The following is a 132,926-nucleotide window of genomic DNA, read 5'->3' as shown; positions in this document are numbered from 1 at the left end:
GCATCACTTAGGAAAATGGCCAGATGAGGGCCAGGTCAGCACCACACAGGGCTCTGGAAGAGACTGGGACGGTGAGAGGGACCATCTCCAAAGTGTCAGCCCCGAGCACACCTGAGTCCCCATGCAGAAAGTCTGGGGGGGGGAAAAAAAAAAAAAAAAGGCAAATAGGTACCATTTCCCTTTTAAACAACCTGGAGCCTGGGATGAAAGAACCTAATCTTAAGTAAACAAAGTGAAACTATTACTAGGCAACAAACAGTCTGGGGCACCAGCAGCATAGTTATTTCTAAAGATGTAAGGTCTTTACACAGCTGGGAGCGTGAGGCCGATGGGGATGCTGCTGGGGCTTACATTTTCCCTGCGAACTGGTTTAACCAGTACTCCTGTCACCAAGCCTCTTGAGCAATGGGGGAGTGTGAAGCGTGTGGCAAATCAGCTCTAGGCTGAGCTCAATCTCTGAGCTGGGTCCAGAGCAGGTCTAAGACACCCAGTTCTTGAGCAGACACTTTCAGTTGTGTGATGGTGAGCACCGAGTGTTTCTACAGAGTAAAATGTGGTTTACAAAAGGGTATTTTACAACCAGTAGTGATCTGGGCAGACTACTAGGTAGACTGAATTTGGCATCCTGACAGATGGATTTTATTTTGTTTTGTGTTTTAGAAACTCCTTAGGCATGGAAGGGCTTTTGAAACATTTCTCCATTATCCAGATGCTTCAGGAAAACAATTTTTCTCTGTTTAGATGATGTCTTCTGGTGAGCATATTTTCCCATTTCATTCCTGGTTAGGGGGAACAGGTGAAGCCTTTCTCCTTGTTTGTAAAAACTGGGAGTTGGGGTGATAGGAAAGATGACCTGATTTTATAAAATATTGTAAAGGGAGCTAAATCTCGCTGAGACTTCCAGAAAGAAGTCTGACCCTGACCAGAAGAGAGCCAAAGTCATCACCTAATGGGTGTCCTTGACAGCCTGTGTGAAATTAGAGAGTCAATTTAGGACTAATCTTGGAGCAACATTATCAAAATGGATGCTGGGGAGGTCAGAACGGAGTTAGAGACTGAGACATCCCTTTCTCAGAGGGAGTTTCCTAGGGAGGATTTGTTGGAAGGGGAAAGCCAGAAGAAATTACATTTCTCTGTCTCCTTGAAGGCTTTCTGCTGCCCAGGCTCTGGCTGGCTGCCCGCGGTACGAACACAGAACGGCTGTGGGGTTTTTTAATTTACAAACAAAGATTTACTCTAGTTAAAAAGCTCATGGTACTATTAAGGGAACGCTCTGGAATATGTCCCACTGTCTAGCTGGTCTTTGAGTCGCGGGGACTGGGTTTTTGGACTAGCTGTTCTTTCAAAGTATTTCACACTCTGGGGGTGGAGGGGTTTGCTCCCCATCCACAGCTCCTCATACAGCACATGAACCCTGTGTACACGCAGGGCACGCTGCAGCCTGCACTGGCTGAACTCTTTCCAGGACTCTTCTTGTCAATACCTCTTAATGCTCACTTAAATGTATTTTTCCAGCTGTCAGTCCTGCTTAACTAAAAAAAAAAAAAAAAAAATAGATTGCTGCCCTTGGAGATAAGGCTCCAAGAAACATTTGCACACTCCTTTAGAGTGAGAATAAGAGACAAGCATTAGGGTTGTTTTGCTGCTGGAGTTGGGGATGGGGGAGAGTGACTCGAGCGGGAGCCCCGTGCCCAGCAGCGTACACTGTGTGCAGAAGAGCTGTGGGCTACCCCACGGGGCTCTGCCCGTGCAACCCAAACATGTCCCATGGGTGAAAAACTCCTTTCTCCTTCCGTTCACAAAATTGGCTAAACTTGGCGCTTTTCGCCTCCGTACTCTCTCTGCCCATGGGGTTGCTGTGGCGAGGGCAGAGCTGCTATTTTTGGTTCATAGTGCTGTAATTGTCTAGAGCCTGCAAGGGGCTGCCCCCAAGCCAACACGCTGCTTTGAAGCTGGACTCTGGGTTTTTTTCCCAGTGTGTTGAGGCCAGAGCCCCAGCCAGCTCCGTGGTGTCTTTCTAGGCTTCCCTTTATGGACTAGAAAGTCTCTCTACTATTGAAAAGACATTACAAAAATAGGCTGCCTGGGTCATAGATGTCTTTTGTGTCTGTGCCAGATGCTTAAAAACAAGAGTTGTTGCGTTCGGATGCCCAAACTTGCTACTCCATTGAGGCTTGAGTCTTCTAGGGTGTAGTCAGGCTTTGGGGGAAATTAGGTGCCTTTAAGATGTCAGACTGGGTCTTCAACTGATGAGGCACCAAAAAGCACACAGCAGATTTAATTTTTTCTCTCACTCTTGCCCAGCTGTGTTTGGATGGCAAAACCATTCCTGTGGGACCAGGGCTGGCTCCAGGAGAGGGCGACAGAAGGGTTTATTCCCAGGGCTCTTTGGGCCATGGGCTGAGCAAACCAGTGCCTTTATTTCTCTTTAAAGAACAAGCTGAAGTCTGTGCTTGGCCAGATCACTGGTACCTGAAGGAGGTCTCTCCCTGGAGTCTCATTTGGCTCACTGTAACATTTCCTCCTTTTGCTTACACCGCTTCTTCCTCTCCCTGCCTCATCCCACACACACGCACCTTGTTTCCAGTGTATTTTTTCCTGCCACTTCATTACCCCATCACAACCACAGCGAGATATTTCTTGAGCCAGAAGTTGGATGGTGGATCCATTCGGGTCAGGAATTCCTCCCCTCCGGACGGAGGATATGTCGTATTTGTTGTCTGACCTCCACTGTGCTCCTCGCAGTGCCAAGCAGAGGCGGCTGGAGGGGTGCCAGCGGCCACAGGGTCTCCCTGTGTCAGAGGAAAAGGAAGCTGCTGGGAGCGAGCACAAGATCCTTGTGTCTGCTGGGAACGACAGCCAGGCTCAGCTCACAAGGGGATGCTCGTGAGGCACCAGCAGATTCTGAGACTCAGCTCTCATCAGCTTTCACACTGGTGGGTGTGCAGGGAGACGGGGCTACGGACAAAGCAAGGTGGAACAAATACATTGCCTTTGGCCCCTGCACCAAATCCCAGAGGCGTAAGAAACTCAGACTTCTGTTTCTCCAAGGGATGCAATTGCCTTTTATCCCCCCTCCACTCTCCCAACCTCCTGTCTTAAAAAAACACATTTTAACCAAGGATGGCAAACATTACACTACTACCAGGTAGCACCTTCTCTTTTCTGCTGCAGCCACAGGGTGGTTAGACAAGACGGTCCTAGGTGAGGACAACAGGCTCCTAGGTGAGAAATGGCTCGTACAGCGTTCAGCTGCCTTCCCATGTGGAGTAAAGCCTCTGTCTGCGACTAACCAGCACTAAGGAGCAAAACCAGGGCTCAGCAGGATTAAATTCTCTTGTTTCTTTTAAAACAGGCTTTCTGTGTGATTTCAGTCAACGTGCCCTTATCTCTTGCATGAGATAACATTCACCTCCCAGCTAGTTTGTTGGAAAAGTTAAATCAGTCATGAAGCCATTTAGATTCGGTGACGAGAGCCTTGGAGAAGGAGGTAAGTGATGTGTGGGAAGTGGATGCTTATCTAGAGCCAAGCAGACCCCGGAGGCTCACGGATCAGGCTGATGCTGCTGCTCTGCTCTCGTGGAGGACTGGCTGCTCCTCCTTCGGATGGCTGTTGTCTTGGTGATGCTGCCGTGGGCCCTGCGAGAGCTGACACAGTGACACAGCGATCTGGTCCCCTTGCGGCTTCCTGCAGTTTGTGTTTTTAAACACATATTTGCATTTTGTTTATGTGAAGTAAATACGGGGGGAAGGAAGCACAATTTCTCACTGCTGGCTGTTGGTACAACCCCTGCTTCACTTGCCTGGACGGCAGCACTGCCTGATGGAGCTGGACGAGGACCATATGTCAGTGATGTGACATCAGATGAGGAAGCAGTCATGGAGCTGGCCCAAGTGCACATTACTTCTGTCCCTGCAAACACAAAAAAATCCTAAAATACATGGAGGAGCTCCCAGAGGGATCGTATCCCAGCGCGGAGCGTGAGTGATGTATGGGGGTACGCGCGGGGTGTGGGCAGGCACGGCCAGGGGCTCTTTTGACCTTCTGATGGATGTGATGGTTCAATCTTGCTCTGGGACTCCAGTTTGGGTGTGAGGCGTTGCCCAGCATCAGGTCCTGCATGCTGGAGGCAATGTTTGGGCAAGATCCTTGGGATTTCTGAAGGAGTGGGGCTCCGCTGGCACTGCTGGGGAGGGTCGGCAGCAGCAGCATCTTCTGTCCAAGGTCGTTCTGAACACTCCTGATGAGGGATTGTTCTTATCAGGACTGCTTTGGCCATGCTGGATTAGGAAAAATCACACACTTGTTTTTTCCAGGGAAGCTGTGGCTACTGGTTTTACTAGCAGCACTCACTAGCATGCGGGGAGGGGAGGAAGGAGTGGGACAGGCTGCTTCGCCTCACCAGCAAACATGGCTGCACCAGAGCATCATCATGATGATGCTCAATCACTAGGATTAACATCATCCTAGATTTGATTTTTCCAGTCAACAGTGAGGGAGAGGCACCACCCAGATCTGGTTTGGCCCTCAGGAGGTTTGAACTGCTTCTGATATGCTCACCCTTACCAGGGGGTAGCTGGGAGTCTGCAGGCAGGCAAGCAAGCAGGGAGAGTCTCAGCATTTTTGGTTCCTTCCCATGACAGCCCATCAGGGATTGCCAGTCAGAGAGGGACCCGTGGGGGGGTGGGTGGTGTGTGTGTGTGTGTGATTGACAGCTGGCTGAACAGGAGCCAGCAGTGTGCCCAGGTGGCCAACAAGGCCAATGGCATCCTGGCTTGTATCAGCCATAGCGTGGCCAGCAGGGACAGGGAAGGGATCTTACCCCTGTGCTCGGCACTGGTGAGGCTGCCCCTCGATGAGTGGGTTCAGTTTTGGGCCCCTCACTCCAAAAAGGCCATTGAATGACTCGAGCGTGTCCAGAGAAGGGCAATGGAGCTGGTGCAGGGTCTGGAGCACAGGTCTGATGGGGAGTGGCTGAGGGAACTGGGTGGGTTTAGGCTGAGGGGAGACCTCATGGCCCTCTACAACTCCCTGAAAGGAGGGTGCAGAGAGGGGGGATGAGTCTCTTGAGTCAAGGAACCAGCGCCAGGACAAGAGGGAATGGCCTCAAGCTGCGCCAGGGCAGGGTCAGACTGGCTCTTAGGAAGTATTTCTGTCCAGAAGGGGCTGTTGGGCGTTGGAATGGGCTGCCCAGGGCAGGGGGGGAGTCCCCACCCCTGGAGGGGTTGAAGAGTCGGGTTGACCCAGCGCTGAGGGATCTGGTGGAGTTGGGAACGGTCAGTGTTGGGTTGATGGTTGGACTGGATAATCTTCAAGGTCTTTTCCAACCCAGATGGTTCTGTGATTCTGTGAATTGGCACTTTACAAAAGTCCTCAGGGACACAGCCACATTGGCCAGGAGGAGGGGACCCCAGGAGGGCCAGCTGGGGGGCACAGGCAGGGAACACTGCTGCCCGGCTGGCTGCTGCAGGCAGGGGAGGAAAGGCTGGCTTTTGGGTGGCTTTTGCTCACCCAAAGGGCCCACGTGGGGTGCGAGGAGCACAGTTGGGAATGATTTTGGGGTCTTGGTGGGACAGCACAAGAGGGCTGGCAAAGGTCCAGCCGTGCGGGGAGTGTGGAAACGGCAGGGGAGATGCCCAGGCTTGACTCACAACGCGTGCTCAGGCCAGCTCCCTTCTGTCTCTTGCTTTCAGCTGAGGACCCATGTCTGGAGAGCAGGACTTGCACTGCATGAAGGTTGGGCTGGCAGGGAGGGGGAGAGGCAGGCGTCTGCTCCCTCTCTTGCTGCAGAAAGCAGGTGCTTAGAGAGGAGGAGGGAGGGAAGGGTGGACATGGGAGGTTTGCCAGGCACCAAAGCAGCTGGGAGCTCCTGGAGAGGAGACACGTGGCACGTGTGGGCAGATTAACAAGCTGAGCTGCTCAGAGGTCACTCAGCCCTGCACACGTGTGCCCAGGGCTGGCTGCCAGCACCTCTGAAATGATTTTTGCCTGGCCAGTGCCTGAAGGAAAGTGCTGTTCAGTGCGGGCAAATTCATGATGATCTGAATTTTTGTTCCCACCAACCAAGCCTTGGTTGCAGGTTATCTTGGCTGGGACCAAGACTTGGATGCCTGACTGCCTTCAGAGTCCTTCCCACCAGCTGAATGGCAGCAGAGCACTGGAAACTGTGGCTTATGGGGCTTGAAACTAAATGCTAAACTGGTTGGGCCCCGAAACTTGTCTCCAGAGCTGAATCTGAGATCTGCCATAGTCTGGGGAGGTCTAACATGTCCTGCTCTTAGCGTAGACCAAAGTACCCAAGTACTTTTTTGTCCAGGTGTGCTCAAGCTGGACATGTTGCTTCAAGTCCATTTACATGGTGTTTTGCTAGGGCTACCCAAACATTAATTAAAGAAGGTACTTCCAGGCCTGTTTATAACAAAAGCAAAGCGTGTGACACTGTTGTCCTGCAGGTATCACAGGAGCTAAGCACAGCGGGGAGGATCACATCCTGATTCCCCATCTGCCCCCTCCCACTCCACTGTGCAACGCAAACCAGCTGTAGCTCTGTGCCTGCAACCACGTGCCTGACGTGGCTGTCCTCAAATGCAAAGTCCTTCCACCCTAGCCGTGTGTGGGGGAGAACTTGTCTTCATCACAGTGCATGACACATGGGGAGAAAACCCAGTGATGCTGAGACTGCTACTGGTCCCAGGCTGAACTTGCACTGGGCCAGCTCCTATGCTGCACTAAACCTGCCTGGCTCCAGCAAAGCAGCTGCACATTGATTTGATGCAAATCTGCTGGTATCTGCGTGAGAAATGAGCACTACAAAGCCAGGAGAGGAGCTCAGAACAGGAAGAACAAACCCTGGAAAAACCAAGGAATAATCACAGGTAATTAAGACCTTTCACTGAAGTCACTCAGATCAAACGCAAGAGCCTTCATGTTTCTATTCTGTGTTGGTGTTCCCAGTCACTGAGTGTTTCCTGAGACTCTCTGATGGGTCACTTCAACCTTTTCTGCTACTTCAGTAGGGCATCCTACTTTACAATCCCAGGAACACCATTGCCTGTAGTTACTGGTATTTGAGGTAATGGCCTCAAGTTGCTCCAGGGAAGGTTTAGACTAGATATTAGGAAGCATTTTTTTACAGAAGGGGTTGTTGGGCATTGGAATGGGCTGCCCAGGGGAGGGGGGGAGTCCCCATCCCTGGAGGGGTTGAAGAGTCGGGTTGACCCAGCGCTGAGGGATCTGGTGTAGTTGGGAACTGTCAGTGTTAGGTCAATGGTTGGACTGGATGATCTTCAAGGTCTTTTCCAACCTAGACGATTCTGTCATTCTGTGATACTACAGGTAGGCAGGAGAAGCTGTGTAAGGGCTTGAGCCTGCAATTAACTTTCAGAGCTATCCCAGGCACACCCAAACCAGTTGAACATGCCCAACAACCACGACAAGCAATTGCACGGAAATGAATCTCCAATTCATGTTAATAGCTCCAAACCTGAAGTTGCTCGAGGCTAGTTAGAGAAGCTTTGGGAGTTTGAAGAGTAAAATTATCTTAATAGTTTAACTGTACAAACACACTGACTCATTATATTGAGGGTGGAATAACTGTTTCCTGAGCAGCGTGTCCGCCTGTAAGCCAGAGGCTGTCTTCTCCACACGTTTGCCTTGAGACGGGGAAATCTGCATGAGAAGGAAATGAAGGTTATGGCTCTGTGGTTTGACAGCACTTTGCTATAGTGATATTTTTCTGGTACGATTTGCAGAGCTATCCGCCCACCTGTCTGTACCCCTGTACATATTTATTTAAATACGTTGTACTTATTTATTTATTAATATATATTATAATTTATATATTTATATATAAATACTATGTATTTATTTATAAGCCACCTTTCTCTCCCTCAGCTCAGCATTGCTTGGCTCAATCTGGAGTCAGACCTGTTGCCCATGTGCTCTCATGCAAAGGCAGCACAGCTAAGGGCCTGATCAACCTCGAGTGAAATTCAACATACGGTGTTCGGGGGAGGAAAATTGTCTGCTGTAGAAGACATGAGGGAGTGGCATGTGGCCAAAGAGGCCAGAGAAAGCCTCTGCCTCAGTTGTGGTAGCAGGGCGACAGGAGTCCGGTGTCAGAAAAGGGATGCTGCTGCTGCTGTGTCTGACCAGCTTTGGAGACCAAAGACTGGAAGGGCTGAAGATGTTCAGGGATAAAAGGAAGGAGGCCCCCAAAGACAACCAAACCACGCGTGGCCTCTGCAGGGAGGGAGGGACAGAGGGTGATAAAACAGTGAGAGCTTTCTGTTCTCTCCTTACAGCTCTGAGATGCTGTTTACCTGGAGAGCTTCTACTACCCAGGAGCCACCATTCTGTGACCTCCCGCAAGCACCCCTGAGTCGTCACCCACCCCCTCTGCACTGCTGGGCTTTGCACCTCGGACAGGTGAATACTGGCCTCTCTGGGACACCCCATCCCAACTCGAACGATGCCAGCAGTCTGCAGTGCATCGCAGCCTTCCTCCAGCCTCCCAGCATCATCCTTCCTGCCTCCACAGGAGCAGGGAGTCAGATCTGTGTTGGAACCCAAGACATTTTATAGGGCAAGCAAACATGAGAGGAGCTGTGCAAAGGTGGGGATGGCTGCAGGAGCACCCGTTTCAACACCAGAACCTCCTCCTCCTCCCTCCTCTTTTATACTGGCCTATTTTCACTTGCTTCCCACACCAAGAAAAACCTTTGTGACTTAAATCACTTTTTTTTTTTTTTTATCATACTATATGCAAAACCCATCCACGCATTTAACAAGTTTCAGAGGTGAGACCTTATATGTCTTGTGACTAGGGCAGGGGGGCAGGGTTTTTAAGCAGTGACACTAAGAAAAAATGTAAAACAAAGGAAAACTGGAGTTCTAACCCACACCTGCCTGCAGACAAAGCAGAGGATGACTCTTAAGTGAGGGAATTTGCCACTTTGAAAGCCTGGGAAATCAGTTAGAAGACATCCTGGGAGTATAGGAAATGACTAATGGGTCGCTCTTACCAGACCAGGACAGGGAGACGGGTGAAAGAAAATTTTAAGCTGTGAAAAATCTTTTTTTCTTTAATTTATTTTGCCTTATGACATGAAATGAACATGCCCCAGGAATTCCCGAAGGTCAAAATACATCAAGATTCAGAAAAAGACTAAATGGATATGGACAGCAAGAATATCCAGATTCATTAGAATTAATGGCAGTAAAAACATCAGCAGGTCTATTAAACTCCCTGCTCCAGGGTGCAGGGAACGCTTGAGTCATTAGATCCAGCTGCAGTGGGGAGGAGGAGGGTGGGAGGCAGCCCCAGCTCCAGCACTTCTCCAGCCTCCATCGGAGGTTCCTGTGGCAGAAGGGTGATGTGGGGAGGGCAGACGGCCGCTGTGTCTCGCTGTGGTGTTCCCTGTGTTTGGACACGGAGCCAGGGCAGAGCCCTGCAGCCGTGGTCACCTTGGCAGTGCTGCCGGGCGCTTGCCCTTCCTGGGCAGCAGCACCCTCCCGGGTGCAGGGAGCAGCACCCTTCCCTGCAGCGGGGTGTCTCTTCCCAAGCGGCACAAGAAGTTGCCTCTGCACAGAGGCCAGAGATGACACATCACCCTCATGCCAAGGGGTAAAATTCAGATGCTTTCTTTCAGTGGTATCACCTGAAAAAACTCTTCTGCTATGCTTCCACTTGTGCTAACGCCCTACTGCTCTTGGCCATCTTTCTACTGAAACATCAACCAGCATTACCTCGCCTGCCCCCTCCCTCAGACCAGTTTGAACATAGCCCCTCTGATCTTGCTGAGCGTTGCCCTTCCTCTGTGCAAGGTTTGTTCCCTGTCAGGGCTGGCCGGAGGAGTGGCAGGTGCTGGAATCCCTTTGCAGAAGGGCATGTCCTCTGCCAGCTGCCCACACTTGCTCCATGGCAGCTTGTGGCCATCACTGTATGTGCTCACACATGGCTTCAGTCCCCTCTTTGTGTCCTTCCCCACAGCTGTTTCTCCAGCATGTGGCTCTCCAGCATGTGGCCGTTTCCCACGTCTGGTCTAAGCTCCCTGGCTTTGCTGCTTTCTACCACAGGAAAACTTACTGGCCAAATCAAAGGGGCTTTGAAGTCATGTGCAACTGGACATTTGTCAAGGAACATGAGATCTGTAGCAACACGTGGGAGTCACCATTCGTGTTCAGACCTACGAGCCATCCAGTCCACTGACGTCTTTTGAAATAACAATTGCTGACTGCTCCTGGGAGGAGCAAAACCTGACAGAGACCACTAAAGTATTGGTGTCCTCAGGAAAGCCATCCATCCCCAGCTGGTTACACCTCTAGCTCACACCTTGAGAGATCTATGAGTTTGCACCAACTCTTTAGTGCTGGTTTGTCTTTATCCTGCTGTTAGTGTAACTCCAGATTTCTGGCTGATCCACTTCCTTCTGCCTCCAGCTGAGCTCCTGGGCACCACGGTATAATGTGGCAAGGGGTTCAAAGCACAAAGGGTTCAGTTTCATGCCCTTTCTTACTGTCCGCAGATCATTCACAGGGAGTAGCTGGTTGGAAAATGACTTGTCTGCTGTGGATTTCACAGGTAACATCCTCAGTGCTGTCCCCTCAGCTCACATTTCAAACCCATCCTAGTCCAGAGGATGTCCGACCACTACCCGTTGCCGAGGCATGGTGTGCATGTCAGATCCCCGGGCGTTCACCGGTACATCTGAAGTGTTACATCTGCAGCTAGACCCAAACGAGCCCTAAATGAGGCAAGTCAGAAGCAGCCAAGTGAGAGTAACAAAGTTGGGGAAAAGAGGCTAACAGTAGCTGTAGGCTGCTTCTGCTCACCGTGTTATCTCCATCGGAGCTAGCTCTGCTCTCCCTGCACTGTACAATATCCCTCAGCTCGATCCCTGCAGTGCCACGCACTTACCCCAGGCCTGTTTCTATGCCACATCCTGCTGCAGGACTGTGCATCCAAGCACATTTCCACAGGAAAGGCCTGTGGCAGAGGACGGGAGAACACAGAGCACTGGGAAACACAGATTTTAGGGAAATCAATTCCCCCCCTATATCAATACTGCAGAGCCCCAAAATAAGATGCCCGATAAATTAGTAGGGCATCCCTTTGAAAGTTAAAGTGTTTTAGGGGTTCTAGGCTTTCTGACCCTTCTGGCTGCTGCTGCTGTAATTGGCAATCCTGGTCTTATTTGTGTTGTCAAAGGGCCAACCTCCTGGCTGTTCTCTGAGAGGACCTGGTGACTAACTCCCTCTGTGTTCCTCAGAGGGGTAAGAGAAGGAGACACCTCCAGAAGCCATTCCACATTTCTTCTCTGGTCAAGGCACGCTTCTTTATGTCTACTGGGCTAGGACCCTGTCTCACCTCCAGCTTCAGGGCGTTCTTCTCCACCTCGGCATCCTGCAGGAAGCAAAATGGTCCCCAAAGGCTGGTCTGCTGCAGTTCTTCACCACCCAACTTTGCCACTCCTGGAGCACACACTGGAGCCCAAGGATGTGGGATGGGACACACCTCGGCAGTCAGATGCAGATGGTGGACTCAGCTCATCTATGGCTAGGCAGCCCCCAGGCCTGCAGGCCAGTCCAAAGCAGCTCACATCGCCTTCTGTGGTAGAGGAGGGTGAACTTCAGTGTGCCCAGGAGCGCGGCAGGAGCTGCTCATGCTGCTGAGCTCCTTGGTCCTGCTGGAGGAGGAGATGAGGAAGGTGCCTGGCACATCCAGCTCAGTTCATAACACCTCCACCTCAGGAAAATGAGGACAAGAGGAAAAGAGAGAGATGGCTCTTTTATAGTCTGGTGGTGTTGAACTTCCCTCCTGCTCCTGCGATGGTAGGATGAGAAGGTGTCAATAGAGCCAGAGGACTCATGAGGGCTTCTGTGGTATGGCCAGTGCTCTGCACGCTCCCCTCTCCTGGCAGGTCAGCTCTCTGGCATAGCACAGGTATCTAGCTCTGGCTCAGACCATGGGGAAAAAAAGAGCTGGAAAGATCCTGGCTTCACCCAGGCGCCGCCTGTAAGCTCCAGCCGGGCAGTGAGTGAGATGCACAGCAGAGCCCAACAGCTGTGCTGCAACAGGGAGAGCAAGCTCACCAAAGCAGCTGCTTTCCTCACCCCGGTCATGCAGGACAGGCTCTCTTTCAGCCTTTTTTCCCCCTCTCGCTGTGCTTTTCTTTCTGGTGTTGGCTCTTCTCTTACTTAGAGAGGAGCAGCTGCAACCCTCTAATAGCCAGTCCGTACTTAGCAGCTGTCGGTGGTATTTTGGTGCTGGCTCCCCTCTCCTGTGGCTGAGCCGGCTCCCCGCCGCCCCAGCGCTGTGCAGCAGAGCTGCCTGCCTGGGTTTCATCCTCTCCCAGCGAGCCCTGGCCAGCTGCGGGAAGGTCACCAGGAATCTGAGGAATTCATTTTACTGGAAACCACGTCCAGTAACAGAGACACAGCCTGGAGGTGGAGAAGAAACTGGGGCTCTTCAGTCATGGGGGAAGGAGAGGGAATGGGAAAGATTTGCAATTTTTTCTTTTTTGGTAAAAATTTAAGAGATGGATAAAGGAGAAGCAAGTAGAAGTCAAACTTTTGATCAAAGGAGAGGGGAGGGGTTTTTTTGAGATGGTTTCCCTAGGAATTGCTCTGCCAGTGTTTCCACTTCCCTCAGCAACGGACTTCATAAGCTCTGCAGCTCTCCTCAATGCACCTGGAAACAGGAGCAAAGGTCCCTGTCGCACACTGTGTCACCTATTATCTGCTGTGTTTTGCTTGTGCCCTAAAGAGCTGAATCATCCCAGCAGCCCTATTTATGAGAGGTCAAAGTCTGAATTTGCCATCCAGAACTTGCCCAGGCTACTTCTAGTACCCCCTAGGAGACTGGGGGGGGGGGGGGCAATGGAGGATGGGAACTGAGTGCACAGGTGCTGTTTTTGGGCTGCAACACCTGTAAAATCATGGCAGTGGGGCTGGCTGCTGGTCTGATGCATCAGTCTGATGCATCCCCCCTTCCCTGTGTCTCTCTGACTATCTAGTCTTGCCAGGAAAACAGGGATGAGTGGACGTGTGGCTTTGGTGCACACGTGGCCCTGTTACCACGTGGGAAGAGTTCCTGTGTAAGTGGAAGAGCAGTATTTTATTTTATATAGAATATACTCTATTCTATTCTACTTTGCTTCTCCCTCTTTTTCAGCCAGAGAGTCCCTCTCTTTGTATATTTTCTTGCCACAGGTTCTTGGGTCTTGTTTTCTACTGGACTGTCAGTCAGTCCATCGCTTGACCCTGCGGGGTTTCTGAAAATGAGTATGGCTCTTGACTTTGCCCTAGCATCAGTGTACTTGCCTTGATATCCACATTCCTCTGCTTAGCAGTGTCATGCAGAAGAGATGGTGTTTTCTTACCCCAAATGCTGTTCTCTGCCTTTATCCTGACCCAGCCTTTGCTGTGGCATCTTTTCTCTGTGGGAATAAAGAAAAGCTGAGTAAGTGCCATCCAGCTTGGAGATGATGACATTTGGAGATGATGATGATGATAGTCTTGGAGTGGGATTTTTATTTGGTAGTTTGTGAAAGCCTTTAGAAAGCCCAGAGTTTAAAAACTCCTGAGGATTCTGTCTCTAGAAAGCAGAACATTCAGATAAGGTATCCTGAAAATTAACGCAGCGGATGAAGACGTTGCTGTCACACGGTCTTATACCGACATCTGCTTTAGTTTGTGCATAGCCCTGTCCTAAAGGGAAAGGTTAGTCCAGCTGGGAAAGACCCCAGCTCAGTGGGAAGTGTTTCTTCCCCCGACACCTGGGGCATGGGTAGGAGAACAGTGGAGCCTGTGGCCTCGGTCAACCTCTCTTCCTGCAGGGACAGTGTTGTCACCAGCAAGACCTTGCTAGTGGGACCTGCTGAAGGGTCCAGTGTTAACATTGCCATCATGGAGGTGCTGGCACTGACCACCTGGTGTGAATACCATATCATTTAGACTTTCTGGGACAGTCTTGTGACCTGCTTACAATAAAAATACATCTTGGAGCAGTCTAGCAAGCTGTGCTCAGATGGCACTCGGACCTGATGCTTCTGGACGAGAGAAGTGGGGCTTGTCATGGCTTGTGACCTTGCACAGCTGAGAAGGGGAGGAAGAAGCAGATGGGAGAGATATTTTATTGTATTTTATTATTTTATTTTATTTTATTTTATTTTATTTTATTTTATTTTATTTTATTTTATTTTATTTTATTTTATTTTATTTTATTTTATGCCATCCAAGCAGAGTGAGGTTGCTGAGGCTGGGTAGCAGGAGGCTGGCAAGAACTGCAGATAGTGAGGAAGAGTTGCCAAGCCTGGCATCACCGAGGGCATAGGATAACTGCGCTGGAGAGGACAGAGGAAGCTGTGCTTATGTGTCTGGCCTGGTGAAGAAGCAGCTGGCTTGTAGTGAGGCTACAGTGACTGTATGGGCAGGATGTGCTTGTGGGATCCTGTAATGTGTGCCTTGTTTCTTCACCTGCAAAAAACCAGGAGAAGTGACCTGCCTGTTTCTCACCTCTTGTCTTCTTGCACACAGAGCCAACTTCATTGTAACAAGAGGAACCTGCTCCCTTACCTGGCTGCTGATCCTGGATCAGGTAACGGAGACCTTGGACATGCAGCTTGCCACAGAGTGACTGTGACAGAAATGGTAGCAGCTGGAAACATAAAAGCTGAGGGCATTGCTCAGCTCCTGTGTTTGGTCCAGGGTGGAAGATCTTGTGGAGAGGAAAGGATAGCAGAAAGCAGCTCCCTGGTGGCTGTTGCCTGATACTTACTTTTTCCAGTCCTGTTGCATTTCTGGAGCTGACACATCTGGCAAGTTAAGATGGTCAGGGCCGCCAGGAGCAAGAGGGTGGCTAATGCCAAGATCCTTTACTTCCAGGTATGGGAAAAGGGCATCTGTAAGCTGTGTGAGCATGGCAGAGCTCTTCTGTATCATGTCTTGTTCCTCTGAGAGAGAGAGAAGGGCAGGCTCAGCACTGCCAGTATTGCCTCTCCACATCGTATGAGCTAAGCAGGGAAAGATCCGTATACATCGATGAACTGCAGCTCAGACCCATAAGGACAGAATTAATCTTGTTGCCCTCACAGGGACTTGTCAGTAATGTCATTTACCTGTGCTGGTACTCACAGGATCAGTATCTTGCTATCACAGATCTGTTCTCATCATTATCACACAGACAAGCATCTGCTGGATCGCCCTGCTTTTGCCCAGAGCACTTCACAAAACAGCTTATGGCCTTCTCAGATGAAAGGCAACTAGAAATATGATGCAGCAATTTTTTTTCTTTCAGCCTGCTTCCTTGCCCTCCATATATCACTGCTTCACAACTGCTGGCTGTCTCCTGGTTACTCACCCTTCTGCTTGTTGCCTTCTGACAAGGCCTGGCTGCAGATGCTTGGGGACAGTGTAAGACTGGGGTAAATATCCCCAGAAGTCTTCCTCCAGCCTCCTGCAGTACGCAGCTAAGGGCCTTACTTGCTTCTGGTAAGCCTTAGTGGATTTTTTTTTTTTCCATTTATTCATCCAATTGACTTTTTAATCTGTGTCAGATGCTGGCTTCCACAGTATCCTCTACCAAGAAGTTCTCCCATCCAACACAAGATCTCCTTTAGTTAGCTGACTTCTCACATGATGGTTTAATTTGTCGTTGCCTAGATCCTGAACTGGAAAGAGAACACCAGGGAGTTGTTCTCTGTTCATCCTCTCTGGACACTCCTGATGTCAGATCTCTCTCCTGTCCCTCAGTCGCCCTTTCCCAAACTGGGTAGCCCTAGCTCAGCCAGTCATTCCTCCTACAGAAATTGCTCCAGATCTCTTCCCAACTTAGTTCCCTTTCCCTGAGCCTTATCCTGATCCTCCCTGCAGCCATGAGATTGTACTACCAAGGGCCAAGTCTGTCTGGTTCACTGGTTCTGGCTTGTTGGGTTTGATCCAAAGAAAACCCTTTGCAGGGTTATGGGATCAGCACCTGACTGGCTGAGTTGTTGTGATGACATTGATGTCTGGGAAGTCACTAGCTTGACTTGCTTACTGTGCTGATGAGAAATGTGCTGGCCAGCAGTCATGAAACTGTTGGGCTTAGCAGGCAGCTTCATCAGATAAGGAGATTTTTGGTGCCTTCCTTTCAGTTGTGCCCGCAGTAAATAGCCACTCATCTGCAGACCTGTTCAGGCAACAAGATGCTACACAAACTTGTAGTTTGTAGAGCAGCTCTGGGGGGTCTAAGGCAGGCAAAGGAGACACCAGGAAAAGGAGGAGAAACAGGGAGAAGCAGGATTGGAGTGCCCATGTGTTAGTGTGGTTGGGCAGGTGTGAGAGCCTGATGGGTAATGGGAGGCAAGGAAAGGTCTCTGGAAATTTGGAGAAGGATCTGCAGAGTTTGTCATCTGCCTCTGGAAGGAACCTGACAGTCCTAGGAGGAAGCAGCAGCTTAGTTTGGGCTTCAGTCTGTGTTGATTTTCTCCAAGATGAGTGGTGGTCTTTTGGACTACGGCTTGGCATAGCCTTTCATCCTTGCTCAGCCTGAGTAATCAAAATGAGGGCTGGAGGAAGGGATTTGCCCATTGGTCTCAGGATAAGGATCCCCTTAAGAACTTTACCACCCTTTTCAGGAGAGGACTGAATCCATCTGGAAAGGAGAAGGGATGGGGAGCTCGTGTATGAGCAGCCCTTCCCATCCATGCCTCTACACCTATTCACAAAAAAGATCTGGTAGGGAATAGCACCTACTATCTTTGATTTTTGGTTGCTTAAGGTGAGATTAAACCACTAATCTTGCAGGAGGAGCAAACACTTTATCCACTTCTAGAAAACAAGAGCAGCCAAGAAACAGTGCCCAGCTTCAGGTAAGAGCTGTTCCAATCCATACTGGTGTGTGAAGTCCTCCCAGCCCTGCAAGCCCATAAAAAGCACAGGAGAAATGAGGGGCTAAGAGTACATGCTTCTCATCTGCTTTTGCATGCAGTTGTTTTAACTCTTCTTTTTCTATTCAAAGCAATAGTATCTCTTTTTTTTTGACAAGTATGTCCTGTGGATGTTGGAGCTGGAGCTGTTGCAGCTGTATGTCAGTAGTGTCTTTGCACGCACTACTGGAGCTAGATCCATAGTCTCAGCTGTGCCAATTCCATCCCATATGCTTCCAGGACTGCCAGGCTTAAAAATCCAGGAGCCTAAAGATGCTTTAAACACTTAGAGGCAAGGAGCCATCTGAAAAGCAGAAGTGGTTCTCTTTTTCAGAATACGGTGCTAAATTACATGGAGATTACAGGGCCAAGAACTGTGGGGGGAAGTGAGAAAGGAGGTAGAACATCATCCTCTAAGGCTCTCCTTCCTCCCTCATCTGGTTTTCACTCCTTATCCCACCTGGGCTTCAAAGATTTTTCTCCAAGAAGCCTTGGATCAGTCCCATTCTGTCTCCCCACCCTTGGGAGCTCTGCTTGCTCTCCATCAAGCCATCCAAATCCAACTGGATTTCTTCCCCAGAGCATTCATTAGCTGACTCTAACCCACCTCGTCAGGATTATAGCTATCTTTGATCCTGCTGTAGTCAGGAGACGTGGCTGCATGCCATGTACCATGTCTAATTTAGATTTGCTTTGCACGCTGTGGCACAGAAGGGGGAATGGATCCCCTGGGAGCCCGCTGTGAAGAAAGCAGCAGCTCCCCACTGCAGTCACGGATGAACAAAACAGTCTTTTTTTTCCCCTCTTTGTGGGAGGTGCCACAGAGAAAACTCTTTGGTGCTTTATATTCTAATTATGTCCAAGTGCAGCCTCACTACCTGATTTGCGGTTACTGCACATTAGAGATGAGCTGATGCATCTAACCCAGCTACAAGGGGCCCAATTAGCTAAGCTGCACCTAGAAGTCACGGCAGGCAGGCAACTGTTTCCTAGACAATTACAAAATGGCCTGGGGAGTACTTCTGTACCCAGAAGCAGAGGTGCTTTAATCATCTGCAAAGCATAATTAGGGTCTGAACCTCTAAGTGAAGTGTGAAATGAGGCAAAAGAATCACAGAATCATCTTGGTTGGAAAAGACCTAGAAGATCATCCAGTCCAACCATTAACCCAGCACTGACAGATCCCAACTCCACCAGATCCCTCAGCGCTGGGTCAACCCGACTCTTGAACACCTCCAGGGATGGGGACTCCACCACCTCCCTGGGCAGCCCATTCCAACGCCTGACTACCCGTTCTGTAAAGAAATCCTTCCTAATATCCAGTCTAAACCTTCCCTGGCGCAACTTGAGGCCATTCCCTCCTGTCTTATCACTCATTACTTGGTTAAAGAGACTCATCCCCCCTCTCTGCACCCTCCTTTCAGGGAGTTGTAGAGGGCCATGAGGTCTCCCCTCAGCCTCCTCTTCTCCACACTAAACCCCCCCAGTTCCCTCAGCCGCTCCCCATCAGACCTGTGCTCCAGACCCTGCACCAGCTCCGTTGCCCTTCTCTGGACACGCTCGAGTCATTCAATGGCCTTTTTGGAGTGAGGGGCCCAAAACTGAACCCACTCATCGAGGGGTGGCCTCACCAGTGCCGAGTACAGGGGCAAGATCCCTTCCCTGTCCCTGCTGGCCACGCTAGTGCTGATACAAGCCAGGATGCCATTGGCCTTCTTGGCCACCTGGACACACTGCTGGCTCCTGTTCAGCCGGCTGTCAATCAACCCCCCCAGGTCCCTCTCTGACTGGCAGCTCTCCAGCCACTCCTCCCCAAGCCTGTAGCCCTGCTGGGGGTTGTTGTGGCCCAAGGGCAGCACCCAGCATTTGGCCTTATTGAAACTCCTCCAGTTGGCCTCAGCCCATCGCTCCAGCCTGGCCAGGTCTCTCTGCAGAGCCTCCCTACCCTCAAGCAGATCAACACTCCCACCCAACTTGATGTCGTCTGCAAACAAAAAGCGTAAGCATGTTGTAAAGAAGTAAGTTAGGCTGGGAAGTGCTGGCTTTGCAGGATAGTTTGGGTCTGTGCGCTGTCCTGATGACGCGCTGTGGTTCTTGGGATGTGCTGATTACCCAGGTAGGAAGCAGCACAGGAGGATTTGCATGAGTTTCTTGTAGGGTGCTGTGCTGGTGCTTTATTTCCCTCTGTGGATATTACGGGCTGCTGTATGTCAGCCTGACGGCAGGGCAGCCTGTTTTAGGACTTTTTTTGAGTGTCTGCTCTGAAACATCTTCAAAGCCTTGGGGAATGGCCAACAATTCACCTCTACCACTGCATACCTGCCTTTAACTGCAAACAAGACAGGCTGTGACACAATATTGGCCAGTTAAAGTTTCCATCCCGCCAGCTACGCAGTCCTGAAGCCCATGTGCCACCAATTTGCCCTCTAGCTTGGAAAGGCTTCTCATCCGTGCAGGCATCTGACCCGGCATGTTCCTTCCGCCTGCCAGGGGCTGCGTTTCCTCCCTTGGTGGATGCAGCTGGCTTTAGCTGAGAGGCAAGACTAACCTCACATATTTATAAAGCTGTCAATCTGTAAGTCCTTGCCAACCTGGGAACGCATCTGACTGGCTAGTGTTTATGGTTTGGGTGCCAGGCGAGTGGGAGAAGGGAGGAAGGAGGGGGCTGTGATGCTGTGCCCCAGGAGGAGAAACACAAATGTCCGTGGTTTTGCAGCTGTGAGCAGGGAAGTGGGTAAAGTCAAAACTCTTCTTGCCTTATGGGGAGAGGGACTTTCCCCCTTGTTTTTTTCAGGGTTTTTTTTTGTCAGTGTGTGTTTTCCTCATTGGTAAAAGAGGTGAAACAAAAAGGGGGTGATGGGGAGAAAGGGGTGACCGATGAACTAAGCACACAGAAAGGAACAAATATGTTGGCAATGATAATGAAAAATCATAATTTTCTGTGCAAAAGGGCAGTTCAGGCAAGAAGTAACTCCCTTTCAGACTATTTTAGTAGAGGATTGGGAGTGACTCAGACAGCAAGCACTGTTTTCGAAGGGGGGGAGCTGTGGTGAACTCTTCAAACGCAGTTGGCTTGATTTCCCCTTTCAGATTCAACTGGAGCACTGAAATTCCTGTTATTTGGAGTTGGTGCCTGGGGCCTTGCTGTACTGGAACTCCCTCCCAAAAAGCCCAGGCAGCGAGAGAGCAGTCAGGGATGCCAGGGCAGCCGTGACACGATGCTCTACAAAAGCAAGTAGCAGGTTTAGTTGGGGTCTAACCTGTTTGCGAGGCCAGTAATGTTTGCTTATCTGCTTCTGGCAAGGTTAACTGGAACGCTGTGACCTCCCTGCTCAAGATCATGCGCTGTGATGAGTGAAAAATTAAGTTTATTGCAGAATCCTAAACTACTAGCAGAAACCTGAAGTTTTAACACACTCGAAACCACTGTTGCCCTTACCGAGATCTAAAATACAAACTTGCTCTCTCTCTCTGGATTTAAGTTCTCTCCTATTTGATCTCAAGGGACATGTTTTTTAAGCTTCTAGTACTTGCTTAAAACTGAAAGTCATGTCTGGATTTCTTAACCTTCTATTTTGGCTGCATAATTTTATCTTTAAGCTTCATTATACTAGGTGAAACTCAACCCTTGCTAGTAGAAAGTCAGTATTTGCCAACCACTGGTACAGCAGGTCCAACCATTTGCCCTGAGAACCAGGATGTGACTGTGACATCCCAGGAGCTGCTGAGTGTTGCAGCTGTGAACTTGGTATGAGCAGGGCTTTGACTGACAGCCTGATATCTAGTCCACATGAAAGGCTTGTGACTCAATTACTGCCTACTCCTTTTAGCTTAAAAGGGTGAAGACCCACATGTCTAAAATCCAGGAGCAAATTTCTCTTTCTCAAGTTGACAGTTGTGACAAGGTTTGTCAGGGAAGTGAGTTGAACTAATAGATGGATAAAAACAGGTAAGTTTTAGGGAATACAAATCCTTGCTTGAGTCTTATGAGCACAAGTGTCTGTTGCCACAGTGGTTTGCTCCTGGATCCCAGGGTTTGTATCTGGTTTTTAGAGCCGACACAAGACTTCACGTTGACTTAAAGCACAGCACATGGGCTGAGCCCACAGGTTTCTCCCTGTCCTGGGCAGACCTGAAAAGCTCTGCCTGACTGGCCTGGCCCGAGATGCTCATTGAGATGGCAAAATATGGCTCCTGTGGTTTTTTCTTGCTGAAGCTGGTAACTGGACAAGAGGCATGTGCTGCAGAGACCTTTCCAAACCCTGTCTGAGTTTTTGCAGGGAATGCAAAACCACTCCTGGAACCAAGGCAGCCACGGGGTTTATCTCCAGGTAGGAGCACACCGTCAGAGGCCTGCAGTGGGGCCATGGTGTTATAACCCACCTTGTTATCCCAGAAGAAGGGTTCTGTCACCGTGTGTGCAAGCCAACACACACAGGGTCAAGATATTTCTTTTATTTCGTGTGTGCGCAGCGATGAGCACTAGGAGGTAATTCCACAAAGCTAACACATCACACAGAAGAACTTCCACCTATTTATACACTTCAGACTACATGAATACACATTTACTGTAGTGACCACTGGTTAGCTGCTTATCACTTTGTCCCTCATTGCTGTTATATTTAAATTAGCCTCGCTTGCTATGTAAATTAGCATGCATGCTCCTTACAGGCATGGGGGGCAAGTCCTTCTGGTCTCGCATTGAGCCGGTGGTCACCATCTCCCCCTGCCCCCTTTACCTTTCCCCCAGTTACCACCAATTTTCACCGACTTCATGCTTCTCTGGCAATTACTCAGCTTTCAGCGCCTTCTGGGCAGGATGTTCCCTTTTTATCCATCTTTTAGTTTCTCTTCAAGGGTATAGTGGTCGGTAAGGTCTGCATCATTTATACAATAGACCCAATGTTTAGTGGTCCTCCTTGGAAGATTTAAATGCACTGTATCTAATTCTAACTTGAATAGTGTCACTACAACCTAGGCACTTATTCAAACATACAGTTTTACCCAGGTAACAGTCCTGAGTAAAACAGTGAGCAGCCCAGGAGCCCCTCCACTTCCCTCTCAGACATCCTCTGCTATCCACCACACCAGCTGCTCTCAGAAATCCACTTCTAATATTTGCTCAAGTTTTTTCATGCTGTCTTTACACCCAGCCAGATGCCTGCTTTTTGTGGCTCCCCTACATGTGCTCTTGCCCCTCTCCAGCCCTATCTTCTCACCCAGCTTGAAATGAGCCCAAGAACATCAAGTCCAGCAGAGACCATGAATGTGAAAAGCCTACTGAAGAGCCCCTCAGGATGGGTAGGTTTCTAAACACAAGAACTGCTTCTGCCCTCAACGGAGACCAAATTGATCTTGAAGCAGAAAGGAGTGGTTTTTTAGCATTTTGGGCAGCCTCAAGACAGACATGTGTTGAGGAAAAAACAAATCCTATCCTTCACACCTGCCTGAAGACACAAGTAAACTTCTTGGGCACCACCTGAGATTTGTTAAGGCTACTGCAGAAACTATGCTTAGGTCAAAGCTTTCCTTGAGTCAAAGAAAAGCCAGTTACAGCCTCTGTGGGATAAACATGGAGCATCACAAGCCAAAGCCTGGAGGACACCTTTAATTTGGGTGCCCAGGCAGGATTTGCAAGTGAACAAAACATCAATCGACTGCTTGGTGAGATGCTGGGGAAAGGGATTTCTTCAGCACTCCTCCTGCCCAGGCACCCCAGGGCAATGCCAGGTTTGTCTCCTACATTCTTAAAGCTACATTTGTTCTCCTGTGTTTTAGGTGTGCAAGAGCTGCATTTTTCCTTGGAACAAGGTGTAATAAAACTCTGACTGGGCAAGAAAGCCCAGTCAGTGTCCCCTGAAACCAGGGGAATATCTTCAAGGCTTGTTGTCCACCTAAGGCCTTGAGTAAGATCTTCTCCTGACATGCTTCAGCTAGGAACTTACCAAAAGCAAACATGTAAAACAAGGTATTAGTAGTACTGTAGTTCAGAAGTGATGGCTTGGTCTTAAAGGAGAAATATACAGATATATATTATTTTTCTAAGTAGAAAAATGAAGCATTTAATTATTTGCAAACAGACTTTAATAAAGTTTCTGTAGAATCACTCTTGCCAGAGCAAACATATCAAACTGTTTAATCACTTCCCATACTAACAGAAATGCACACAGCATCTTGTTTGCAGGAAAAACACTTTTCAAGGGACACCAATTTTGAAATTAGGCAGCTGAACAGCTGCTCATTTCTTTCTTCTCTAGTGCCTTGGTCACCACTGCTTTTCCAAGTACTCTTCTAGGGGAGAGCTCCATTTTAGATTAAAAAACATTTGTTTTTTTCCCCCGAGAGCCTTCCCCAGAGACCTGGCAAAAGCACCACCTAGTAATAATACAGCAGGTAGTTCTCCTCCTGCCTTTGGAAAGCTCTCTTTAAAGCCTGACTAATGCGTTAGAAGGGATTATAGGATTAAAGAGCTCCTAAAGGGTAGAGACCCACTTCTAGATGCCCAGTAATTATTTATTTCAAGGATAGTAATGCTGCAGTGAAAATGTAGAGTGCTTTCAAAGCCTCAGAGTTAGTACATCCAGAGATGCACAGAAGGTTGATCAGCTCCCCGGACACCCACTCAGGGAATCCACAAACATTTTTGGTACAAGCAAATTCTCTATTAAATTAATCAACTTTATGTATGAAAAAGTTCAGATTAAGAAGAGGATGTTGCTTTGACGTTGCTCTGCAGGCAGTCACCACTCATGAAATGATCTTCACTTCAGGTTTGGACTCTTCCAGGGCTCTCATTTCCTCATGCACTTCAGAACTCCAGTAAATGTCGTACAAACTACACCCAAACAAAAAGGCAAGCTGGTTTAGTGAGCATCCTCCCGTTAAGGAAAGAGAAAGACACACAAGCGGACGGTATGGAAAGATCATGTAACAGGAAGGGCCCAGTCCAGGTTCAACAGTCTGGCCCAACAGCCAGAAACACACCTTACAACACGGGACCCTATTACTCCCTCCCCAGCATCACCTTCTCCTTGTTCTTGGGCCCTATGGACCAAAGCGGTTCAAGACACTGTGGTCACATCATTTGGAAGAGACAAGGAGTGTTTTGCAACATGCAGATGGCATTTGAACCCCCCTGGGTCACCAGTTGCCCTCAGGTGCAGTTCCCAGAGAGCCAGTGCTTGTGCCCCCCCCCCTCCAGCTCACTGGAGCTCACCACCTGCCAGGGGGGAATGAAAGCAGGATCGCAAACATCTCTCACATTAAATGCTGCACGTAGCAGCTGGGATTCCTCACAGCTTCACAGAGCTTCCTGACGCCTTCATCATTCAGAGGGTTGTAGCTCAGGTCCAGCTCGGTGAGGGACTGCTTCGTAGTCATGATGGTGGCGAAGGTGGCACAGGAGGCTGCTGTGAGGTCGCAGTTGCCCAGACTGCAGGGAGAGGAGGGAGAGGCCAGTGCAGTGAGCAATGGCTCCAGAGACCAACCCACCAGCCCACCCTTGGGCAGCAGGCACAGACATCCCCAGCACGGACCAGAGACCCCTGTTAGGCTGGCATCTCTGAGACAACAGCAGGGGCTGGTCCGGGGTCTGTCCTCGGAGGCAGTTGTCCTCGTGGTGACTGCTGAACACCTAAAAGTCCTCCCTAAAGCTTAATGGTGTGTGGCTACAAGGGGAAAAGGAACCCTAAGAAGACGTTCCCTATTTCAACATCATGCATAACTTTGGTTTAAACTGATCATAAATGATTTGTTGCACAATAAAATAGATTAGGCAGAAGCTCTGCAAGTGATGCTTGGTCTCCTACTGCTTATAATAGGATGACTATGGGGCAGATCTTCAAAGCGTCTATGAGTTTGGAAATACAAATCCCTTTAGCTCTGTAAGTCTAAGTTTATTACTTGAGACTTGCAAGCACCTCTCTAAAAAGGATAACTGAGGCCTCTCAGCTGAGCGCCAAGTAGCTTTAACTGGTCAGCAATGAGATCTTTCTGGGCAGACTTCAAAGTCTTGCTGCTGTCTCCCATGACCCATCTGCTCAACTCACTGGGAGTCTCAGACATCAGAGCACAGCTCACAGCTCCAGCTTCTCTCAAAAGGCATGAAGGAGACAAGCGCAGTGCCCTGAGCATCACGCAGGCCACAGGAGGAGACAAGCGCAGTGCCCTGAGCATCACGCAGGCCACAGCCACACCACTCTAGAGCTTGGTGCTCGCCTGGGAAGGGAACAGGCAGATGGAGGAGGTGAGTCCCACCACTGGGCTGGAGGTGATGCTCCAGCTGGGCTTCTACTGGTGAGGCTGGACAGGCACTGGTATTGGCACCCACAGAGACTGTGGAAAACAGGAGGCAACTGGGGAATTCAGGCAGGCTTTGCACTGCAACTGGCAGGCACAAGAATTAACACACCAGACCTGGACCAGCAGCTCCTCCATCTCAGTGTTCCACCTGAGAGAGGCCCATGGGCAAGTTCAGGGAAGGGCATGGGAAGCTCTACAGTGAGTGGCTCGCAGAACAAAGCAAGATGCCCCTAGCCTCCCCACACTTTGCTTTAGATCCTGAAGGTACAGTGCCCCATGAACTTTCAGTTCTGCACTTGGGAGAGCACCTGTGGACGGCCAGGAACGCACCATCACATGGGGGACAGCCTGTACCTGCAAGAGACCATGAGTGACAGGATACATGGAAACACTTGTGGCTTCCATTTACTTGCAAGTGAACTAGTTAAACATCAGTTTGTGGTGTGAATTGTTTCATGTGAGCAAACAAATACCATGCTACCATCTATTGCTACCTTCCTTTCTCTGCACGCTGCTCTTGGAAGGGTAACCCAGCAAGGGAAAAGAACTTCTGAGGGTGCACCTTACCATAGGAACTGGAGGTTGCAGTTGGGGTGCAGCAGCCCTTCACAGATGAGTTCAGCACCTGCATCTCCCAACTTGTTCTCGCCCATGTACAGTATTTTCAAGTGCTTGTTCATGCTGAGAGCAGAGCTGATGGCCTTGCAGCAAGCAGTCGTGAGCCCGCACTCCCTAACCCTGCAAAGCAAAAGTGACACAAGATCTAGATGGGGGATCTAGAGAGTATCAGGCACCGTTCATGTCTTCACATTTGCTTCACAGGAGCCCAGACAGTGGGAACGGAGGAACCAAAGCCTTCCCACAGTCACTGTACTCCTCTCAACCCCCCATCTGCTAGATTCCTTCTAAGCAGCACCTCTCCAACACTTTATATTTGGGATGTCTGTCTTGGAGCGTGCACCCAGGAAAGGCACCTGTCCATAAAGCACAGGAACGATCAGAGCCAAAACGTGCTGCTCTCAGTCACTCCCAGCTCCACCGTGCGCTCCTGAGGCACCTCATCAGCTCCCAGGCCACCAGGGCAGGGGAGAACCCAGCTGGGGGCAGGAGCTGAACTCGCAATGTAGGAAAGCTCAAGTGCTGCTTGTTCAAGTGCTATGTGAAAGAACAATTTTTCCTCTCCTAGCCATGTGTTATCAGACCATCCCACCCTAAAAGGTCATGTTGTCAGGAGAGAGGACGTTGAGAACGGTTTATGTCATTAAAGCCTTCTTTGGGCTTATCAATGAGAGAGCTTGGATCCAGTGGAGAACCCGAGATATCTGATCACAGCACTCATTTTGCTATTACATGAGGCCTTTCAAACTTCAAAAGTCTCTTAGCTGCCATTTGTTGCACGATAAAATATATTAGGCAGAAGCTCTGCAAGTGATGCTTGGTCTCCTATTGCTTAGGATAGGATGACTATGGGGCAGATCTTCAAAGTTTCTATGAGTTTAGAAATACAAATCCCTTTAGCTCTGTAAGTCTAAATCCTTTAGGTAACAACTGGCACAAGTTGTTCATGGAATCACCACAACTGAGGCTCTATCTGGTGGGCATTACTTCACCTACATCCTTCTTCAGTGAGGTCTCCAAAGAAGGCAGGGGGTATGTAAAGCTTGACAGCAGCTCACCATAGCTCCTGGAGTTTACATCTGGGATCCTTGAGGGCCTCACAAAGCATTTCCATCCCTGAGTCTCTCAGGTTATTGTCTTGCAGACTGATCTCTTTGAGGGTCTCTTTTGTACTGATGAGTCTGGAGAGATCTTTACAGCTAGCACTTGTGAGATCACAGTCCCATAACCTTCAGGGAAGAACAAAATATTATTTTCCCCCAAGAATAACTTAGATTAAAAAACAGAGTCCTATTTTAGTATTCTGAATTTATGGTTACATCATCTCATTTTCTTCTATCCTTTACAAAATCCCTTCATAAATCATAAAACACAGCTTTCTCCTTACTTTCCATCCATTGAACCAAAAGCTTTGTTTGTAACACAAAAAAGAAATACAAACATGCAACTCTAGTAGACAGATAACTCAACAGGAAGCCAAGACAAATTTCCATTTCCCATCTCCCCAGAATTTGATCCAAGCGATTTCAGTGCGGTCCTGCTCATCCACGGTGTCCTCCACCCAGTTTTGAGAAGTAACTAATTGCAGTAGAGACACTCGTCATTCACTAGAGGGTGTAACTGAGAAACTTGCTGCTTAGGAACAAACCAGCAGCACCAGTAGACAGCTCAGAGGCTGCAAGAGGGAATTAAGTAACCTCTGCCTACCCTTACCATAGCTTCTGGATTTTGCAGTTAGGATGCATCAGTCCTTGGCACAACAAAGCCATACCGGAGTCCCCGATCTTGTTATCCCCCACGGAAAGATCTACCAGTGATGACTTGTTACTGAGAAGCGCGCTGATCTCTCGACAGCTATCGCTGGTTATGCCACAGTTCTCCAGGCTGCAGAAAAAACGCACAGTTGGAGTTGCTGCTCCAGACCTGCTGCGTTAGATACACCCCAACACCACCACTTCAGACTGAGAAGGGTCTATGGGCTGGCTCCTTGCTGCAAACCAATGCAGCTCAGCTGTGCACTGCTAGACCCTGCAAGGCTCTGAGATGATACAGGTATCCTAGGTGGGCTCTGGCTGAAGCAACACACAGAATCATCTAGGTTGGAAAGGACCTTGAAGATCATCTAGTCCAACCCTAACCCTAACTGACAGATCCCAACTACACCAGATCCCTCAGGGCTGGGTCAACCCGACTCTTGAACACTCCACCACCTCCCTGGGCAGCCCATTCCAATGCCTAACAACTCGTTCTGTAAAGAAATGCTTCCTAATATCTAGTCTAAACCTTCCCTGGTGCAACTTGAGGCCATTCCCTCTTGTCCTATCACTTATTACTTGGTTAAAGAGACTCATCCCCCCTCTCTGCACCCTCCTTTCAGGGAGTTGTAGAGGGCCATGAGGTCTCCCCTCAGCCTCCACACCGCTCCTGCGCTCCACGAGGCCGCAAGGCTCTTCTACTCTGACCCACCCATTCACACCCATTAATGCAAGGATCATTTTTGCCAAACTCCCCCTTTACATCAACTGTTCCTTTTAAGAGGAGCTTTTGGCTGTATCACACACTGAGCCCCTGGCAGCCAACCCCTGCTGAAGCACAGCAGGGGCAAGATGAAAATGAATCATGCTTCTCCCTAAAACTCCAGCAGGGACTTTACCCAAGATATGAGGCCAAATCCAGCATCTCTGTTTTGAAGCCAAAAAGGGATTTGAATAAATATACTCAGCTGGATGGTAATTCAGGGGTAAGAACTGGAGCCACTGAGGGCGAGTGCTCCCCTGCTCTGAGATAGTGGCGATCAGTCACACCTTATAATGGCAGGTTTAACCTGGGGCACATGCTCACACTGCACCAACAGGCAAAAGAGTGAGCTCAGAATCACATGCTAAAGGAAAGGTCAAAAAAACCCAAAACTGAAAACCCCAGGCGTTTGCTTGCAGTTTCCAGTTACAGAAATCTGAGCCAGCAAAAATTCTGGCCTAAATTTCAAGTATTCCTGACAATAATTTTTCCTGTCTTATGGATGGCATGACTAGCAGCAGGACTAGCTGCAGTTAGAGATGACCAGCTCTTCCTTACTGTAGTAACTCTAGGTTGCAGCTCGCCTCCACCAGTCCCCGGCACAGCTGCTTCACAGCTGTATCTCCCAGCGTGTTGTTACTCAGCTGGAGTTCCTTCAGGGTGGGCTTGCTTTGCAGAGCAGGACTGAGAGCTTCCACAGTATCAGCTGTGAGTTCGCAATACTCCAGCCTGAGAGAAGAAAAGAAGTCCAGGGGAAAAACAACAGTCTTCATCACATCCCCCGACCCACAAGACATCAGATGGGCAAAGTGTGTTAGCCGGAGCAGAAAACATGCCAATGTGAGTTGAGACCAAGCAACACATGAAAACAGAGATAACTAATTTTTTAACAGCTTCTCCCTGCTCATTTCAGGAAGCATTAATTCTCAAAGTGGACCCCAGGGGACTAGCAAGACTAATTACCCACCCCATTTTTACACTAGTCCTCCATTAAACTAATGCACAGGCTGCCTTGGAACACACAACTGAGTTTTGCATTACAACACATCACACAGCCTCACCACTGAGCCTCCCTGCGAGGAGCTGGGGGCTGCCAATAGACCCAGGTCCTGCTCAGCCATAAAACAAGGACCAAGTGCAGCAGAATCGGACCTTCCCTGTGTGTCTGATAGGTCCTGTACCACAGAATCACAGAATCATCTGGGTTGGAAAAGACCTTGAAGCTCCTCCAGACCAACCATGAACCTCACCCTGACCGTTCCCAACTACACCAGATCCCTCAGCGCTGGGTCAACCCGACTCTTCAACCCCTCCAGGGATGGGGACTCCCCCCCTGCCCTGGGCAGCCCATTCCAACGCCCAACAACCCCTTCTGCAAAGAAATCCTTCCTAAGAGCCAGTCTGACCCTGCCCTGGCGCAGCTTGAGGCCATTCCCTCTTGTCCTGGCGCTGGTTCCTTGGCTCAAGAGACTCATCCCCCCTCTCTGCACCCTCCTTTCAGGGAGTTGTAGAGGGCCATGAGGTCTCCCCTCAGCCTCCTCTTCTCCAGACTAAACCCCCCCAGTTCCCTCAGCCACTCCTCGTATTAACTGTATTAACAGCCATCACTACCAGGAGGGCTAAACAAAGCCTATGGGAAGACATCCAGCTCTTACAAACCCACAACACCTACCAGCACGGATGAGCATGACACAATTTCAGATAAAACAGGAAGAAATCCACATCTGGCAACAAAACTCCTGCTTGTCTCACAGGAAAGATGAGCATGACCCATCTGATGACCAAAAAAGCCCAGTGACTACTTACTGCAGTTTCTGCAGCTTACAGTTGGGGTTCATCATGCCTTGACACAGCACCTTCAGTCCAGCAGTACCCAGTTTGTTACCACCTATGTGCAGATCTGTCAGGGATGGCTGTGCACTGAGGACAGAGCAGAGAGTCTCGCAGCTGGCACTCGTCAGATTGCAGTTTTGCAGCCTGAAGGAGAGAGGCAAGTGGGGTGAGGGAAATGCGCCCCCCCCTCCGAATTTTGGAGGCTCTTCTCAGAGAGGTGCATCTGCTGAGGTTGGAACTTGGAAAGGACACCGCGGCACTGACAGTGCATAACCCTCTAGGACGTGGTACGTCCAGGTTAGTACTGCTATTTTACAGGTGTGCCAAAATAATTTATCAGCTAGTATTATACCTGTAGCACAAACAGTAGCTCCCAGGCTTCCTTCAGCGTAATTGTTTGTATGGCCCCTCTAGCAGAAGGATCCACCCTACATTAAGCAGCACTACAACTGCTTTATAGAAGTGTTTTAATCATCATGAGGCTTATCCCAGAGAGAAAGCAATGGCATCTTACGATTTCTTGTCCCCTCTGGATATGTGATCCAGAGCAGCCAAAAGTAAAAATCTTGTCCAACTTGGCTTAAATACGTGGATATCATTTAGAAGTTTAATGGTATACTACAAGAAGGATCTGTGAGGCTGATCCTTCAGCACTCAGTCTGGGAGAAGTAGCATATGAACCAGGCTGGTATTGGTATGGTGTGTTTAGAGTTACTGGACAAGACTTTCTGGCAACACAGAGGTATTGTGCATGGTGGTACTAAATTTGACTTGGGTTTGGTTGTTCTTTTATTCCCTAAGTCACCTTACTAGAATGCCAAAATGGACAATTATGTTTCTATACAACTGAAACAGCCTAATCCAAGCTGGAGAAGTTTGAGGCTTAGGACAAACTCTCTGAAAAATTACTTGCATTAGGCTTCCACTATTGAGTATCACAGTTATTCCTCGAAGGCCCAGCAGAGAGTTGCAGTTTGATTAGCTTCACAGTCAACTTTCCCTCTATTTGTGAATCCTCACTGCAGGGCACACAGGGACTCTGAGGCGGGCATATCTGATCTAAAAGGCAAGTGATTTTTACAAGGCAGTGTCATGAAGATCCTAGACCCACCTCAGGAGCTGGAGGACTCTGGTACCCCGCAGAAGAGATGCTGGACAGAGAAGGCAGCATGTCTTTGAGGGTCACTGAAAGAGCAGGGGCAGCAGCCACTGGCTTTGACTAAAGCTCCTGCACCATGGTTGCTGAGGGACGCCCACTAATGCTATAATGAGGTGTCAGTGCCTCTGCCAAACATGCTGTGTTGAACCAAGCTGGCCCTGCCCAACTGAGAAGCCAAGGCTGGAGGCAGAGCCAGTCTGGTAGGGTGCAGAAAGACTGACAGCTCTTGAAATGCCAAGGCTCAGGAGAACACCCTTTTGCTTGGTTCCTAAAGAAGGGAGTGGGCAAACCAGACCAGACACTAAACGCTGTGCTTCCAACTGGCAGAAGAGCCCTCTGAAAAATTCATTTGTGAAAACGTCAGGTTTGTGCTAATGAGTGGGGCCTTCTGTGGTGGTCCTTTTGTTTAAACCGCCTAAACAGATAATCCAGCTGACTAAGCCAGGGGAAGATCTGCTACCTCTTCTAAAGAAAGTCGCTAGAAAGCCTTTGCTTGGCTGGGAAAACTCTGCCTGTCCTCCCCTCAGTGCTGGAAGACAAAGGAAGACAGACTGAAGATCTGGAGTCTTTCAATAAATACACCACTTAGATAAAAACTTCTGGGGTTTTCCAACCATCTGACCTAGGTAATTACTGAGATACATCGGCATGGCTCTTACTACCATCACATACTAGTTTGTCTCATGACTTCACCTGCAGCAGACTGCAAACATGTTAGAGCAAGACAATCGGCGAGGCTTTACCATAACGTCTGTAGGCTACAGCTTGGCATCAGCAACCCTTTACACAGGCATTCGATGCCTGCATCTCCCAGTTCGTTGTTGTTCAGCTTCAGCTCCGTGAGGGACGGATTCGTACTGATGACGGAGCAGAGATCCTCACAGTTACTCCTGGAGAGATTGCAGTCATCGAGCCTGAAAGAGGAAAAGAGAAGGAGTACTTTAGTTCTCAGGGTTGCTCTGTTCTCCCTTGTTGGAGTATTCCCTGTGAAAGCAAAGCGGGCGATTTACTCCTCTGCGGTCCCTGGGACACCTCCATAAGCATGTGCATGGCCTGTTGGGCGACACATGGTCCAAACCAAGACGTGCTTTCTCTGCAGCAGCAGAGGGGCTGGATGGCAGTTCCCCAAGCCACGGACCTCCTCCGTGCTGCGCAGCACAGGGCACATGACTCACATCATCCCCTGCTTGGCAGGGCTTCAGCTGGAGGATGCACCTTCATTTAAAGAAGATAAACTGCCTGGTGTCTGAAGCCACGTCAACCAGAGGCCATTTACAGGCTGTCAGACTGGTTCTGCACCGAGACCAGCCAAGCTGGGTCTTCAGCCAGCCTCACAGACATCCATCAGCAGTTTGGTCTTGTGTAGGTGGCAGAATAGCAAGTAGTATCACCAGCTACTTACAAAACCATGGTATTAATCCAGACCCTGGCTTTTCAGGAGAATGGGTCCATGATAATTGGTAGGAATGGGAAGCAGTTGAATGATGCAAAGGGTTTGACCAAGGATACAACAGATAAAGGTATAATTTGTAAAATGCTAGGGACACGTTTAAAAGTGGCATACCAGGAAAGGAAAGAAACAAATAGTAAGATGAAAGATATGCAAGATGAAATAGAGGGACGTAAAGCTACTGAAATATTACTATCTTTAAGAATAGAACAACTGCAAAAACAACCTCAGGAAGCTCATTTAAAAGCACAGAAGTTAGGAGAACGTGTTGAAATGATGCTAATGTAAGTTCCAAACCCTCCCAACATAGTTCAAATCAGAAAACTAGTAATAACCCCCGAAGATTGGGATGATTCAAATAAAAAGAGCTCAGATGAAGATAACCCCCTGCACCTGCCTGAGCCTCTCCAATACACCACTAGACCAATAATAAAACCAGAAGAAACTACCAGACCACAGGGTGGAGCAGGAGATCACACTAGAAAAACAATCCCATTCGATCCAATTCAAATGGCCAATTTACACCAATGTTAAGGTTGTAAGCCCTGAGAAACTGAAACAGAGTATTTGTGGCGTGTGTGCTTATCTGGATGGGACAGAATGTTATTAAATGGGGATGAATCAAACGGATATTAGGGACTAGGTGTCTTTTTAAACGCTCGCCCTGACCCCCTGGAAGATTCGCATTCAGCAATGAGTGGAGTGGCATATTGGGCTGGAGGAACAGATGAGCTAGAGAGAGGAGAACCGTCTATCCTACCCATAAAATCCCTACATGAACCTTCAGTTGCACTGACAAAGGCTGCCTGTATACAGGCCACGCATGAACGTGCTCCACATGATGTTCCAATCTCAACCGTCACAGACTTGGCCGTTAATTAGAGGAGCCCCAGCAGTGCTTACACCTTACCTCACTGCAAAGCAAAAGGAACACCCTCAAGATGTGAAACTGTACCAATATACCTAGATGACATTCTAATTGGAGGAACTTCCCCTGAGAGGGTGGGGGAAGCGACAGCAGCAGTACAACAAGCTCTACACAAAGCAGAAATTGAGATCCCATGCCAGAAATGTCAAGGACCAGGTAAAGAAGTAAAATTTTCAGGGACCTGATGGATTGCAGGTAGTACAGCAATTCCACCGGACACCCTAAGGAAAACAGAATCTAGAAAAGAATTACAACAGCTCATGGGTACTTTAGGGTACTGGAAGAAGCATGCACCTGGATTTTCTATCATTGCTCATCCACTGTATTCACTTTTATGACAGGTAAGACTGTGGAAATGGGACCTGGAATATGAAGAGGCAGTCAAAACCTTAATACATATCAATGTAAGTCAAAACCTTAAAGACATATCAATCCCTGGGGCCAAGTCACCCTGCGATCCTATTACAACAGAATGGGGTATGGCAATCTACTTCAAACTGGCCCTGACAGACCAAAGAGACCTTTGTTATTCAACTACATTTAAAGAAACAGAACAAAGATACTCCAAATGGGAAAAGGGACTTTTGTCTTTAGCCCGAGCAGTTAAACAAGTTGAGAAAATACACAGAGACAACCTGTTCAGACTAAAGAGCCATTTCATTTGCTAGAAACGGTCCTAAAAGGAACCACTCCCTCAGAGAGAATTGCACAAAAAGCCACCACCAGGCAATGATGTGCCTACCTGGTGGGAGTAGCAGATGAAATGCAACCGACTGAAGGTCCAACAAAAATTTCCAAATTACAAATGCCTATAAACACCGACCCACCAGCACTAAACCAGCCATTTAAACCTTCACCAATTCTAGATGCACCTCCCCTCACTGAGAGAACACCAGCTGAGGGCATTCGGTTTACTGACACGACAGGAAAAAGAATAAATGGTAAATGGCAATATAAGTCTGCTGCATTAGAAATTAGCACTAGCAAACAAGTAATAGAAGAAGGTGAAGGTAGTGCACAAGTAGGAGAATTAAGGGCAGTTGGTTCAGCAGCACAAAATGGAGCAAAAGTTATCTCTGTCAATCCTATGCCATATGAGCAGGTGCCACACAATGGCTCTGTCAATGGGAAGCTCTAAATTGGGAAGTAAATAGATCCCCAGTCTGGAGAACCAAGGATTGGCAACCACTACTGAGCATAGCCAGAAAAACACCCTTCAAGATGGGATGGTCGAAACCTCACACCAAAGACAATACGCCAGCCACAAACTGGAACCAACGAATAGATGAATTAGCCAGAATTAGGGAAATGAAATAAGGAGATACATCAGATACTGAATGGTACCGACTAGGGGAACGGTTACATTAAAAATTAGGACACACAGGCTGAGAAGCACTTTATTTTGCAGCCCAAAGCTGAGGTTGGCCTCTAAACACATGAAATCATCCTTACAGAATGCCCCTAATGTAAACTGAAATTGCAAACATCACCCTGCTAAAGCACCACCTCTAACATCAGTGAAAGGAAAAGTTTATGGTCTACGTGGCAATTGATTATATCGGGCCACTCAAACCCTCTGCGGGATATCAATACATCCTCACAGGAGCTGGAAGAGTCTCTGGCTTGCTTATGGCAACTAAGTGCCAAAAGGCCAATGGATATCACCTTGGTTCTCAAGTATACCTACCCCTGATGTCATCCAAAGTGATAACGACCTGCACGCACTTCTCATGTAAAGAGGTGCAAGTGTGGGCAAAGCAGGAAGAAAGTCAACGGGTATTTCATGCCCCCGTTATCCTCAAGCAAATGGGCTGGTGGAAAGGGCTAATGGCCTGTTGCAAAAGAGCCTTAAGCCACGTGAGGCCCTGTGGGACACTCGGTATGGGCCCACTGGAAGCCCTATAATGGAGCATTCTTTAAAAACCGAGCTTAGCACTCCACCTTCTGGGAAAAGGGAACATCCACCAACATTACAGCCAGGAGAAACGGTAACGCTCGATCTACCATCCATGGGTACTGTACCAATGAGTCTAACTAAACCTGGTGGCACACTTGCCTGGGAGGCTACCAACAGCAGTGGTGCAAAACACAAAATTAGCACATGGTGGACTTTTCCTTTTTTCTAATGGGGTAACCTGTCTGGAAAACCCCACCAAGCCCAGTCTATTTCACCTTTTTGTCTTTCAGCTTACTTCAAAATTAAAATAAGAAACATCATCCTACTGCTGTTGAAGATTTTGATAATAGTTGCTTCCTCACCTGTCTCAACTTGATCATCAAATCAAGGAATCAGCCACAATTGTGTTAATACAGATAAGCCACCCATTTTGTTATTAACAGATAATAGCATAAATGCGACCTGTCAAACACAACTACCTGTTACTGAAGGCTGTGCATGTAGTACGATTATTTACAAGAACTCTTACACACCATACAGAAAATGCTGTAACATGAATCACTGTTCAATACACGACATAGTGAAGGGACATTCTGAAGTTAAAATATCTATATGGAACACGCCAGAGAGATGAAACAGAGTATTAGGAACAGTATCTCTCAAAATCACTAAACCTATCAAAACTACATCAGTGACTACTCTGAACACTCCCCCAGTTTTACTAAGGAGTCTTACTGAGAAAACCCCAGAATGGCCACGGTCTCAAGCTCATATTCGTTATACCAGAACCACGGGAACACTCTCTGGTAAGGGAAATCTGAATCTTTCCACTGTGGCCATGAACAAAAATAAAGCATACCTAGAAAATGAGTGGAACTGGTATGAAGATGAAGCTTACGCAAAGTTTCCCTACTTTGGCCAACAGTAGGGGAAGAAATTAAAATATGGCCCCGAATGACCAACGGGTCCACCTACGAAAAGGTGTATGAGATTTCTGTGTACAGCCTTACATCAAACCCAACAGCAGACTGGGATACACCACTTTGTACCACCAAAAGATGGTCCTACTGACTCTGGTTATACTCTATTTGTTATTGAACATCGCTCCATATATCGAAGTTTGGAAGATGACAAAACAAGTTATGCTATTACAAGAACCTCTCTGCATATATAATGTTTTCTAATCCCATTTGGAGAAATAACATATATGCTTCTTTAATAGTTATAGAGGTTAACCTAACATAAATCTTCACTCAAATTACAAATAAATGCGGCATTTACAGGCACAGAGGCAAGAGGTGACCACACCACCACTCTGTGGAAAAGATAGATTGACTTTGGTCATAGGGTGGAACGTGGTGACGAGCACCCTGGGCCACGGGGCCATGTCAGGACCAGCCAACATTCTGTTCTTGTGGTTATAGGTGCAGGGAGTTGGGACAATCTGGTACTTTCTTGTCCTGGTTACAAGTCGGGATGATCAGGTGCTTCCTAACTGTACCTGAAACTCCTGCTGCCTGGATTGTAGCCTGCTCTTGAAGGCACCAGCATTACATAACAAGAATTGTGGCCAAAATGGAAAAATTGACCAAAGTCAATCATCTCACAATACTATAAATAGCAACCTTAAGTGAGATTCTCTGAGCTCTCCAGGAGGGCAGCAGGCTGTGACCCAGTACCTCCCCCTGAGCTGGAACGCCTCTCAGGGTAGATTTCACAAGGATTTTGAAGAGTAGACTTTTGCAAGGACTTCCAAGATTGTCTGCTGATAGATGCTGACGAAGAAGAAGGGTTCAAAGAGCATCTGCTGACAAACACTGATGAAGGAGAGTAGCGAGTCATTCACTACAATTAGATTTTGCAAGGTTTCAAAGATCATTTGGTACCAATAATTTACTACCATTTACAAAGAGAGAAAAATCTGGAACTAGGTTAAACTCTGTATCTCTGTGAGTGTGTGTAATTTGATTTAGGAAACTTGGTCATAAATCTCGTGTGAACCTTGCCATTTTTGAATCTTTAACTAAGTCTCTGTGTTGATTATAGCAAATTTTATTAAATCACTTATAATTGGCTGATGATTAAGGATTGTTAAAAATCATACAACCTAATCTTGTTATTTACTGCAACAGTGCTAACAAATCTTAAATTGCTGCTACCTCAAAGTTGTGTAGGATCCATAATCATTCATTTCATGCCAGTGAGTCACACGGGTCTGCACCGTATCTCTCCGGCACACCTCTCAGTACACAAACTGTGAGTTTGCAGTGTGGCAGTACCTTCTGCCACTGGGCATCAGCATTCTTCTAGTTGTTGCTAAATTGATGGGGGTTGCGGGAAACTGAATTGGAAGGAGAGCTAAGGAAAGGATTGGGAGCCCAGGACAGGCAGGGAGGTATAGAGGGAGGTAGAAAAGACATGGGGCAAAAGGAAGGTGTCATGAAGAACCCTACAGCCCCAGGCACAACCACAAGTTGCCTGGTTCACATCTTCTTAAATAACACTATGAAAACTGAGGCTGCAGCAGACTTGTTCCCTCCCTCTGGCAGAAAGACTTGGCTCTCAATGGGGATTAACAATCCCTCCTGCAGCTCTCATCCGCTGCCTTGAGCAGCCTGGCCTCTGCCCAAGAGACAACCATCCCACTGCCTTCTGCCCCCCAAGGCAAAACTTGGGAAGTTAAAGTCAGGCCCATGAAGCTTGCCAGCAAAAAGCTCCTTTGCAAAACAAAAGCAAGTCACCTTCAACCTGCCTGAAGTCCTCCAAGCCATTGCTGGCTTGAGGTGGCCCATCCTCTCCAGCCCAGGCAAGACGAGTGCAGGAGCAGCTCTTCTGAACCCTGTCCTACAGCTTACACTGCAGGAGGTGGTTCCCTCACACTGGCTGGCTCAACACACAAGGCAGGTACTTCTGAAGGCCAAGTGAATAATTAAAAGCTAATGGCATGTGGCTTGTGCGCGACTATTAAGTAACATTTACTTGACAGCATCTCATCTGCAGCCCAGAGAGCGTGCAACCTAATGAGCACAGAGATGTCTTCCCTTTCTTGAGGGAGAACAACAGAATTACCAAAACGGTGGTCAGAGGTTTAGATAACATTACCTAGCTGAGTTCCATGGCCCACCACAGAGCAAGGGCAGCATTACCTCATACCAAAGGATGCTTATCTGTAGTTGAAAAAACTTTGCAAGAGGGTGGGGGTTTTTCCCCCCCCTTTAAATCAACTTTCTGGATAAAAATTGTTAGGATCATTCTTGTTACTTTGCACTTTCTAAGTCACAGGTCAACAGTTCTGCAGCTGAAAAACACAGGAGAGAAACACAATTCTTACTTAGGAAAGATGATACACAATTAGTTACTACCTGATGGTTTTGCAGGATTTCATTGTGGACAGAAGTTCAGCCCATCTAGATGGGCTTATCTCCTCACACTGGATGTCAAGATCCATTTTGACAGTTGAGAAAAGATCTGAAAATTTAAAAAAAAAAAAAAAAGAAACTTTTAATTTCATTCACTGAGAAGCAACAATCCTCTTCAACCCCACCAGCTCTCAGCCATGAGTTACACTGTCCAAAGGGAACACCAGCCTGCTGCAAGCACCAGGGACTCGGCAAGGCCCTCCTCCAAGAGGCAAAAAGCACATGGATCCTGGGGAGATACGGCAACAGCTTGTTATCTGAAGGCTGCTTGTGTGAGCAGAAGATGTTCCCCTTCCCCCTCCAAGGGAGCTTAACCAGAACGAGCTTTTTAGAGACGCTGGTGCCACTCTATTGCACTACGGAGCCACACGGCTGCTGAGTGTTACCAGTGTGGCACACCTGGGTGGTTGGGGGACCTCGAGCTATACTTAAAATCAGAATATTTTTGAGAGAATGAGGGTGAATGAGGAAATGAGCATGAAAACTGCCTGGGCTCTGATTAAAGATCCGGCTGGCCACACGTCTGTATGCAAAAGGTGGAACCTAGGCGGATGGGAGCAGCGTTCCTCCACGATTTGATAAGCAAGCTTTCAAATGTCACTCTGCTCGGGCAAGTCCAAGTACAGAGAAGCTTTTAAGCAGGATTTTTTTTTTGCTCTGCAGCTGAACTGCATCTCTGAACCGATGTAAACACGGCACCCTGCAGAGCCGCTCCGGATAAACATGCACAAAAGTATGCCAAGGCTAAACTCTAGGCTGAGTCTACCAAGGCTTGGTATTAAAGACAGCGCTCCAGTAGGTGACAAAACGCAGTCTTGGTGTCTTGGCTTTGCTCACATGACTCAGACTACAGCGTACTTGCAAAAAAAATTAATAATCTCCTGAGCTATCACATTGGAATGTGAACAGGGAAAAAAAAAAAGCCACCAGGAGTTACTGTTACAGTTCCTCCCTGTCACCCCCCACCTCGGTCACCTCCTGCGACCGTAAAACTAAGGCTGTCCCAAACTCACCGTGTCCGAGCACACACCGGGCTTCATCCCCCCCCCCCCCCCCCCCAACCCGGGGTACAGGGAGCGCCCCGCGGGCCGCGCCGGGAGGGAGGTGCCGAGTTTATTCTCCTAAACCCCAGGGACGGGGCCGGGTGGGGGCGATCCCGGAGCTGGGGTGTCCTTCCCCCCGCCCCCAGCCAGGCACCCGGGGGAGTCACGGCCCGCGGCCCCACGGCCGGAATCACGCGGCGTTAAAAAGCAGCGCCAACCCCCCCCAGCGCAAAGGGAACCTCGGCCGGAATCTCTCAGGCGCCTCCCGAGCTCGCTCCCTGACTTTTCTCCCTGGTTTACCTCCCTCAGATCAAAGAAGGGGCTCCCCTCTCCCCCCTCTCCCCCCCCCCCGCACGCCGCGCTCCGGGGTCCCCGCACGCCCCAGCACGGCTCGGCCCGACCCCCCGGGCGGCCCCGCCGCCGCTCCCTGCCCGCTCCCCCCGCTGCAGGCAGCTGCCCGCCGCTGCCCCGCGCCCCCCCGCGCCTCCTGCCCGCGCCCCCTGCCCTCGCCTGGGCCGCAGGTACCGCTGAACACCGGCCCTCACCCGAGGCCCCGCTCCGGCCCCGCCGCCGCTCCGCCCGCCCGCGCAGCCGCCGCCGCCAACGGACCCGCCCCGGCCCGGCCCCTCCCCGCGGGGCGGGATCTGTCCCCTTGCTCCCTCTTCCTCCCCCTTTTTTCCCTTTCTTCCCTCTTTTTCTCTCCCCTTTCCTTCCTCTTTTCCCTCCCTCCCGCCCCCTTCCCTTTGTTTCCTGCCCTCTCTGCCACTTCTCCCCCTTTTCCCTCGCTTTCCCCCTTCTTACCTTTCCCTTTCTTCCTTTTTTCCTGACTTCTCCCTGCTTCCCTCTTCCCCCTCCCTTTTCCTCCCTTCTTTTCCCTCTCTTTTTCCTCCCTCCTTTCCCTCTCCCCCTTCTTCACCTGTTTCCTCCATATCCTCTTCCTTCCCTCTTTTTCTGTTTTCCTCACTTCCATCATTTTCCTCTTTTCACCTTCTCACCTTCTTCTCTTTTTCCTGTGCTTTCCCCACTTCCCTCTTTTTCCTCCCTTCTTTTCTACTATTTTCCCTCTATTTTCTCCTTCCTCCTCTTCCCTCTTTCTTCCCTCTTTTTCTTTCCTTCCTCCCCTCTTTCTCCCTTCCTTTCTTCTTTCTCCTGTGCTCTCCCCACTCCCCTCTTTTCCTCTCCCTCTCCTCCTTCCTTCTTTCCCATTCCCTCTTTTGTTCCTTTTCCACCATTCTGCCCTCCTTTTTTCCCCTTTCCCTCCTCTTTCCCTATTTCTTCACTCTTTTTCATCTTCTCCACCACTTCCCTCTTTTCCTCCTCTTTTTCCTCCCTTTCTCTTTCCCCCCTCCCCTGTTGCCTCTTTTTCCTATCCACCCCTGTCTCCCCCCCAGAGTGGGAGCACTGGGATACACAAGAAACAAGACAGGAGAGGGGAAAATCCCTGTAGCGAGGGGATGCGCAGGGGATGGGAGGATCAAACATGAAATGGGAAGGTCCCACCCAGGCTGGGAGGGCCCCGTGCTGGGACCCAGAGCACCATCCGATGCACGCAGGGGAGAGGCAACATGGGGGGGCTCTTGGCCAGGGGAGACAGGACGCCCCCTTGTCCTTCCCCAGGGAGGTTGGAACTGGGAACTGTTTGAACTGGGAACAACAACAAAAACACCCATTCCTCAGTGGTCTCCCAGTTTGCCAGCTGGCTGTGTAGGGGGGCCAGCATGGAGGGCCTCTATGTCCCCCCTCTCCATCCCTTTCACCAGGCCGATCTATGACGCATCTCTCGTATTCTGTCTCCCTCATTAGTGCAACACGTTGACGAGCAGATGAGCTGCGCCTCGTTGGCACAAAGGCCTCTCCTCTAAGCTGTCTGAAATGAAGCCACGAGAGCAATGGAGGACGGGTGCCTCGGAGTTTTGCTGCTGCGATGACTGTCGCGGTCCCTGGGCTTTCCCCGACACCAGCACCCAGCGGCTTGCCCGCACACCCCTCCCGCGGCAGGAGCAAGGGTGCCAGCGCCTGGCCGGGGCTGGAAAGCATTCGTCATCGCTCAGCTCGCTTCCTCCTCCGGCTGCTGGCTACTCCCTGTCTCCCTATTGTTTCCCTGTACTTTTAGCCCCAGTAAAAGCTCGTTCAGACTTTCACAAGACAGAGCAAAGAAAGGCTTTGAAGTGCCGAGAGCTTTTTCGGCAACATACTGAGTTGCCTCCCTTCCTTCCCCCCAAAATCTTAGCATCTCCCCCCATTTCTTCTTCCTACAAACACCCCACCCCCTGGCTCACACAACAGTTCAAGTAAGCACAACCAGCCATTATCTACAAAGCAGCCTCTGTAGTGAATGGCTTTAAAATCGCTACGTGCTCCTCCCCAGTAAGCAGAAGGAAAAGTTTAGGGAGTTTAAGAGCCCGGTTTTGCTGCTGATACGTACCTCGCTCTTCTCGGCGCTCTGCGGGGAGCGAGGAGGGCAGAGCTGACGCCTTCCTGCTGCCGTTACTACGCAACCTCTGCTGTTGTACACATGGTGCCTGCTAGAGGGAGAAAAATAGTTTTGGGTTGTGATGGCTTTTTTCCTCCCAGGGCAGCTCTTCAGGGGCTCGCAGAGCCGCGCTCTGTACACGGTCGTACTTGGCTTAGCGACGATAAAAACATCCCACAAAACCTGGTGGTGATAGAGGTGGCTTTAACTTCTTACCCCTGATCATGCAGCCACTTGCCAGGGTTTAGCCCAGAGCAAGGGAGCAGTTGCCATCGAAGGATCCATCCGAATATGAGGCCACCACAGTGTTAAAGTGCGGATAGAGATGCTGGAGTTTGCAAATAGTTTCTCCATTGCTCAGGCAAACCCTGTCTGGCCTGGATGAGGCGTGATGCTGGGCACATTACTGCCTCTCTGCCACCTCCACTGGGGGTTAACCCCCCCGGCAGGGGCCAGGGCATGGGCAGCCCCCTGCTCCTGTGCAACCTGGGTGCTCACACAGCCTGGAAGGGTGCCCTGGGAACAGCCCTGGACGTGCCTCCCTAAAACTGCCTCTCGGCAGCAAGCAGGGCCCCTGCTCCTACACCTCCTCCTCCCAAACTTCCCCTCCCGAGGATTACCCTGCCATTGCTCAAGCTGCATCGCACGCTAATTGCAGGTTGAAGTAATTCACTTTCTCCCTCCATCCTCAATGGCATGAAGATTAATTAATGTTTCAATAGACTGCAAATGAGCCAGAGGCAGAAGGCCAGCTTCGTTTTTCGCTCCCGCGGCTGCTGATGGCAGAGGAGGTGGGAAGCACAGCATCTGTGCACTCCAGCGGGAGCACTAGAGGTTTTCCCCCCACTTGCCTTTATTATCCTTCTTCTGGAGGAGATGGGAACCGACCACCAGAAGAGCTCAGAGAGCTAAAACCCACCTTCCTCAGTGCCCAGAAGAGAGCTGAATGCCAGAGGGTGCACCTCTTCCCCATTCCCTCCCAGGAAAGACAGGGTCGTCCACACAAAGGGGTTGCTGGAACAGTCCTTCTGCCCCTGGGTCTGACCTGAAACCTGCTGAACCCCAGCCGTGAGCTTGCGGATGGCACGAGCTTCTGGCTTCGGTGCTTGCCAGGACGCTGCCAGGCAGGCGGATGGGTGGGGTGTTGTGGCCAGTGGAGGATGTCTCTGCCCTTCTTGCTTAGCCTGATGCTCTCAGGAAGACCACCAGTGTTAGGAAGTAAGTGAATGCTGGAAAGAGGCTGCGTCATCCCCTGGTCCACCAGGTAATTTGAAATCAGATGCCTGTCACTCAGCCCAACAGCAAAGGTGTCATTTCCTTCCTCGCCACTGCTGGCACCGTGCTGCTGCTCTCAGTTCCTGCTCTGCTGCCAATGTCACGAGTCTGTAAAGGACAAAGTCTAGCGTTTGTTAGAGGTTTCACAGAATCACAGAATCATCCAGGTTGGAAAAGACCTTGAAGATCCTCTAGTCCAACCATCAACCCAACACTGACCGTTCCCAACTCCACCAGATCCCTCAGCGCTGGGTCAACCCGACTCTTCAACCCCTCCAGGGATGGGGACTCCCCCCCTGCCCTGGGCAGCCCATTCCAACGCCCAACAACCCCTTCTGCAAAGAAATCCTTCCTAAGAGCCAGTCTGACCCTGCCCTGGCGCAGCTTGAGGCCATTCCCTCTTGTCCTGGTGCTTGTTCCTTGGGTCAAGAGACTCATCCCCAGCTCTCTGCAACCTCCTTTTAGTTTCAGAGTGATTTATGTCACGTGGACCTTCTGTAAACCTCCTGCCCTGGTCAAAGCACCTGCTACACACTGGTCTGTGCTGGTGAAAAACTAGATTTACAAGCCAGGTAGGTATGCCAAGATGTTATCAGCTTCTACCTTCCTGTCATCCCTTTGGCTGCCCTCACTGTGGGGACAACAAAAGGCATCTCGGGAAAAATCTATTGGCCTTTCCCCAGCAAGCAGGACCAGGCTGTCCTACTCACTGAGATACACACAAGTCCAGAGGACACTGTGCCAAATGGGGCTGAGAAAGCCAACAGCAAACACCAGTGAGAAATGCATGTGTATGTCTTTCCACGGAAAAAGTGGAAGACTCCTGGTGTAGAAGGTACGTCCATTTGGGCATTTGCACAGACTCAGCTCTGACTCCCTGAGGAGTCTGACAGTAACAACTGCCCTGTGTTCCCTTCTTCTTTATCACCACTTCTCCATGTCCTTTTTGAGGTCACTCAATTTTTCTCCCCTTTCTTTCGGACCTCCCCTTCCTTTGGCCTTTGTGCCAGGGAGGGAGAGCACGCTGCCATCCAGTCACCCCTGCTGCCTGTGGGCATGGCTGGCATTGACCTGGCAAGGGTAGATCTTGTGTCCTGGGATCTGAGGAAGTTGAGATGTGTCTCTGTATTTAAGACGACTTCATTTTAAGACTAAATTTATACACATAACCCTAGAGCGAACTTACAAAAGAATACTTAAATTAAGCTTATTAGTGTCAGCTGAAAGATTTGCCTTTTCCCCCTCTAGCAGTTTCCCATTCTGTCCTCTCTGCTCTCATGATCCCTCTGTGCATATATTTAATTGCAATTAAAGACAATAAAATTTTCAGGGTAGTGACAGATCTTTTGCTAACTTGACCATGTGATGCCTACCAGTGAACTCACTACATAAATTCAGCCGTGGTGATCAAAACAGCAAGTCGTAAGCATGTGCCCAGCTCCATTTGTTGCACTGAGAGCTTTGTTTTAACTCCTACTTGATCTATTGCTGGAAGCCATTTGTTCCTTGAGCTTACCAGCGACTTGAAGCAAGGCTTTGTAGGGGGAGGAAATGCAAAACGTGGGTCATTCCTGGAGAGCCAGCGGGCTGATAAAGCACTGGGAAGCACAAGCATCTGCGGAGCCAAAGTGGAGAACCCAACAGTGTGGCTTAGCTGATGCCTCCAGAGGAAAAAAAATAAGGAAAATAAACAGATGCTGGTAGCATGCAGCTGCGAGGAGGCCGAGCAAGCTTCAGGCTCCTCAGCAAATACAAGCAAATGCTCCCCCCGACTTGCATGTGTGCACGCACACATATGGACGCTCCATACTGTGGCAACTCATTATAGATTCCCACAAGAAAGCCATTAGGGAGGAATTTTTAGCTGTTCTGATGTGGTCATCTTGTTCTTGTAAAAGAAAAGCTGGTCTCTTCATTTCACGCTGATTTTATTTTTTCAGGGGGTGGGAATCATTATAATGGAATAATGCTGTGAGTATACGCATAATATTTTATCCTTGCATATACAGTCTTTTACCGTGGGTCCAGTGAAAATGGGACCCCAGGAAAATGGGGCTTTCCAGACGTGTTCATCAACCACTGCACTGCATTGACCTGCAGGAAAACTATGGTCAGGGGAACTTTTTGCCCAATCCTGCTTTTCTTCTGCATCTTCTGCCTCAGCCCGTGGCACTTGTTGCCTGCCAGTCTGCAGAGGGCGATGCAGCATCAGTTTGACCAGAATTATGGCCCTTTAGTTTTCCATCATCCCGAGGTTGCCCGTGGTCACCAAGATACTGCAGAGGTTGAGGGCTGAGATGAGGCCAAAGCTTGGGGGGAAAATGAGAGGACCAGAGCGGAGGCACAAATGTTTTTCACAATACAGACTCTTCATGCCGGCTGCGTAGCAGCTGATGAAATAGGAGACTGTGATGGATTTCGCTTTCCTGTTAAATCCTGCTGCATGGGAAGACTCAGGTCCTTTGCTGAAGCTTTGAAGACCATTGTAGTGACAGCTGATTGTTTCGTGTGTTTGTCTGTGACTCAGAAACCTAAGTGTAAATCAGCTTTAAAAGGCAAGAGTGAAATCTTCAAGCTAAAAAAAAAACCCAACAGCCATACACTCATTTGTTTTTCAGACTTCAGTTTGCATGTTACCATTGCCATTTTCTGGAAAGGACTGGTGGATGTCCACTGCTGGTGAAGACATCTCTCTCTAGGCTCCGTGAGACCACCCATGAAAATTCATCGGTATTTGTGCCAGATAATCACTTTGAAAAGCCACTGCCTCCTCTCTTCAATCCAGTTTTTCTTTGGGCTATTGGGAATTAATTGGGAATTGTCTCACTTAAACATACATGCTGCCTGTAAAGAAGGGCAGTGGGGTTAGAAGGACTTTTGAAGACCTGCAGGAGTTAAAGAGTAATATAGACAGGACTGGAGCCTGGGGTGCAAAAAGAGCATAGCTAAGTAGTGTTGCTCTGCACGTGAGATTTATTCAGACAAAAAAAAAAAAAAAAAGAGTTTCCCTGGGTTTATTCTTTTTAAAGGGTGACCCAGTAATAGTAAGGCTTCTTACTCTTTCTGAAGATGCAGTTTAATGGAAGGATATCACAGAAGAATTTGGTCAGTCTGGAAGGAACCCGCTGATGTTTTCCACTGTGCCCCAGGTCCTGCTTGGGCGTCTGGTGGGATTTAAGAGCACGGACTCCGAGCCAGATCCCTTCCCTCACCAGCCAGCCCAGGGCTTGGTGTGTGCTCTGCAGAGGGGTGAGCCTACCCCAGGCCCACTGCCGAGGTTTGGGGATGGGGTGTTTTGCAGCTCACTGCTGTGAGCAGCTCGAAAGCTGAATTCCACTCTGCCATTGAAATCTGTCAGAAAGGTCATTTCCTCACCTGTGCAACTGGAGAAAGTGCGCAGAATTGTTTTCCACCTTCACTTTCCAGTTCAGCTTGTGACTGGGATGGAAATGCCAGCTGAGTGTATTCATATGAGGTTGGGTTTTCTTCATGATACACCTTCAGTTTTTAAAATCTGCTCTCTTTTTCTTTAAAGCATTTAATTATTCCTTGTGGCTCGTTGCAGGAAAATAATAGCAGAATGTGAAAAATATGAATATTTGCCTGAAGTTTGCACCTGTATAAGTTGACTGAGCAAAATCTTGCCAGTTTTTCACCTAAATGGCATGTACATCAATGCCTCCTTGAGGTATTTCGATTCCTCCTCAAATTTACTAAAGGCAAATGAGTGTTTCGGCTCTATCGGAGGCTCCCAGGAGAGGGAATCTCTGGGCTTCTCCTGCTTCTGGACGGGATGAGCAGGTGAGGGCTGGGGCCGGAGCTGCTGTGGGAAGAACTGGGGGGCGTGGGTCCAGAATGAAGTGAGAAGCTAGTGCAGGGTCTGGAGCACAGGTCTGATGGGGAGCGGCTGAGGGAACTGGGGGGGTTTAGTCTGGAGAAGAGGAGGCTGAGGGGAGACCTCATGGCCCTCTACAACTCCCTGAAAGGAGGGTGCAGAGAGGGGGGATGAGTCTCTTGAGCCAAGGAACCAGCGCCAGGACAAGAGGCAATGGCCTCAAGCTGCGCCAGGGCAGGGTCAGACTGGCTCTTAGGAAGGATTTCTTTGCAGAAGGGGTTGTTGGGCGTTGGAATGGGCTGCCCAGGGAGGTGGTGGAGTCCCCATCCCTGGAGGGGTTGAAGAGTCGGGTTGACCCAGCACTGAGGGATCTGGTGGAGTTGGGAACGGTCAGGGTGAGGTTCATGGTTGGACTGGGGGAGCTTTTCCAACCGAGACAATTCTGTAATTCTGTGATTCTGCAAGAAAGAACAAGGCCCTCTCCCAGCGCTGCGCATACAGCAGAGCGCTCTGCTTGCCTTAACCACGGGTTAAACAAACGTATCTTTAGGAATCTTAAGGAAGCAAATAAGAATTTAAGGAATTTTTAACAAAAAAGGGTAAAGCGCGTCGTTGGATGGCAGAGGCAGAGCGTTGCGGCCTGGCGAGGAAAAAAAAGGTGTGGAGAATGCGGGCATCGATCCCGCTACCTCTCGCATGCTAAGCGAGCGCTCTACCATTTGAGCTAATTCCCCTCCCTACCCACAGCTGCCGCCGGCGCCACTCTATTCTCTTCTCGCGAGAGGCCGCGCGGCGCCGCCGCTCCCGCGTTCAGCTGGGAGGGGGGGTTCGTACTGCGCCTGCGCGGGGCCGCGCCGCCCGGGGCTTGTGGCGGTGGCGCGCGGCGGGCCGGGCCGGGCCGGCTGGGCGCGCGCGGCGGCTGAGGATGCGCGGCGGGGCCGGGAGCTCGCGCCCGCCCGCGCGGCGCCCCGCGGTGAGGAGCGGAGGGGACGCGGGGTGAGGAGGTTTGAGGGGGTTTGAAGGGCGCGGGAGTGCGCGGCGGGGTCCGCCTGGGGCACGGCGGCGTGTGGAGCCTGAGGGGAGCGTGTGTGGGGAAGCACCGGCCGCGGGGGGGAGGTGGGTGTAAAGAGGATGTGTCTGAGGGGAGCGGGGGGTGTGGAGTGGACGGAGCTCTGTGCCCGGGGGCACCGGGTGGGGGCTGCAGAGGTGTGTGAGCCCGGGGGCATCGCGGGGTTGGCGGGCAGCGGTGTGTCGGGGGCACCCCCGGGAGGGAGAGCGTGATGTGAGGGGGGTGGCCTAGGGCTGCGCGAGTGGGGGCCTCGGGAAGGCTGCCAAGGGCTTGGGGTGCACGGGGAAGCGTTTTGCGGGGCGAAGGGCTGTGTGGTTGGGGGGGGGGGGACGGGACTGCGAAGGGCTGTGTGCCAAGGTGGGGGTGCGTGGAGGGTCAGAGCACCCAGCAGAGTCCCTGCCAGGGGGCTGGGGCGCTCCCTTAAGTCTTGGTGAGGTTTCAGTGAGGTCAAAACAGAACCAAAAAAAACCCAAAATACTGTTGGTTTCCGCCCCCCCCCCCCCCCCCCCCCCCCCGCCCACCTGCCCCTGCTCACCTCGGTTGCTGTCGGGGGAGGCTTGAGGCGCGCTCCTTGGGGGACAGGGTGGTGAGCATCCACCTGCCCTCCCCAGCCCTGCTGCTCCCTGGGGACACGGCGTGGCCCAGGTGATGGCCTGGGTGTCCAGTGGGCAGCTGGGGGACCCTCCAAAATATCTGCTGCCTGGGGTGTCGCTGGCAGTGCTGGTGGGATGGCCAGGTTGGGTCCCTGCGGGTGGCGGTGGCTGTTGGAGATGCGGCAGCTCAAGCGCCTGAACTAGCGAACCTGCTGCTTGCGGTTGGTCTGCCGTGCCTGGCCATACCTCCTTTAACAACACCACCCAAAAGAGTGAAACCTGCCACCGTGGTGAATCATGAGGTCTTTTCCCTCAAGAAATGGTTCCGGTTGCTGTTGTGCTCCAGCTGAAGTGGAGTTAAGCGCAACATCTTCCCGCTGGATGAGGAAGATGTTGGGTCTGGCGCCTGTCAGAATGGCGGATGAGGGCATGTGCTGGAGCCTTCTGGGGAGCTGCACGGACTGGCTGGATTTGGTGCCCCGTTTTTGGTGGAAAAAGGGGATGTGTTCAATCAGGGCATGCATAGCAAAGGAGGTGACGAAGCCGGTGAGAGTGTCGGGATATTTCTCTGACAGCACCATGCTGAGGAAGAAGAGGCTATTCATGGGCTTCATGCTTTAATTTAAAGCCGTGTTCAGCAGCAGCAATATCCAGGGTTTAGTTAAAAACCTGTCGTTCTAGTAAATGGCTTGCCTTGGGCTTCCCCTCTGATGTTCCCGAATAAGAAAAGGCAAAACCAAACAGTGGTGAAGGCCAATGCAAAATGGTTTCTAAACCAAAGAGATTACAAAATCGCTTCTATTGTATAATCTTGGTGGTGGCTGCTTAACACCTTGCTGTTTGGAGAGCAGCAAAGTCCGGGGCTGAGCGGGCAGGGCTGCAGGCAGTGATGCCTGTCCCCAAGTTACTGCAGTTCACTGAGCAGCAGGAAAGTTGGAGAGAGAGACCTGTTGCAGCTTTTGTTCCATCAGGCTCCTGGGTGCTTTACCCTGGTTCCTTTCCTGCAGCACTTCTGTGCTTCTACCTCGGCTGTGTTCAAGCCATTGTACCGTTGGATTTAAAACCCCTCTCTGCTCAATTTTACACACTTCCTAAGGGATTTGCTTTAGTTCTTCTTCTGATGTACAAGTTACTTTTTTTCCTGGATGCATTTGTTGAGCTAGCCTCCTCCAGGACGTGAATTTCTGATTAAATACTCCTATATATCAACAGCTTTACAACTGAAAAATAGGTTTTTAAAAATTATTTATTTCTTTTCCTTGACAGGTTCTGGTCTGTGAACAGGCTCTGCCTCTTGCAGAGTTTGCTTAATAGCTTCTTTGAATTATATTTTATTGAACTACTTGGAATTTTAAATTTACTCCTCTTCTGTCATTTTCAACATACCGATATGTTGCGTCTGACTTTAAAGGGCTTGTGAAGCATGATCTAGGCTCTTTGGAAACTGTCCTGCTTTTCGTTTATCGTTTTCACAGTTGTGAGCTTCCTTCTTGTGTTGGGTTTTTTTTTTCAGCAAAGGGGAGATTGGCCAACAAACATGTTCTGAAAGACATGTTTATCTTCTAAAAAAACCCTAACAGCAGCCGAACAAGCAGGCAGCCGCACCCATGCAGCAGTATGATTTCTTATCTTGGAGCTTGACTCATAATTCTGATGGCTCTTTACCTCTATCGTTATTTTAAAAAGAAAGTAGTTTTCTTAGCTAAGCTATTCCCCTGGGTCCCAGGCTGAAGAGTGTTGCACGTGTGTTGTTTCTTTTTCTGATGTCCTCCTGTCCCTTTTACATCACCCTGAGCTGCAGGACCCCCGTAATCTTGCCCATAGGCTGGTTTGTTGGGTTTTGGTTTTTTTTTTTCCTAATATGCAGAAAATAGGAGATGCTTGAGAGTATCTCCTGCTGGCAAATTTCACCTTCAATGCAAGTGATAGCGTTTCACCAGCTTGGTTTTGCAAAACATCAAGTCGACTCTGTCGAGCTGGAAAAAATGTTTCAGTCTGAGTTTTGCATAGACGCTCTCAGATGTGAGGTTTCACCGCCTGGGTGTTACATGTGTTTTTCCTGTCACGGGGCAGTCTGCCTCCCTGAATCGTTGTGTTGCTGCGAGCAACTGGCAGAGCAAAGGCAGGAGCAGGGGGAGAGAGGACTCCCTTCAGCCTTGCTTCATCAGCCCCAGCCACAGTCTCCCTCATTAGTTCCTTGGGTGGTTTATTAACAGGGTTGTGCGGGATCTTTTCTCACAGCAAAACCCCTTTTTTTCTTTTTTTTTTTTTTTATTTTAGAATTAAAATTGCACTGAAGAGTGTGTGTTAAGATCGACTTTGAAACTCAAAGCCTGTTAGTCCTTCACAGTCACGCTGGAGTAATTCCCGTGCTTTCCTCTTGTGCATTTTAATTACAGGAGAGAGTAGTTGAGCTCTCACAGCTCAAGCTGTTGTCTCTACTCTGCAAATAAGGTTTCCCCTTGCTATCTTTTACTTGCTTTGGCAGTGCAGTGCACCTGGGTCTCCATACCTGGGGCAAAGATTGTTCAAGTGCTGCTGAATCTCCGTTTTCTCCTTGCGGTCGCTCCCAGCCAAGGACAGAGAAGTCCCTTTGCAGGTGACTGGAAAAAACCCCACCTAAACAAACTTACAGCTGCTCTGTGCAAAGAACAGCCCCCAGAGATGCTGAAGTTGCAGTGCTGTTGGTGGAGCTTTGTGGTGGGGTTGCTTGCTGCATCCCTTTTAGGTTTCGGCAGCCTGTGGCACTCGCAGTTGTCCATTTTATTGGGTAGTGCAGGGGTGGTTTAAGGGCTGGTTTGTGCCAAATCACTCAGCATGGCAGTGCAATAGCTGCTGTGTGATGGAAGGCAGTTTTTAGCACGTGCTAGATAATCTTCTGTGCTGAGGTTAGCAATCTTGGCTGGTTTGCTACGATACGCCTCCCCATTTTACTTAGCAGTAGGTATTTCTGAAACAGCTATTCTGACTCTAGTGCTTGCTCTGAGGCTTTCGAGGTGGATGGATGCTCTCCTTAGCTGTGGGTTTGCTTTGACACCCTCAGCATTGGATATTTGCAGAGGCACTGGTGCAGATTCGCCTCCCTATGTGTCTGCTTGAGCACCAGCTTCCCATACTTCCCGGCTCAGCATCCCTCTGGCTTGCTCCTGCGCGTGCCGTCCCCCTCTGTGCTGCAGGAGAGCTGAATTGGGGTTGGAAGAGAACTGGCAAGAGACGTGGGTGTTCCTAGAAAGATACTGATTGCCCTGGACAGTTCGGGTTTGTTTCTTTTGTCTCCCTGGCTCTCGTCACCGGGTCGGGCTCGTTAGGGCGGCAGCTCGTTGGAGGATGGAGAAACAGTGCAGGCTTTGCGGGTTGAGACTGGAGTGGTGCCATCCCAGCCTGCCTCTCTCAAGTGTTAAGTCTGAGGCAGCCTGCCTGGTAATTCCATTAATGGGAGCCTAGTGCCGGAGAGATAAATGTAATTCCAGGGTAAAGCCGACACTCGGGCTCAAATGGAGAGGATTTACTGGTTCTCCCGGGTGCACTGCTGTGAGTAATGTACTCCTGTGTTACCCACAGACAATGTTTAAAGTCTAGATGTCAGTGCAAAGACTGGGCAGTGATAAAAAAACCTGCTGCTAAATCTGCATGTGAAGAAATCCTTAGCTCTGGAGCCTAGCTGTCTCTTTGCAAAAGGTTTTACCAGGAATAAAAGTTTCCTGCTTAGCTCCAGACATGCAGGATGACACAGATCAGCAGCGAGCCGATTCAGGAGACAGCTTGCATGGGATACATCCAGAATGAACTCTCTGTGTATAATCAATGCAGAGCAGAAATGATACCCTGTGTATATCACACCAGAAAGCTTGCAAGCACATCAGAGCTATCCACAATTGCAAGTAGCACAAGCTCCTCCACATTTTTGGGCAGTGTGGTCCAAGCTTGAATTCAGAGATTACTGTCCTGGCCAGCTGTTTTCCCAGTTCAATTTCTTTTTTTTGCAGACTACATCTTCCTGTTTGCAATTGTATAATACCCTCACGGCACCATCAGCAAGTCTTGTGTTGAAAAGGAATGGTTAAATGGGATATTTTTAGCTCTCCTTGTGGCTCGGATCCTGGAAATCAAATACAGGAGCCAGCACCATTCAGCTTTATGCAGAGGAGCAGTTGCATCTGTCAGGGTGGGAGTTCATAGCACCAATGAGCCCCGGTGCTGTGGTAACCCAAAAATCAAGCAAACGAGGTGCTTGCCCCCAGCTTTTGGAGCTCAGCGCAGGATTTTCCTTGTGAGCAACTACTTGTCAAGGGGTTGAAAAAAAGGTCCACAAAGAGGAAGCTGGTGCTGGGGATGCTCAGCCCTCCGCGTGCCACCGTCACGCCAGCTTTGCCTGAGTGCCCATGGGTACAAATCTGATCTCCTTTGGACTTGGGGCCCTGCTGGCATCCTGACAGCAGAATTAAAGCCAGCTTGCTCAGAAATGCTTGTTTGGTGGTGTGTTCAGCAGCTTGCCAATGCCTCCTCTGCCATGAGAGGTGTGAGGGAGATCTGCTTTTTCAGTGAGGTGGGGTGCATTGCTGGTGACCGAGCAGCAGCTGGGACAGCCGCCCAAAGTCCACAGCCTGCTCAGGCATCTTTTACTTTTCTTTGCAGCAGTGGTGCAGACGTGCCTGACTTCTTTACACACACGCTTGGGGCCAGCTCAACTGCCAGACATCAGTGGGATCTCATTGGGACTCGCCACATGGCTCAAGTTTTTAAATCTCCTGCCTCCCCTTCCCTTCAGTCTCGCTCTCTGATGAGTGAGGGTCACGCTTTGCATGCCTTTCCCTGGCTGCTGAAGCCGAAGCCTGCCAGGAGCAGGGAAGAGTGTGCTGTGGAAACCCCTCTGGCAGCTGCCTTGACCAAGCGTGGGAGCGCCACGTCCGCAGCTCACCACCGTGGTGGCAGGATGTTGGGGGGATGCAGGCATCAGTCTGAGCTACTGCAATTGCTTTTTTTTTTTTTTTGAGTTTCCCCCATTTGCATTGTAGCTGACTACTCAAGTTTTAGTTTAGTAGCGTGATTTTCTTTTCGCAAGATAAAATTTTTGAGTGTGTCTTTTCCTGCTTTCATAGTTCTGACGTCTGATTTGGACTTGAGCAGAGCAAAGTTGCACCGATAGTGAATTGTGTATCTTGTCAAACATTTCAATTCAGAGTAGACAAGGAGGGAGCAGGTAAAAAAATAACCTGCATGCTTAGGAATTCAGTTTCTCAAAGTGTTGTGTCTGTGGTGTCTTGTTCTTACTGTTTCTCTCCTCCCTACCCCCACAGTTTCGTGAGTCAAAACCGGTCTTAAGAGCGTCGTTGTCTGAATGGGGGGGGGAGGATGTAATATGTTCATTTCCTCTGGGTGGTAATAAAGTGGGTCAGAAGTGTTGCATGCTATTGCTGCTGATTACAATGCTAACCAGATAAAGTTACTGAAATTGTTTCAAAGCATCACTGTTTTCTTTGCTCCCTGACTTGTTGCATGAGTTTCACAGGGAAACCTGTATCTGATCTGCAAAGCGTTGATTTGCTTGATGGCTCTTCTGGCCCTGCACCAAACAGTTTGGATGGCCCGGCACTGAGTTTGTTCTTTATGGAAGTATTTTTGAGCCACATCTGCATCCCCATCTGGTTTGCTGCCTAGCTGACCAGGCAGCTGTACCAATGCAGCTGTGGAGGAACGGCCTGAGCTGCTGTGGACTGACACCCATCATGCTGCTCCCTAGGAGACGGGACTGATAGGACCATCGCTTGGCCTCCTGGAGACTCCAAGCCTGTTTGCTCTAGGTGTCTAGAAGCTGAGCAAATATAGCCTGATAACACTGTCCTTCTGACTGTCTCGAGCTTATGGTGTAAATCCCACAGCAGGCTCTGCAGGTCATGAACTGAGGATGCTGAGCAGTGCTAGAGTTACCTTCAACAGCACGACATTTGGTGAGCGATGTTGCCTCAGTGCTGGGCTCTAACAAGACGCCTGTTCAAAAGCCACAAGCAACTAAACTTGGTGTTAATTCATGTTGCGGTATCAGGGAGTCAGCTCCTCTAGGTCCTCTCTGAGTTTTAAGGCTGAAGACCTTCTGACAATGCGTCTGCTCAACTTTGGGGTGTTTGAGGGCTGATCTGATGGCTGTGCTGTACCTCTGTGTGGTGAAGAGATCTGGCTGGAGGCTGCTCAGGGTCTCCCATACTGCGAGAGAAAGATGCCATGAGATACAGTGGGTGGAATGTGAAGTGGAATGATATAGCTGAGAAAACCAATAAGCTTCAGAAGACCTTAACCACTGAAGGGGTTGAACTTGTTTCCAGCTGAATGTGATTAGCTGCCTCTTAAAAGTGGGGTGCTGTAATCTGGTTTCAGTGGAAAAAATTGCATGGTGCATGTATTGAGACAAGGGGTGGACTCAGCTCCGTAAGTGTGTATGTGTGGCTTTCGGGCTCAGTCTGTAAATCCCCTCATTTATTGTGGCCTTTTGCAGACTGGTGAGAGCACAGGGGGCTTTCTTTCCTCAGCGTTGCCCTCACCGTGCTTTTAACATCCGAGGGTCAGGATGGAAATCGTTGTTGTCCTGCCCTCTAGTGTGCCAGCACTCAGTCCAGTGGTGGGTAGAGGCTCGGTGGCAGTCACAGCTTTTCCCTCCAGCGCAGACTGGAGGGAACAGGTGGGAGATGGAGGGGTGTCTGCCCTTCTTTGGCAGTGGTGGACTGTTGTCAGCCCTCTGTGTGTCTAAGGAAATGGTTTTCCAAGTCATCTGTTGGGATTTTACAGGGATCTCTTCCCTTACTGCTTTCCTGCCTTGGGCATGGATGCCAGTTGGATCTCCACTGACCTCTTCCTGCAGCATGTCAAAGCGGTTCAATCCTTGGAGGGTTAAGGAGATATCTCCTGCAGGGTGCTGGATCTGGCACAGGGGCAGCTGGATGGACAGAGTCTGTGCCTAGAGAGGCTGGGCAGGGAGGGGTGATTGCTCCTCCAGCCCTTGGCTGGGGAACACATCCCTGGTCTTCAGTTTGTGGCTCAAACGGTGCTGCTAGTCCGTATTCTCCGGCTGCTGAAGTGGCAGGCTTTGAAATGAAAAGATTGGGTCAGCCAGTATTCTGCTTGAGCTGACAGAGCATGAATTTAGCTCTTCTTTTTTTATTTCAAGAAATTATATTAAGAAATGAGCAAAAGAGGCTGTGCACCAGAGGCTGCTCCTGCTGCAGACGTCGGCTTGCAAAGCTGTGTTGTAGAGTGATTCCTTCTGGTGCTGCAAAGCTGGTGGGGAAAGCAGAGCTGCGGCACAGGAGACCTCTGGGGAGGCACAGCCGGATGGCTGGCTGGCTTGCTTTGGCAGGTTGTCTTTTGAGCCAGACCTGAGCTGCTTTTTCCTGCAAGGCAAGGGAGCCGCCCTCTGCCCCAAGTCCCTGCTGCCAGGAGGTGGCACGCAGGTAACTGAAAGGTCCCCAGCATGAATGTCCTGTGGGTGGTGGCTCTTGTGTCCTGCCTAGCATCAGCTCTGTGGTTACAGCTAGTTGCAACTGACTTAGAAAACGGCTCTGTAAAAATTGGCAGGAATAAATCCGTCGTGGTTTGTTTGTTCTTCTTTAGATAAGACAAATTTCTGCAGAGGTGAAAGCTTGAGCTTTGTAATGAAGTCCATGATTTTCTTAAGGACGCTTCGGGCTATTTCTGGGGTGTCCATGTGCTCTGCATGGTAACAGTTATCAGGAAAACTGAGAACAGGGCAGTTGGAGATGCATAGCTGGTTAACTGAGTTTAATGGAAACTCAATTTGAGTAGCTCTGTGCTTTTTCTGGTGGGGGGAAAAAAAACTGCATTAAGTAGAGGAGCAGGTCTCTGTTTCTGTGAAGGGTGTTTAAAGGAGGCTTGAACGTGAGGGGTTTAACTGTGCTCGTCTGTTCGTGTCAAGGGCTGGCAGAGTTGGTGGTTTTGACACAGGCAAGGCAATGATCGCCTGGGGCCCTGGGACAGCTTCCTCAGGAGCCTGTGTGATTAGTGCTGGTTAACTGAGAAACTAAAAAGAGAGGATTAGCTCTGCCTCCTTCACCTCTGTACGGAGCTAGGGGTGGGGGAGCTCTATTGGGCTGCTGCTGGGATGTTCGGATGGTACGTCTGGGGATGCCAGTGCATCAGCTCCCTCTGCTCAGCACAGCTTCGTGGCGTGTACTTTTTTAGGTGAGGATCGTGCTCTTGCTGGTTTTGGAGGCAAGGTGGCTTGCAGGACTGCGAAGGCTTGTGAGGGCAGCCTCCCCGGTACCCTGAGCTGCACCTGGGTCCTTTGGGACCCCTCTGTCCACCCCTGCGCTGGAGCAGAGGTGGGATGGAGGTAGAGGGGGCTCGGGCCACCCCATGCTGGGGACAAGCCAGCCTGTGAGGACCACGCAGGGCTGTGCTGCACGCTCCCTCCATGCTCCTGGTGCTGTTGAAGGAGATCACGTCGCAGGATGAAGGGCTGGCTTAGAGTTTGAGCCTGTGCTTCTGTTTTTCCGTCATTATTTTCCAGGGTTTCTCTGCAACAAATTAGAAAATCCCTTCTATGGGCTGCCTTGACAGCCTCAGAAATGTCCAGATGGATTTGAACTTTGGTGCTGCAAAGGGCTTTGCATATTTATTTTCAGCATCCTGCTGTCTGCTTTGCTTAAGAGCTTTTTCTAGATCCTTCACATATGCTTGTCCTTGCTCCTCTTCTCCTGAAAACCATTTGAGAACACCCTTCAGCTATGGCAAAACACACCAAAAAAAAAAAAGTCCCCAAACCTCTTGGAAAAATTTTATTTTACCACTATTTCTTGGTAAGCTGCAGGACTTGCATGGCTGTGGTGTGTTGCTGTTTGGGTGCATCAGCTTGGTTTGGAGACCTTAGCGCTTCACTAGTCTGTTTTGGATGGGTCTTTAAGAAGTGAGTGGCTGGGCACATTCAGCAGTGAATGGAGCCCTTAAAGTGATTTTTAAGTGACTTACCTCTGTGCAAAGACAAAGCTATGATGGATTGAAGTATCGTAGCTTGAAAGCCTCATCTAGGTTTCCAGATGTACCACGGTGCCATCTTTCTGAGGTTGTGCTTCCTATCAGCTTTAGCTGATCTCAGGCTGTTCTCCTGCCAGAAATCCTTCCTCTTTATTTTCCTCTTTCTGGGATGGCTTCCAGTTGGATCAGGCAAATGATAGTTGTTACCACAAGCATAGAGATGACTGGGATGTCTAGAAGGGGGAGGAGGGAAAAGGCGGGACTGTCTGTTTTGGCAGCAAGGAGTGGTTTTACATCAAGTTAAGCTGATGAGCATGTGGGAGTGGGCACGCCTTGCTGAAAGGGCAGCTGCGTAGTCCCTGGTAGAGCATGTCCTGCTTCTACCCCAGTTTCCCTCCTTGTAAAGGAGGGGTAAGGATTGCAAAGTGTGTTAATGTTTCCAGGAGGCTGCAGTGTTGGTAGAGTCCTTTGAGGTGCACTGCTAACTGATGGCTTCATGTATGTGCTGAAAATGTTCAGCTTCCCAGTTAACCCAGGGGAGGTATCCCTCCAGGAGTACTTTGAGCGCAGTTTTTAAATAAAATCTTCCGCTGAACATATCAAGGAGAATTTTAGATTGAATATAAGGGAGGAAATTTTCTGCGATGAGGGTGGTGACACACTGGAACTGGTTGCCCAGAGAAGTTGTGGATGCCCCATTGTTGGAAGCATTCAAGGTCTGGTTGGTCGGGGGTTTGAGCAACATGATCTAGTGCAAGGTGTCCCTGCCTATGGCAGAGGGTTGGACTAGATGATCTTTAAAAGGTCCCTTTCAACCCAAACCAGTCTGTGATTTGACGATTTCTCTGCTTAAATACACTGCAGGCCAGGGCCTGATGTGTTAATGCCTCTCTGGAAGGGAGAAGGACAAATCCTGGTGTCCTGCCCTCCTCTAGCCATAAGGCTAGGAGTAGGTTTATTGTCCTGCTCAACTTGTTATAAACATTTATCTGACCCATCTTGGGCTGAAAAGCTGTTGTGAGTATGTTACTGCCTTGACAATGACTTCTCAAGGTCTCTTGAGTGGGGAGCCGGTGTGTCTTTGGTCATGCTCTCGACATGCTAGCTGTGTCTGAGGAGTTCATCATACGTGCTTGTGTTGAAGGGGGTTGTGCATTTTCCTGTTAAAAGCAGCACAGCTGCTCAGCCTTGCTGTCGGGTATGGGGGGCCAGAGCTGTTTGCTTGAGCTTGAAATTGCTGGTGTTGCAAGATCATCACAGGAGGGGGGGAGAAAATTAGCATAAGCCTCTTAAAGAAAACTTTATTACTTCTCCAAGCTGGCAGGAAACACCCCACCCCCCTATTAAGACTTCAAAGTAAGGTTTCTTTTATGGTGGGTGTATCTGCTTGTGTCAGAGGCATTAGCAAAGCTGCACAGTCAGGCTTGGGGTCTGCTCTCTTGGCCAGTGCCACCCTTCTCTTTTACTGCTTATGACATACCGGTCGCTCCTGTGATGCAGAGCCCTCCTATTTCTCGGCCCCACTGTTTTGCTTGCACCCTTCACTCCTGGTCTGGTGATGCTTCTTTCTCCCCTTGTAGGTCACCCGGTATTGCTCAGTCCTCTGCCCCTATGCTTCCTAACTTTATTTAAAACTCCAGTGAATCTTTATTTGCCGCATTAGATGACATAAAATGTTACCATGTCTCTGCAGCACTAGTTCAGTCTGCCCAACAAGCAACATGTTGTGATGTCAAGGTCAAGGACAGAAAGAGATCGCAGGGTTGGTGACATTGAGAAATGCATATTTTGGTGGACAAGTTGGAGCTGGAGGAAGGCAGCAGAGGAGCTTTGCTGGCATGAGTGTGTCATCCATGCTCTGCATTGCCCGGAGCATGGTTATGTCTCCGGGGAGAAGCAGCCCTGGGGCTAGTGATGCTGGTGGACACTGCAAGAAGGGAGTTTGGGAATGGGGGGACACATACTGATTCCGTGGCACTCAGCTGTGTTTCCAGTGTATCTGGCTGCTGTGGAGACAAAATGCTTTGTCTGAGAGATGCGGTTGCTTTGGGAAGGCAAGCCAGGCCATCTTCATATGGGTTTGATTAAATCCAGCAGCCAGCAGCACTTAGAGAAGCGACAAGCAAGTTTGCCTTGCTCAGCAGTACTGGGAGGCGAGGAGTTTGAACTTTGCCGGTGATGTTTCTGCAATGTTGTCTAATAGTAGCAATTACGTTGAGAAAGTTGTTAGAGGAAAAAGGAGCTGGAGGCTGAAGGGAGAAAAGCTGTCTGCACGGCAGCCGTGCAGACACGTGCTGAGCCCTGGCGCAGGAGTGGTCGACGCCAATGCGGATGAAGTCCTACAAAGCTGATGTAGCCCCTTTAGATGTAAGTCATGTGAAGCTACGGTATGAATTTCCTTGCTTGGGGGAGGAAAGTTGTCTTTCTGTACTTGTATAAATAAGCTGCCACTGAAGATTATTGGCCAGGTTGGATTTGTCATGTTATTTCTCTCCTTATAGAGACTTTATGTTCCACTGCAGAACAGTGTTCAGTTACTGACTTCAAAAGAAAAACAGAAGGACCCTGCTGGAGGTACATAACATGAGTAAATAACTCTTGTGTTTGGCTAGAGTGGTAATGTAAAGCAACAGGGAGAGCAATTATAAATGGTGATGGAAAATTTGTGCTTGAGACTGGAGTCCAAGGTCTGTGCTGTGGTCTTGTGGTCTTCAGCATTGTTTTCATCCTTAGAAATGCCTTCAGCCCTTCCGTAATGGGAAAGCAGAAAGGGAAAAATGGGGGGCTGAATGGATTACGGTTTTTCTCAGTTCTTTAAATACCAACTGGCAATGGCTGACGCCTGTGAGTCACTCACAGAGACTAGGGAAAACAAGCAAGTCTCTTTTTCTCAGTCCAAGGTAAACCAATGCACTGCATGAGTAAGTTTTCTCACAGTTCATAACAAGGTCCAGTTGACAGGAAATATGCAAGATGTTGTCAGGCTGATCCTGTACCTTCCCCTTGCCGGTTTAGTGCTTTGACTGTAGAAGTGGAGAAGTTGTCCCACCCTGTTTCCTTACTTGCCCCCCGCTTCCAAATCCTCTCTCTGTTACAGTGTGCTTGAGGATGGTTGTTCATCCACTGTGTTCATTGCTGTCCCCAAACCGTTGTATGAAGAGAACAGGGAAAGTAAAACTGTATTATGTGCGGTAACCTTTGCTTCAGTTGTATCATCAGAAAAACATTTCCTTATGGCTGCTTAGAATTGGTTTTTTTCTGATACCTCTTCTTTGGCATGCAGTGGGCACTTTGCATGCCTGCAGTGAGAAGTTTCTGCAGCTCGTGGAGGTGACTTCTGTCACAGCTTTTGCTCAATGCTGCTAGATGTCTTTTGTGTGACTGATGTACAAAAGCTTTATAAAGCAATCAGTGGGAAATATAAAACCACTTATGAAACCACCATGGTGAATCAATAATAATGATAATAATGATAATGAAGAAATGGAAGCAGCCTGGCTCTGACATCAGTTGGGATTCATCTGCTCTGCAAACTGGAAGAAATGGCACAACTGCTGTGGAGCAGATCTTCAGCAGCATCTCTGGGAGAGGAGTAGGGAAGTTGCAGAGGTGACTGCTTGCATCCCATTTATCAGCCTCTTTTCTGCCCCTCTACGCAGACGCTGACTTCAGTGCACTGACTGAGTAGGCTTTGCTGGACAAACAGCCTTGGTTGGGACTCATCATCTTGCCTGTTACCTAGGCTTCCTGCTGTGATTTTGGCGAGTCCCCTGACAGCCTCATGCCAGGTACCTCCGCTGTGGTGCCAGGGCTAGGCAGGAGTGTGCTCAGGGCAGGGATCTAACACCCTCCCATCTCTCGTGAGGTTGCCTTGGCATCCTTCCCTTTCACCAGGCAGTTTATATTAATGTCATTAATTACTATTCTCTCTAATGCTTACAGGATTTGCCAGTTTCCATATGCTGATGGGGATTGTGTTCTGGCTCTTTGTCGGTGCCTTAAGAGAAGCTGATGCTCTGAACAGGTACATTTGCCGTGCTCATGGCTGGGGGGTGTCTGTATATGTCCAAGAGTGAGATGTGTGCAAGGTTTGCCTTATGGGTGTGGGTTGACAGATACTGTGGGAGAGACCACTCTGCAGTCAATAGGGTTTTTTTCCATCCAGATGTGTTGTTGCACTGAGCCTTGCTGACAGCCCTCTGAGGAAAGCATTGGAAAATACAGCGTTGCTGCAGAGCGGCTCCTGGGAGGCCACACTCCTTCCTAACGTGGGCACAGCCTTTTCCTTCCCATAGCACCAGCTGGGGAATCCCAGTTGAGCTTGCGGCTGCGTGCCACTGCTGCTCCCTCCTGCTTTACTGGCCTTCAGTAGCTCCCCCGTAGCGTGCGTCTGCCTGCTGTCCCGAGTGGGGGTGGGAGGAAGCCGTTTTCATGTTGATATCCAACCACGAACAAATCTGCTGTTGTTTTCCTAATGTACGGCAAGAACAGCCTGTAGTAGCTTATTCCTCCCTGCTCTGCTCTGCCACTGTTTACCATCAGAAGCAGTGGGATAGTGCTTCCGCTGCACTGCCCAGTGCATCCCTTTGCCCCAGTTATTTCATGTATTTATTGCTTTAAGGCGTCAGTGCTCAAGTGAAAAATCTCATCTGCGCTCTCTGCAACTGTTTGGCGTTGTAAGTGGATTGCTTGAGTCGGTTGTAGTCATTGAGATGCCAAGCATGCTTTCAGCCATGCCTGTCGCTGTGCTACCACCAGGTCTGCTGGCACCACAATTTCAATTCCTGCATTACTTTGAGGAGGAGAAAATATAGGGCTGGGTTGCAGGCTACTTTTTTATTAACTGGAATTATGTTCCCAGCTGACCAGAGGTGTGTGTGCAACCACTGGAACTGGAGGGGAATATTTTGCCGTTTGTGGTTGCTCAGGGTTAGTCTGAGGAGCAGGTGGATGGATGCTGCCGCGCGAGCGCCGATGGACAGGGAGGGATTGGCCTGGCACACTGAGCTCAAGCCTCCAGCTTGCCATGAGACCTTACAGAGCAGAAGCAACTCCTTTTGCAAATGTCCATCCTTGATGGATCTCATCCCAAAATGGCATTTGGCCTGCCTGAATGACCTATTTGATCATAGGAGGATGTAACTGTAACTCGCTGCATGAAGCTTTCTTGATTCCTCAAAAAGTGAAATGGATTCATTATGGCAAGCGATCTTTCTTGAAAACCTAGTTCATCCGGGACTGTCTGGGCGGTGCAGCAAACACACCAGAGAAGTGGGAGTCAGGGCGGAACTGTTTTCACCCAATTCCTCTATTTCCTGGGGTTTATCGCACCATGCAAGCAGACATGCTCTCCACTTCAGAGCTTAAAGCAGAGCTGGTTAGTAGAGCACTGCCTGTGCTTCCCAGGCTAGCCTTCTAGTTTTAACTTTCCTTTTCTTAAATTTTCTAGCATAAAAGGTCTCTTTTTAAAAAGAGAACTGTAATGAGAAGGGGAACAGCAAAGGTAGGAGTGCCTCCATTTGCTAGCAAGCTGTCACAGGTGTGTCTGAGTTGGAGGGAGCCAGCACTGAGTCAGTGCCCCAGACTGCTGGTGACTCAGGTGGCAAAAGCCCAAGTCGTTCTCTTACACGCCTGAATTGCAGTGAATTTCCTGTAATAGAGTTTCACCTCCTGTAGTGGCTGTGTAGTGAGCGATGTGTCATCCTCTTCCTCCCATACAGGTTATGAGCAGCTTGGTTCACAGGGGATGCAGGCAAGTGGTGGTGGTGGCACTTCTCTTCCTGCCAAAACAGGTGGAAACTTGATTTACCCTAGCACCCTCAACCCTACCTCTGTCCTTTTTTTTTCCCTGTTTTTTTTTTTTTAAGATGGGACAAGTCACAGTAGTTGCAGCTGTCTGTCTGTTGAGCTTCATGTGATTCTCATGCAAATCTGGAGGTTGTGTTCTCCTGGCAGGTCTGCATTATCCACTACTTCATCATATTGGGAAGGGATCTATTTTCTGAAACATGGTTTATTTTTAGTCAAGACTTTCCCTGTCTAACTGGCAAAAGTTCAGCATTTGCAGTGCAATTTGCAGAAGAAGCAATTTCACCAAATACTAGGGCTGGGGGAAGGGAGAGGAAATGTCGTATTAGCTAGCAAAAAAACTAAATGCTGACTTGAGAAAATAGCTTGAGATGCTATTGTGAGAGCATAAGGATGGGTAATGCAAGTTGAAAACAGCGTTGTGTTTGCTGCAGTGGATAATTCTATCTGGGTTGCTCTTGTTTTTCCTTGTGACAGCTGCCACAGACATTAACCAACAGTGGGTGGATGCTAACTGCTGTTGGAGGTAGCCAGCTTTTTGGCCTGACCCCGAGCAGTGAGTTAGCACTGAGTTAGCAAACTCCCCTGGACTGTAGCACCCATGGGTGCACATCCATGCAGTGCACTGCACTGTCCTGTTGCGCCTGCACTTGGGGCCGCTGGTGCCTCACCGAGGGTCAGGCTCTGTGATGAGACAGGCACTACCGTCCCGTGTTTGAGTACCCTGAAACGAGTGGGGTGGCACATGGGATGTCCTGGGGCAGTGCTGCAGCTGTCTCCTCCTCTCCTCCCCAGCTGCTGCTCCAGGGACAAACTGTTTTCACTCGCCTCATTGCTTTCACCAAATGCTCCTAACCGTTCTGGGGCTTGAACTGGCTTTCCCTTCAGATGTGCAGAGATATTTTCTTGTTGTTGCATCCCCCCTGACATTTCCACCAACTCCTTTCACAGAGGCATCTTTGTTACCATTAGCTGTTAATGCTGCAAACACCAGACATCCGAGGATGACACCAGCGAGTGGATGACGGTGTGCAAAGCCTTTGATACTTACTCCTTTGACAAATGAGGCTTGGCTCCATGTGTGGGCACATAAATGATTTGTTTGCGCTGCAGGTTAACTCCTGCAGTTTGTTTTATTCTTCTTCTTTCCCCCCCCCTCCCCCCCCATAGCAGACAATTGCATAGCAGCTTTGTTACAGTTTCATTAAGAAAACAAAGAGAAACTGTTGAGTTTCAATTTTCTTCTGAATGGTTGGAAACCAGAAGAAAGAGGGGAAGTAGCACTAGGATTTTAGTCTGCATTCTGTCTGAGTGGGTATACGTTGCCTGCAGGTAATGGAGCCATATCTTTGTGCAGTTTCAGTCACTGGAGTAGAAGCACCATGAGAATCAGGGTAAGAGCACCCATCAGCTGTCTAGAGCAGTAATCTTCCCAGGGGAAATTAATCTAATTTAACCTGATAAAAGAATTTATACAGTGGGGGAAGTCTCTGCTTTTTTCTGCTGAGCTTCCTGAGAAGATGGGGACAAATTAAGTGCCAAAACAACCCTCTTCTCTCCTGGGGAGTCTTAATGTTTTTCTAAGACCTGTTACTATCTTCCTGATGAAAAACCATCTTTATCAGCTGGCAAATCAGGATTGTTTTAGCTACTAAGTTCTCCCTGGTTCCCAGGGGACTTGCTCATTGTGAACCTATTTGCAGATCCCCTGTCCATCTGGGCATCTGGGATGCAGAACATCTTGCATGTGTCCCAGTGTTGCTGCAGTAATCGGCCCCTGTGCTTGCCATACCCTGTGGATATAGAGGTTTCATAAGTTTGAAGATTTTTATTAGGGAAAGTTGGTGGGTGAGTGTTTTTTTCTTTTTTGTCTCCTTATATTGCCAGTTATTTCAGGGGAACTCCTATCTTCTTAGTGCTTTCTCCCCAACAGGTATTTCTCTTCCTCTCTGTCTCTTGCCCTCAGAGGCCAGAAGAACCCTGATATGTTAGGAAAGCCAGTCTCTACTTTAAATGGCCTTAAGCAGGTGAATATTCAGCTCAATTTCCTTTTACAGCAGCTTGTTACAAAATTATCAGGAATCTCAGGGTCAGCTTTTCTTCTAACCCTCGGGTGGAAGCAAGGAGGGTTTTGTTCCAGTGGGTGAGTGCTTGGAGAATGAGGTGTCCACCTCGAGCCTTGAGTACTCTGGTAGGAAAATATTTCTCCTATCAGTGAATTTTTGCTGATACTGTTGAACTATGCTTAAAGTATGTGGGCATATATTGTAATCTGCTGGCAAAGACACCGTGAAAATAGCTGTTCTGGTTTGGACCAAAGGTTCATCTAAGCTGCTTATGTCCAAAGCAATACCCTGTCTCCAGTGGCAGTAGAGGAGCTGCTCTGGAAGGAGCTGGATGGAACCTGAGCAGCCTAATTCAAGACTCCATCGGCTCTAGCAGCAAGTACCCTGGGTTTTGAGCCGGCTGAGAGCTTTGCTAGGCACCCCTAGGTGGTGTAGCAGGTGAGGAGCAGCCAGGTCAGTGGCTGAACGCTGAAGCCAAGGTCTGCAGGTGTGGCTGCAGCAGCAGGAAGGCTGTCTCTGGGTTACCTGCAGTGAAGGATGGAGCTGACTTTTGCAAGGCTCAGATCACGTTTTTAAAGGCTTTGTTTAGCGCAGATGAGCAGTTGTGGCATGCAGATCTGTTCCTTGGGCATTTTGCCATTCGTGCCTACCTAGCCCTCTAAGCATGACAACGCCAATTTAAGTGTCTTTCAATTTGCTTTCACATGCAGAGATCTCATGTAGCCCTCGTGGAGGGGCAGTTTGGTGCCTGTCTGAATTGCTACTTATCCCTTGAGGTTGTTCTGCTTTGCTCTGTAATTACTTGCCACGTGTTGCATGCAGCTTTTGCTGCAGTTTTTAAAAGGGAAGATAACAGCGGACAGACAGACATCTGGGAGGGCTGCTCGTAGTGGGCAGGGGGAACGGTTTCAGCCCTGATACTTGCATGAAGCATACTCTCCAGGCAGGTCCCATTGCGACTCCTGATGAAGTTTCCCTTTCCTTGGCTGACTCGTTGGAAAACCCTTTTCAGGCCGAGTTTGGTTTGGAAAGAGAAGCACCCACACAGATGGCTGCTCTTCAGCTGTCATTCACATTAGGGGTTTTTTATGCTCCTTTTTGCATTACCCTCAGGTGAAACCCAGGCTGTCTGCCAAAAAATATATCCCTGAATTAAGAAAGAAACTAAACACTAAGGATATTCTGGTTTTATTCTTTAAGCTAGAAATGCAATGGGCTGTCTAATATTTTATCAGTTCATAAGGGATTGTGTTGCTTTTTCTTTTTGGCTGAGTTTCCATGTAGTTCACTTGTTTGTTTTCCTCAGATAAAAGATACAGCTTTCATTAAGACTTGTTTTGGCTATGTTTTGCTCCTTGCTTGAGACTGCCTGAGTGGTGCCACTTTTTCCAGACAAATGCCAGTGTTCTGCTTTGGAGTCCTGCTGGTCTCATCTGATAAGGGGTTTTGTTTTGTTTTTTCACCCTAAGTAGCTCTCAGAAGAATTGCTTAAATAATAAGAAGTATTTTTAGGTCTTCGAGGTACTGTAACTGAAGGCAAGGGAAGGAGAGCAATAGCATTGCTGAAAGACTTGGGTTTGGTGTGCTGGTGATTTATGAAACTGAAGTTAGAGCCTCTTGCTTGGATCCCTTGTTGGGATCCAGGATGCTATGGATGGCACAGTCCATGTGAACTCCAGATTTCTGGCCATACAGGATCTTTGGTTTTGAATTACTCCTGGCTTTTTAGCCAGTAGAAGAGAAGCAGAGTTAAGTCACATCTGGCTGGCATGCAGCTGTGGTTGGATTTTACTCTCTTAAGTGCCCTTGAGAGATTGCTGGAGAGTCCTGCACCGGGCTGCCAGGGTGCGGGAAGATGAGGCTGAGGAGGAAGGTGGAAACGGCAGCCTGAAGGCAAAGGTTCCTGGTGGGTTTCTAGAATAGCAGCTTTCTGTCCACTTCTTCATGTTCTCTAACCCTGCTAAAGTGTTGTGGCAGAGCCAGTGGTAGGCTTTGGTAGGCTGGAAAGATGCAGGTGCGAGGAGGTAGCTGGTACTTCCAGGTGTATTAACTCATTCCTGAAATACCCCTTTTTTAAAAAAAGTTTTTTCTAGAGTAGCTGTTTTTGGGGCCTCACTGGCCATGCTCTGAGTGGAAATAAGTCTGTCTGAAGGCTGCTTTAGAAGGACAGGGACTGGTACATTCATGGCGTGCAATGATGCCATCAGGCCCCCTGTGTTTCCATACCTCTTTGTTGCATGCTGAAGACCATGCCAAGGAGAAGAGCAGTGTCCCAGTGATTTAGCAAGTTACATTTAAATATGCTGAGATTTATCGTTGCAAAATCAGCAGTGGCTTGAAAGATGTGCCTGCTGTCCCTCTCCTGCAACAAGGATTGTTTAAAGGACGGAACTGTGGAAGAAGGAGGTGAAGCAGCAGATGCAAGTTTTCTTCAAGAAATGAGAGGGCAAGTGAGATTTTCCCTGCTGTTCCTGTCCGCAGCCCCATATTTATTTCAGCTCTGCAGTGCCCCATCTTGGGAGGGCCCTCACCCTTCGCGTTAGGAGGTGTAGCTTGCTTCTGAGACACGGGAGGATGGAGAGGGGCTCACATGGCTGATGGGGCACCTCCTTCCCTCCACAATCAATCCTTTGTTCCATGTTTTCTGCCCTCAGCAGCCTGGGCACGGTGGGGCTGGGCTGGGCCCGTGCCTGGGTGGGGGCCGGGAGAGGACCAGGGGCCACATCCCTGCGTGGTGCGAGTGCTGGGGGCTGCTGCAACCCCTCACTGGGTCGCTGCTAAATGCGCTTCTGGATTAAACTGGGTAAAAACCAGGCTTGTGGGAGCTGGGTAAACATCTCGACCACAGCGATTTTCTTTTTGGTCTTTATTTCCTAGTGTGCAACTGCTGTAACTCCTCTGTGTTACTTTTATCATCCTCGATTTCTGAATGTATGTTTTTCTTTTTCTTTCTTTCCTGAGGGTTTTGGGCAGTGTTTTCCAAAGCTATTGTGGTGGGCATTTCCCCTTCTCTCCCAGCAGCAGCTTTCATTTTTGAATGAATAGCTCAGCATTGTTCACATTGTCTTCCAATTTTATGGGCTTTTTTTTTTTTTTTCCCCTTTTGACTTTGACTAAAGCAGTCTCCAAGATGCTTCTGGAGTCCTTTGGGTCACTTTGCAGAAAATATTTTTTTCCTGTTACAGAAGGTCTCATATTCAAAACTCCAGGCAGGAAAACTGCTTTTGTAGCACTCACATTTGAATTTCTGAAAGCCTGGTTCTTGCGGGCTTTTTGCTTGGTTTTTGGCCAGGTTTCGTTTAAGATTGTGCCAAGTTCAGCTTTAAGCAGGACTTCATAAGCTTGATGGAGTTGACTTTTGCTGAAATGTTTCAAATGATACAACAGACCCTGCTGCTTCTGGTTTCTACATAGCATCCCACATGTTAAATCTGTTCTGCTCTTCCAACCCAATGTCTATTTTCCCCCCCTGCTCTCCAAATCCCTCCAGAAATAACAGGATATGTACACATATGCATTTGCTAGGCTTGACATAGCTTTGCACCAGAGAGGTTTATCTCTTTACCTACGTTGAACTCTGAAGCTGGAGCCTATGGTCAGCGCGGCATACATCTGCAAACCTCCCTTGGTTTGTTCAGAGTGTGATCTTCTGGCTGTGCAAAGACTTAGGTTTGCTTCTCTAATTTAAAATGAGCTGCAATAATGAATTTCTCCATTCAGATTTTTTTGGAACTATCTTTTAAGTGAGAAGTAGGCTTTATTTGCATTTTTGGCTTTTGCCCTTCCCCTTTGAGCACTGAATACTGGTGAAAGGCTTTGGGTTATATCAGCCCAGGTAGATGGTATTTGTGGCATAGCAGTGGTGTCCCCTAGGATGTATCTGACTTCTTCCCTTTTCTGCTAACAAACACTGATCTTGTCAGGGGGACACGATCTCCTTGTCCTTTGGGTACTGGGAGTCTGCTGATCCTGCAGTGGGAGGACTTCAATGAGCAAACTAGTTGGGGACTGGATGCGAGCCACCCACAGCAAGTCACTGAGATCTCAACCACCAGCTAACTACCATGACCTTCCAGTGTTTGCAGCTTGTGATCTGATGCTCAGGAGATAAGTTTCCTGAGTGTTAACTGTTTGAAGGTGCAATCCCAGTCCTTGCCCCAGTGGACCAAGTTGGATGTGCTCTAATGAACAACATGCTCCTCAGCTATTGTACCCCTTAAGATTGAAAAAAAAAAAAACCAAACCAAACACAGAGGGAGAATGGGACACATGTAGAGATTAATAACCTTTTCTTAAGTTGCTGTTCTCATTTATCCTTTGAATTAGCTTTTTTCCAGTGTAACACCAGAATTTTGCAATAAAATCCACATGTGAGAAACCAGTGGCGCGTCTTCTAGTCAAAACAGGCTCCATGTCATTTGACTACTTAAACGGTCAGAGAGAAATGTTTGGATTAAGCAACTGGAGGCCACATGCATGTTGAATGAATTAGTTTCTCCCCTTTATACTGTAATGACAATGCCGTTAGAGAAACCACAAGAGGAACATTTCTCAGAGCATCTCTTCCGAGTTCATGTGTTTAAAACTGCAAACTTGAGTACTTTTAATCACAGTCAAAACCTTTCTGAATTTTTTGGGGAGATGCTTTTCCTTGGTTAGGTTTTGTGGCAGGACAGCTGTAGTATGTGTGCTTGCTGCTGCTGGTGCGTTGGTCTCAGAGCAGAGGAGGTTGTGTTTCAGCCCTTGACCTCTTTTCAAGTCAGGCCTCGCTGTGTCAGCCCCTCTGAGAAGCTTGGTGGTAGGTGTGGAGGAATATTAACTATTTTTCTTCAAAATTATGCAGTGTTTGCTTATATTGACCTGGAGTAATACTGCAAGCATGGTAATGACTTTTATTTCCATAGGAAAAGATGCACTTTCTTTCCTTCTCTAACCTTGTTTCACTTAAGGTTGCTCTAAGCAGCTATTTCTTTGATTGTTCTCAGGTACCAGCCAAAAATACTGGTGTTCAGGCTTCAGAAGGCTTTATGTGTAGGTTAAATGAAGGAATAATTTAATGAAGGACCTAACCATGTCACTGCAGCATCCCTTACGTAGGTGTAGTCGTGATTACCTAAAAGTGCTGAAGGTATAAGATAAGAAGTTGGTTATGCTCCTCCTTGAAAAACCTGGTTAGAATTAGAGGTCAATTAAAAAAAAATGTAATTTTCAGAAAGGCTTGTAATTGACTGCATCCTGAATTCAGACAGTTGTCTGAATATTATTTCTGAATGAAAGCACCATTTCCTTCTCTTTCTGCCACCAAAATTGGAGATGCCCTTTCAGGCCTCAAAGATGAGGTGAGTAGTAGTCATCTCCGTGCTGCACTGGTTTATCTCTTTGACTCATCTGGTGTATTAAAAACCCTCCAGGTAGGCTCTCTTGGATAAATGTTTAGTGTTAGCATTGAGAGAGAACATTTCTGTAAGTAGCCTGATGCCAAGGCTATTGGTATGTTAATTGGGAAAAAAAATTTTAAAAGAAAAAGGAAAAAAAAAAAATATCCATGGACTATACAGCTTACTTGAGCTTTCTAGACTTAGAGGTTTGGCAGGCGTGTTGTGACTCCTGCTTTCCTGATGGAAACCCTTTGGATTAAACTTTCTTTGTGTCGAGGGACTTTGTACATCTGGTATGGAAAAGCCTGCAAGCGTACCCAGCTCACAGCATCTGTGGAAAAACCAGCTGCTGTGTCTGCTTGTGAGTGGTTGTCCTGGGGATCTGCCCGAAAGTCTGTTTTTTCCATTACTCGAGCACGGTGTCAGGCTTGGCACACTTTGTCACGCAAAATAATACGGATAGGGTTTGCAGTTGGCACACCTTTTAAAGAGCCTATTATTATAACCTTGCCATACCACATTAATTACGCTGCTGAGGCAATGATAGTGATACACTAGCGTAGTTAAAATGGCTCTTACACCTATACCACCAAGGATTGCTTTGGTCCTGTCCTTCCAAGTTGGCATGCTGCAGAGGTACAAGGCCGTTCTGTTCTGCTGTGCTTGCTCCCTCATCATGTTTGTAGTGGTATCTGCAGTAAAATAATCCCCTGCTATCCCTAATAAGATTGCAAAAGCAGCAAGGATGAGGTGTGAGAATACAGACTTGGCATTAATAATTTAGAAGCTGGATGTCTGATGCTTTTTTAATCGTTGCAGTCACACACATGAAAATATGATTTATGTATTGATATGATACAAACACCCTGCAAAATGTTTGAATTTTGAATTTTTATCTGTGTAAAACCATACCTGTAGACATAACCATTCGTATTATACTTAACTATTAATATATCTAATGAAAGATTGCCCTGGGTATTGGACTGAACTTGAGAAGTCACAGTGGTCCTGCTTACTGAGTATTTTTTAAGCTGTATTGATCTGCGGATTGGCCAATTGACTCCTTTTTGGTTGTAAATGTGATCATACTGAAGGCAAGTCTTTGGATTAATTCCAGTTGCATGTTACTTTCCTTCCAAATGTAGAATTACAATTTGTGAAAGTGGCAGGGAGGTGGATGCTTATTGGATGCTCTTGAGTTCTTGAGAGGATTTTTGGGACACCCTCCACAGTGAAGAGGTGAGAAGCTGCCAGCCGTCTCAGTTTGGGGAGCTTGTCCCCTGGTGTGCTCCGTCTACGGAGCAGATGCTGGAGGGCACCAACTCGGTGCATGTTTTGCAAGCTCTGTGCTGAAACACTTTGCTTGATTTGAGATCTGTGAAATTGCTGTGTCTTTTCCCTGGAGGCTTAGCTATTCGCCTACCTGGAATTGAAGAAAAGAAAAAAACCAGCCGTTATTAGCAGGTCAAAAAGAGCAGTCTGCCAGCCTGCCTAATGGATGGGTTATGCTGTAGCCTGGAGCTGGGCTTTTTGATAAGAGCAACTCAAATAAGAAAAGCAAGCGAACCTCCAGACAAACCAGAAACCAAAAGTAACAAAGGAAGCATCTGCTTTTCAGATGAACTGATATAGGTGAGGGAGGAAAAAACAAGTCATCGGAGACCTCCAGAGGCTCACTACTTTGGTCAGAAACCTGCAGTTTGGAGGCGGCAGGCTTTTCATAGTCCAGTGATGGTGATGCCGATGTTTCTATGGTGCAATCCGAGGCAAAAGCAGGCTGTGGGTGATGAAAAGTAGTGGAAGATGCTGAGTTAGGATGCAGGAAAGCCATGTCTTAAGTCTTGCTCTGTTTAGATGAGTTGGGATGCACCTCTCCAGGGCAGCTCCAATTCTGTTCTTCACGATGGTTTCGATGCGATGAGAAGTACAGTGGGGAGGAAGGGAACCTGGTCCCAGCACTCGCCTCCATTTTCGGCTTGCACGGTAAAACAGAGCACAGTGCTAGTGTGTGGCAGCACCGAGGGACTTGCTTGGCTGCTCCGCATGAGCATCTCCCCATGGCGGTACAGTAGGAGCCTGGTCTGCAGGATACTTAGCTTCGTGCTGAGGTGGGTTGGTTTATTTGAAAGTCTGGCACAAGGCAGAGATGCTTAGGTTAATGGTTTTATTACTATAGAATTTGTAGTGCTGGGTTAAGGATGCATCCCTGCAAACACGGGAGCAGGAGGGCTATTTGTTCCGGTTACTCTCCTAGTTGCCAGAAGCCCACCTGCTATGAGGTGGGAGAAGAAATATGAGGAAGGATTGTTTTAGCTGGATGCTGAATGTAAAGAGCAGGTACAATATGCCCACAGGCTGCATTGTCAGCATGTAAATCTAGTGAATAGGAGAGAGGACAGACTGCTTGTATTGGCACTGCTATCAGCTCTCATTTTCTCACAGCTGGGGGACCATGAATGCACAGACCCCATTGTCGGGATGTCCTGGTTTTAACCTTCTCAGTGAAGGGATTTGTCTGCCCTGAAGCATAACACATTTATGTGTGCACCTTTCCAATAGCAAAGGGTTTCACACCCCTTTGCCTGACGGTCCCTACTAGCCCCGGAGGTGGCTGGTGCCACATTTCTTGTGTTCACCTCTATGGAGTGAGAGATGCCTGGCACAGCGTTTTTAATTGTGATTATCACTCTCATTATTACTGTCTGTAATGTCTGTAGAGCTCAGAGTCTTATTTAACCAGCAACCGATGAGAGCGTCCTCATAAAATTTTAGTAACCTATCATTTTAATACGTTAGAAGTCTTGGCTCCTTGTATTTAGAAGTGAGTAACCTGGTGTGAGAGTGTCTAGTTGCTGACAGTGTGCACAAATGCTTGAAGCAGCTGCCGAGAGTGGGAAGTACAGGAGGAGCGCAGAGAAACGGGAAGATTTGGTCAGCCTTGTTGGAAAGTAGCTACAGCAGCGAGCAAATGCTTCCTCTTACGTGCACATGCAATTTCTGACATCAAGGCTGACGAGGTGCCTTGGCTTGGAGAACAAGTTGAATGATCTGCGTAAAGTCCTTGTGATTTCCTCTCTTGAGGCAGAAGTGGCTAAAAACCTTCAGAAGAAGAGAACTCTGCCTGATTTTTGTTGCTGCTAATTTGTTCGGGATGGTTGGTTGCTGCAGGGAGAAGCATCGTTGATCCCTGCTCCGTATTACTGGTGTTGCATCTGCTCCTGGTTCAAGGGAGATGGAGATGTCCTCTGTGTGAGCCATTAACCTGTTTCCTGGACCTTGCTGTGTTCATGCATCTTCTGACAGAGCAACCCTAAAGTGGAGCTGATCAGCTTCTTCCCTGCCATGAAGGTTTCCGTTATTAATGAGAGACGTTTTCATTTTGGAGGAAAAACACACCTGAAGCCGCCCTGGCAGGTTTGCTTGTGCCAGGGTTTGACTTGGACGTTTGGTCAAACAGAGGAACAGCTTGGAAACAGTGCCCTGGTCCTTCAGCTGCCACAGGACAAGTGTAGGAATAGAGTGGCTTAAACCCCTCTCTATTCTGTATACATAAACCCTCATATTCTGTATGACACAGCACCATCTTCCTGCTCCTGGTGTGTGTACTGGTTTTTACAGCCTTCCAGCATCATCCACCAGTTAACGGTTTAGTAAGTGTGTTTGCTGTGGAAAAGCTGTGGTGTAGAGAGGTGATCCTGGTGTGTCTTCCTGGAAGCTCGTGTCTGGTGGCGCAAGAGTTTTGTAAGCACGATCTGCCTGTTGCAGCATCTAAGATTGCAGTGGTTGATGTGGCAGGGATGTCCAGGCAGATGGAGATGCCTCTTGCCCTCAGATTTCCTCTGTAAAGCTTGTGGCCCATTAATCATGAAAGCGGATGCCTTTTGTAATGGGCTGATGGTTGTGGATGCTGGATAAATTTTGTGCAACTTATTGGGGATCTCAGTCCAGGAGCCTGATCTGCCTTTGGGTTGATGAAGGGTTGCTGCGCTTGTTCTTGTCCATTTGAACACCTGCAGTTTCTGTTTGAGTGACACACTGTGGAGAAGACAGGACACGCTGTGTCTCGCTGCCTGGGGCTCTGCACCAGAGAAAACCACATTTCAACTCCAAGTCATCTGCTCAAGAAAGAGCAGGAGGCCGCTCTTCTCTACAAGGGTGGTTAGAAGTATCTGTGATCCCTCCTTGGTCTGCTCATATTGCAGAGCCCTGGCATAGATCGTCTCTTAAGACACCAGGACAGAGGGCTTAGATGCTGGAGCCCAAACCTGTCCCAGCTTTGCTGTAATGCCAATGTAGGGCAGCTCAAGAGTGGAGGACCTGCCACGCCAGCTCCAGCCAAAGTCCAACTCTGCCAGTATCCCCCTGCCCAGTGATGACCAGAGTGGATCCTCAGGAAGCAGAATGGGTCGCTGGGTTTAACAGCTGCAGACAATCTCGTTCTCCTGCAGTTTGCATGTTACTTTGCAGACATTTTCTGTAACTTGCTCTGAATAGCAGAACATGCCACAGCCCATTTGTGGGTCACTTGGAAGAAGTATTTCTTCCTTCTGTTTGACTTTTTTACTCTGCTGTCTCATAGTCTTTCACTGTGAGCGGTTGTTCTTTGGTCCTAACATAGTTTGCGTGACACCAGTAGCTCTTGCAGATTTCTTGCCTCGGTACATAGATGCCTTTTTTCTGATGCCCATGGCTTAATATTTCATGACAATATACTGTCTGCCTTGACTCTGCTGCTCTGGAGTCTGCGTTTAGGCAAATGCTTTGTGGATGCTTTGAAGAGGATTAGAACTGACCTTCTAATTGGAGAGAAAATAGGGTAATTGCAGACTTAGTTCAAAAAGCATTCTGTGCTTCATTCCATTGACTTTCTTGCTGGAGGAGCTGTTGAACATACTGAAGAGAAGGAATTTGGAAACGTGCCCACGTGACCCCACATCTATTACTCAGCAGGCATTTTTGTTGCACATCTTGCATTTATTCTCTTGCTGAAACTTTAGGCGATTTATCAGTCCTTCCATTCTGTAGCTGGACACCCTTTGCACTGTCTGTCTTTCCAGCTAAAAATGAAGTGAGAGCAATGCTTGCTAACAGCATGATCTCAGTGGTTCTTCTAGAGGAAGGCAGAAGTTTGTTGCTCTCTCCATTTAGTCACTCAGAAGTACTGAGAGCTGCAAACGAACTCATTTCAGTTTTCCAAATGCTGTGATAAGAAAATAACCAGCCCTGTTTCCTCAAAATGGCCAGAGTGTATGTCCATGCACATAAAAATCCAACACATCCAGAGCCCAAGTCACAGGTTCCTGTGCAAGAGCACTACTGCTTCAGATGGCTTGATGGAAATAATAATGCATCCAGTGAACTGATTGTCATGCTCCACAATAAACAGTACACTTCCCAGCAGCTTAATTTACTGTGGTGCGTGGGGAGGACAGGTCGGTGTTGGCTGTGGGTTTTTCTGGTCTTCCCTCAGCAAAGATTTTTCCTTGCATGTCTCTGGATTTCTGCTTTGTACATATAGGTATTACTTGGTATGGACTGTGGAAGCAAAGGGGAAGCTGTGCCAGTTACCATGAATGGTTAAGGCTCTTGCTCGAGGTGACTGATGAAGGGGGCAGGCTAGAAGTTAAGCCTTGTGTGTTCTCTGTGCTCGTCCATGTTGAGAGGACTGGACATCCATCAACAGCAATAAAGTAGAAACTGCGTGGTGACTAGTTTTGGTGGGACTTTTCCTGTATGTCTTGGTTTCTCTTTCCAATGGGATTTCCTTAAAACTCTTTCCCTTCCCCATCCTCTGTGGCTGGTGCTAGATCAGATTGAGAAGGGCCTTTGTCCATGGCAAGAGCTCCCAAACACTACGTTGACTAATTGATGGTGGGTCTGAGCAGAGGAAATGGCTTCCTGCCTGCCTGAGCGCTCGGACTTCTCCTCTCCTCTTGTTTTTTGGGTCGTCCCACAGTACCTGTCATGATTTCCCGTGAGGCTTGTATTCACTGTGCGTGTGGGATTTGTTCTTCACCTGGGACCAGAACGTGACTGATGTTACTTTAGGAATAGCAGCCGCAGCAAAACCAGGCTGCTCTCCGAAAAGCATTTAGTGGCTGTTTTTCCCCTGTGCCACAACAGATCACTGCAGGCTTCTCCATCTCTTGCTCCAAACGCAAGTAGCTTGCTTTGGTCTTTCATGTTCTTGAAGAAACATGTGGCAACACAACACCAAGGTTCTGCTGTTTAGGTTGATGTATGCCATGGACACGTCCTTCTGCTGAATGGAGGAGGAGAGCATGGACCAATGATGGCAGACGTTATGCATTAAACAAGGTGACTTGCTGCAGTGTAGTTGGCATTAGTGGTCCTGGGAATTAAACTTCTGTGGGGCTTGGTGTACCCGTGTGTCCTTTCCACCATGAGATGGGACTTGGCACAGTCTGGCTTTGCAAAGCAGAGTCGAATGCTGTTGGAGAGCTTTCTCCTGACCTTCTGCCTTCCTGCTGGCGCAGAGCCTGCGAGGTACCAGCCTTTGCCGATCTGAAGTCAAGAGGCTCGTGTTCCCCGAGCGGATGGAGAAGCCTTGAGGCACGTTGGGAGCTGTGAGCATCTGTGGTTGTGCCAAGCGTGCTTCAGACACACGTGCCACAGAGTGTCTGTCAAGGCTTGGGTTTACAAACAGAGAAGCTCTTTAGTTAGGGCAGCTGGATAATGTGGCAGGGGGCCCAGGTTTGGATAAGCTTTTGGGTAGCTGCTTGAAGGAGGTGGCAATTGCTGAAACATTCATAAACTTGACTGTGAGACTCTTGCCAGTTGCCTCATCCTCAGTGGAGATGGGGGAGTGCAGCCAAGACCTGCCGTACTCATCCCAGGGAGCCTGCTGGTCTCTGACACACTCCTCTGTGTTAGTTCTCTTTTATTAATTCCCATAATAAATTTCTGCCTTCAAAAGCCTAAATAGGCAGAGGTCTGCCAGAGCAATGCCAGGAGTGGTAGCTTTTTCTATCATTTTTCTTCCTCCTGTAAGGTTCATGTGAAGCAGAGTGCTCTTACAGTCTCAAAAAAATAGCAAAAAAACAATGCTAAATACTGGCTATAAAAAAACCTACTTATTTGCTCCATGCGTGTTGCAGTGGCAATAGGGGTGTCTCATGCAGGCCCCTTGTTATTTTAGCTTTTTTCTTCAATGCTTACATAAGTTTAAGACTCTTTTTAATATTATTCCCCTATATTTAGAAATAAAGGCAGAGTAATTCAGCCTCTGAACAGCTTCATCCTTTGCATGTCTCACAGGATGGCTAGGAGCTCTGCTGGTACCTGGTTGTCACAGAATCATCTAGGTTGGAAAAGACCTTGAAGATCATCCAGTCCAACCATTGACCTAACACTGACAGTTCCCAACTACACCAGATCCCTAAGCACTATGTCGACCCTACTCTTAAACACCACCAGGGATGGGGAAGAAAACATCCATGGATGTTTTATGGCCCCATGTCCAACACAAGCTAGGCTGACCCAGCTGGTTTTATTTCCCCAAATTCTTGTTGTCTTGTTTTCCTTTATAAGCTTTCTCCTGTTTTCCTCCTGAAAAATAACACAGTGGGTGGTGGCAGGAGCAGAGTCAGGGAATTCAAAGTTAACTGCGGAGCTTGTCCTCAGTTCACCCCTCTTGCGTCCCTCGCCACGGCAGCCTGCGTTAGCAAAGATGATGTGTTAGCCAGAAGAAATAAGTTTTCTGCTGCGTGACAAATTGGCTAATCATTACGTACCTCAGTTCCCCATTTAAGAGTATGTTCTTTAAATCTTTAAAACTGCCTGTCTTCTCCCAAGCTTGCGTCTCTGTTGAACAGGCATGAGTTGTGTTGTGAAGTCCTCTGCAGCAGTGCTATCGTGAATCCGATGCTGCTTCCTACAGACAGGTGCAAAGTGTCTTTCTGTGCATCATTTGGGGAATAGCCTCTGTAACAGAATAGGACTTGAAGTTTTCTGCCTTTTTCTGCCTTTTTTTTTTTGGGGGGGGGGGGTGTTTTTGCAGACGATGTGGTTAAAGGCTTCTATTTTTAAAACCTTAAATCTTGGAATGTGGCTCCATAACAGTGTGTAGTGGGATTTGGAAAAAAGTCTGTTAAAATTGTATATAAGGGGTGGTGGAACAGTTAGGTCATGTTAAAGTTGTTAGACTTCCTGCTGCTGGTGCCTGTGATTTTTATTTAATTTTATTTTTCTTAATGAACACAGAGCTATGAATGTTTTTCTTTAAAAAAAACCCAAAAAAACAAATAATGGCCCTTCCATCTTAGACAAATGTCCCTTTTTTACAGCAGTGGTTTTTTTTTCCCAGTTAATGGCTTTTTTAGTGGGAGCTGCCCTGTGCTTTCCATCTGATCTCTGTACCCACACCTCTGAATGTTTCCACTGCAGAAAGAAGGCAGACGCCCACACCAGCAGATGAACTTCAAAAGGTGCCATGCAGCAAAGTGTCACTGTTCTGAGGCTTTAGGAATGAGCAAGAAAAACAAAACCCACCAAAACCCCTTAAAGTTTTACTGCTATGCAAAGGTAACAGAAAAACTGGCTTCTTGGTTCCTGTGGTCCTTGTCATGTTAAAATACTGGAGCTGAATAATCTTGTCATCCCATAAAAAGAATTGGAGAGATTTAGGAGCACTCAGTTTTTAGAGAAGACAATGTTTTACCTATTGAATGCTGCAGTTGCGCTGTCCTGCTCAGTGACTTAAAATGGAACTTGTGTGTGCTGCTTGGCTGCAGGACACAGGTAAGGGCTCTCTTTCTCCCTGTGCCATCATACTGCTGCTGTTTTTCACACTGCAGACCCAAGTGGTACCCAGTAGTCGTGCTCACCCCCATCCCTAGTGCCCAACTCCAGCCATCCTGGCGGAGCCAAGTTTGAATTAGGCAATGTTTTTCTGACCAAGCCTCCTAAGAGCCTATTGAGAAGGAAGGGGAATGGCTTTTTTTCAAGAGCAGCTGAACGCAATGCCCTAGTTACCATGGTTTTTTAAATGGAGTACTTCAGAGGATGTACAAAAGCATCTTTAGCACTTGCAGTACAAGGAGAATGAAAGGACCTAGATTATGTCAGCACTGCAGCAGAGGCTTAAATGAGTGTCATTCATTTATTGTTAGGAGATGACCCAATTTGGATTGTATCTATGGAGTGGGAGGGGAGAATGGACCTATTTCAGATGACTTCTGAGCCTTAAATGTACTTACAGGCTTTGTGTGGGGGTTGCATTGGCTCCTGCTGAGTAAACAGAGCCCTTTGCAGGGTGTTCCCCATGTCCTGGCGCGGTGACGTGTCCTGCCCTTCCTGGCTAGACGTACGCTGCCAAAATGGGTTGATTCATGCCACGTCTCTCCGCGTGGCGTTGTATTGGATGGGGAAAAAAAGAGTTGTCAGAACCTGCCCAGCTGATTTTTATTTATTTTACTGCATTTTCTTGCAAGGCTTTTAAAGCCCCCAGTTACTATATAATTTGTAGACTGGTTCCAGCCAAGCAGAGCCTTAGCTGAAGGCTGTGACCCTGCCAAGGTGGGATGCCTTTCTTTTTGCCTTTATTTTCCCCCTTCCTGCAAAATGATGAGCAGTCTGTTTTAAGTGCCACCTGTGCCACCGTCTGCCATCCCCTTCTTTTCTCCTGGCTGCGATGACAATGAACGACTTCCTTTTCATCTTAAAGGGCTTTGAAAGTTGTGTGTTAGGGTCTGCTGCCGCTGTCTGCACCTCCTCTGGAAGGTTCTTACCTGTCTTTCAAACAATTTTGGTCCTGCTGGAAGAAATACACTACCTGCAGATCCCGTGAAGGACGTAATTTCTTGGACTATCTTTTTCTTTTTTTTTTTTTTCTTTCCTTGCAAGGATTTCTGTAGTCATTACAACAAGCTCAGCTGTGATGATCCAAACTGCTTTGAGAAGTGTTCAGAGCAGAAGCAAATCTGCAAATTTGTGAGAGGGAAGGAAGAAGATAAGCAGGGAAAGCTCATGAGGAACCGGAGCTTGGAGAAGCCTTTCCAGCAAACACTCCTTTCTTGTTCAGATGGGCCTTGTGTGAAGACTACTGGAAATCTGAGTTTCACTGTAAATTCATTAACAGCATTCCCATTCTCTTCAGTGGAGCCAGGGTTGTGTCTTCCAGCAAACTAATGCTGTAAGCCCATGCCTCTTCCTCTGGAGAGGCACGGCTGCCTCACATCCTCCGCAGCCTGCTTTTAAAGGGAGCCATCTTCCCATGAAGAGGGAGAAGAAAGCATCTATCCCTTCACGTAGCCATCCCAGCAAGCCACAGGCTGGTCTGCACTGGAGGAGCTGCACCCCAGCTCTGGTGTGCTTCAGCGGGGTGGTCACCGGAGCACTTCCCAGAGGAGGAGAGGGCTGGAAGCGCTTGGAGGGACTGTCTGGATTTGTTCCTGTTGAGACCCCATCAGCTGCAAAGCCTGGATGTGTCCAAGCAAGGATGCATCCAAGCCCAGGCTGTGCTGGCACCAGCTGACCTCTGTGTTAAGGGAGGGTTGTTGCTCTGTAGGAATCAGCATCTGATGCTTTTAGGTGTGCTGGCTGGAAAGCCTTCTTGTTTGTGGGTGCAAATATCAAACTGATGTTAAATGCCGGTGTACTGCACAGCTGGAGGCGAGGGTGGGTGGGTGGGCTTGTGGGGCAGGGTCCCTGGGGTCCGCCGGCACACCAAGGTCAGAGGGGCACCAGGTCCCCTGCAGCAACTGCTGAGTTGAGTGTGTTGGGGCAAACTGGCATTTCCTCCTTTCACTGGCTTTCGGGGTACAAATGGCAGGTTTTGATAATTAAAGGCTTCATACAGAGACTCTCTTTGGCATGGGAGATGTGAACCCAAGTGCAGGCTGGATGTGTCCCTTTTCTGTCTGTAAAGGTTTTAGGCTGGTTATTGTGTTCAGTTTGGTTTTCTTCCTGATTTTTTTTTTTTAAATCAAATTTGATAATGCTGGTCCAAGTAAAGGATAATTAAAATTAAGTGACTTGCCTGACCTCTTACACAGCCAGTGTTGTGTGTAGTTAGTAGTTTAATGAGAAATGAGGCAAGGCATTTTGCTTTCCTGTGACCAAGCTGGCTCTGCAGGATTTAGGAGTAAGATGGGATAGTAATCGAGTGTGATGTTGTGGTCTTTAGGGCAAGACTACAGGAAATTCATTGTATTCCTTTGAACAGGATGGAGCCTTTCACGTGATTTTTTTTTTTTTTTAAACTTTAATTCTGTGATCTTGATCTGTTATCTAATAGCAGGACGATTCCCTAAACTTGGAAATGTATTTAATCTGCTTGGGGAGCAAAAGACTCCACCTTGGTCTATCTGGGGAGCTCTGGGTGTCCCCCAGTGTGAGGCATCTTGTTTAGCAGATGCTGTGGGTTGCTGTGCCGAGGGCAATGCATTGAATCACCTCTTAACTTCCATTAGGGCTGGAGGGGTTTTTGTTGCAGCAGTCTGCTGCTGTTGGCTCACCTCCAAGGTATGTTGTGGGCTGTGGAGTGCTTCCTGACACAGATCTCCCCCAAACTGCCCCTCTGCTGTGTTTTCTACCTGAGAAGTTGCTCCAGAGCAGCTTTCCACTGCATCTTCCCACTTGGTGAAATCTGTCTGTAGGGGCAGTCTGTCACTCCTCTGTCCTGACGGGTAAGCTGACTCCTTCCAGATCTCACTGGGATTTCAGAATGAATAAAAAATATCTTCCAAGTCAGTGGCTTTGCTTCAGCAGGATTGATTACTACTTTCTCCCTCATCCTGATAGCTTTTCTCCTAGGCCTTTTTAGGCGTGTGTGGATTATAATTTAATTTCCTCTTGAATGTAACAGCTTTAGAAGGACTGAAATCAGATCAGCGGCTGGTTGGAGTTGTGATTGGGGATGCAGAAACTTTCATGCCCTTCTCTTCTAGAGCAGATAATGCCTCAGGTACAAAGGAGAGCGGAGAGCACATTTGCAAACAGTCCTGTCTCAAGGGTAATGTTTAGGGATACTCTTTTGATCTCACCTGTGACCCTCAGCTCCTGAAGAGCACAGCTGAGTCTGCTTCATTACCTTACCAAGTTTGGGACACATGTGCTGAGGTCCACAAGCCTGGAGAATTGCTTTTCTTCCACTGCACTTCTCCCCTGCTGCTTTTAACTGGTTTCAGTGCAACACTCCTGCCTGCTTTTCCCTAATAACCTCTTGCCCTCTTTCAGCTAAATTTTTATGGAGTAGAAACCCTACAGAGTTAATGTTCTACTTGCTGGAGAGATACAGTCCTAAGTTAACTGCTCACCCTGAGGGAAGACAGATGGGACTCTTGACAGCCCTGCCAGCTTCTCTTATGCCTGCAGCCCATCAAGGGTAGAAACAGTATGTCTGGTGGCTCGTCACTGGACACGGTGATGGTGGTGCATTGCCACAGGGTGGTAAGACCATGGGGACGCAGGGAATGACTCCTCAGAAGGCTGGGCTGCAGTAGTTAAGGTGTCCACAGAATCGCTCACACCTACACCCCTGCTCTTGTTCCGTCTGGTTTGGCAGTGGTGAGGCGGTGGCAGAGCCCGCGGCAGAGCTGTGGTCCCGCTGTGCAGAGCTGGTGACAGCCCTGAGCATCGCTGGCGTGGCTGGGTGAGGATGGCCATGCAGCCTGGCACCGGGTTGCTCCTCACCTGCCCGGGCTCCTCGCTGTTGGCATCCCTGAAGCCCACAGGAGCACGAGCGCTTTTCTCGGAGGCTCCTGCAAGCCAAAAGGCAAAGTGCTACACACCACAACAGCTTCCACTCTAAAAATACCATAAAAGGCTGTGTCCTTAGAAGCTGGGCATGGGAGCAGTTCCCACCCACATTACTGCAGCATGAGTCACTAGGCTATTGCAACTGCTCTCCATGTGGATGTCCCGGCTGAGGATGCAGTGAGGAGCAGGGGGAGGAAGGGCAACTGCTCCGTAGCACTGTGGAAGTGATGGAAGAGTTACAAAGAAGAGGATGACACGCAGACACACATGAACTTGACTGAACTGCCAGATGGTTTTGCTTTCATTAGGTTTTTTTGGTTGTTTTTTTTTTTTTGAGAACTTCCAGCAAATGCTGCTTGCTGATGATTTGAGCTTAAGGTGTTTGCAGCCACGAATCTTCTGAATATGCAGAAACCCCCAGTTTGCTCTTAGGAAGCACAGTAATTGCCACATGAATAATATGAAGCTGGAAAACCCCTCTGACATGGAAGTACGTTTTATTTACTCTCTTTAAGCAAAGTTTTTTCTCTCCCTATCCTCCCTCCTCGTCTTCATCCTTCTCTCCCCTACTCTGGTGCAGAAAGAGGCCGCACTTCCTTGTGACAGATGGTGTAAAAACACAGCTCCCTTCCTTATGTTATGCACTGCTCTTATCCCTGCTTTTTATCCAACATGAAGGTATTGGGAAGTAAATTTGGGTTTGTTTTGGTTTCTTTCCTGAGATACCGCCCACCTGCCCTGGCCACGGTGATGGTACGGTTATTGTTTTCCCTTTTCCTTCCCTTCTGCTTGACAAAGTCTTGGCTATTGGGGTTTACTGGCTTAAGTTTGTCAGTGGGAAATTCTATAAAAAGCTTCCTTTATTTAGACGCCAACCCAGTAATGACATCATGTGGGCATGTCTTTCAAGTTCCTCCGGGCTGAGCGGATGGAGGGAGGTGGTGGCCGTGAAGCTGAGCCCTGCCTCTTTCCCAGTGCACCTCCGTGGTCCTGCTTGCTGGCTGTCCTTCAAAATAACCCCAATCCTCCTCCTCCAGGGAGAGCACAGGGAAGTCCCCCAGCAGACTGGTGCATCTCCTTTAGCAAACTTTTTAACAGTATAACATAGCTGTGGTTGTCTTCCTGCTCATCGCTTTCAGGTTAGTCCTTTGAAGTGCTTTTTGGTGGGTATTCACCCTGACTTCTCAGGGAAGCAGGAGGCTTTCACACTCAGTATCTTCGATGCTACTAAATTTTGCATTGGGCCAGTTTCAAATAACTTTGACAGAGGAGCTGGTGGACTAAAGGTACTGCATGGACAGGCAGAGAGCAGGGGGAATGGGCACAGATGAGATGTGCTGCTTGTTTTATGGTGGAGGGAAGGAGGCAGCTGGGGAGGTCAGCAGGGCAAGAATTGGCCACTGAAGTAATGGACTGAAAAAAATACTTTTTTCTGTGGTTTGGGTTTTTTTAAAATATTGCTTTGAGCGTTTCTGAATGGGGGAAAGATGTATATTTGTTATGGGTTAGAAAGTAAAGGGTGTGATCTGGACAAGGTTTCTGGGCCTTCTGGAGAAGGTATTCCTGGATTTCATTTACATCTTTGGAGGAAAAAGCATGCTGTGGTGCACTAACCTTCCCCTTGTACTTGCTCAGTTTGTTAAAATGTTAGCACAGGCTTTACCTGCCTGCGGTAATTCCTGGGTATTTTTCTATGTGATCAATAAACCAGAGCTTATTTAAGCAATGGAATGGTACAAAACTCCCTGCTGGGGGGCATTTAGTTGACTCCTGCTCATCCTACTGTTGAAGGAAGCCATCAGGTTGCTGTACATCATGGCTATTTTGCTGCCCGCTAAACATTACACCCTTTAGAACTGGGAGGATTTGGGGCAGCAGACTGACTAACCAATTCAGTTTGTCCATAATGCAGATTTTTTCAGTCCTACCTAGGATTTGTGTCAGACGAAGGGTGGTTTCCAGCTCTGCACCAACATTTGCTCTGCACTGCTGCTCTGCTTGTTGACATTACCTCCTTCCCACGTTCTCCACCTTGATACTCTGAAGTATTAAAAAATAAAAATAAATCTATATTGCACAAACCCTCTGCAACTCGGTATGGGTGGCCGAAATACTTTGTTCTCTTCGGAAAGTTATTTTGCAAAGTTAGGTGGTGCTAGAAGAAATTACAGATTTGCAGGTGCCAGTTTCACGCTGTATCTTACCATCAGATGGCACAGAAAAGTGGGATCTGTGAGGCAGCAAACAAAGTCTTTTCCCAAGATCTCTTGTGTTCCCTGGCAAGAACATCCAGTGTTCAAAATACCACCTTAATTAAAAAACAAGCAAACATGTTTTTACCATTGGGAAGTGACATCTGATAATGTTTTGCCTAAAGAAGGGGTGTGGGGATTGGATATTTTTAGCTGCAGCTATTCTCAAGTTGTTCTTTTATGACCTTCTCTTAATAATGCATTTCTCTAACACTTTCTTTAAAGTTTTTTGTAGTTCCAGAAGCTTTTTCAGCCAAAGGCGTGTTGCTGGGGGGAGGAGAAGAGGGAGGAGCAGCCCACAGACAGAAGTATTGAAATCTGTTTTCCAATGGATTGTGGTGTCTAATAGGGCCCAGTGTTAGAGCTGGGTGCAGCTCGTGAGGGACCTTTCCCAGGTCAGAGGGGTGGCTTATGCTTCAGCTTTTCCCCCAGCTGCAGCAACTGTAAGATTGCCACTACCTGCTTCTTAAAAGCAGTTCAGAACGGGATCAAAAAACTGAATTTGGACAAATTTAAAAGGTTGGAAGAGGCACTGACAAAGGAGTGTTGTTCTGGTGGAGATGCTGTAGTGCAGGAGTCCCATGGGAGGGCAGGCATAAGGAATGGCAGCTTAAATTTCAGGTCTTTGTGTAGTGGTTTGGGCTGCTGGAGACACCTGGGATTTACCTGCAAATGTTGTTGTCTCTGAGATGATAAGAGAAACAACAAAGTCCTATGTAAAATCTAAAGGTCATCTTCATCAGTCCGTAGGCTGCTGGGCTTCTCCTTGCCTGATGTCTACGGACTGAAAAGCCAGCACAGATCCTGGGGTTCATGTGAGTTGGTCCTGGGCTTTTGCAAACATCAAAGTGGCCATGAAAAAGCTTCTCAAAGAGCAGTGGTATAAAAAGCAGGAGAGCAGAAGCATTTTCAGGTTGGGTTGCTGATGCTCTCTGTCTCTTGGTACTTGCCAGCAGAGATGGTTGGGCTTTCCGAAGTGAACTGCACCGTTAAGTGTTTCTCTGTGCTTACCTCTGATGACATTGGGTGAGGAAAGCAATTAGGCTGAGTGTAAATAATAAGCACACGCCGTGTGGCCGCGGGCAGGAGGAAGGACAGGCAAGAGGTGTCCGTGCTGCATCCACAGTGTGCTGCTGCATCGTGGTGGGCATTGGGGGAGTTGAACCTGGCAGTGGGGCTGGAGAGGTGTCTGGCTTAGGCTGAGCCTGGGGAAGGCACAAGAAAGGTGTTTAAGTGGTTGTTTACTTGCTTATATATATATTTTTTTTTTCCTCAACACCCAAATCAGTGATGAGGAGTTTCTGCTAATTGGCAATAAATGAAATGAGACTGTTCTGCTTGTCAAGAAGTCCTTTTATGCTGTGGTGGCTTTTTAACAACCACAAGCACTGTCAGAAACGACAGCCCAGCCTACTGAAAGTGTCAACACTGCACGCGGTCACTGGTCCAGCCTTGAGTTAGACAAAAAACCCAAGGTTGCTGCTCCCCAAAACACCGAGCCCACATCCTGTAGCTGCTGGCAGGGGAGAGTGGGACTGTGGGGGTACGGGGATGCTTGCAAGCCCTGTGCTGCTCTGGGGCTGGGCAGGATTTGCCACAGTATAGAAGATCTTACTTGAAAGAGGTTATGGATCATTTAACACCAGAAACTTGCCAAAATGGTCTTTTTTTCCCCAGTATTCTTGGACTGATTTAGTTTGAAGCTCATACTTTCAAAATCTGTTCAGTCTTTGGTAGAGCCTCGTGCCAAAGTAGTTGCCAGAGTTAAGACCTGATGTTTCTGCTTCTGCATGAGACCTCCTGGGAGCTTCCACCAGCAGATAGTGCAGGGCTGGTGCTGAGCTCCTGCAGGAGTATGTTGTCTGTGACTCCACGTTTTCCCTTGCATCAGTTTTGGGGTACGAAGTGGCTGTCTGGGTAATGTTTTCGTTGTATGGAACCGCCGCATGTGTATGAAGACTGTCTGGGCTTCGCAACAGCTTTCGTGGGCAGACTTCAGTTAGGAATTTGCAAGGTGTCACCTTGGGTTGTGGTAGTTGAATATTTCATATCCTGAATAATACTTGGACTTTCGGTGCCCTTCTTAGTTTTAGGACCTGACAGTTGATACTCTGGTTGCTTAAAAAAAAATAAAAATAAAAAGTGACTGAGTGTGTGCATGCATTCAGTGCTTTTTTGGGAGCTGCAAGCTTGCACCGTATTTCCATGTGACTCCTGTGTTTAATTCTGCATTGCTCACTGGCAGGAGTGCCTGGTGTGAGAGCGTTTCGTTTGGTCGCTGAATAAAAGAACAGCATCAGCAAGAATGGAAGTTTCATCCGGTTGGTTTTGGGGTGAAATGTGGTGATAAGAGATCTGGCAGGAAGGAAGCGCAGTGCATGGTGAGAGGAAAGAATCAGCAGATACTCAAGGTATGATACTCAGAATATGATACAGCAGATAGTCAGAGTGGGCAGAGTATCTTCTGGAGACAACCTGCAGATGGAAAACAAGGGCAGCCACCTGCAGCCAGGTCAGTGGTGCAGAGTCGGCCCCGTCTCCTCAGGACACGCAGCTGGAGCGTCGTCTCCTCCGCAGGACCTGTAAGGTGCTGGCGGAGGTGCTGGAGCGTGCAGTCCCTGGTGCGGGTGGGAAGAGACTGGGCTGTGCCCAGGTCTGTGCTGGGTTTGCTGGGCGGGCTCTGAAGGGCCTCTGTCCCAAACCACCCCCTGCTGCTTTTTGTTGGGAGCCAGCCTGTTGTTCTACTGAAAACCCTTCCGAAACAAGGAGGGGAGAAACAGTCTGGGAAAGCAAATATTTTCTGATAACAGTGAGCAACAATACAAGCTTTTGTTTTCTGTCAATGGAAGGAAGTGGGAGAAACACATGGTAGCTTTAGCACAGCACGGGCTTTACTGCTGCAAAAAAGATGTAGTGCTCACCCTCCTGGAGTGCATCCTAGGAGAGGATCCGGTGGGGAGATATCCATAAGGAGAGGATAGGCTGTTTGGCGCAGGTGGGAAAGGCACTGCTTTTGTTTTGCTGCAACCAGATATCTGTCTGAAGCAGGTGCCAAAGGGAGGTCTGTGACCAGCGAGCCCAAATGGGAATCCAGGTCCAGGCTTGCATGGGAACTGGGGAGATGAACACTTTCGTTTGTACTTAGCCCGGAGAAGACTGAAGTAACTGTGCTTTAAATTAAAGGGTGAGCTCACAAAGACTCCTCTCTAATCAACTAACGGTGATGATAAAGAGTAAACCAGCTCTGATCTCTGCTCTCTGGAAAAATCCTTTCTGCTGAAAGACTTGATGTTTTATAAAAAATAAAATGCAAAAAACTCCTGTGCACTTGCTGTTGTATTTTGAAGTGTTAGCTGAAGGCCTGCGGGCATGTTCTAACTCGAGCATGGATGATATTCTTTGTGTTGGCCCCACTCTACTTTAGGGGAAAAAAAAGATATTTCTTTGTGCCTTTCCTATCAAAACACCCTCCACTGCCCTCAGATGCTTATTTATTGACAACTTCCCTTTTCCAAGCCTTCTTGCATGGTGCTGAGTCCAGCTGCACTTCAGTAGGATGCATTCAGCTCTCCCAGGTTTTGCTCTTGGAACAGGAAGATTCCCATTTCCCAAGCTGACAAGGAAATCATCATCCTGCTTGCAAATGTCTTTTGTAGCAATTAACTGAAATTTTATGTTTAGAAGTGAACATGTTTTAAATGCACATGTTTTCAGTGAACTGTCTAGTTGTTGGGTGGATGTTCAAGCATTTTTAAGATAAATGCATCTTTCAAGTTATCTTTTGTTCTGTTTTCTTTAGCTGAGCATGTCTTCAGTTAAGACTGCATTTGAAACAGTTGTGTGTGTTTGTTTCCTGGGGAGAACGGCATCTGCTGCTGCTTTTATGGGCAGACTTGCAAGGGTCTCCGTTGTACCAAATGCTTGTCTTTACATCACTGCCACAGGCTCTCATCTACTCAACCTCTTCCTCTGCTTTTTATCTCATCCAAGAAGGGGTTTTATAATTTTTTTAGTTCTTCCAAGCATACTGTCACCTTCCCTATGCAAGCTCCAGCTTTCACTGGAAAAACCCTTCTCAAACATTTTCATGAACAGACTTGAGCCTGCTGTGGTCCCCTTTGACTTGCTTTTATCCCACTTCCGTTGCTGGCTTTTATTCACATCAGAAATGCTGAGGACATGGAAAACAGTAATTGTAGGTAGTAGATCCACTGCAGTTCTGAGCACTGTTTTTTTTCTGTTACTTTCTGAAGCATATTTGATTGAATGTGCTGCCTTGAAAAACTAGAAATGGAAAGATGACGTCTGGTTTGATGTCTGCCCGTGTCATCTGGCTCCCTCGGTTGTATGTCCCCATGGGTACTGGGCTCCATGGTGGCACCTGCAGGTCCGGGTCTGTATCAGACCTGCTGGGTCCACCACATGGAGCTGGACTCCAACCGTGGGGCTGGCTTAGGCCGTTCACTGGGCCACCCTTCCACCTCCGAGTCCCTCATGGGGTAAAATGAGGGATGAGCCAGGTAATGTGCTCAGGCACAGCGTTCTCCCCACAGAAGCCAAGCCGAATTTGTGCCTCCTCCCGATGTTGTGATCATCACAGGAGGTTTCCAAATCGGGGGTGGGGAAGACACTGAGTTGGCAAACCTGAATTTCTGGTTCACGCACGGTGGTACATGCCACAAAGTGTGGCAGTGCTTCTCCCTGATGGAGGGCTGCGTGCTGGGGGCTCGGCCTCGCTGCCCCAGGCCGGGGGAAAGTGCTGCCGGTGTGGTAAAGCCCGTGAGATGGCAGAGCAGTGGCATGAGCAATCCTTGCCGAGCCCTTCCAAGGCTGGTGTTTAGCTAATTAGGAAACACCCCAAGTGTTGAGGGTGCGCTTGCAAGGAAAAAAAGTGTCGTTGGGGTCTTTGGGGTAAATGTGGGGCTGGTGGAGGAGTGGGAGGACTCATTTCATCCCCCAAGCACACAAGCAGAAGCGCCAGCTGTTTACACCCACTGCACCGGGGACTGCGTAGCTTTGCGTGGGGACTGGGAACTCCCCGCTGCAGTGATGGGGAGACACGCTCCGCGCTCGTCAGGGGTTGTGGTTGGCAGCGTGGGCTCAGACCGCTGTGTCCGGAGCACTGGTTCAGCTGCTGTTGATGGCCGGGAGCTGATGCCACTTGTCACTGGTCACTGCCCAGCGTGGCACCTCCCCAGCTGCTCACTGCCAGTGCTGGGGCTTTGCTGGTGACCAGCAGGTTCGTGTCCTCTTCCACACTTTGCTCTTACCAGCATCAAGCGCCAACACACCCGTCTGCATTTCCACCGCTCCCCTGAGCATCATTTTATTGCAATATCTAAAGTACAGAAACTGTTATTGCAATAATATGGCTTACTCCAAAATATCAGTACCATTTCATTTTCCCTGGCTGGAAGGTAGCGTGTCTGTCTTTCAGCCCCAGCAGTCTCAATGGATCCATTTTTAGTATCAGGTTTAATTTTACATCGAGCACGGTAGAGTAACAGCCAAATACATTGTGAATTATAAGATGTATTTCAGAACCCTGACCATATGACCATGATGTTGATTTCAACACTATTAAAAAAAAAACAACAAAAAAACAAGAACCCTTGAGTTATTTTTATATTGACTCCTAAGCTGGCGAGCTGCTTTTAACAGGGTGTCCTACACAACCATTGCTGTTTCATAAGCTGAAGTGTTACGTCTGCCTTAAGTCTTCACCTCCAGTTGGATTTTATAAACGTGTTTTCCACAAAGGGAATAGGGGAGGACTTCTTGCATGAACAATCTCCTCAAAGGGAAAGCAACCATTAAATTTTCTTGTTTATGTGAAACGTTGCTTGTGCACAAAAAAAATAGCAAAAATTCCTGCGGCTGTTCAGTTGGGGTAGTTTTAGGAGTTATCAACAAGAAAAAAGGAAGGGAAAGGTCATGTTGTAATTAAAAAAAAGATTGCTTTCATACTCCATAAAAATTTTGTGTATCCTAATGCTGTCCTGCATATGGGTCAAGGCTGTAAAAGAGCTTTGGGAGACGTTTTCTTGGTACTTTCCAGTGTCAGATCACATCTTGTTTCCCTGCAGTTTTCTCTTGCTGGACATGCTTGTGTGGGGCTTTGGTAGAAGAAAAGAACTTAACAACAGCTCGCCCATTAGCGTTCAGAGATGCTCTTTGAAAATAATGCAAGTCCAAGGTACTGCCAGCAAAATGGTCAGGGAGTGTCCTTTGCAGAGGCTGCCAAATAAAAATGATTTACTGCATGGGGTTCTGTATTTGGAGGCAGTGTGAGCTGATTAAACTCATTAAAGCGGTTGAAACAGTAAGGGTGGTACTTGGAGAACCTCATTTAAAATACACATTTTCCTAGGGGATGGGTATTAGTCTGGGTCAGGGTCAGGCTAATGGCTCAAGCTGCCTCCGCTCCTAAAAATGGGGTTCAGCCAGGGCTCTGGCAAGTGGGGCAAGACCCACACGGTCAGCATAGGTCTCACTTTAGCTCAGCTTATAGGTACATAACTTCGAAATCATTCACCTCAATTATTTTGGGCGAGTTTTCCACAGACAAGCTGCGTCTGGTTATTAGTGGATTTTTAGCTTCCTACACATTTCATCAGCTGTCCCAGTGACTTTATATAACGGTACATTTGTTATTTCCCTATTTGTGTTTTAAAAAAGATGCTGCCCCTCTGTGCCAAGGAGAGCACAGGCTGCTGGCAGCACAATAGCTTATTTTTGCATCTTTGTTCCTTTGGTTTTGGCTCTTGACCATTGCTAGCTCCACAGTGTCCAGGGTGACATCCTAGGTATCAGCCAGGACGCGTGTCCTCACCCCACTGCTTCAGGCACGTGTTAGGTGTGGGTGTCCTCTAGCTGGCCATGGCTGCCGAGCCAAAAACCAAGAAAAGTTTCAAATTGCAAAAGGAGATGCAATAAGAGCTTTTAGCTTACCCAAAATTGCCATGTGTTGCTGGAGACAAGAATGACCATGGGGATGGTAAAAGGGAAGAGTAGCGTGTCCCGTGATGTTGCTACATGGACCAAAAAGAATAAAAATACAGTATTTTGAGAGGAATGCATGTCCAAGTGGAGAATGACTGTCATTGTAGGTTCCTTAGGTTTATGGCTAAAGAAATGTAAACTGCTCTTCCAGTCTTAAGCAAACAGAAGCAGCTGGTTCCTATGCTCCGTGTTTATATAGTTCCTTTAGAGGTCAGTGCATCACCCGAAAAAAGGGGAGGTGGTTTTTTTTTTCCCCCTTGATTTTTCTGGCCTCTTTATAGACACTGTAATGGAGGAAGGAGAGAATGCAGAGAGAAAATTAGTCTTCAGTTCCCAAAGCAGCACATGGACTTTTGCATTCTTCAGTTTATTTAATAAGAAATCATTGAAATAACGATGCTTTAAAAAAAAAATCATACTTCTTGGGTTTTTGTGCTGTTATTTCTTTGGTTGTTCTTTTGCTATTGTTGTTTGGAAAGGATGAGTTCCTGTCAAAAAGAGCTTAAAAAAATGTTTGGATGCTCTTTTATTCGCTGTGAGATCTAAAAATAGAAGCTGATGAAGAATTGCTTGTAGACTCTCTGTTCTGATCGGAGGGTTTAGTTTATGTCTAAAGCCGCATCTTCTGACGTTGCAACAGCTGAACTTTGCAGAAGCACCAAGGCTAGGCTTACTGGGTGTAAGCAGGGAGGAGAGCAAATCTCTTTATCAGCCCTCTTGCTTCTCTCCTCTTGTCTTCATCCTTGGGCAGAAGACCTTAACCTGAGCACCAAGGCACAGCGCAGAAAAAATACGAGAGTGAGACGTTAAGTGCTGGGAGCACAGGAAGGATGGTGGGGAGAAGGTTGAGGTTTTATTTACTGTCAGCGCTGCCGTGCATCTGGTAGTGTTGAGGTGGGTGGATAGTATGTAAATGTAGCCTTACGTATTTTTTTAGTTCTTTCTATAACTAAAAGACTTGGTGAATGTATGTGTGTTTCATGGTGTTGCCATAGTCTGGTGGCAAAGTATTATCATCGTTGTGACCACAGTTTTCCATCATGCTTTAAAAGCTTGGTGCAAATTGTGAGAACAGAGGGAAATGTGTGTAATCTACATTATCATGTGTGTAAGCCACATTATAAACCACTCAGTGATAATGTAGATATAATGTAATCTGTGTTATAGGTTACTTGATGGTGAAGGTGGTTGCCTCTGAAAGGGTGTGAAGTCTTCTGCGCTTTGGGGTCTCCAAGTTGTTGTGTCTGGGTGATGGAGGGGTGACAGCAGGGAAGTTCAGCACAGGACAGCCCAGGAACGTGGGCAAAAGTCCATTCACAGGTGCTTGTGAGGGGGATCGGAGGAGAGGTGGTGTTATTTAAAGTGGCTGCTCATGGTGAGGGTGAGCTGGGCTTCCTCTCCCAGGCATCAGCGCACACGTACCCCTCCCGGTGCCTACGAGCTTCAAACAGAAGCATTGCACTTCGGGGTGATGACTTGGTTTCACACTCGTGAAACCAGTGTGTTGCTTCTCTGGGTTGCTTAAGGTGAGAATTAAAAACTTGTTTTAAAAAAGTGATAGCTATTTGTTGAGCTTTGGTTTCCCTTGAACTGCGTTAGCTGTTTGGATGTATCGGGTAGGAACTGCAAGTGCTGGAAGGTGGCTCAGGCGGTGCTGCCAGTGCCAGCTCTTCCGCCATGTGAGTCAGTGATACTGTGTTACTGGTCTTAACCTGATCAAAGTCCCATATGCTGCTTCTCCCTTTCCCACCAGCTTGTTCCTGGAGGAATGGCCTGGCTCCCCATTGCATCCTCTCTTGGTGGCAACATGCTTTTAGATGGCTGAAGTTGGTGTAATACTGTGCCCTTGGCTTGGGCAGGGGGCAAGCTGAGTTGCTGGTAGCATGTGTCTGCTGATACAAAGGTGTGATGGACTCTGAGATCTGCATGGGAAGCCCTCAACCAGGCCAGAAAATGGGCTAAAACACAGCCCCCTGGTACAAACTAGGTGCTGGGTTGTGTCTAAGCTGAGCATTCCTGGATAAACATGCCGGACAAGATAATGTTGTGCAGCTGCAAGGCATGCAGGCTGGTTTTCCAGTACCTGGCATGTATGGTCAGATAGTTGTAAAATTCCTGCCCAGCCCCAAACAAAATCCCTATAACGAGTCCTCTGTGTTAGTGCAAGTCCGTGCTGGGCCAGGCTGATGCTGTGATCTGGGTGGGGAGGAAACTCATCCTGAAAAAGCCACCAAATCAACAAAATCTGAGCATAGCCCACACCAAGGGTTTTCTTGCAGTGCAGGCGAGCGTAGTTTACTTTCCCTCATTGGGTGCCCTCCTGTTACAGCCTGTTCCTTCCCCACCAGGCTGAGACGCTGCCCGGCTGCCTGCTCCCGTGGGACCTGCCTTTCCTCTGTGTGCAGAGACCCCCTGTGCCGGAACACACAGTGCTTATGCTGTGCCAGAACTGGAAAACTTACCAACTTCTTCCTTCCTTTGCAGCGAGCCTGAGGGAAGAGAGAGCCTGCGTGCAGATTGCCTCCCACCTCGCCTTTTCTCCCAGCCGCTCGCAGGGAGCTCTCACCGGCCGGCGGAGTGGAGGAGAGAGCCGCCACACTGAGGGCATTTGGCCAGTGGGCTGCGGTGGCCAGGGTCCTCGCCACCCCACAGTGGAGACAACCAGCCGCTGCTGGGTAGATGCCCGCAGGGGAGAGGACAACTCCAGCTGAACTGATGCATCTCGGCACCTGGTACCAGGCTCAGGTAAGGGCACGTTGCTTGGAGCTGGGTGGCATTTCCACACTCCCTTCTCTGAACTCATAAACTGGCTCCAGAGCAGGTGAGAATCGCTCTGAGAGCCGTCAGGTTCTGTGGGTACACATGCTAATAAATCGCCAGGATCTCATCTGTGATAATGCTGGATGCTCCGGTTCGTTGGGACGTTGCTGGTGGCATCAAAGTGAATTGCAGTGGAGGTTCTCACTTGGGTGTTCCCAGCACCTCTGCTAAGGGAGGTGAGCGTGTTTTTATCCAGCGCAGTTGCAGATGTAATACGTGTTTACTGGGACAGGAGCTTGTTTGAATTTTCTGTAACACATCTGTGATCGTATAAATGATCTATGGGCAGTCATTTTCAAAGAACCTAAGACAGTTAAAACACAAATCTCCTTGCAATTCAGCTGGCTTAGTGCTCCTATAAAAAAAAAAAAAAAGAAAAACTTGCTCGTGTGCTCTTGAGTTTTTGTTGTAGTCAAGGAAATAAACATGCAAACAGGATCTCCTGTATCTGGGTTCATCCTGCTTGATAGTAATTTCATTCCTGAAGTCATAATTCACTTTGTGAGTGCAAGTCTGGTTTCCTTTGTGGTAGCAGGGTTGTAAGTGAGTGCCGGATTTGGGCTAAGATTGGTGATGTGCCGTCCGGTGACGTGTTGTTTTGGAGCTGGTGCCTGACCAGGGTGTTTGCAGTCTGGGTTTGTTAATGAGAGGAGCTGTGGATGGGGATCAGCAGAAGTCCTCAATGCAAGTGCATTGGGCGTGTTGTCCATTTGGGGATTGAAATTTAGGTTTCTAGTGAAAAATCCTTGGGCAGCTGCGCTGCTGGAGGTGGGGATGCTGGCCGGTCTTGTACCCAGACCTCGGGAGCAGCTTGACTTCCGCGTGGAGAGCCAGGTCTGGCGCAGCAGAAGCCCTGCCGCGGCCAGCGACACGTGGCCATCACTTCCTCTGGTGGCTCGTCCCCTCCCGGCCGCGCAGCCCTGCGTGCCGGCACCCGCCTGCCGCAGCCTGCAGCTCCTTCTGCGTGTCGTGGGAGGCTGTCAGGTTTCCTCGGGCCGTGGCGATGCCATCGAAGCAGATGCAAAGCCATGCTTGTTTTGCCTGTGCTGGGTAGGTACATGCAGTGGTGTAACCCTGCGGCTTTGCTTTTGAAAGGCTTTAAGCACAGGGGAGAAGAGCCTCTGATGTCAGCTCCCCTTGGCCCGTGGTTGCTGGCTGTGGCCCCAAATTATACCAGGCAACCAGGATGGGGAGTTTGCTGCGAGCTGATAGCCTGTATGGTTTGAAGCATGTCAAGGTACCTGTTTCATGCACTTAAAATAACGCTGATAGGGTTTATTCAACTTTTTGCAGCTTTACCTGCTTTGTAAGCAGACTGTTGCACCGCTTTGCGTGGCCGGCTTTATTCCAGGGCGTGCAAGCACACAAGTCGCTGTTACAACCAGTGGTAGCTCTACAAGTGAGAGCAGTGCTTTGCTGGGAAGTGGTGCAGACTGCAAGTGCGCCTTGTGCAAGGGTCCCACCTCTTAGCAGATGTTGTATAAGCATTTCCACTTGCATAGATGCATAAGCATTTCCTTTAAGCCTGTACTCTAAAGGAAAAATCGCAGGCTTATGCCTTAGCTAAAGGTATAAAACACTGTGTTAAAATGTGCTTTTAAAATAGAATGTGAAACAGGAACGGCGACTTGTTGAGTTTCAGCAGTGGTGGATGTGGTTGTAGTAAGTACATACCTTTTTTGCTTTATTCCACAGCAGTAGTTTCAGTCTGATAGAGGCCAGCATAGTGTTTAAGTATGGTGTGTCAAAATTTGCTTTTTTTTTTCTCTGAACAGCAGTCTCTATTAGTAGTTAATTGGGCACATTCAGGACTCCAACACACCTTCACCTAAACTCATTTCTCCTTTGTCAGTGACCTTCTGCTTGCAGTAGCATGCAGAAAAAAAATCATACACATTTCCGTGGGCTTGGGTGCAGCTGGATGGAAGAAACGTACAGTGCTGTGAGATGTTGCTGAAGCAAAAATGCAAATTTTACAACTTTTGCCCTGGAGATGGAGCATGCTGAGGAGGGGAGCAGGTGGCTGAAATGACTGTGCTTGGGGGAGGTAACTTAAGATTCTGTAACTCAACTGTAGTTGACTGTACGCCTGCATCATGCTTGCCTTTAATTTGTTCTAACTGGTGGATGCAGCAGGAACAGAGAAATAACCAAACCGTAGAGTCCGTAATCTCAAGCAGCTTGAGTAGATACTCTCTGACAGTATAAAATAATTTAAAATTGGGTTCCAGAGTGTCCCCAATGCAGCCCAAGTCTGAGAACATGATGCTATGCTGTGCTTCCTAAAAAGAGTAGATTTTACTGATATTTTCATTTTCAGAAGCCCTTCTGCCAAGTGACATTGGATCTACAGTTCACCTTGAAGCAAAATGGTAAAGTCAAGCAATACAGTCTGATGCTAGTGCAGCCTGACAGTATAAAACCTATGTAAAACCAATATAAAAACATGTAAAACTTTTCTACTTTCCTTGTAAGGAGGCAGAAAGGACTTGAAGAGACTGAAAATTTAGCTACTTTGGCTCATATGGGTTGCTTGGTAGCATTACCACAGCTACTCCGTTCAAAGGCTGGGAAACCGCTTTCTGGCCAAGGTCCCAGCAGCAAAACCACTTTGCAAGAAGGGCTTGGAGGAGTCAGATCTGGAATCCCAGTTGTAGTGAATTTCTAGGAGGGCATCTCAAGACATGCTGATGTGCAACCACCTGCAACCCACTGCAGGACCCATCAGCTAAGCCTTTGATGTCTCGGCTCCAGTTCTTAGACCACATCCATTTGCATTTTTGATGGATTAAATTCTGCATACAGGTCTCATGTCCTGGTGGAGTTTAATGAAGGTTTGTCCTCGTTTCGTATAAATGGAGCAGTGGGGAGAGGAGGACCTGGTGGTGAGCTGGGGGCTGTAGGTGTGACATCGGCAAGTGGCCTCTGTGGAGAGAGGTGGCAGTGCCTCTGCCTTCTTCTGAGGGAGCGAGTGGGAGACGTCACGTCATGGTTGGGGGTGACAGGGGATGCGTGTGCGTGTGGGCCGTGGGAAATGCTCAGTTCCTCTTCTGGGCAGCGAGCAGGGTTGCAACACGCAGGGTGGGAGACTGGTACCACCCCACGCCAGGCAGTGGGAGCTCGGCAGATCGTACTGGAAAGGTATGGGACTTCTGAGGGAGGGCTATAACTGTAAATCTGATTTATGGATAACAATTCTTGCATCAAGTCTTGGATTTTTGATGCAGACACCTTCTTTCTGCTGCCAATACTTGAGATCCCAGCTGGTGAATTAATTTCAGGAAGGTTGTTCTCAACCAAAATTTGGATATTTTATTTCAGGTTTGCTGATGGCTAGATAGTGTTCAATGCAGGTAGGCAGTAACATGCATTTTCATTAAGCATCTTTAGGTTTACTGTTGCTGGGATTAATTTTTACTTCCTTAAATTGTAAACTGGAAGCTGCAAGTTTTAGTGTGAGATGACAGATTGTGACATTTTCAACTCACTCTTTTTAAAAGGAACTACTTGGTAACCTTGTTTCCCAGTTGAATTTAAGTGTACATGGCTTGGGGCTTTCTATTGCTTGTTTCCTAGTAAATTTATCTAATACCATTCTCGCTTTGTTCACATCTCTTACCATTCCTGTTCATGGCTGCTTCAGCTTGTGTGTTTGTCATGGAAGAAAACCCCTGTTTGCTGGGAAAATACACTACTCACAGGAGAAAATTGTGTGACGGGCTTGAGAAAGTATTTAAGTGGTGTATTAAAAGAAAAAGGAAGTCTTCAGTCTTATGTAGGTATATGGAGAAGTGTGGCAGGTACAGGCTGCACCTATTTATAGGTAGCCTATTTATATCAGGGCAGAATGATGTGTTTCATCAAACTCTCCAGAAAATAAATGTCTCAGTTGTTTTCATATACACAAGGTGTCATTTCCCTCAAACATAACTTCATGGTGTCAAACTATTCTGGAGTTCGAGTATGCACAGAATTAAATAATAAAAATATCCATATCTGTAGTCAACAGAGACTGTTACAGAGCTAAGCTATACTGTTCCCTCCCCAGAGTACTTTGACTGTCAGGTAGTGGAGCACAGCATTGCCTTTGTACTCCAAAAAGCAGCAGTATTGTGGTCAGACGCTGAGGCCAGCGCAGCCACTTGCCATCTCCATCCCTCCCACTGCCATTAACCATTTTCTTTGCTTTCAAGTTTTTTCCTAAATTTGGACTTTTGCACTGTGACAGTAGAAAGAGAAAACAAATGTGCACATTCCAGGCATGAGATGCAACACTGACTCCTTTGCACCAGCCTGGCGTTTGTGGCTGCAGAGAGGCTTTCGCAGAGGCGAATGCCAAAATATATGTGGTCTTGCTGCTGTCTTCTGCTGTGCAAACCCTCCCGCGTTACTGAATCACTCTTCCTTTGGTTATTGTATTACAGAGTGTGGTCAGAGACATTCAGAATAACTTCCACTTCGTAAATTTCTTGAAAAATTTCCCATTTAATTTGACATACAGTTTATTTTTTCCCTCCAGCCTGTAGAATATTTGTATTTTTAGCAGCATGTAAAGGACCTCATTTGAATTCTTTAGCCCCATAACAACCAAAAACCAATGTCAGAAGTAGGGGAGTGAATTTGTCTTTGAGTTAAACTTTGCAGAAGAAGTGAGAAGGAGAAGATGCAAATATGTTAGATGACACCATGAGACAGTTACTCAGACCTTGCTACTTTGAAGAATGAAGCTACAATTAACATGTATTGAGCAAAATTAATGGGAACATTTGAAGTAAGAGCTGCAGCTTGGAAAAATAAAAGAACAAAAGACACTTTAATATTTCTATCCTTGCTCTGTTTTGATTGTGGAGTCAATAAGGGAGAAAGTTACACCCATTCCTGCCATGAATTTGGAGAGTTTGCTGTTTTCCAGTGTCTGTATAGATGAGTGTAAAGCCGTGAAATTCCTGTGCCTTTGGCTGATGTCACGGAAGAGCTGCCCTGGTAGGCCTGATCCTTGCGTGTGGGTTAATAGTTCTATCACACTGCTGGCAACTGGGAGTGATGGCTGGTTTTTAAATGAAGAGTTAGGGAGAGATGGGTCTGCCAGCTGTCTCCAGCTGTGCCTGAAAGACATGGTGGCAGTGAGCAGATTGCATTAAGGAGTTGGTGAGATGAGACACATAACGGCTTACGGATGTCTGAAGGTGCAGAGAAATGGGCTGAGCCTTGGAATGCACTGATGCTTTTGCCCATCATATCTCCCCCAGTTGGTTTTTTTTTATTCTTTTTTTTTTCCCCTCAGTGAAAAACCACATTCTTCAGATCATCCCAAGTGTGATGCCTTTGGCTGCTCAGGCTTGTCCAGTGCCAAGCACTGCTGCTTCACTCAGAAGCCGGGGCAGTGTGTCCTACAACATGAACCCTTCAGGTTCCTCCTGAAGGGAGGTCAGGATGGCTCCTGGTGCCCATTAGAGAGCTGCAATGGCAGCTTGGAGGAAACTTGTTCTTGAGCAGCTATTGCACAGTGTTTTATCTGTGGGTTGCAATGCTCCTCTTCTCTGCAAGTAGGTGGTCACCAGCGCTTTGGGAAAGGACCAGAGTACAGCAGCGCAGGATTTACTTTCCAGCTTTAGACCCGACACAGGAGTCAACCTGCTCTTGTTTATTTTCAAAAGGTTTTTCAAAATTTTGTAATTTCTTGTGGGAGGCTTTCAAGTGTGTTCTGCTAGATCCCAGATGCTCCAGGGAGCTCCTTTGAAGCCCTACATGAAACCTCTGGACTGTATTATTGAAGCTATTTAGCTTTCAGATGTTCTTGGGTAAATCACTGGATCATTTGTAATGTGACAGTAGGGAATATATTTTAAGGCTGTGGTGCCTCTTCACAGTTTTTTCCCAACCCTGCTGAATCTTTTTACAGCAGGCGAAACCTCCTTAGAGCAGGCAAAATGCAATCTGCCTCTATAACAAGCTATTCAAAGAGGCTTTATACTCTTAAGTGTTCAAAAACTTTTCCAAACGCTAGGCCACTTGCAACTGTGGAGTAAAACTATTTTACCTTGCTGCTCTTGAAATGCGTAGCATGTATCTGGGACCTGTGGCAAGTCAGCAGGACTCTGAAAGACAGAGTCATGTAGGTGATAACACAGCATGACTTCCCAGTGCTTATCCTGTCTGCGCTGAGTAGGGTTTGTAATTCATAGCAGAAGCGTGGGGAAAAACTTAACACTGTTTTAAAAAGCTTTTAAAGAAATTTCAAGAAAAAAGCAACCCAGCACTGGGGGAGGGGAGCAAGGGGAGGATAGCAGGAGGATGTATAGCTCTGGGGCTGGCTGGAGTTTGTACAGAGAATGTGGTCAGTGGGCTGGAGATGAGGCCATCCCCCTTGGCTGCCTGTCCCCTCGTGCCCAAGGACTGCCGCGGCCGGCACTGTTCTGTGGCAGCATCGCTCCCGTAGCCTGAAGATTTGGGTAACGTGGCCTGTGGTAGCCTGGCTTTAGGTGGTGCCGTAGCCAGTGTGTGGCCTGACCCAGGCTGGTCGTGGTTCCGTAGAGTTTCAGAGGAGGAGGACTTGGTAGATCTTCCCTCTGCCTGGGGACTGTGGTTCCCTGGGGATTTTGTCTGCCCGTGTTTACTCCTCAGTGTGTTAGATCAACCTTTTTCTTTGGTGAACAGTGAGAAACTAGCTGTGGCTTGACAGGAAGGGTGCTCCTTTGGGCTCGTACAACACAACAGTCAAGTCACGTTTGACATGGAAAGTTACCTTGCTCGCATGTATGTGTGTGGGATGGATCAGAGCCGTGGGCAGACATCAGGGAGCCATACTGCGTCTTGTTTAGACCAAGACTGGACCATCTCAGAGTAGATGGGGACTCTGTGGTCATCTTGCTGCTGTGCTGTTTTTCTTTCGGGGGTGTGTATAGAAGATATTAATATAGACGCCACTTCTTGTGCGCACACTTCAGTAGGCAAAAATACCTCCTTGCAGTTTCTCCTTTGACGTCCTTTGAGCATCTTAGGGCTTCACATCCACAGCTGGGGGCAGGAGCACGGTAGTTTGCTGTCATCCCCACGACCGCTGTGCTGTGCAGCGCCCAGCTGGCGCGCGACCTGTGCACTGCAAGGGCTCTGTGTCTGGTTTGCATGTCTGGGTTTAAAAGCACCATGTCTTCTGTACAGGTCTGCGTGGGCCTAACAGCAAAAGCCTGGTGTCTTGTCTTCCAGCAGACAAGACTTCCTCTTGCTCAAATTCAGTTGTGTCCCTGTGCAGAGAGCGAGGAGCTGGCAGTCCTGCTGCATGCAGGCAAGCTCCGTACACCCTTTGTACAGGGGCTTTTCAGCCTCAGCCTGATTTTAGCTATGGGGTACAGCTGGAAGCTAAATTGTCAGCAAAGGTTTTTTCTATTAGCACTTTCCTAAAATATTTCCCATGCTGTCTATACATTTACTTATCTCATTTTCCCCACTTCTTTTTTTTTTTTTTTTTTTTTTTTTGCCTTACAGCTTCTGACATGAAGAAAGATATAGATACTTTAATAGCCCAGGAAAAAGAGGAGATCATTGCCAAGTATGAGAAGGTACCAACCTTGTGTTTCTCCCTGACATGCCAGCTAAGGCTGAAGCTATTTGATCGATTAGGAATGCTTCACATAAGAACTTTTTGCCTCACTGCAGGCATCTCCCCAGTAATCCTCATGCCATCAGGCTTCGTGCCAGCTCTCCCTACCTGCTTCTGCCTGCACGTCCCCTCTCACCACATCCCCAGAATTTCTTGTGGATCCCGTGTATGCTCAGCACAGATACCAAAAGGTCCGGGGCTTCTAAGTGCTTCAGTGCTCTCTCAATACCAGCATGGCTTACACCAGATAGCACTGCTTTCTCTGATGTACAGCCCTTCCCAGCCCATAGCAGAGGCACACCAGGGATGCTGGATAGGCTGAACTTGCACATTTTTCTCTTGCCTGCATTGTATTGTCTCTTTAGAGCAGATTCTGATCTCCTGGCTCTATGCCTTCTAGTGTGTGGGGAGGGAGGGAGGGATGTGGGCACTGGGGGCGGGATGTGGGCACTGGGGCACTCCCAGTGCTGGGGCTGGCTCACGGGTGTCCTTTCTGCTTTCAGGGCAGGCAGGAAGGAGCTCAGATTGACCCGTGGGAAGATGCTGATTTCACGCTGTATAAAGTTACAGACCGGTTTGGATTCCTGCAGTAAGTCATAGAATCATAGAATGGTTTGGGTCAGAAGGGACGTTAAAGATCACCCAATTCCAACCCCCCTGCCATGGGCAGGGACACCTTCCACTAGCCCAGGTTACCCAAAGCCCCGTCCAGGGAGGGGGCAGCCACAGCTTCTCTGGGCAACCTGTGTCAGGGCCTCACCACCCTCACAGGGAAGAATTTCTCCCTAATATATAATCTAAATCTACCGTCTTTCAAGTTTAAAATTGTTACCCCTCATAACACTCCCTGATAAAGAATCCCTCCGTATGTTTCCCATAGGCCCACTATAAGGTCTTCCCGGAGCCTTCTCCAGGCTGAACCCCCCCAACTTTCTCAGCCTGTCATCCCAGGGGAGGTGCTCCACCCCACTGATTGTCTTTGTGGCCTCCTCTGGCCCCGCTCGAGCAGGTCCGTGTCCTTCTGATGTTGGTGCCCCCAGTACTGGACACAGCACTGCAGGGGGGGGGTCTCACAAGAGTGGAGTAGAGGGGGAGAATCCCCTCCCTCAACCTGCTGGCCACACTCCTCTTGATGCAGCCCAGGACACGGTTGGCTTTCTGGGCTGTGAGTGCACATTGCTGGCTCATAGTCAGTTTTCCATCCACTAACACCCCCAAGTCCTTCTCCGCAGGGCTGCTCTCAATCCATTCATCCCCCAGCCTGTATTTGAGCTTGGTATTGCCCCGTCCCATGTGCAGGACCTTGCACTTGGCCTTGTTGAACTCCGTGAGGTTTGCACGGTCCCACCTCTCCAGCCTGTCCAGGTCCCTCTGAATGGCACATCCCTTCCCTCCAGCGTTTCGACTGCACCACACAGCTTGACGTTGTTGGCAAACTCGCTGAGGGTGCCTCGATCCCACTGTCCATGATGCCAACAAAGATGTTGCACAAGTCCAGGTAGATGATGTCAGTTGCTCTTCCCTTATCCACCAGCACTGTAACCCCATCGTAGAAGGCCACCAAATGTGTCAGGCAGTTTGTCCTTGGTGAAGCCATGTTGGCTGTCACCAGTCACCTCCTTATTTCCCACGTGCCCTAGCACAGTTTCCAGGATGATCTGCTCCATGATCTTGCCAGACACAGAGGTGAGACTGTCTGGCCTGTAGTTCTCTGGGTCTTCTTTTTTTCCCCTTTTTAAAAATGGGGGTTATGTTTCTCCTTTTCCAGTCAGTGGGAGCTTCATGGACTGCCACGACTTCTTAAATATGATGGAAGTCCTCCTGCCCTCTCCTGTCCTCTCTGACCCATGTGTCAGTGTGGACCATCTGTCTGCACCAAGCATGGTAGACCCAGCATCTTTCCTATGAACCACTCGGTGGCTTGGCTTGATCAATCGCAAATGCAGGAGGAAGGGCTAGATGTACCTCCTCCCTCAACCACACATGTTCAAACACTGATGCTTTCAATCTGCTGCAAGGCAAGGCTCAGAAATGGTTTTCCATCACAAGCCTGACGTTAGAAGGTGCAATCTTGTGCTCCTGTGCCTCCGTGGAGGCCCACAGTGTGCCACAAAGGAGAGGCTCTTGCATTTGCACCTGATGATTCAGGGAGGTGTAAGAAGAGACGAGACAAGGTATCTGATAGTTCTCGGTTCCCTTAGGAAATCCCCATCCTAGGAGAGGTGCAGATGAATTAGATGCACACCCTCTGCTTGGGAGGAATGATTAAAAGAACTACTTTTATTCCAAGTCTGAACAAGAAGTTATAAGTGTTTTGTGGGCAGGAGGGGGGTTTGAAGCAATTGCTGTCCAGAATCCCAACCCCCCTACCCCTTTTGCTCATCATGTGTGGATTGAAGAGGAGCTTTATGCCCAGGATTTCCAACAGTGTCCAGTGCTTGATTATCCCCCGGCAGCTCCCGTACAGTGGTGGGGTTTTGGCTGGTGCTTCCTCTGCCTCTTCCTTGTTGGGGAAAGCTGTAGGAAAGGCACGAAGACCCCTAGCTGTATCTCCTTAGGTGCCCAAGGTGGTCCCCAAGCTGCAGCACCCCGTGCTCCTCCACACTCTTTCTTGCCCATAGAGTAATCAGTGACCCCTTGTTTTTCCAGCGAGCAGGAGCTGCCAAACCGCACCGCCTTGGAGGAGAAGGTGAGAGCTGCCAGCTCTATCGTCATGGGTATCAGATCCTTATCACACCAGCTGGGGAGGGGACAGTTTTTGGGGAAATGAATGTGCAAACAAGAGTGAAATAGACAGCCAGTGCCCGCTGGTCACTGCTGCTCGTGCAGAGGTGGGAACTCCACACGACACCCGGCTGTTGGAGTTTTTATTTTGCTGGGTCAGGCATCTCCCCTCCTCCACACTGCACTGAAATAGCACCTTTTAAAGAAATTTTGGACTTTTGCCTCTGCTGTGGCACAGTACTCAGCGGCTGCAGCTTGAAAAGGGGTTTGCACATGTGGGGGAAAGCGGTGGAGGTTGTAGGTAACCATTATCTCTATCCTCATCTCCCCTGAGCTGGGAGCGTGTCCTCTGTTAGGATCCTGCTAACTGGGACCAAATTGCATCTTGTTTCTACAGTCCAATATCTGCAAAGATTTTTGTTGTCAAGGAATACTCCTCTTGGAAATTGTTTCTCTATTAAGCCTGTGTGTCTCAGCATTTTTACCAGTGCTGCTTTAATTGCCACGGGTTGAAATTACCAGTTCCTGCAAGCACCTGTGGATTATTTCCATCCTCGATGCGAGGTCTTTGCATTGAAGTTTAAAGAACATGAAGTTTTGTGTTTTCAGGAGGTATCTTCTGGGGCTATTTTCTTAAATGTGTCTTGTCTTCTTCCCCCTTGCACCAGCAAAAACAGCAGGAAATTGAACGTGTGGACAAGTGGCTAAAGATGCTGAAGAAATGGGGCAAGTACAGAAACAGTGACAAGGTAAGGAGGAAAAGAAAGAGCATGTGTCCAGAGGGACAGGAATGGTGCATCCTTCCAGTGAGTCAGGCTTTCAAAAAGTTGATAGAGAAACCAGAGATCACTGGAAAATATTACCTAATTCTACCCGTTAGTCTTTATTATTTTGGATCTTTCCTTGAAGTTGCTGGGTTACCAGTCAAGGGAAAAGTCCTGTTCTGACTAGCATGGTTTTAAAAATGGTTTCCTAAATGCTGATGGTGTGTTTGCACTTCTGCTTCCCTGTGCAAGCAGGAACCCAGCAGAGATGTTCGTGTGCCCAGCTGGGCCCCTGCCCCGAGAGCAGGGGCCACGACACACCTCAGGGTCACTTCTGTGCCTCCACCACCTGGGAATGGCGTGGGAGATGTGACTGATACGGGCCAGCTGATGTTCCTCATAATTCTGCCTGGAGGGAGAATTAATTACCTAGGACACCACCTAGATTTTGTATTTTGCTCCTAGCTGTGCCTGAGAGAAGCCCCTTAGGTGCTTGGGATTGTGTGCACCCAGCTGTGGCAATCAGGGATGGAGACACCGACCTTGTGTCTGGGTTTTTGTGTTCAAAATAAACTCTGCACCAGCTGCCACTGCAACACTGAGTTGTTTTTAATAAACAATATTTGTAATGTGTTCCTACTACAAACCTCTTGAAACAAAAAACCCTCGAACCTAATGACAGGGCTCTTGCTGGGTAGGGAGAGGAGCCTGACCTGCTCTGCTGCAGCACTCTGCACAGGAGAGGGCTGAAGCCCAGTGTCACCTTCTCACCGTGGCCTCTGCAGCCTTCTTGATGAGCAGGAGGAGCAGGGTGTTTGGCTGTATTGCTTCCAGTTCCTGCTGAGAGTCCTTGGGAGAAACTTGAGCTCAGTTAAAAGGCTGTACAGAGGATCTCTGCAGAGCTGTAAGGGGGGCATCAAGCAGAGCATCCCCCTTGCCCGGCCATCCAGAGTGATGCCAGGTTCACCCAGCCAAAGACCAGCTGTAGTCTTGTCCTTTTTAAAAAAAAACCCAAACAAATCCTATCTTTGTTAGAGCAGGGATGTGCTGGAGATGAGCTTGGGGTTTTATAATCCTTCTGTTCACTTCAGAGTGGTTCTGATTATTTTGTTCATTGGTGCTGCTCCAGGGGCAAAAACGGAGGCTCTCCCGTGGCTTTGGTTTTTATAATTAGAAGTTAGCACTAATTGGTTAGTGACCTTGTGGGTAAAACACCAAATTCCAACAGAGTATGGGGAGTTCCTTCAGGTCCTGGAGGATGTTTGGGATGGGTAATGATGAGTGTTCTTAGCACGCCTTGGCTTCCCTGGGCCAGCCGGTGGGGACAGACAGGATCCAGGGTGAGGGGTGTATGGAGCAGCAGCAGTCCCCATCTGTCTTTTAGATTTACCCCGATCATTAGTGGGTGTGCTCAGCACGCTGCAGCCAGTGTCACTCAGGTCTGCTGGATGGCAAGGGTCTAGACTGGCAAGCGTGTTTTGAGGGTCTTTGGGTCAGAAAATCACAGAGCTCTTGTAATGGAATAAATGATGTTATTTATAACAGCCTGTGGATGACTCCTGGGCACAGACGTGGCATTGTCCTCATGCTGGGGGACTGGAAATGGCCGTCCCTGCTCCCAGCAAACCGAGGAGTAGCACTTGGCCCCAGACAGGGAAGGAGCAGTCTGGTGACCCCAGGGAGTAGAAAGGAGCTTTAGTCTCAGTCCCATCCAGCCTAACACCCTGCTGCCTTGCACCAGGGCAAATGTGGGCAGAAAGGTCTGTGCATCGGAGCAGCCGTGCAGTGTTAAGTGCAAAGACCCCGAGAGGCACAAAACTAGTGCTTAAAAAAAAAATAAAACTAGGCTGTATCCTTCACCTGGATGTGCAACCCCATGCTCTTGTGTCAGGAACGTGGAAGCTGCTCAGAGATTCCTGCTGCCACGGCTGGATGCAGCTCAGATGTGGTGATTCAAGGACCTTATGCTGGGATCACAGTCATGCCCTTCAGATGGTTATGATTTTTTTCTAGCTAAAGTAAATGTGACAAGCCCTTGATCTGATTTTTCTGAAGTGGAGTGGGTTCATTTTGTTCCCTCTCTGAGCACTCAGGCTGTCACATCTGCATTGCACATTTCCTTCAGGTTTGTTTTCGCCACTTCACTGACGTGATGGAAGCCAGAGTGTCACAAGACAGCAGCTCTGTGTTATTTTAATAAAGACTAGGATGTCATCTTTGAAAAAAACTTCTTACTGAAGTCAGGAGCCTTCCCTCTGATGTTCATTTTGATAGACAGGGCTTTATTAGAGGGAAGAAAATCTTGTTGCAGGAACTGCAGACAGTTTCACAGGGAAGCTGCCCTGACTTTGGCTCTGCTCAAGTGATGTAGAAACCTGTCTTATTTTCCAGGCTTAGACTTTCTGGACTTCAGGGCCAACCTTTTGAGTCCCAGTTCATGGGCTGGAGCTGGCAGACAGCTGACCGTATCGAGTGCTTGAAGAGGGACTCTTGGTTTATCAAACAGGCTGTCGTGTTTTGCAGCATCTTAGTACCTGATCAGGGCTTAGGTCATTGTCTCAGCTTCTGTGTTGTGAAATGTCAGGAGGAGGAGAGAGGTTGTGCGCCCATCCAGGGCACTGGCCCCAAAGCCACCGCCCATCAGTGGGTGAGAAAGCAGCTTTTTCAGACCCCTGGAGCGAGCCATCACCAGCGAGCATCAGGTTTTGCTTTCTGTTCTGTAATTTCTTAATTAAAGTGATGCTCTGGGGTTCCTTGTGTTCATCACCACATCAGATCTGTCTCTATCTCTGTTCTAGACACATTTCACAGCAATCTGATTTAATTTCAGTAGCAACATCAACAAAAAGTGACACCAGAACAATTCCTTGCAAGGATGAGGTTAGACTGATGCAGTGATGCCTTTTCCTGGCTGTACTTCCACAAGGGAAAGGTACAAAAATAAAGGAGTCCATGCAAGGACCACACTGCTTTGCAAAGTTAAGGTACGTCAAACCTGCAAAGTGCTAAATCGTGTAATTCAGGGTTCAGCACAGGGAGGCTCTGTCCCATCTTTACTGCTGTTTTAAACTTGAGTTTAAATCCCAACCTGACTCTGCCTGGGAAGGTTAGGAAATGGTTGGTGCCATGTAAGAATGCACACAATTAATGCAGCACAGTTTTGCAGAGGAAAAGAGGCTGTACTGCATTCGCTCCAATAGCAGGATAATTTATTCATCGTAGCCCTGAAATAAGTGGATTTCAGCCAGAAGTATCAGTCCTAGGAAGAGGATATGACCTCTGCATCATTTGCAAGCTGCTTCTTGCTGCTGGCCATGTGGGATGGGACCTTTAGAGAGGGATGTCTTCAGCCAGAAATGTCTGGGTTTTAGGCAAAGCCTCTCTTTGTGTACTGGGGTAGCCTTGTCTCCGCTAAGGTCACGGGAGTGCAGGGTGCTTAATCCAGGGCACGCCAACAAAGCGGTTTACGATGAATCAGGGATCTGTATGGACTGACATGGACCTCCAGGAGTGAATAATCTGCTAACACTGGGGAGAACCATCAGACGTTTGTCACGGCAGGGTTGGCTGAAGTCAGGTCTCCTGCCCTCAAATGCCATGGGAAAGAAAGAGAGTTGTGCCTGGGCAGGGTGACTTCTGCTGCTGGTTTTTGCCATTTTGGAAAGGCAGGTAGCATTTTCCTCTCCCGCAGAGGTAGCCCTGGTAATAAATGTAAATGCCCACCCATAACACATCAGCTTAGGATTTAAATTTGCCCCTGTTTCGCTGCCGAAACCCCCGCAGACCTGCTGGCACCCCGTCCAGCATAGCCAGGGCTCCAGCTGCAGGGATAAGAACTGAGTTGGGAGTAGCGCGGAAAGAAAACCACACGCAGCGAAGTCCAGGCTGCTGAGTGTCTTGTGTGATCACATCATCAATCAGCTGTCTTTGTGGTGCAAAAGAAGTCCTCTTCAGGGTGGTGGTGGTGGAAGCTTCACCCACCGCTCCGGGTGAAGATTTTCACAGCTCAGCTTCCCTGGCGCATCACTGGTGGAAGAAGTGAGAGTCCTTCTTCTCCAGAAGGATCATTCTTTGACCCCTAAAGAAACTGAGGAAGGGGGGCTGCCCCCTAATTCAGGGTGTTGGAGGCATATGGTGGATATATGGAGAAGCTTGAAAGTGAAATTGCCATGCATACCCCAAATTTGCGCATTACTCCTGCAGTCTCTTCTTGATGGACCATGCCCATGGCTGAGAAGCTAACAGTGATGGGCTCCAAAATGTGAAAGTGAGCTGAAATGTGTATATTCTGCTTTAAAAAACCAACCCACCCCTCCCAAACACTTTTTAACTTCAGTAGTTAACTGTCTTAACTACTGCAAAAAATGTCCTGTGTTTAAAGGCAGTGACCCCTCTAATTAAAGACCTGGAGCACTTGGTTGGGTACTTCTCAGAGGAGATCTCTGATGCAGGAGGATGGAGCTCAGGTCAGTATTTCTATGGTCTTCCCCATCCCATCTGCTGGAAAGAAAGTACATGGGGAGGGGATGGATGGGGATGGGGTGACGATGGGCTCTGTGCCACGAGCTTTGTATATTAAAGCCTAGAGAGGGAAGATGATGCTATGGCAAAACCCAGAGCAAGTTTTAAACACTGTGGGTTCAGTCCTTGGCTCTACACAGCACCTTGAGCCATCATTTCTCCATTTGTGAAACAGGATGATGTCCATTCCTCCCGCCATGCGTCGGTCTGTCTGTAAGTCTGCATGGGCCATGGTCTAGGTGCTCTCTTTCCATCTGTAAGGGCTGAGCAGTTTATAAGAGACAGAAGACAGTGACCTGAGGGGTTGTTTTTTCTTGTCACATAGAGCAGGAGTTGCCATCACCTGCTGCCTTCCCTCTGTCCATTCATCCCAGTGTAAATGCTGCTTTTAATGATAACTTCCCTGTTTTCCGTCAAGTTCCACAACGAAGGAAAATTGCTCATTTTCCTCCGCGTGACTCACAGCTCTGAGGTTTTATCACTTTCACGTCTGGAGGCGGTGGGAGGAGGAAGGCCCTTGGATAAATAACAGGAAGGCATTTCAGTTCAGCTCCCTCTCAGCATGTTTTGTAACTCCCCTGTTCCTGCCACACTCTCATGTGGAGAAAATCATTAGAGACATTTACTATATGCCAGTGAGGGTTGCAGTCATTAAAGTACAACAATACCAGCTCAGGGAATTCAAAATAAAATTATTTTCTTCCCACAGAGCTAAGCATCATCTTCTACCTCAGCAGCTGTCAGTCACTCTCTCCTATTCCGTTGGAAATAAATAATTTTATCTGAATTGGTACATACTGCAGTTTCTTGATCCCATCTCAGCCTTTGCTTCATGAAGTCAGGAGCACTTGTGGGAGCCAGGTTTTCGTGGGCCTTACCAGTACCACTGTGGGGAGGTGGTTCATCTAACCCCGTCACTTTGTGTCTCCTGATGTATCGCACTTCTTTTGTCCTGATTTAATAACTCTTGGGGAACGGGAATCTCTTGTTCGTCTCCTTGGTCTTTGGGCCGTGGGGATGAAGCTGTCCGGCATGGCGTGAAGGTTTGCTGTCCTCCAGAAACACCTCCTCGTGAGCTTGGACAAGCAGGAGTCACTCCCCTGGGTGTGCAGATGGTAAATTAGTGATGTCCTGCTTAAAATGCAGGATGCTGTTGAATTGGATGATGGACTTCTGTAGGCATGTGGGCATGATGTCTTGGTAGGGAGATGCTTTTGAGGGGCCAGCTCTTATTTGGTGTGTACAGAGGGGAGAGTGGCATCTTGCAAAGGATTTCTGTAGGGTATGGTCCTGGTTATGAATTGGACCTTCAGAGCTGGTGCTAAGCAACACCTGGGGCAGAGCAGGCATTTGGCAAGTGCTGAGAATGGGGTTTTACATGTAGAATGTTCATTACACTTACAGGATCAGGATCACTGACACTTTCTGTGTTGGCAGGAATACCAGAATATTTACCACAATGGGGTGGAAGTGTTCTAACACACATCTGGCTCTCTTAGTACCACATGGGGGTCTTGGCATTTATTGCATAGATATTTTATATACTTATTTTGACTGGGATAGTGGTGTTATTTCTCTGCTGTCTCCTAGCCTGTCTATTTGAACCCCACCTCCTGTCTGATCTCGTACTAGTTCTTTGAGACAAGAGCCATCGTTGCTGTGTTTTGCACTTGGTGCAAAGATGGTAATGAAATGAGGAGCGTGGGTCTGTGCTCTCGACCTGTGAGCCCAGGTGGGTTGACAGTGCAGTGCCATGGTTATGGTCTTTATAACCTTGTGCATAGGCTGGTGTTAAAAAGTCAAGCTAGAAGTGAAAAAGCTGATGATGAGAGATGGGTCAGAAAGGAAAGGTGACAGGAGCAGATGGTCGGCTTGGTGTAAGAGATGCAAAGGCAACACAGCAGGACCATGTCTAGAAAACCTTCTGCTAGGATCCTGATGCTTCCCTGTGAATTGCAGCCCTTCTTTTGCATCAGCTTGGAATGCGTGAAGCAGAACACCCTGTGGAAAAAGGAAGAGGGATTTTGAAGGAGGTTGGATGCATCTGTACCAGGCGATGCCAGTAGTTGGTTGCCTGGTTGGGCACTGCCCTACTCAGCCCCGAGCTCATTCCCGTGACCAGAAATCTGGCACGTCTGTCCTTCCCAAGGAATTGCCCGGTCCCAAGGGATTGCTATGTCACAACATAAATCTCCTCCACAGCTGGAGCTTGGACATGTGCAGCAGGTCTTGCAGCATACCCAGGGTCCTCAGGAACCTGGAGGAGTGCTGCAGTTGGCTTTGTAGTGCAGCTGCAAGGCGTTTCACGGGTGGGATGAATGAAAGGGTGGAAAATATTCAGAAATGAGGCTTTTTTGGGTTTTATGAAGCTTTTTCTTTTAATGGGAGAAGTCAGAGATGGAACAAAAGCTCTTTGTTTTCCATTGAAGTTTAATGGTCCCTTTAGAGGGAGAGGGATTTATGACAAGAAAAAAAAAGAAGAGACATCTGTGAGACAAAGTGAACATGTGGAGGCAGGAGGGACACATGCGTGTTTGTCCCCAATCCCCTTCTCTGCTTGAGGGATACCTTGCACATTCAGGGGAGAGCCCGTGGTGTAGCCCATGGTCTCCTTTGCTGCTTGTCAAGCCATGAGAGTTGCTGTGGACATGTCCCTGTGGCTCTCACGGTAAGGGCTCTCCTCTCCAAGGGGGAATGTATTGTTCTCCTGATCCCTGAGGATCCAGGTGAGAACAGCCATGCCAGGTCAGATCAAAGGCTTCAAAAGCCAAGGGTGCTGCCTCTGGTCCTTGGAGAGGAGTCCAGGGACAGGCTGGTGTGCACGGAATGGGACTGCTGTGAAGTACCTGAGGTGTCCCCACATACAAAGTCTGTGTCCAGCTCTTCCAGTAAGGTTAAAAACATGAGATGTGGCATGATTTCAGACTGGCTCTTAGGAAGGATTTCTTTCCAGAAGGGGTCGTTGGGCGTTGGAATGGGCTGCCCAGGGCAGGGGGGGAGTCCCCATCCCTGGAGGGGTTGAAGAGTCGGGTTGACCCAGCGCTGAGGGATCTGGTGGAGTTGGGAACGGTCAGTGTGAGGTTCATGGTTGGACTGGAGGAGCTTCAAGGACTTTTCCAACCGAGATGATTCTGGGATTCTGTGATTTTGACTGAGTAGGTGTCTTTGCTGGATGCAGGTGCTCAGCTCATCCATCAAATTGGAGATGCCCTCTGTGCCAGCACGGGTAGAGGAAGTGATCGGTTGGGGTGTCTGCTTGGATGGCTGGTGGTCGGCAGCAGCAAACCACGGAGCAAATCTGTTCTGCCACCAGCAGGACCAGCTAACCTTGCACACGTTTCCCTCCCCACAGATGTGCCGGCGAGTGTACAAAGGGATCCCGCTTCAGGTGCGAGGGCAGGTCTGGTCACTTCTGCTGGACGTCGAGAAGATGAAGAAGGAGAATGAAGGAAAATATGAGGTACAGGCAAAGACAACGGGAGCAAGGTGGTGGGGAGGCTGGTTTCGTGGGGCTCCACCAGCTGGGGCAAGTCGGACCCATGGGGGTTCCTACAAGGGTGCTTTAAGGGGCGGGGGGACACCCAGCCCTTGCATCCTCCTTCGCAGGGTAGCAATGTGCCAAGTGCCCTATGGTGGGGCCTGATTCTGTCGGTGAACTGCTGTGACCTCTGAGAAGGAAAGGCTTAAAATTAGTGAGGACTGAATGTAAAGGGTATAAACTCTTTATCTGTGTTTGTATATTGGCCTTTTAGAACATTAGCCAGCCGCTTTCCCTAATATTTATTCCATTTATTCTGCTGGAAGCCGCAAGCAAAGGTGCTGTTGGTGTTACTGCACCTTTAGGGAAGGGTGCAGGGAAGCTTGGCTTAGCAAAGGTACCGCTCACAGTTCCCCAGGCTCCCTGGAGAGCTGCAGGGTAGCCATGAGTACCCTGAAGCAGTAGGTGCTGGATGGAGGTACCTCAAACCTCTCCGTGTGCCTGAAAATTTCCCTTGGGGTGTTTTGAAATGTGCAGCAAGGTCAGAAGCCTTAAACCAGCTGGCAATGGGTCGAGAAACCCAGTTAAGGGTGGGGTGAGGGCAGATCTTGCAAGCTTGGGGCAGATTTCTGAGCACAGGGTCCTGGCTTACAACTTAGATGTGCAGCTGAAAGTTGACTGGCAGTGTTGGAAGAGCGTGGATTGAAGTGGCTTCTTTTATCTTCCATCTTCAATCTTTTTATAACTGTCTTGAAAGTTTCTATTAAAAATCACTATTAAAAATCAAATAATAATAATTTTTCCATTAAAAATAACTTATTTTCTCTGCAGATAGGAGAAGAGCCTGCCTTGCATTGCTTCCTACCAGAGCACTGCATGCTGCAGGCTTGGGTTCCTTGGTATAAAATAAGTAATTTCTGTAGCATGCATTGAACAAGAACCCGAGTGATGGGACTCACTGTATTTTGTTATTTTTTTATTTCAGTTATCTCAGCTCCTTTAGGCTGCCTCTTTCCATAGGCAGCGTCTGGAAGCCCTTGGCTGATAATTAACTTATTTTCCAAACTTATGTTATGGTTTAGCTTGCATCACGTACCCGGGTGAGGATCAGGGTGCTGTGGAGAGTTACATTTCAGAGGCAGGGAGGTGGAGTGCTGCTACCAGCAGGTGTTTTTAAAAATCCCTGCCTATTAAGCAGAATGATGCTAACACTCATTATATTTAGTCAAGCGTAGATGTTAATAGCGAGATGCTGCTGGGATGGAGTCATGTGCAGGCACTTGGGGAAGGTGGGCTGGGCTCATGGCAATAAGCAGAGATAACGAAGCTCTCCCAGCACACAGATTCTTCTCGTGCTCCCTCCCTTGAAGCTGTGCTGTGCAGGCAGGGAAGCGATCCAAACAAATGAAAGTCACAAGGATTTTATCTGGGCTCCAGAGGGGTCTGCGATAAACAGGAGCTTCAGGGCTAATAGGCTTTGCTGGATGCAAACCCCCTCCAAGCTCATCTTAATCTACCTCTTCTTTGGTGCCACCTGCTGCCAATAATTAGCTCTCCCCTAATTTCCTCCAGAAGAGGTTTAGTGCAGGCCCTGGATGAGGGGTTTTGCTTTCAAGAAGGGACTAAGCCTCAGCCCTGGCCCTGTGTCCTGGAGGGGCTGGTGCCAAGGCCACCCCGTCTCACTGTGGGACATGAGCCATGGCACAAAAGCCTGGCTTTTGCGTGTGCCTTGAGGTTTGAGTGTGCCACCTGGCACGTGTCAGGGGATTTATCTTTTTTTTATACCCACTGCTCCCTTTGTAGAGATGTTGCCTGCGCTCGGGCTGGTGGAGGAGCTACTTTTCTAGCCACAGGGGGTACCTTGCTCCCCGTGTCCGTGTTGCCTCTGGAGTGATGCAATTAGAAAGCCTGGTCCAGTTGCTTCTGTAGTGCTTTATCCCAGCTGTCCTCCAAGTTCTCTCCATGCAAGTCTCTGAGTCTTCCTCAAGGCCATGGCAGCTCTGTTGTCCCTGACGTTGCAGAAGCCTGGAGGCCACCATGGGACGTACCACACTTGGTTTCAGCGTGGGTGTGATGCTCTGCCTCCCTGGGGTTTTACAGCCACAACTGAGAGGGCTTGAGGAGAGCTGAGAAGGCGGCAGGAGAAACACGCTGGCCATGGGGCAGAGCAGAGGCGTCCTGGCTTTTACCTGCTGCTTTGTAAAAGGTTTCTGGGACGGGACCTCCAGCTTCCCAGCCTCTGCCCTGCCGCCAGCTTGCAGGGCTTGCAGCAGTAATGAGCTTGGCAGAGCATCTGTGGAACCCCCAGGTTACTTAAGGGAAAAAAGGAGAACAGCCTGGGCTTTTTGTATACCATCTGCAGAAGTAATAAAGCCTCCTGGGTGCATGGAGGTGACAAAGTGCTTTGCAAGCTACCTGCTGTTCAGGTGCAGTGATTTTAAAACCCCCCGAAGTAGGGGTTTTTACAGTGTTTGGGAGATTTCTGTGGTGTTCTGGCAGGGAAAACAAGAGGTCCTTGAGCAGGGAAATTTGAACTGAAGTGACCCCGTGCATATGAGTAGTCATCTTGTCTCAGTCTGACTGCTTTATAGAGGGCAAGGAGCCATAGGATGCAGAAAGCACAGGATTTACAGCAGGGAAATGATGTTTGTTCATCAGATCTTCATTCCATCGTCACTTATTCTCCCTTGTCTTGTGCAGGCAGTAATTCAAAACAGCCCCTGAACTGTAGCTCCTCCTACAGCTACTTTCAAGGTTGGAGTTAATATTCCCGAGATGCTGTGACTGCCCTGAGCGTTGGCTGTGCGGGACACATCTGGGTGCTAATGACATTTTCATGTTCCCCAGAGCTGGTGTGGCCACCTCGGGAGGTCAGCGGCAGCCTGGAGGCACCTTGTGTGCTCTGGCTGACAAGCATTCATAGGATAGCAGCTGCTGGAGCAGATGTTTAAGTATCTGTGCAGATGTGCTGTTTTCTGTCTCCTGTGTAAGCAAGGAGGGGTCCTGACCCTGGGCTCCAGGCAAGCTGGGCTTGCTGCTCATCTCTGCTGCCCCTAACCTGCCAGTGGATCTCAGGCTGCCTGAAGGCAGTCACAAAATATATTTTATTAATGCAGTTAACTCTCGAGATATTAAAGGAGGGCATGATCACCGCTGGTATCTAAGGGCTGTGAGATGAGATGCTTGGCCACAGCATAATAGTCCTTGTCTGCATGCACAGGGCTGAACAGTGGGTTACAAACGGGATTGCAGTGGGATTCATCCATGGAGCATCCTCAGCTTCAGACTCTGAGGGCATAATTGGTTGAGGTAGGCGCAGCTTTGGTTTGAATTTCCTTTTTTTTTTCAGTGGTCTTCAGTCCTTTATCTGTGTGATGCTGCCTTAAATGATTAGCCAGCACAGGGGGAACGTGGGGATCCTTGGCTTTGAGTTTTGCTTCTGTTCTGGGCTCTGCCGGTTCCTTAAAATTTGCACCAGTCCGAGGGAATACCCCAGAACTGCTTTTGTAGTGGAAACTCCTTAAACCAAAGATGATTCTCTCTGCAGGGGAAGTAGTAGTTAGAGATCACTTCACAGAGTCTGTCAGCAGTTTGGACTTTATTATGAATGAGCCTCTGAAAAGCTTAGGGCCTTGGTGCGTACGTCTGTGTGTTGGTTATAGAAGTGTATTGTTCCTTGAGCACCAACAGAGATCTCAATGCTTTATGACAGCCAGACTGGATACTGCAAAGAATTCAAAAGAAACCAGAGTGAAATTTAATTGTAAAAGGTTTAGGTTCTGAAAACTTGGTATCTGCATTGGAAGACCACCAGAGGCTGGGTTGGCAGCTGCTGCTGTCATATCATGTGTGTGTGGGGCTGTCCCCTTCTCCCCAGGCCAGCAGCACAGCCGAGGGGCCGGGATGCACGTCCAGTCTGCAGATTGTTGCTGCCAGCAGTGTCTCCGAGTCGCTCCTCAATAGCTCTGTGCAGCTCACAAGCTGCCCCTCCTGTGGTAGGAAGCACACTTCTGGCTGAGATGGCATCTCATTTGTCCTCCTGTCTGTCCCTCTTCCTTCCAGCAAATGAAAGAACAAGCAAAGAGCTTTTCGTCGGAAATCAAGCAGATAGATTTGGATGTTAACCGCACCTTCCGAAACCACATCATGTTTCGAGATCGCTACGGAGTGAAGTGAGTACGGGAGGCTTGGTGTGGCTATATGGGCTTTGGTGCTGGTGGGTGTGCGTGGGGTGAGCTGGATGGGGTGGCCACCAGCCCCTTGGCTTGGGGTGACCACCAGCCCCCTGGCTCCGAGCAGCTCACAGGAGAGCAAAGCCATCTCTGCTCCACAAACCATCAACAAATGGTATGGCCCACAGATGTTGGGCTGCTGATTCTCTCTTTGGACAGGTCCACACACTGAACCATGTTCAGCCCCAGTTCTTGAGCCAAGCATCAGCCCATTGCGGTGCCTTGTCCCCCAGGGTGCTGGGGTTGCAGAGGGCTTGGTGTGGGATGGCTGGGATGATGGGGTGGGTCCGTCGGGAGCTGGGTGGGATGGGGTGGACGTGGCCAACAGGTGTGGTTGGAGAGGTTTGACAAAGTGGCTTTGTCACTTGGATGAGTCACACCTGGCTGCCCTACACAAGTGTGCAGTCTGCGAGGAAGCCTGCACTGCATGGGCGTGACTCCTTTAGGAAGGAGGGAAGGGAGAAAGGAGCCTACTAATAAAATGGTGGCAGTGCTTTCCTCCAGGATGTGTAACATTTGATGCCTGGGTGGTTGCAAGTCTGTTAAAAACCCACCACCACTCCAAACCCTGAGGAGCGGGTGTGTTGAACGCGTGTAGGTACGGGCATGTCTCTCCAGGAGACCTGCTGATGGAGCAGGCTGGTTCAGCCCTGCTCCAGAGGGCCGCTGGTGACTCCCCCCTGAAGGAAGAACTCCCATCTCACATGCCCATCAAGGTGCTTTCTGGTTCTGTGAGCCCGGCTCCTTGCAAAAGGCATAAGTACCAGTCGGCTGGGTGTTCTCAGAGCCTTTGCTCTCTGTGCGTACGCGTTGGTGTGCACGTGAGGCTGGAGACCTCATGCTCAGGTGTTTTAATATCCTTCTTTCTCCCCAGGCAACAGGCACTCTTCCATGTCCTATCAGCATACTCGGTTTATAACACTGTAAGTAGTAAGTTAGTCCAGTTAAAGTGAATAGCATTGTGCTTTTTATATATATTTATAAAAAGATATTTTAAAAAGCTTTATATACATTTGTATATGTGTATACGTGTATGTTTGTGTGTGTGTGTGTATATGTGTATACACACGCCCACATTTAGCCAGTAGCAATTCCAATTTTAAGTCCTAATGCTGGTTTGTACACAGCTGCAAGACTGGCAGGCAGCACAAGACTCTTGGCACAGTTGTTTCATTCCCTTGTTCATTTTTGTCACCTGGTAAATGACATCTGGCAGATGCGGTTTGAGTGAGTGTCAGCAAAGAACAAGGGATTGCCCTTTGGCTCTCCAGCAAGACAGCCTCCTGGCTGAAGGTCTGTCATGTTTCTGGCTTCTTGTCATACACTGAATGGCATCCTTGTTGAAAACGCTGATTTATTACAGCAAACCAGGCGTTTTTAGCTGAAAGGCATGGGCAAAATAAGCCTAAATTAGCAGCCGAAGGAGGGGACAGTTACCCCAGAAAGCACAGGAGATGCTCAGGGGGGTAGTCAAGGAAAGAAAGACCTTGCCTTCCCTCATACCAGATAAATGCTTACCAGATTTATTTATTCTTTAATTACTTCAGTGCTCACATAGCTGAAGGAATCCAAAACAGTGTCGGAGCCACATGCTGTTTGTCATCCCATCCCCTATTCCTTGAAGTAGCTGCAGGCACCTCTTACGTTGGGGTTTCTGTCCCTCACCTTCCACGCTGGAGCACAGATGGTGGGGGGGTCGGTGTGGTGGGGGGCATTACCTGCAAGCCCCTCACCTCCCGCTGGAGGACCTGCTAGAGTGGGTCCAGAGGAGGCCACAAAAATAGTCAGAGGGCTGGGACAGCTCCCCCATGAAGAAAGACTGAGAGTTGGGGCTGTTCAGCCTGGAGAAGAGAAGGCTCTGGGGAGAGCTTGTTGCGGCCTTTCAATATGTGAAGGGGGCTTATAAGAAAGGCAGAAAGACTTTTTTACCAGGACCTGTAGTGACAGAAGGGGTAACAGTTCTAAACTGAAAGAGGGTAGGTTTAGATTGGACATAAGGAAGAAATTATTGACTGTGAGGGTGGTGAGGCCCTGGCACAGGTTGCCCAGAGAAGCTGTGGCTGCCCCCTCCCTGGAAGGGTTCAGGGCCAGTTTGGATGGGGCTTTGGGCAACCTGGGCTAGTGGAAGGTGTCCCTGCTCGTGGCAGGGGGGGTGGACGACTTCATCTTCAAAAGTGCCTTCCAACCCAGACTACTGTGTGAGTCAGTGACATAGTAGATGCTGTAGACATATGGGAGCTGTGAATTTTGGCATAAACGATAAAGACCTTGAAACAGGACAGACCTTGAAAGAAGGGAGGGAAGCACAGGCTGCTTCTGCAGCTTTAGCATCATGGTGGGATCTGATGACATGGCAGCATGTGTGCCCCTCTTGGCTCTTGCAGGAAGTGAGCTACTGCCAAGGGATGAGCCAGATCGCAGCCATCCTCCTGATGTACCTAAATGAAGAGGATGCGTTTTGGGCCCTGGCACAGCTGCTGACCAACCAGCGGCACGCCATGCACGGTAAGGCCGGGGCAGGGTGGGATGGGGGCTCTCGTGATGGGAGGGAAGGCTGCTTTGGTTGGTCGATAGACCTCGTTTCTCCTCACATACTTGTTTAAAGTGAGTAAGGCTTAATTATGTGCCCACGCAACCCGTCTACAGAGCTGAACTTCACTCTTGGAGGCAGACAAGCTCATCAGAGAAAAATGTGGTTTATCGGCACTGAGCTTTAGCGCTCAGTAATTAACACTTTCACAGAGGTGCTATCTTCCCTCTGGAGTGCCTTGCCCTTGGCAATCAATTAACTCAAGGTTACGAGTTTTTAAGAAGTCTCACAGAAGTACATCCAAGAGCATCATGTAATGCTCTGTTTTTAGCGTGCCACGAGCTACGTGCCCTTGTGTTTTTATGAAGATGTAATTCCACCAAATGTGCTGTATTATTTTACTTCAAACACATTAAAGATCCTTTCATCTTGCTTGTGGTTAGCAGTAATCTGTGCACAGAGGGTTATTTTATGAGCGAAGGGCTAAGCCTTATGGCTTGATAACTCCAGACAGTCTTAAACAAGTGTCCTGCTAGATTACGGGGCACTGCACGAGCTTGTGGTGTTCAAACATCTTCAGCTTTTCTTTGAACCTTGGTGAGCACCAAGATGTGTTCAGGCGGGCAAGCAGCAGGGGGGGGAGTAGGTCTGCTCTGCGGGCGGGGGTGAGAAGGAGCGTTGGGGTTGGTGCTGTTGCCTGTGTAGACGGGGTGATGGGTGGGCTCGGGGAGGGGTGCCAGGGGAGGTAACTGGGTGTGCTGTGGTCCAGCCAACTTCAACAGGCAGCAACCCCCATGACTGCTGCAGAGCTTTTCTGATTATTTTTTTGTTTCATCTTTTCTCGTTAAGGTTTTTTCATTCCTGGGTTCCCGAAGCTGCAGAGATTTCAAGCTCACCACGAGCAGATTTTAAGCAAACTGTTTCCCAAACTGAAGAAGCACATGGTATCTCTTTGCTCTCAGTCTCCCCATACTGATACGGCGTTTTAATGCTAAGGCAATTAGTGTAATGTTCTGCCAAATAGATGCACAACTGAATGCATTTCTAACCGCGTAGGACTGCTTCAGCCGCAAAGAGGCAAGCCCTTTTTAAATGGGGTGCCTGAATCTCGATGAGGCAAATGGTTATTATTTGCTTGCTGGTCATCATTAGTGTAGGGACTGCTAAAATCTCAAGGCTTCCTTAGGAAAGCCTGGCAGGAAGGCTCACAGAGCCTGCAGCAAAAGGAGCTGTTGCATACAGCAGGAAGGCTGCGCTGTGTTCTTACACCAGCTGCAAAGCCTGAAGGGTGATGCTGGACTGTCTGGAGTCTTAATTCAATAATTATTATCCCCAAGTGCTTACATTTAACAGCTTTGCTGTTGTTTAAAGACAGGAGGTGTGTAAGATTTGCTGTGTGTTTTGTTGCTTGGGCATATCCAGTTGTTTTTCTCTCTGGCAGATGGTATAGGCCCATTTGATGGCTGGATGAGCATCTGCAGGACACCTCGACTGCAGTCTAACATCTAGGCAACTATTTTGCAACACCTGCTCCCTTCTTTTTTCCCCTTGTCCCCCCTTGCATTTGCTGTAGACAGTTGGTATTCAGTGGTCAGACTCCTGAAGGTTTGTTACGCTCCCAAGGGGCTCACTGGCCCGGCTCCAGGAAAAGCTGTTTATATTGCCATCATCTGCAACAGCTCTTGCTTCATGCTGCAAACAAGCCAGCCCTGGCCGTAAAAGTGAAACAGAGCCAGAACAGGTTTTCACTTAATTAAAGCCGGGGGAGGGCGCGGGTGGTGGTGGCAGACCTGGGCAGGGAGGATGGGAATAACCTTCTGAAAGCTGCTCGTGTCTCCTGGCTGCCAAAGTCTCCAGGCTCGCAGGTGCCCAGCACCAGCTGAAGGCAAAGATTGGAGCTGGCTCGTTAATCCCGTGGCCTTCTTTCTCTTCCCATCCCCGCAGTGACGTTGGCTTTGTGCGTGTGCAGGACACTGTGCAGCACCGGCCGTGCCACGCCTCGGCAGGGCCAGAAAGGCAAAGCTGTGCGTGAGTGCTGCGCCAGATGCCAGACAGGGATGGAAAAGTGATAAAGCAGGGTGATGTTGGGGTTAAACTCTGATGTTTAAGAATTTTCCTTAGCCTGTCAGGCCGTCCTGCTCCTTCGTCCTGCTCCTTCGGCAGCCATGCCTTGCAAATGAGGTGTTTACAGAGGCAGGGCTAGCAAAGCTGGCTTGGCTGTGCAGGTCTGGATTTACCTGTAGGATACTTGGCATTAATCATTTTGGTGGTGCTCAGAGAGGCTGGCATGGGAATTGCTATGGAAACAGAAACGGTAGTCTGCAAGGAGTGTGTGTGGTTTGGGTTCCTGGAAGGTTTTTATAAATGCTTGGTGTAGATATTAGGCCAAAAAAGCTTCTCCTAGAAATCCCTCTCCAAAGTTGTGGCTGAAGCCTGGCCACATTGAGGATCAGGTTCAATAAGTATCTTGGACAAAGTGCCAAAGCCCTTGGTATTTAAGGCAGGGGCTTTGTTGGGAGACAAACTGCAGCCAGATCCTGCACCCAGACCCCAGCATTAATAAACCAGCCAACCTCCCCAAAAGCCCTGTGAGTTGCTTGAACATCTGGCAGCCAGCCTGGTGAAACACCGATCTCTCTTTGCTGTCTCCTCCTAGGACAAGGAACAGATGACTACAGGGATTTACACAACCAAGTGGTTCCTGCAGTGTTTCATTGACCGGGTGAGGACGCTCTGCGGGTTGTTTGCTGCTCTGCTGCTTGCATGCATAGTTAATCCACCTCTTTTTTTTGAAAAAGTATCATAATTTGAGGAAGGTGTTAATATTTTATAAGGTGGGATATTATGCACACTCTCGTAAGGCAAAAATTAATAAGGGAGAAGCTAAAAATAACTGCATGTCAGTGATGACAAGCCAATTCCTGCTGCCTCATCACAAGCAGTCGCTGGGAGATGGCTCAGCAGCAGCAGTGTGAGCTTCAAAGTCAGGAGAGATCTTTCTCTTGCCCACTGGCACCACTGCAAAGGCAATTAACCTCACTTTGGCTTTGGAAACAACATAGGGAGAAGAGGAGCTGGAGGCACAAGCCTTGACAAATAAGCAAAGGAGCTGGCTGGGCACTGGAGACACATGAAAGGATGAGAAAATTACCCTGATTTGTCCAGAGCTAATTTGCCAGGCCCCAGCAAACTTTTAAGAGCAGCATTGTGCTTGCACGCTTGAACACAAGATCCATACTGCTGAAGTTTAGGACATCTGTGTGTCCCCAGTCTCAATTTTCTGCTGCCCTGTCTCCTGTAAAAGAGCAGATGACCCCTTCCCCTTGAGAGAACCCACTGCTCTGCCCTCTGTCTCTAAAAGCTGCATAAATGCAAAATCCCTTTAACTGCAGTAACTGAGCTGCAACGGCCAGTCGTGCCAAACTCTGGAGAGTAAGCACAGCATCCTAAATTTGAACTTAAGAGTTGTGGTAGGACTAGTATTAATTTCTCTGTTGGTGAGATACCTTAAATCTTTGCTGGGAGATGGTGGGCTGCTCCATCATTTTGGATATCATTTCACTCCTGTTTGTAGATCGGGTCCGGATGCAAATGAAACCTCTTGCAGGAGTTTTTCTAGCAGGTAGAAATAATCCTGTGCTTAAGGAAGACCACTTTTCTGGACAGCAAAGGAGTGATTTTTTTTTTTAAAGCTTAGTGAAGCACCATTGGGCCTTCAGACCTATCCCATAAATAGCCCTTTGTCTCGGCAATTTGAGTGGATACAGGAGTGGCTTTGTGTGCTCACAAGGCTGAAAGATGATGGTGCTCCCTCCAGGGTAGGGGAACCCATGTGCTAGTGTGCCTGTGCAGAAAGTTTCTCCTTTTTCTGCATTTGTGGCTGGGTTTTAAATACTTTCCTGGCCACCTGAGGTTGTTAGCTTTAAGGCAAAACCATAGAAGATAAAATAGGTTCTTGTGTTAAAGGTGAATCTTGGACATGCAGTGCTTTGCTGTGTTGTGTATTTTGGTATGAGGGGATGTAGTGATGCCACCAACCTCTGTATCATCACCCCATCAATCAGTGCTAGCAAGCGTGGTGCTAACGAGCTGGTTTTTCATTTGTGCCTTTGAAACAGACACCCTTCACCCTCACCTTGCGCCTGTGGGATATCTACGTCCTGGAAGGAGAGCGGGTGCTGACAGCCATGGCTTACACCATCCTCAAACTGCACAAAAGTAAGGTCCCAGCAGAGCACGTCCCGTATGGCAGCACTGTGCTGGGCCACCCTTGTGCTGCTGACTCGGGAAGCCTTGCTGGCCACTGCCACCCTGCTCGGTGCCCTGCGTTGGCCCCAGTCCCGTGCTGGTGCTCCGGGGAGGAAATGAGATGCTGCGAGGGTTGAAATGCTGTGCTCAGCACACAGCAAACCCCGCTGAAACGCTCGCAGCTGCCTCTGTCTGCGTGCTGCGCCCCACATCTTTTACAACCCATCTGTCTGCAAAGCTCTATGTGGCAGTTCAGCTGAAAAGGCTGTAGAGGGGTAAATAAATCCATTAATATACTTCTAAAATGACCAAAACCTGGTTTTCTTACATATCATTAAGGCAGTGATGTTTCTACCACGAGATCTTTGAACCCCTGTGCTCCCATAAACCAGCAGCCTTGCTTTGTCACCCAGTTAGGTCTTTAATCTGGGCCAGGAGCGATGCTGGTAGTGCGTGTTGGGCACCTTTGGGCCAGTGGGATTTATGGCACTGCATGTGTTGGCTTCTGCAAACAGCCACCCTGCTCCCCTTCACCAGAATGAAGGATAGGCTATCCAGAAATACATCTTCAAGTATCCCTTTGTTTGCAAAGGCTGGGAAACTGGTAGCCAGGCAGAAGTCTCAGCCTGGCTGTGAAATCATCTCTCCTCCCTGAGGAGTGTGTGGTGTGGATCGGCATCCCTGCCTGCAGCCCGTTGCTGCCTGCCTGCCTGGCATGGGTCAGCATCGCTGCCCGTGTCCCTGCCTGCCTGGCATGGGTCAGCATCGCTGCCCGTGTCCCTGCCTGCCTGGCATGGGTCAGCATCGCTGCCCACGTCCCTGCCTGCCTGGCATGGGTCAGCATCGCTGCCCGCGTCCCTGCCTGCCTGGCATGGGTCAGCATCGCTGCCCACGTCCCTGCCTGCTGGCTGGTGCGGGTTGACATCCCTGGCTGGCCATGGCGGCTGCCGTTCAGCCTGACGCTCTGGGTCTATCTCATGGAGCTTTTCCTCCTCCTAGAGGTATTGGTGAGAACTTCCAGAAATGGCCCAAAACGTGCATCCTGGTCAGCGTAGGCCCCAGCCCCACCATTGTCCTGCCATTGCTGAGCTACTGCCTAGAGGTGACATGAATACATCCGTGTATCAACAACCCTGAGCAACAGTGGGAAGGTGGGAGACAGGCAAAATCGCTCAGGCTGTCCCACCCCAGAGTGGGAACAGCAGCACAATCCCAGATAAAACTGAAGCAACACCACCCACGCTTGTGCTACCCTGCAGTTTGGCCATGCCACTGCCATTACTCCTTTCTGCTGTCCCCCAGAGCGCCTGCTGAAGATGGCACTGGAAGATTTACGGGAATTTCTGCAGGAGAAAATTGCTGCTTCCCTGCAGTATGAGGACGATGCCGTCATTGAGCAACTGCAGGTGTCGATGACTGAACTGCGCAAGATGAAATTTGACCTCCCCCCGCCAGGTGGGTAGAGGGGAAGGTGGGCAGAGAGTGGTACCCGTGTCCCCTGGGGAGCAGAGCATCCCTCTGGCATGGCAGGGAGCTGGGGCAGCCCAGAAGGGCCGGCACCCACTGGATGCAGCATCTGCCTTCCCTGCAGTCGGGGCATGCTGGGTGCAAAAATGAACCCATGCGTACTTCGGGTTTGATTTTGTTTTCTCTGCTTCCAATGCAGCAAAGCCTGAGGAGTTCCCACGGAAACCCTTGGGCCTGGAGCTCTCCCTTAACCCAGTAACCGTGAAGGGCAACGTGGCGGCCAACAGCCAGAATGGCCAGGTGGGCGAGCACCCCCCGGACAGGGAGCCCCATCCCCACAGAGGCCCTGCGGCACCGGGAGGAACGCCTGCGGCACCGGGAGGAACGCCTGCGGTAGAGGCAAGGACTCCCACCCCCCAGGGCAGCAAAGCAGCTGAAGCGACAGACACCCACCTGCATCCTCCTGGCGAGGGGCCACCCGGAGAGGAGGCTCAGGCGGTGCCCCCTGGGGATGGGCAGCCACCGTCTCTTCCAAAGGCAAGCAAGACACAGGCCCATCACCACCTCCTGCCTGCGGCCCTGCCTCCGGAGGAGCCTCTTCTCGCTCCTGGCCACGCCACGATGGACCACGAGCCTGTCTCCCTCCCCACCCCAGCTGAGCACGGCTCCTCGGACTCCTCCCTCCAAAATACGCCAAGTCCTCCTGACTTGAGCACCGCTGAGCTTTCCACTACGGACCACGTGGTATGGCAGCCAAATCCCGCTGCCCTGCCGGCAGGAGAACAAGCATCTTCCCTCTGCAAAGAGAAGGCGCTCGATGCACCCCCTCATCCTCTGCCGGGCAGCTGGCAGCGGCTCTGCGGTGCGTCGCAGCATGAGGGCTCCCCCAGGAGCGGGCATGGGGAGGGGGCGGCCGAGACGCGCTGCAGAGCGGCGCTGCCGGACACAACAGACTTGAAGCGCTTGGCATCCAAAGCTGCCTCCACAGGGGAGCTCGCCAGCATGCAGCAGAACGGGCCGGGCAGTGGCACCGGTGCCGCGCGCTGGCCGGAGGGCTTGGGCACGCTGCCTGCGCACGGGCTGGCAGGCAGCAGCGTGCCCGTCCTGTCCGGCAGCGAGTCGGAGGCAGGGCGGCTGGGCGAGGGCTGCCCCTCCCAGCGAGCACCGTCCCCCGCTGCCAAGGGGAACAGCCCCTACACCGTTATCAAAACCACCACTCCCCTCCACCTCGCCCACGCCACAGAGCAGGACTTCTCCAACAGAAAGCAGGTGGCACTGCCTCTGCCGGAGAGCGGACGTCCCCTGCCTGCCACCTCCACGCCACTGCCTCTTGTGCTGGACCAAGAGGAGGGAGATGCCCAAAAAAGCCTCCAGAAACCATTAAACGCACTGAAAGCCCCACGACCACCCCTGAGCCCCAAACCAAAATTACCGCCGCAGGTTGCCAAATCCCACTCGGAGAACAGTTTCCTTTCAGGCTCTCCTCCCCTGGCAAAGCTGCCCAAGTCGGTGACGTTCTAGTGGGGATGGGAGGAGGTGAGGGAGAGGAAGCGGGTGCTGGAGCAGCACCCTTGCCCCGTTTTCGGGACCCCCCCCTTCAGCAGGGCTGTGTCGGGGTGACAGCACAGCAGCCATCGCCTGTCAAGCTGTGCTTTGGTACGAGCGCCCGGTGAGGAGATGGAGTGGTGGCCACCGGCGCCAGGAGGCACCAGCAAATTGGGTTTGCATCTTTCCTATGGACAAATTGGAAAGCGCTTTCATTTTTGTGTTCCTTGAAGCTCTCCGAGCCTCACTGCGTGCGGGGGGAGAGGCAGGGCTGGTGAATGTGTTGCGTGTTTTCTCCTGCTCCTGCCTGCTGTGGGTACCCACAGCTGTGGAAGTGGGTACAAGGCGTAAGAGTCCGAAATGCTTTCTTTAAAATGCCCAATCAGTGCAGCCAACAGCGTTGCTTTCAAAGGCTTTCGTAGCAATAGATCTTTATTTCTCTTCCCAGAGCCGTGGTTGTAGGCAGCAGCATTTTCGGGCAGGGCCGTGGCGTCCCAGCAGGGCGCAGGCAGCCCGCTGCCTGCTCTATGCAATTCCAGAGGGCAGCGCCCGGGCTGTACGCGGCTCCTGCCACGGTGGTGGGTGGGGGCCCAGAGGGGAGGTTTAACAGCTTGGTGTGACCCCAGGGGAGGACCAGCAGCAGGGTGGTTCTTCCCCAAGTTCTCAAGGTGACAAGGACCGTGCTGAAGGTTGAGCCTGGTCTCTGCTGGCCTTTTCCCTTGCAGGTCCAGGGCGGCGAGTGGGCTCGCTGCCTTTCCCTTGGCTGAGCAGGAAAGGGGGCTACAGCCTTGGGAAACCTCCTGCCTTCACTAGCGAGCTGCTGGAGGTGTGCTGGTGTCCAATCACAGTGCCCAAGCTGAATCCCAAGTGACAAGGGTGGAGACAGCATAGGCACTGGGGAAGGGGAGCACATTGCCCAGAACCTCATCTCAGCCCTTCTGGTTTAGCCCACCCAGAAATCAACAACTAAGGAAGGAAACCTGGGCACAGAGGTTCAGAAGATGATGCTGTAGAGCATCAAGGTCACCACTGCCCACTGCGATGGCTGCCCGCTTGCCCTTCGTGCACCAAGTCCTAGGGGCCTGTCCAGCTCCTCCCCATCCCAGGAGGTCGCTGCTGCACAGCCCAAACCACTGCTTGGCGGGGTGTGGGGACAGCTCACCCCTCTGAGAGAGCTGGGCCAAACTCCTGTGCCCAGTAGAAGGTGAAGGGACTTCATCAGGAAGGAAGACTGATGGAAGCAGCAAGAAAGAAACTAGTCCAGATGTGCTGTATTTGACTCTGCTGTCCAGAATGGGTGACTGCAGATGCCACCTGAGGTGCGACTGCAGGTGGGGTTCCCATCCTTCCGTGGTGACCCTGGGCAAAAAGCTCCTTTATGTTCTAAGGAGACTTTGAAAACTGCTTTTTTATCTGGCTGCTTCAGTAACATAACCTGATCTGAAGCCTACCTGGAAGCCCAGCAGAAAACTTCCACGAAATTCCTTTGTGGGGTTTATCAGGTGGTGTTTGTTTAATTTGTGTGCATGTGGTGGTTTGTATTAGCAGCAGGGAGAGCACCAAAGGGAGCACCCCATCTGTTCAGATGTAGCCAGCCACAGCACAGCACCCTCAGCTTCTGTTGCAGCCCCTGCTCTGTCGGAGACCCCCATCTTCTGCTGAGCCTCCCACCTTGCCTGTCGCTCTCTCCCTCTGCAAAGCAGGGATAACCCTATTAGCTACCTCGCAGGGGTGGTGTGAGGAGTCAAGAATTGCTCTTTGAGGAGAAGTGCTGTATGAATGTTCAGTATTTGTGTTTTGAGACACCATGGGTCCTTTCTGGAACAATGGTGCTTAACTTGGTTTTAATTTAGAGTATGTTTTTCAGTAACCGTGCAGTAGTTAAACCCATTTGTGTGTTAAAATACCTGGGCAGTATTTCAGGACAAGTATCGATTCCCTTTTGCTGGCAGCCCACTGGCCTCTGGAGCTCGCCAGGAAGCAGCAAGAAGCATCTGAGGGCTGGTGGTCACCTCATGGCTTGTTTTCTGTAGCTTGGGGGGGTCTGTCCTCTCCTTGAAGCACACATAGGCCTCCTGCTAACACATCCGAGTGGTTGGCTCACGCGTGCAAGAGCTCTTTCCCCTCATTTTGACCTTCGTCTTCCCCTCATTTCGGGCACGCAGCCTTTGCACATCACGTTGCACGTGCGCTCAGGCTCCTCACCCAGCATGTGTCTGGGATGTTTTGCAGTATTCACATTTAAAAAAGGTGTTTGCTCTAATTTTGCAGCGCTGTCAAATGCACACTACCCCTTGCATGGCGTTTGGTGCATGGTGTACAACAAGAATTTGGGGTGGGGGTGGGGGTTCCTCCCCTCCAAGCCCTAACAGGAGCAAGCAGCAAGGTCCTTGATCACCTCCAAGCCTGGGGGAAGCTACCAGCTGGTGTTCCTACCAGCGTGCTTCTTGCTGGGAAGGTCTCCAGGCGCCTCCCTGTGCCACCCGAGCTCTTCTCCAGCCTGCAGCCCCTCAGCTTTCAGGTTCGAGAAGAGCTCTGGAGGGTAGAGTGGCCCAAGGCACCTGGGAGCCAGCACCGTGCCTGGCTTCCCTTGGAGTGATGCCTTCAGCACATCAAAGCATCATCCAAGAGATGACCCATCCTCTCTCCTCCTCTGCCTCTTGCCGCAGCTGAAGGCATGGCCAGGGCAGGCCCGTGGCAGCAGGGGGGGCAGGACATGGCCCAGCCTCAGCTCTTTAGCTGGGGAGAGGCAGGGAAGGAGAAGGGCCAGGGTGGCAGCTCAGCAGGACAGATAACTGCCACACGCAGCCCTGCCCCAGCCTCCAGCAGCCTCAGCCCCTCCGCGAAAGCCACTCCGGCCACGAGTGAACTCAGGAAAGCAGCTCCCGCCATCCTCGCCCTCACACGACTCTCACCTTGCTACCCTGCATGTGGTTTTAAAGACCGACGTTGCAGGTTTGGGGGGTTTTTTTTGGTTTGTAATTGAGCACTTTGAGTGGCTCCGGTGCCAGCGGGCAGCAGGAGCCACGGGCCGGGCGCTGGGGCCCAGCTCCAGCCTGGGATGGCGGTTGAGGTGCACTTTGAGAGCCCGGCTCCCATCTGCTTTTCTTTCTAATTGCTATTCTTGTTTACAGCGTGGAACGCTTCCTCCGTGACTCTTTCTAATGTATTATAATTATTACTTTAAAAAAACATTTTTATGTCTGTGCTTTTTCTTTTGTTTTTTCTGTGGGTTTTTTGTGAGAAAGTTTGTTTTTGGGGAGGAAAAGAAAAAAAAGTCAATCATTCCTTTTTACACTGATCCAAGCAGACTGTCCAGAGTATTTGATGCTGTGTTTTACATGGTTGTAATGATAACGGTTAAAGACGTTTAGCATAAAATCAGGCTCCATGAGGTTTCTTATGGCAACAGACGCAGCAGCAAGACCGGTTGCCTTCTCATGCTGGCTTTTAGCTCGGTTCACCAGG

At 49.0% G+C, this 132,926-nt stretch overlaps 2 protein-coding genes and 1 non-coding gene across 12 annotated transcripts; 1 reads left to right on the top strand and 2 right to left on the bottom strand.

The window, feature by feature from the left end:
• Positions 1 to 22,972: 22,972 nt before the first annotated feature.
• On the bottom strand, positions 22,973 to 42,562 carry RNH1 (ribonuclease/angiogenin inhibitor 1). 4 transcript variants are annotated; one of them, XM_074884546.1, is made up of 10 exons: positions 42,502 to 42,562; positions 38,977 to 39,082; positions 32,083 to 32,253; positions 30,154 to 30,324; positions 28,906 to 29,076; positions 27,544 to 27,714; positions 26,889 to 27,059; positions 25,780 to 25,950; positions 24,173 to 24,343; positions 22,973 to 23,746 (listed from the first exon to the last, which is right to left on the bottom strand). In XM_074884546.1, the coding sequence occupies exons 2-10, from the start codon at positions 39,060 to 39,062 to the stop codon at positions 23,659 to 23,661; spliced, it is 1,371 nt and encodes a 456-aa protein (XP_074740647.1). In that variant the 5' UTR covers positions 39,063 to 39,082; positions 42,502 to 42,562; the 3' UTR covers positions 22,973 to 23,658. The 4 variants fall into 4 exon arrangements, with proteins under 4 accessions (XP_074740647.1, XP_074740645.1, XP_074740644.1 ...); XM_074884544.1 differs by lacking the exon at positions 42,502 to 42,562 and adding an exon at positions 40,622 to 40,663; XM_074884543.1 differs by lacking the exon at positions 42,502 to 42,562 and adding an exon at positions 40,587 to 40,656.
• A 5,758-nt stretch (positions 42,563 to 48,320) lies between these two features.
• On the bottom strand, positions 48,321 to 48,393 carry TRNAA-AGC (transfer RNA alanine (anticodon AGC)). The gene has a single exon. It is a non-coding gene; the product is annotated as a tRNA-Ala (tRNA).
• Positions 48,394 to 48,542: 149 nt separating this feature from the next.
• LOC141950118 (uncharacterized) lies at positions 48,543 to 132,662 on the top strand. Of its 7 annotated transcripts, none has more exons than XM_074884532.1 (16): positions 48,548 to 48,632; positions 62,246 to 62,327; positions 96,014 to 96,274; positions 103,835 to 103,908; positions 104,453 to 104,538; positions 106,599 to 106,638; positions 107,342 to 107,422; positions 115,311 to 115,418; positions 119,499 to 119,608; positions 120,543 to 120,591; positions 122,053 to 122,173; positions 123,048 to 123,142; positions 124,855 to 124,920; positions 126,317 to 126,416; positions 127,749 to 127,901; positions 128,113 to 132,662. In XM_074884532.1, exons 4-16 carry the CDS (start codon positions 103,843 to 103,845, stop codon positions 129,432 to 129,434), a joined length of 2,397 nt encoding a protein of 798 aa, XP_074740633.1. In that variant the 5' UTR covers positions 48,548 to 48,632; positions 62,246 to 62,327; positions 96,014 to 96,274; positions 103,835 to 103,842; the 3' UTR covers positions 129,435 to 132,662. The 7 variants fall into 7 exon arrangements, with proteins under 7 accessions (XP_074740635.1, XP_074740633.1, XP_074740631.1 ...); XM_074884530.1 differs by having other exon boundaries at positions 48,568 to 48,655; XM_074884533.1 differs by having other exon boundaries at positions 48,586 to 48,663.
• The last annotated feature ends 264 nt before the right edge of the window (positions 132,663 to 132,926 follow it).

This window comes from Strix uralensis, chromosome 15 (assembly GCF_047716275.1).
Source record: "Strix uralensis isolate ZFMK-TIS-50842 chromosome 15, bStrUra1, whole genome shotgun sequence".
NCBI classification, from domain to species: Eukaryota; Metazoa; Chordata; class Aves; order Strigiformes; family Strigidae; genus Strix; species Strix uralensis.
This window is presented reverse-complemented; position numbering and strand designations above follow the sequence as displayed.

Excerpts from the sequence above, each read along its gene's own strand:
- RNH1 (XM_074884546.1), bottom strand. The coding sequence starts at position 39,062 with ATGGATCTTGACATCCAGTGTGAGGAGATAAGCCCATCTAGATGGGCT. Across the intron at positions 29,077-30,153 it reads TGTAAGCTGCAGAAACTGCA|GCTGGAGTATTGCGAACTCA; the intron begins GTAAGTAGTCAC and ends TTCTTCTCTCAG. Across the intron at positions 24,344-25,779 it reads TGCAACCTCCAGTTCCTATG|TCTGGGCAACTGCGACCTCA; the intron begins GTAAGGTGCACC and ends CTCTCCCTGCAG.
- LOC141950118 (XM_074884534.1), top strand. The coding sequence starts at position 103,843 with ATGAAGAAAGATATAGATACTTTAATAGCCCAGGAAAAAGAGGAGATC. Across the intron at positions 106,639-107,341 it reads GCACCGCCTTGGAGGAGAAG|CAAAAACAGCAGGAAATTGA; the intron begins GTGAGAGCTGCC and ends CCCTTGCACCAG. Across the intron at positions 126,417-127,748 it reads CATCCTCAAACTGCACAAAA|AGCGCCTGCTGAAGATGGCA; the intron begins GTAAGGTCCCAG and ends GCTGTCCCCCAG.